At 40.8% G+C, this 132,434-nt stretch overlaps 2 protein-coding genes across 7 annotated transcripts; one reads left to right on the top strand and one right to left on the bottom strand.

The window, feature by feature from the left end:
* Window positions 1-27,037: 27,037 nt before the first annotated feature.
* Window positions 27,038-49,625, bottom strand: LOC116325307. 5 transcript variants are annotated; one of them, XR_005608298.1, is made up of 12 exons: window positions 49,347-49,483; window positions 45,998-46,702; window positions 41,575-41,725; window positions 41,307-41,413; window positions 40,967-41,103; window positions 33,969-34,305; window positions 32,754-32,820; window positions 31,064-31,325; window positions 30,245-30,549; window positions 28,310-28,647; window positions 27,697-27,773; window positions 27,055-27,157 (listed from the first exon to the last, which is right to left on the bottom strand). XR_005608298.1 is itself a non-coding variant. In XM_039598601.1 (11 exons), exons 2-11 carry the CDS (start codon window positions 46,637-46,639, stop codon window positions 27,050-27,052), a joined length of 2,454 nt encoding a protein of 817 aa, XP_039454535.1. In that variant the 5' UTR covers window positions 46,640-46,702; window positions 49,492-49,625; the 3' UTR covers window positions 27,038-27,049. The 5 variants fall into 5 exon arrangements, 4 of the variants coding, with proteins under 4 accessions (XP_039454535.1, XP_039454534.1, XP_039454536.1 ...); XM_039598601.1 differs by lacking the exons at window positions 27,697-27,773; window positions 49,347-49,483 and adding an exon at window positions 49,492-49,625 and having other exon boundaries at window positions 27,038-27,157; XM_039598600.1 differs by lacking the exon at window positions 27,697-27,773 and having other exon boundaries at window positions 27,038-27,157.
* Window positions 49,626-77,619: 27,994 nt separating this feature from the next.
* On the top strand, window positions 77,620-115,056 carry LOC120433086 (homeobox protein unc-4 homolog). Of its 2 annotated transcripts, none has more exons than XM_039598636.1 (11): window positions 77,620-77,690; window positions 91,474-91,542; window positions 91,653-91,763; window positions 91,893-92,018; window positions 98,174-98,324; window positions 98,442-98,548; window positions 98,752-98,888; window positions 99,956-100,092; window positions 101,222-101,483; window positions 102,011-102,303; window positions 114,068-115,056. In XM_039598636.1, exons 1-11 carry the CDS (start codon window positions 77,658-77,660, stop codon window positions 114,388-114,390), a joined length of 1,749 nt encoding a protein of 582 aa, XP_039454570.1. In that variant the 5' UTR covers window positions 77,620-77,657; the 3' UTR covers window positions 114,391-115,056. The 2 variants fall into 2 exon arrangements, with proteins under 2 accessions (XP_039454570.1, XP_039454569.1); XM_039598635.1 differs by having other exon boundaries at window positions 91,653-91,808.
* Window positions 115,057-132,434: the final 17,378 nt, after the last annotated feature.

Below are 132,434 nucleotides of genomic sequence, written 5' to 3'. Positions count from 1 at the left end.
GCAGCAGGCATGCAGCTGCATCCTCACCACAGCACACAAAGCCAATTGGAGAGCTTTATGTTCCTCAGACCAGCCAGCTGCAACAGCTAACAGCTCAAACTGTGCAATAAACACTTCCCATGGCGTCTTGCCGCCGAACTTAGGCGTTTTTATGTTCGCGGCAGCTTGCTGGGCGCCGCCATGTTTGTTTACATCACGTGACGGCGCGCGCAGCGGTCGACTCCCCCACCGGAATCGCGGCCACGGTGCGAAAAATGTCCCGAGCCTAGTCAAACCTGGAGAAAATCCAGCCTCAGCAGACAGCCGCAGCGCCGTTTCCCTCACTCTATGGGCAGGCGAGCGCGGACGAACCTCCCTCTCCTCTGTCTCCCTCTTAATCTTGTCCGGCAACATCCTCCGGTCTCGTGACGGTCACCGTCGCCAGCAACAGGTTGTCGGGCGTTTCAGGCGGACGTTCTTCACTTCTGACACCAGTGTAACGTTCTCAAGAACCAGACGTTTGGGTCTCAGTTTGTCCGTTTATTCGGTGACAGGCGAACAGGCCGTTAACTCCGGGGAGAGTGCTCTCATACAACCCCTCACTTCAGCCCCGCACAGTCACACACAACCACAACAACACAGGACCGCCCTCCCCTTCCTGCACACATTAACACCCTTTTTCCTGCAGCACAACCAAACATGTATCTTAAAGAAACAACAGCGTGCAGAGATAAACAACCTGACTATAACACAACATTTATCCATCGTTACAATATAGTTTCCATTTATTTAACCCCCAAAAATTATATTTACAAAAGTAATAAATGTTGAGCTCATAAAAGAGGTCAAAGAAACAAAACTGAACTCAGGCAAAGACTGCAAACTTAACAAACCAAATGACTGCCCAAACAAACATAATTGACCTAACATGAAATAACATACAAGGGTATATATAATGGCTGATCAGACCATTGTGACACATGAGGGGTAACAAACAAACACAATCATAAATCACAAAACAATGCAGTACAATCTAGTTTGTTAATAAACTAAACACCAAAGAGGAAAATCAAAAACCCCATTAAACCCTAAACTCAAATATTTAATTAAATACAAATACTTTGTTTTTAAAGTAAAGAAAACACATATTCTCCCCTTTAGCAGGAAGTGGTGGTGTGGTCCAATTAGCCCTCTTTGTATTTAATGGTTTCAAACCCTGGCTACCAGCTTTTCTCCAGCAACTCCCAGGGATGATGGCAGGTAAGAAATAAAAAGACAAAGGTTAGTCAAAAATCAAAGTAATGAAGTGGTATGAATACATAAGTAAACTAAATGTGCGCGCTTACAAATAGAACAAATGTATCCAAACCAATCAATAAAGTTATTGGAAACTAAAGTGTGTTACTATGTTCAAATGAAAAAATGAAGAGTTACTGACTTTAAAGTGTGGCCACGGGTTTGGCCATCACAACTGCCAGACTCTGTAATACTGTAAATGATCAGTGACTCAGGTTAACACTAAACTTTAAACGGTCCCTCTGTGTCTCTGTGTGTGCTGAACATTTAGGATTGAGTCAGCCTGCATTGACTGTGGGACTTTTCTGTGTTAAAAGCAGGTTGAAGACGGCTCAGAAACATTTGAAGATTAAAATTTACATTTATTTATTAATTAATTAATTTATGGCTGCTGGTGGTTTGTAAAGCTTCTACTCAGCTGTATTTTTGTTACTAATTTATGTTTGTTGTTGTTTAACACAGATTTCAGAAGAGCGAAGATGAGCACTGTTGCTTCATCCTTAATAGTTTAACTGGATTGGAAATCAAAAAAATCCTGATTCTTCATCCACAGAAGTTTCATTTGTCAGTGTCGGACTGCTGAGTCACCTGAAGAACTCATTTCATTCTCCACGATGTTGATTTACAGAAATGTTTCACAGGAACTGATTCCTCCCAAAGATTGAACTAGTGTGTTTCCATAGATTATCTCTGTATGAATGTACTTCATAAATGAAGGCAAGTGTTTGTCCTTTTAGTTCCTCAGGTACAGTACGTGATATTCAGGGCAGGCGGTCAACACTGGGGGAAGACAAGAAGCAGACGTACTTCCCAGAGGGAGCTGCAGTGAGGACACAGCCTGTCACTGAGGTCAGAGGTCAGAATCTGAAACAGCTCAGGTTTATATTCTAGGGGTTATAAAAAAAAATCGAAATGTATTTATAAAGAAACCTTTAAATAATAGTCATAATTATGATTATTATTAGAAATATCAAACATTTAAGTGGATTTTCTGTTACACGTATTGTCTTAGCCCTGCGATAACTGGCAGCTTGTCTTTGTCCTGTATCAGCTGGGATAGGCTTCATCCTCCCACAACCCTGAATTGGGTACATGAATTGTATTGAATTGTATCCCAATTATGTAATCTGATCATTTACAAACTCAAGGTATCTAATCAAAATGTAAGTAATAATGATAAAAATGGGAAAGCAGAAATAAGTGTGACATGAATGTAAATGTGTGAGCTGACATAGAGGACAGCCACATGTAGTCTGAAAAACCTTTGTTGTCAAATTTGCAGGTCTATCAGCACGAGACATTCTTACATAGAAGAGTCTGTTAAAGTCTCTAACTCAGTCAAGCATTATTGGTCCCGTCTGTTTGGATAAATATAGTAAACTGATGTATGTCCATTTATTGACACATTTTCTTAAGTGCTTATCCAGGATCACAGTGGAGCTGCAGCTGGATATGTTCAGTAAAGAAACCTTACAAAAGTTAACAATAAACCTGCATCCCTGTATGTTGTTGTCCACAGGATGAGAAAATCAAACTGGAAGACTGTGGAACATGTTAATAAATGTTTGTGTTTATCCCTGTGTCTTTCACAGGAGGCGCTGGAAGGTTTCCCTAATAGTTCCTGGTGAATCAAAGCAGAACCATAAAGGTTGCTGGACTGCATGATGGCCTTACCCCTGAGCAGTCATCCTGTTAAAGGAGGAACCAGTTAGAAGCTGTTTTCAAAGTAGCTGAGCAGATTTCATCTCAAGTGAGCAATTAACTGTTTCTTCATTTGTTCTGCCACTTAAAGAGCTTTTAAGGACGTCTTTTGAGTGTCCAGTTGAATTAATTCTACTGGCTCTCATGGTCATTTGTGATTATGGACATATTTTTCATGTACATCAACCATTTAGTAAATTCTATCTATTTAGTAATATCTGTCAGCTATAAAATATAATATAAATATAAAAATATCTTAATATCTCCTGCCCGTTATATTTTAATGATGTAAGACCAGACGTCTGTTATCGTGTTACATAAGCGTTCCTCACATGTCAATGAGATGCTGTACAGTACAATCTTAGTGACACAGCAGAGGGATAACGACGGCTATTCAACATCATTGCACGACACATTCGAGCTGCATGATGCAGACAAAGTGACTAAATCATCTTTTTGTGGTTTATTGTCTTCAAACCAGCAGACAAAGAAGATGTTTGGAGAAGAACTTCAGGCTGTGGACTGACAAGGTATTTTTTTCTTGTTATCAAAAGACATTTGGAGTGACGGCTTCTACAACTGTGCTGATGTGAAGCTTACTGCCTAAGAAGTCACAGTGTTGATATTCAGCACAAAGAGAAAATCTCACTTGTTTGAATTTATTTACAAACATCATAGTTTTATAAATTCTGACTGTAAACAGCTTTTACAGCTTTGATATTGTTTGACACTCGATATCAGGTATTTTTTATATTGATACACTGACCAGTGTCACTTTAACTGTAACACCTTCATTATTTAGATCCAACATTTCTAAGAGAAATAACTGAATGTAAAAAATGGCAGCCCTCAGGCCAGGTTTAATTGATAGAGATTATGAAATTTATGTATCCCGGATCATTGTTATTCATCTAGTCCTGGCAGACTCACCCCTTCCTCCCAAGATAACTGCAACCCAAAAGAAGTAGTGGGGGTATTTACACACTCACAACCAGTGTGGGGTAGAAAGAGCCACCAAAAACCTGTCAGCCTGCACAGCTACAGATGTGCTAAAAGCTATAAGACTTGGAAGCTCTGCTTATGGAGAAACTTTCTAAGCCTAACAGGGGACAGGTACTCCTGCCCAAATAACATGATATAACCCCACATACAGCCCAGCCATAAAGTGAACCAAGTCATTTAGTTAAAGACAGTATGGGACCAAATGCATCTATCCAGCCTGCGCCAACCTGGCATTTCTTCCTCCTGAATTAAATGAATGAATGGATGAAATTCAAATGACTATAAACCTAAAGCCACTAGTTCCCACACTGGAGTTCCTTGACACTGTGTTAACTGTACTGTAACAGGCTAAGCTACCTGAGAGACTGCACTGAACGATTGTTTCTATCTTAATAGTTTCAGCTCATATGTTCTGCTTTTTCCTTTCAGTAGATCAAAGCAGCTCGTGCTCTGTCTGCTTCCATTTTGATGGCAAGAAGAAGAAGACGACTTCAGCGAAGTGGCGTTCATGGTCTCAGTGGACAGTCATGGTCACACACTGCATGTGGTTTTAAAAGCAACATGTCTGTTCACCACAACAATTGAGATGTGTAATATTAGTGCAGCTACAGTTTGTTCTTGAACATCAGTTCTGTTTTCTACTTTGACCACTTAGACCAAAAAAAGTGTTGTTTTCAGATTCTTTCTTATAAATCTGTAAAGCACCTGCTCATTTTTTATTACAATTAGTTTCACATAAATGTTAGTGTTTCCTTTATGGTCTTTTAATGCTTACACTACACTGTACACGTCTACATTAGAGACATTTCTGTTACCTATTTATGAGACTGGGCTGCTTGACTACAATTTGGAAATGGATGCAAAATCACACGGATCGTTCTATTGTTTGTTTTTTAATATGATTCAATTCAATTCAATGAAACTTTATTTATCCTGAAGGTTGACCCCAAGGAAAATTCGGGCTAAGGCCAACACAGGACGTGTCTGACTAAGCAAAGATGAATCTGATCCCATTTCTACCTGTCTCTACTGTTTCAACTGTAACTGTCAGGATATATATTTATTCCAGCTCTCATAGGGCAAAGGAATGACTCAGACTTGTCAAATGTTCTTTGACTTGATACACAATTTGAAGTTCACAGTTTTCTTACAAATAAAACTATAATGACAAACATGAACAGCTGTGCTTATTTCTGAGACATGATTTTTTTTTTAATGTGTTCATATTTAGACAGTGTGCATCTGTATGCTGAAACTGTAATGGTGAACCTGAGGTGATGGTCAACAGAAGGCAAATATATATAAATATAAAACAATATTGAAGTAATGTCTTTACCCTGTGCAGCGTGTGGACGCTGTAGTAAACGTGCACCGCTAGCTCACGTGACTGACTGTCTCCATGGTTACATCGTATAGTATTAGCTATGCAAACAGCTTCCAAAGATACCGCCATAGCTCTCTGTAGCTGTAACACTTTAACACTTTACAAATCATTTCACGTTTTTGAAAGTTATGAAGAAAGAATATGTTTTTAAAGTCATGCTAGGCTGTTGCTATGGTGGTTGCTGTGGACTAGGGTGGACCGCGCGTCCGATTCCTGTTGTTAGCTGTCCGCCGTAGGAAGGCTGCGTTCCATTTAGAAGTAGTGACAGTCTGCCGTAACTCGAGGAACAAATAGGAAAGGAAATTGGGGGCCCACCATTGTGGGAAAGAACAGGTACAACCTTCCATAATGTTCACCTGGAATATTTCCTTTCAGAGGCCATATGGGGTCCAAAACCATGGTGGCTCAATTCAGTGTTCTGCACAGATCATCTAGTGTTATTCGTAGTCAAACTTCATAGTTCATACTTCATTCCCAATACTTGTCCACCTAACCCAACAGGATAAGAAAGATGTAATCTTCAACCCCAATAATAAAGAGGCTGTATAGGACCAACTTCTCATTGTATAAAGAATCAACACCCAATATCTACCATCTAGCTCTATAACCCGTTTTCAAAATATTTTTTAAATATGAATGCTTCCTCTAAATACCTCTTTAGTTTGGAGGGAAAAAACTGAGAAAATCGATCTTTTCACTGAATTTGATGTGAGGATGCAAAAGAGTTGACCCCACTGAATTACAAAAAAAGAGCTGCAGATTATTTTTCATATGTCAGTGAGTTTAGAAAAGATTTGTTGATGAGTGAAGAGTTTCCTAATAACTTGCCCAAGGTTTCACAGCAAGAGAACATTGACTTGGCAGCATAGTTATTGTCTTGGAGGCATTGTTGAGTATGGAAAAAGATACAACTCCAGGAATAGATGGCTTGCCTGTGGAATTTGATAAATCACATTGGTCTGTGTTGGCTGAAGCTCTGTTGGACGTTCTCAATGACAGTGTGGCTTGGGGGAAAGTTCCCCCTAAGCTGTTGCAGAGCTGTACTCACGCTTCTTCCCAAGAATGAAGATCTTTATGAAATAAAGAATTGGAGACAAGTCAGTCTCTTATGTGCTGACTATAAGATCTTCTCAAAGTATGGGCATGCAAGTTGAGAAAAGTGATTGACCATGTTATGTTTTGAAGGTCATTGGCAGTTTAAGTGCTCCTTTTAACATAAAGAGAGGCATTCAACAAAGTTTTGCAATGTCAGGTAGGTTGCACACTTTACTAATTTAACATTTGTTATGTCAAGTTAGGAGAAGGTTACATGGAATAAAATTTCTGTCATGGCCTAGGCCGGGCTGACGGGAGGACTCAACTGCAGAATTCATACAAAACATCACATGAATGTGAAAACATGAATAAGTCTTTATTTCCCAAAAAGGAAAAATGTTAAGATAAATAACAAGGTACCATAAACTAAGGTTTTCCTCTATGCCTGTAAACAAAACTTAAAACAAGGGCTTGACCTGAGTTATCAACTAGCAAAACCTAAATCTTCATGAAAAACTCTTTTCTCATGAGCATAGAGGGGAGACGCAGACTGCGGGAAATGCACTGGGAGTCTCAGTGTGCTGCAAAGAGAGGAGAGTGGATTTAATAATTAAGGCTGGGAAATAGTGTACGGGAAAATTTGGAAACATCACAGTAATTTGCCTTACTGTTTGAAGATGGAGGGTGGACACAGAGGGAGTACTAGGTCCGGGTGAGGTGGCAGGTTCTCGGGGCAGCCCCCTGACGAGGCTGTGTTGTGATTTACCATCCCCCGAAATATAATAAGGTTTCATTAACAACTTTGGTGACTTTTTAGCATCTCTTTACCTAAATTATGATTGTGTTCTGTTGTGGAAATTTTAACAATAACCTGCAACACACCCAGTGAGCTTGATTTGAAGTGGGTTTAATGAACACATTGCAATGTGGAGAGAGCATCCCAGTGAAACACCAGGATCATCTCTGAATTGTGGCCACCGCCCTTACATCTTATATACAGAGACACAGACAAAGAACATTCCACAAACTCTCACATGTCCTCCCCCCCTCTCACGGGGGGCTATACCTTCTCCCTCACAGAGAGAATTATGACCTTGTTTTCTGCTTAGCCTTCACCTAAGGATTTACATCCCTGATAAGCAAAGGGAGTCTCACTATCTGTGTAATGTCTCCCATTACAATGGCCTCACTGTGTTAACATTACACATGCATGTAAACTAGTAACAGGAGTGCTCTTACTATAGTAATGTGAGAAAGTGATACAACTATAACTAATGTGATATGATTAAATATGTGATTAATACATGAGAAAAGAAATCTGCCACCACATTCCACCCTTTGTGATACCACAATTAAGAATTAAAAATAATTAATTAAGAATCACATAAAAACACATGGAGATTTCTTTTCTAACTACTGAACATCAGCACCATTGTGTACTCAAAGAATTCACAATGTGCATCTTCCCTATGGTCAGAAGGAAACAACAAATTTACATTTTATGGCCATCTTCTCTCCATCTGAGTCTCCACCCTTTGTTCGAAGGATGGCAGTTATATCATAAAATAAAACACAATATGAGATCATGTATAGAAATGAAACAGTGTTTGTTTTTCATCTGCAAAGAAAACTTCAACCATAGTTACATCAAGCTGCTCTCTCATAAGAACCCGTTGTTAAGATAAGGAAGTTTTTCAGTGTGTGATATATTTTCCCACTTTATCATTAAGTCTCCCAATTTATTAACTGTTTCTATAAAAGACCCTCTTCCCCAGTGTTATTAGGGATCGAGGCACACATGCCTCACCAAACATCACACCCTACTTTGTGCCATTTGCTTTGCCCTGTCCAGATGTTTGCCATCAAGGACAGTGAATATGTCTGAACCTGTAAATTAATACCACAAACATATACTAACACTGATGTTAGTACTTCTTTTAGAGTAAAACCCAAAAGTAGCCATGAATTTCCACATAGCCATCATGTATCAAACACTTCTGAGCTACATTTTGCAACAGAATTATAGATCTTTCCACTCCATCTATGCAGTGTACTGTACTCTTTACTATTGTGGGGCCATCGGCCTGTTTAAAAGGTGTAAACCCTCTCAAGGGCATTTACAATCATCTTTACTGTCCCCACATCAGTGATTGGGGAAACCAAAACAACCACATTTAACTCTAGACCTCCTGCTTTAGGTGCTTCCAGCATGTTTGAGGTTGATTTCATTGAGATCAAAATCCCTCAATGAAATGTGATGAACCCCAAATCCTACCTTTACGGTGTCAAATGTGTCAAAATTGAGTACACATGTCAAAAGAACTCACAACTGTTGTTATTATGTTTACTCAGACAATGAGGGCCTAATGCACTTACGCATCAGGAACTGACAGCTAGATAATCAGTCTAGCTTCCCTACAAAATGCGCACAAGTTGCTGTAAAACTTGCATGCTATAATTACTCCAATCACTTCTACTCAGGCTCAGGACCCTAACAGAGTTTGTGATGTTCGGAGAGTCATGTAAATGCATATCATTTATAAAATGATTATTAACATCACACCAACGACCTCCTAAACTTAAAAACATACTAAGCTTTCCAGGGAAACTGATTGGCTGTTTAAGCAGGTGTGATCTGCATTCATTCGCTGATCCCTCTTGGGTGGCTCAGAGTCTGCTCTGCAGTCGTTGAGTTGGAGCTTAGCACGCCCTTGTTGGAGGAGGGCGCTCTTTTCACCCTCACCCTCTCATTCCAACGCAGCTTTATGGTCATTGCTGTGGTTCTGGAATCTTCTCATGATTTTTAGTAGGGCGCCAAACCGCACGACCTTTGACCTCAACCACTGCCTGGGCTGTCAGCTTTGCTATGAATGGTCCCTGTTTCTCGCTGGGTCTCTGAAGACTTCTGATCAGCACCCAGTCTCAGTCAGGAGATTCCACCCTTGGGATGATTTTTTCCAGCAATACTCTGACCACTGCACCTGTATCCCTTTATAGGAGGACAAACTTCTAACCGTTTGGAAAACATGTCAACCATCATCAAACCACATTTCCCTTCCAGTTCAGTGAAGTTTACTTATAGATCATCAAAAGCTTATCTGAACATGGAATTACGCCCTGTAGAGGTTTAATACCTGAAATGAACTGTTATCCCACTAATCACAGTAAAAAGCCATGGACAAAATCATCATGGAAAACATAGAAAGCATTGTTTCATGTTAAACCTGAATCCCTCCTTTTGACACATGGTCTCTCCCATGAGTCAACTCATCAGAACTAGGAGAACAACAAAAGAAAATGGTTAATTAAATCATTTCTCAGACAACATCAGGGCTTCTCCTCCAGAGTAATTTCGCACCAGCCCTGTAAACCCCATTGTTAAAGAATAAAATTAGTATTAAATGTTAAGTTGGTCTAACTCTTGGCTCTGCCTGGAGCTCGAATCCACACCACAATTACATAGAAAGCAAAATCGGTGAGTAAATACAAACTTCACACTTGCAAACAACTGTAGGGTCATAGGAGCAATAAGGCATCCCACACCACAGACACAAGTGTGCCATGTGCAGTTTATTTCCCCAGATAATTAAAAACACTACTGTTGCCATAATTTACCCAAATGATGAATCACCCCATGTGTTTAATCAAAACTACAGTAACCAGTGACTTTTCTTAAGTATTGTCACTCACTTGTTTTCACACTATGAGCTCAACAGTGATATGATAAGGAGCCCAACAGTAAGATGTTCTGTAATCACTGCACAACCTGTTTCGTTTCACTTATGTCTGTCTGTGTCTGTGCCGAATCCTCCACCAGCACTCTTAGAAAGAAGCAAACATCAGCAAAACATATGAAGCATCCTGGAGGTTTTTCCTGGATCAACAGGTTCCAGAGGTGCTGCAAAAAGATCATAAAGTTAAAAGAAAGAAGTAATACTGGTTTCAAGCACAGTATGTTTGACACTGTATTCACATTTTCTCCAACATTTTCTCAACAACATAGTGTAATTGCATAACTAACATATAACCTGTAATCACAGTTGCCTTCACACATAAACCCAGTAATCCTGTGAGAAAAAAAAAAATTAACCAGTTGTGTGTCCTACCATAAATCACAGAATCAGATCACATGATGAAAGAAAAGAGAATGTAAATGTTAGCCTGCGCAGGTGTTGTTACGGGTTCGAAATTGAGGATGAGAGTAAAACAATGATAGTCCAGAAAAGGTCGTTCAAACAATTGATTTTAATGCACGCAGCGTGGAGAGGTGCAAACTGCAAAACAGTTGTACATCTCTACCCAAAATACACTCTAGATTGCTTTTATAACATCAGGGTATTGTAACGCCCCTTCTTGCGTTTACAAGCACATAATTTGCATGTACAGAACATTCATGTATTTTAAGAATTAAATGCAAACACAGAAGTTCCTCCTTGTGGCATACTCTTCCGAATATGGTGATGATCTAAGGCCTTTGAGGTCACCCTGGACTGGACATCCTTCCGTCACCTGTAACTAGGCAAACTCAAATACCACAAGAAGCTGAATACATTCAGGCCTTTGCTCAGCTACTATTTTACTGTAACCATGTACTCAGCCTATGAGTTATGATACATATATTTAACTCAATCATTTTAAAGTAGTTATAACTGCACCTGTAACAAACATGTTAATATTTAATTATGATAACCCCTATAATATAAATTATAACATAATGCCAGCAGCTTCAATAAACACTTTGATGAAATGATAATTACTGCAATGATAAGATGATGGTTATGTAAAATAATCCCTGTAATTCCACAATTCCCTCTTTTGACATTCCAATCAGGAATGTCACCACACTTCGTGTTGCATCACTCCCTGCTCGGCTCTATGGGTTCTAAGTTCATCCTATAGATGCCCTCAACCCAGCCAGGGTTCACAACCCATTACCTTTACCAACAGTCCTCTTACACAAGGAATGATACAACAACCAGCGATGACCAACATTCCCAAAAATACAGCCAATGAACATATCACTGACATAGCCACACCTTTCCATTGTCCAAACACAGATGTCATCCAGGACGCCAGCGGATTTTCGATACCTGAGTGCTCATGCATTGTTTTAGACAAATTCTTCAGACCCACCAGAGCTCAGGTTACTGAGCCATCTGGGGCAGTATTAATAGGGATAAAAGTGCAGCACATGTCTCCGAACATGGCGCATACGCCTCCCCTCTCACGTGAAGGGTCATTTGATTTTACACTCCCATCAGCAAACTCGGACCCAATTGTTCTTCCAACCCCATCATGGCGTCCCTGGTGAGGTTAGAGAGTCTCAGCAGGTTTTAGTGAACCTAATGCGGTCAAAATTTTGATTAGGCGTTACCCAAAGAAATATACTCTCAAATCCTGCAGCTATCAGATTTACCAGCTTGTACTCGTCTGGAACTCCCCTAGGCACTCCTATGGAGTCTACCCAGGTCGGTGAGTTTAGGCGAGGATCATAAACATGTGTACCCTAGGTCCCTCTTTTGGCCAAAATCTGTCTCTTATGTCTGGCAGCTAAAGTTCATGAGTTGTGTTATGGAATAGTCTTTACCTGGTTTCTAATCAGCATGAGTGGAGCTCCCAGTCGCTCTGTAGACAAACGTGGCCTGGCTGAAGCACAGGCAACATTGTCAGATACATGTTGTTCTCTAGCATTTTGAGCCACCCAATCAAGCCAGAGGTTACTGTCCTTGAAACCAGTGACACGCTCGATTAAATCCTTAAGCTCCAGTCTAGAGTAATCTGTGGTCAGAAGTACTCTCCTTTTGGTTCCTGTTGCTTTTGAGCTACTGCTCTCAAAGTTAGCATCTGATCAGTCAGAATGGTGATAGAACTTTCATGCAGCGGCTTAGACTTTGGATCAACTAAATTTACCTAAGCATATCATGGGGTGATTGCAGACCTGTACATCATACGCTCTCCAACTACTATTAGCTCCTGTACACTTAATGACGTTACACAAATCAAACGTGAATGAGCTGGTAGACCCTTTAACATAATTCAACTCTATGCCATTATTGCTGCTGAGACACTCATCACCTTTACCTGACACCTCGCGCTTTTGTCTTTTTACCGATCCCGTTTTAGCAACTACAGTCTCAGGAAGTGCTGGACTGGACTGGCCTCCGTGTTCAGACAAGGGGTCTGGAGTACCCTGCAAAATATAAACAGTGAACAACACAGCCATGGTTAATATCATTGCATACAATAAACATGTAGTAGTAAGGAACATTTTAATAAGTTTCTTCTCATTACGTGTCTCTGATTCACGTGTTTGCATCATGTTATATAAACTTTGTATCCTGGAAAAAAAACTCCCCTGCTTTTGTGGAGTCCTCAATTTGTCACCGCTCCTTTCTGTTGGCGACCTTCTCAACTGCTGCTCTTCTCTCTTCGGCCCCCTGACTCGGCAAATCAGACAATAACCTCCTGTCCTCTAGGTGGTCTAGTAATAAACACCAGCCCCCACTTGAAAACACTTCATGCTTAAATGATCTCCGCTCCTCTTCTGGGTCCCTCTCTAGTGGAAATCTTCTCCTGTAAGGGATAAAAACAAACAGCCTCTCTCTGCTACACCTTACTAACCTACTGTGTTCATCTAAGGTTCCTGTCATTATTCAAAGTTGGTTCACAATATCATATCAGGCAAAATCACAAACCCTACTGCCACGTCTACTTTGTTAAGCTCTTCAGCTAGACTCTGTACCGATTTGCCAATCTGTGTGTACATGTCTCTACACTTTTAATGTCTAAATGCACATCTGGATGTATGTGCACTTGTATGTCTATCTGCATCTATGAGTCAATGATTTGTCAGATATAAGGCGTTAATGTGAGAAATGTTTCCTGACTATTAACTCCTGATACTCGAGGAACTTTCCTGTTTGCCGAACTTCCTAGGTTTGGCCTTTTACACTTTTACTAAAGAAATTTTAACAGAGCCCAAAGAGATTTTTATTTTGCTCCTGTGCTTGACAGGTTAAGCGAAGTTGTTTTTGTTTTGTTTTGAAATTTTCCTTCTGTGTGTGTGTGTGTGTGTACATAAGTAAGAATATAATAATCAACATAAGATCCCTGGTTTGCAAATGATTTTCTGCCCCCGCTGCAGGGCAACATCCTACATCATTTTGTGGTGAGTCTATGTTGGCTAGTTTAATGCAAATATGTAACAGTTGCTTCATTACATTGCCCACTCAGAGTTGCGCAGTTTCAAAGTATGTGGAGAGTGTTTTCACAGTTTAAACATAGGTTACTCACATTTCTAGCCTGATTATTTCCCAATAAAAGTAAAATCAAACATTGCATTTGATTTCACTTATGTATTATCATGTTCTGGGCTCTATCCATTATATTAACTTTATTCAATCTCAATACTCTTTATGTGTGTGAGCAACGCTTTTAGTTTTATTAAACACAACCCCAGTAAAATACACACCATCCCCATGTCAGCCTGACTCTCCGCTAAAAAGCACACTTCAAAGTTTTCTATCTGGATTTACGCCTCTTTTGGCCTCAAGCATATACATAACATGCAAAAGTTACTGTTAATGCCCGTTAGACAAGTTTCCATTATCTACAACATTTTGTTTCACCCGGCTCACCCTCACACATTTCCTGTTTACTTATTGCATATTTATCTTTAACACCTTCTACCTCAGTAGTTGCTAAGCAGAAACAAAGCAACCTGTGGTCCACCTTTACCCTGTAAAATAAACCCCTGTCATGTTTGTGTCTGTAAGCATGTTTTGCATTCATTCATTACACTCCCCGCCATTCCTGCAAGTTAGGAGCTGTAAAGTTGAAAGCTGCATCAAGTCCAGGCCTTTGGCCTGGCCTATATTTAAATCATGTGTGTTTGTAAGCGTGCATGCAATTCACCTGCTATGTTCTCATCTTCCCTCAACATGTATCACCTGGACACTCTCACCAGTGAAGCTTAAAACCCTTTTGGACGGAACATCAACTCTAAACAAGCACAGTTATGCATTGTGTATAAAATTAACTCAACCTGTAAATAGAGACATCACTGTTATGACCAACATCGACCTCTGCACAGCTCAGACGCCAGTTGCAAGAGCTCTCTAACATTAGAATCATCAACTGTGACTTATATAGTGTTATTTCGGTACTTTACACTTCACACATTTTTGAACGTTGTTTATATGGGGAGTTCCTCTTTTTGTGTCTATATTTATTAATATGCCTTGTGCACTAAAGCTTCCTGTTTTTCAGTCTGGCTGAGCACTTGTTTGTGAGTATAAACTGGCCTCTATAAGCCTTCATTAGCAGATACACATTACAAATGCTTCATATATACAGAGAAAAACCCAATAATCCACATTTCACTATTTTGTTCTTTGGTTCAAATTTGGATTCTGTATTGTTCTTTATTTGTTATTATTTTGTCATAAAATAAATCAACCAAATAACTTAAGCTGTGTGACAGCACCTTGCGCGCTTCGCCAGGCTGTGAACTGCCCTGAAGCTACACCCCTTTTACCCCATTTACTTTCTCAATCTTAGTTTAAACTATTCCTGACCTTCTCCTTCTCTCGTCTGATCATCTCAAGTACGTCCTGTACCAAATTTGCTTCCTCTTTTCAAGCCCCACATTTAATTACAAGCTCAAACATATTTGCCCTATATTGCTGTCTCGACGTGTTTCCTGTCAACTTAACAGAGTTATTCTCAGAACTCAGAGCTGAGGTTCCCCTTTTCTAAGTCTGTATGTTCTACAAGAGAGCAAGTCGGTAAACAAGTTTCTCATCACAAAGGTTGTTAGGTAAAGGTCACGTAGACATTTGCTTAGTAACCCTAAAAGAGCACATTTCATGTAGCTAATCGCATATATTAACACCCCCCTTTTTGTGACACATCTCATGTGTTACAAACTCAAAATCCTTCACTCAGGTTAGGGAATTAAAAGAAAAGTTTAGTCCTATCATATTAGGTACATGCTCCGGACCTTCAAACCTGTGTTTAAGGAATGAAATCAAATTAATCATCATGTCAAATCTTTTCTTGGCTCCATCCACATTCTGCATCCTTGAAACGTCCTAGAAACAAAAACCTGTGTGTTAACCAGAACTTCACATTTCATACTCAATTTCCCCACTTATGATCCAACCTGTGTTATAACACAAAATAAACTTAAACAGAATCCAACCCCAGTAAATAATTTTCTCAAAACAAACATCAACATCCCCAGAATTAAGTCTTCCACTCCTCCTGTTTGTCAACCTTTTATTTATTTCCCCTCTTGGTCCGATCACTCGCATTCACTCACATGCATTCACACATGATATTTTTGCTGATACTGCAGCCTTCTGCGCACATCATCATATGCTCCACATCAGCAAAATGAGCTCAATCATTTGTTTTATCTCGTTTTCCTTTTTAGGAAAATAGTTCTCTATACTTTTGACTGGATTGACTCGATCAATCCATTTTTAGACAGAGACTTGCCGCCAATCAGTCTCTGATTGTAATCAATTATAATTCTGTAATGCCCACCTGATTTTCAGATTTTGGTAATTTTGTCAACGCCGTCCGCTCGCTCTCTTCCAGGCCTGCTTAGAACAAAATGAAAAAGAGAGCTGATTATTAGCTCATCAAAGTACAAAACAAAATCACCTGACAGGTTTTTCCTGAGTGCACTTACTACTACAAAAAAATTTTGGGGCCCCTCTCAGACATATCCATGTCTTAATCAAACACCCTCTCTGGAAATAAAACAACAGCCTCAAAAATCTGAAACAATCTTAAATTTCACCCGTTCAACACACCGAAAACCTCGCCAAAAAGCTACACCATTTCACACACAACAATAACCCCGGTTAAGCACTTTACCATACTCAGATTCAGCCTAACACCTTACAACAATGTGTCAACACTAATTTATAAACCTCCTAATCAAATTTGCACCTCTGAACAATCTACCCTCCTTTAAGGCCTCAATCACACACACACAGCAAGCTCCTCTGTCCACATTCACACAAGCTCTCAAACTTTTTCCATACTCAGCCATATCTCAACAATTTAACTTGGCAAGAGAAATACTTTTTTAAACCTCATGCCACTATTCAATTATTTTCATTTTCTTTCTATACTAATCACTTGTTTTGATCACTCAGTGCAAAAGCACTGCTAAGTCACCCTTTAAACTAGTTTAATCAGTTTATTCAACATTCACACCATTCTATCACTCATACAAGTAGCAAGTCGATCTTCATTGCGTATGTTTGTGTGTGCTATTTTGCATATATGGCTTCACAGTCTCACAGACACTTTCCCATTCTCCAGTTAAAGAGTCAGTTTTCTCCGTCCCCAATCACTAACCCAAATTTTACTTCCCCACCTTAAATCACAGCCCTCCTGATCTTCCCCCACCAGTTAGGGCTTGCTGTCAGGTTCCTGGACACTGTAAACAATTCAACCAGAAACTTGCCTTAACATATCCATTCATGTTAACCTGTAATTTCGTCCGACTCCTGCATCTGGAGAATTGGTCCAGGTCTGCTTGCCCCTAAAAATAACAAACTAAAACATTTTCATTATTATCACGGACGCCTAAACGACCCATTTCTCTTTTTCTAGTCAAAAATACCAATTATGCCATGTATGTAAGCGTGTTCTTCCTTGCGTTATGTGGTCATGTAAATGCAGTGTAAGCTGTTTTCTTCATTACATCCTTATGTATTCATTGCATTTTCATATATTCATATTTAATTTATGCATCTTTTCACTGAGCTCTAGATTCAAACTATCTCACTTCTGATTCGTTTCAAAAATAGTCTCACATGTAACAATTGGTATTTGTGTGTTTTCTATTCATTAATATAATTGTCAGTTATTTTGATTATCTTTACCTTTTGTATTGTTTACCTCTTTGTTGTGATATGGTGGACATCCCTAAACTATCCCGAGTTCAGGGTTCAATTTCAATCCAATCATCTCCTATCTTCTCGCAGTCAAACTCGTCCAGCTTCATCTCTCACTGGTACTTTTCCATTCACAGTGTCCTGTTCGGGCTTCAGAGCCCCAGCAAACACAGTGTGTTTCTTCTCTGTTTTGATCTTTCAGTATTTCCTCTTCCTTCAGTCTTATTTTCATTTGCTCTGTTTTCTTCTCCATTCATCTTTTCAGTCTTTTCTTCCAAGATTGCTCCAAGCTTGGCAAATATGACAGTCAGTGCCTTCAAGCAGACATATCACGCTGTTCTTCACCAGCATGCATGTTGCATCACGTGCTTTCTTCCATGCTGCTGGACTCATCAGTCGTTGTCAGTGTTACTGCTTTCGCCTGCACTGTCTTTTAGCTTCCGTTACTTCTTCACGTCCACGATGTTCTATCGGTCTTCATCAGGAAATTGACTGTCCTTTGCGTTTCTTCTCGGGTCAAGCACAAAGTGAGAGCTCAAGCTGCACAATTTCGAGCCAAAGACTGGCTTATTTTCTCCCAATTCTTTTAATCTACTTTTCTGCTGCTGAACTCAAGGTTGCAAAGTTGAGAGAGTCCACCTGTATTGGCACACTAAAGCATATAATTAGTATCATATTCATTGTTTATCTTAAAACCTCCCTTTTGCTTCATCTGCCCAGAGTTAAATCTCTTCTCTCTACTCTGGGTGCACACTTGTCACCGTGAGCTTCCCTTTTATGGGCATGCATTTCCTGTCCTAGACACACACACACGGTTTCCTGTTTCTACAGCTTCTGCAGAGACTTCCTTTTAATTTCACAGTCTACAAATAATCAGTAATTCTACTAAATCTTTATCTAAAAACAATATGCCTTCATTTCACTCACACACATTTTAATAGCGCTCTTTCACACATCAGGACAACTAACACTTCTCCACACACATCACCATTCATGTATATTCAACTACACAATACCCTGAATCCAACATGTGTATTTACACAAACTGTTATAAAATGTTAGTCAAAAAACACGGTGTCAGTACAAAGAGTCAATAAAACACAAGTCCTATTACTTTCAACAAGTATTACGTCGTTCAAGGACGTGTAAAGCAAAACCCATACTCCAATTCTACATGTATCATAAAGTAGTCATCGTAATTAACAACCGTAATGCCAACAAAGTAGAAATAAAAGCAATTCTTCCCTTAAAACACCAATGTAAGTCGTCCTTAACCCAGGCTCTGCAGTCAGTCGTTAGCCACTCATTAGTAAACAGGAAATGTCACTCTAAATAAGTCACAGGCATCTCATTTACATAGACACAGACACACTCTCAAAATAACCAGCCTGCTGCAGTGCCCGTGGCAGACAGAGCCTATATACAAACATAAAAATTATAACACAGAGACGTCTGATAAATTAAATAATATTTACAAGGCCTTAAATTGCACAACCTACATAATTTAGACAAAATTTGAATTAACCCTCCAAGGGACAAACTCCAAGTTTTTGATAATCAATGACCCAGTATCAGGTCCAACCTGTGTCTGGTCTAATTGCTAAAGTTCCTAAGTCAATTTAAAAGCGTCCAACGCCCAAGGTCCAACCTTTACTACCCAAAAAAGTGCATAAACCGTTCCAAACGGCAAAGTGGTCCAACCACTAGTTATTCTGGAGTGCCCCAAGCTCCACAGTGACCAACTGACTATCCCTCATAGAGGACGGAGTCTAAGCGTCCCCGACTCCGGCAAGCGTTACCTCTGAGCGATGCACTTCCTAGAACTTCCCACAGTTCCGTCCTACAGAAATTTAATTGTGTTTTTTTTAAAGACATCCTATAAAACCACACAACCTACTTTATTGATGTCCAAGCCCAGCTTTATATTCAATTATAACTGCATGACCATATACAGATTTCAAATGACCTATAATCCTAAATTCAGTAGTCCAACTACTTTAAATTCTCTTTCCTTAGCAGTCCAACTGCATTTAAATCCTCGTAGCAGTCCAACTGCTTTTCCTTTAATCAGTACTGTCACTTAACCTTACATTATCATTACTTCAACTTCAATTCTCATGAGATTTTCACCAAAATCAAAACAGACCTTTACCAGTAATTTTCAGTGAGTAGACTTTCAATTTTGTCAGAACCAATTCAGCACTGTTTGGAAATAATTCAACAGGTAGTGCCTTACCTTTCAATAAGCCGGCTTATGTCCACTCACTTCGACCACTGACTCGTGTCTGCCTGTTTGAGCACCTTGGACCCTCTCGGTCTCAACCTCCAACTCTCTCTACTCAACCTCGGCCAATGCACCAAATGTTACGGGTTCGAAATTGAGGATGAGAGTAAAACAATGATAGTCCAGAAAAGGTCGTTCAAACAATTGATTTTAATGCACGCAGCGTGGAGAGGTGCAAACTGCAAAACAGTTGTACATCTCTACCCAAAATACACTCTAGATTGCTTTTATAACATCAGGGTATTGTAACGCCCCTTCTTGCGTTTACAAGCACATAATTTGCATGTACAGAACATTCATGTATTTTAAGAATTAAATGCAAACACAGAAGTTCCTCCTTGTGGCATACTCTTCCGAATATGGTGATGATCTAAGGCCTTTGAGGTCACCCTGGACTGGACATCCTTCCGTCACCTGTAACTAGGCAAACTCAAATACCACAAGAAGCTGAATACATTCAGGCCTTTGCTCAGCTACTATTTTACTGTAACCATGTACTCAGCCTATGAGTTATGATACATATATTTAACTCAATCATTTTAAAGTAGTTATAACTGCACCTGTAATAAACATGTTAATATTTAATTATGATAACCCCTATAATATAAATTATAACATAATGCCAGCAGCTTCAATAAACACTTTGATGAAATGATAATTACTGCAATGATAAGATGATGGTTATGTAAAATAATCCCTGTAATTCCACAGTGTATAAACACTTTCTCACAGTGACCTCTGCATTTGCATTTATACCAGTCACATGCATTCATAACGATCATTGCTGACAGTGGAAAACCACGCACAAATATAAATATCCACTGACAGCAATATTTCGTCATTCCAAAAACAAAAATAATTCTTATTGCTTTTGAAGTGGATTGAATCGCTACAATCCTTTTAAACACAGGACTTACCATCTGATATGGTCAGCATCCTATGTAGGTGAATTTTCTCAGAATCCAATTGTAATCTAGAGAAGCTCACCTTATATTTGCTCTCAATTAAAGTATTTTATAGCGCTTTTCCCCATCTTGCAGGCCTGCTTTTAAATCATCAACACACAAAATATCACGCCCAGGGGGCGATACCTGGCAGGTTTTTTCCTAAGTGCACTGTTACAAAAAAGAAACAACAACCCCAAAATTAGGCCCGGTTCTGGGCATGTCTAAGTGTAAAAAAGCAAACAAACAAACAAAACAAAAAAACAGTCTTTCTCTTAGAAAAAGAAAAACAACCCAAACCTAACTGGCAAAATCAGCTTGGTACTAAAACAAAAAACCCCAAATTTACCGTAAAAATCACAGGAAAAGTTTTGCCTTCAGGTGAAATAACAGGCTGTATGCATTAGAACCTGCCATGCAGTGCTGCAGTCACTGCTTCTGGCTTTAATTAACAATTGATGCTTACATGGTCTGAAATCAGACTTAAGAGTTACTACCTTTGCTCATTTTCCCCACATCATATTTACTGGTTGCCCACAAGTGCTCCAGAATATTACACAATTCTGGAAAGTCTGGGGCCAACCAACAAAGTTCCACCTGCTAAATACACAGACAACTGTCCATCCTTTTTTTTATTAGCAGCTGCACAGTTCACACAACACTAATGTTCACCATTAAAAGCTTCCTAAATACTTCATATCAATGTTTTATCACTGGAATGTGAATTTCTTCCCCCTTTTCTTTCTTCCCCAAACATAAAATGTAACATGCTGTCGTGTATTTCACAAAACAAGTTTGTTCTCATGTAATCAGAGTTTATATCTGGGTGTAAGCTTCACCCATACATCAGAAACAGGAAACTCATTTCAACCCTCTGCTACATCTTATTCACTTGTTTTATAATCCAGTCACCCTTCCCTGATCTAGTAACAATCAACTAATTTGCATATCAGCTATTAACCCACCAAGTTGACAGGACAACAGAAATGCATGTTCAAAATATTATCACAAAAGAGAATTTCCTTCATACAGTAAATTACTTGTGCTGCACCAATCAAGCAGAAAGTATTTGACAATTTACTATATTAACAACTAAATTTATTGTCTGATCACTGGTTGGTCAAACCAGAATCTTTTTTCCCACAAAAGTTAAACTGTAGTCCTGCAACCTGGAGAGTTAATTGTCAGCAGTGGATACACTCAGCGTTTAATAACAAGTGTCTGTGAAATTTGTACAATTTTAACACTGATGACAGATAACAAGTCGATCTCCTTTGCATGTGTGTGTGTTAGTAGGCAGGTTTAATGGATGTGTGTGCAGTGGAGCTGCAGATTCAGCAGGGCATGTCCTTAGAGCTGCCTTTCCTTCACATTTATCTCTGTGTTTGTGTGTGTTTTAGTTTTACCTTTGTTGCGATCCTACGGACTTTTCTCAACCTCCACAAGACAGCCGGGCACAGTTTTCCAACCCAATTTTCATGTGTTCTCACATTAACAACAACAGACTTCATTTTTCCTCCGTGCTCTCTTCTCACAGCTTCTGTCTCCCACATCTGCAGCAGTTCACAGTTATGGCGTGTCAGCGGCCCAGTGGGCCGTTCTTCTTCAGCTTTGCCTTTTGTCTTTCACTCTTTTCAGTCTCTTCCTTTGCCATTTCAGCTCCCAGTATGGCAATGTGAAACTCAAACAGTCTTCTCAAGTCCATTCACACACAGTGATGTCACTGGGAGCGCATACTTCCATCCATCCATGGTATTTGTACATGCTGCTGAACCCTTTAAGGTTTAGGGCAGTGTTGCTGTGCGTTCACATTGTTGAGTCTTGAAGTCGACGCCGTTGCTCTCGAACTGCATTTTGTCTTTGGGGAGAGATCGATTGCCCTCGAAGCTTGTTCTTCATCGGAAGATGTACATGGAGTGAAGCTGTGTAATTTTCAGCCAAAACACGGCTGGATGTGGTTCCAATTATATTAATCTATCATTTTGCTCCGGCCGCTGTGCTTGTGGAGGACGTTGATCCTGTTCCGTAGCCACCTGTACAAAAACACTAAGACATTTATTTGATATCATTTTCATCACTGCTCATTAACACTTTCCCTCTCTTATTCTTCTGTACACATTTTAACACATCTCTTTCCATCACTCTCGGTTGTACACACACCCACAGCACGTCTTCTTTCCCATATTTCTGAAAGAGGAAAAAAAAATCACGCAATCAAAACCTGGATTTGCCCAGACCACCCGGAGGTGGCCATACTGCTGACCTCAGCTTTGTGGACAAGCACGTTCGCCGTCCAGCCTTTTCCTTGTGGTGCAAAAGTGTTAAACACCACAAACTAAGGACAGAGTCCTTCCCACAACAGTCCTGAAATTAGGTGTCGTATTCCTGAGGTTTCCCTCCCAGTGGTCCATCCAAAACAAAAGGACAACAACAAAAGCAACAACAACTTAAGAATAAACTACAAACAAAAAAAAAAAAAAACCCTCTTATTCCTGTCAACATCTTTCTCTTACACAAAACATACTTCACCCATTTGGAGTTTTCACCCAGACCACCTCTAGGGACACAACCTCCCCACGGCTCCTGTAGCCGCTTTGCTGAGCTCAGCACCCATTACAGCCGGGCGTCCCCTCTGCAGCCTTTGCTTCGGTACAAAGTGCTAAAAACCATAAACCCAAGGACAGAAGAGTCCTTCCCAAGGACAGAAAAGTCCTTCCCACGACAATCCATAATTTAGGCGTCGTTTTTTTTTTTAGATTTTCCCTTTTTGTGGTCCACTTGAAAACTCCCCACAAATCAAAACAGCTCACTGTTGCAGATTCTTTTCCCATTTCTTTACCTCATAGTTCGTTAAATTCCTGCATGTGTCAGTCGCTGAAGGCCTCTAGCGGTTCCCCCTTTTTTTGAAAAGAACGGTGGGACTGGGGCAATTTTCCCCCAGGATGGCCAGTCACCGCGTACCTGCGATTCAGCGAAACTCACGTGAGGAATCCTGTTCGACAACGCCAAATTGTTGTGGAAATTTTAACAATAACCTGCAACACACCCAGTGAGCTTGATTTGAAGTGGGTTTAATGAACACATTGCAATGTGGAGAGAGCATCCCAGTGAAACACCAGGATCATCTCTGAATTGTGGCCACCGCCCTTACATCTTATATACAGAGACACAGACAAAGAACATTCCACAAACTCTCACATGTCCTCCCCCCCTCTCACGGGGGGCTATACCTTCTCCCTCACAGAGAGAATTATGACCTTGTTTTCTGCTTAGCCTTCACCTAAGGATTTACATCCCTGATAAGCAAAGGGAGTCTCACTATCTGTGTAATGTCTCCCATTACAATGGCCTCACTGTGTTAACATTACACATGCATGTAAACTAGTAACAGGAGTGCTCTTACTATAGTAATGTGAGAAAGTGATACAACTATAACTAATGTGATATGATTAAATATGTGATTAATACATGAGAAAAGAAATCTGCCACCACAGTTCTTATCACTGGCGATTTTAAGATTTACATTTGTTGTAAAGATGATGTGTTTGCCAAGGATTTTCTAGCCTTAGTTGACTCTTTTAATCTTATCTAGTGGGTTAATGCACCTACCCACCTTAAAGGACATACCCTTGATTTGATTTTTCTTACGGACTGGACATTTGTATCAGGGACATCATCAACATTGGAATCTCCGATCATTTCCCAGCCATCTTTGATGCTGAGTTATGCAAATTGGACCAGAACTTTGAGGGTCCTCGACGTCTTGTGCGCATAATCAATCCTGGGACTGTGGCTGAATTTTCAGCTGCTTTCTCTGAATCTGTTCTCCCTGACTTTGATCATTCTACACCCTCTTCAGTTGATGATTTTGCTAACTCCTTTCTCTCTACCTGCTCCTCTTTACTGGACGTTGTGGCCCCTATGAAAGTAAAACAGCCTAGAAGCTGCTCTCAGCCATGGCTAAATGACTATTTACGTGCTTTACAATGTGTTTGCCGCCATGCTGAAAGACGGTGGAAAAAAGATAGGCTCCAGGTGTCTTTTGATATCCTTCGCAGGACCCGCCTGGAATTTCAGAAATCTGCTAAGTTGGCTAAAGCGGCTTTTCTGTCGGGTGTCATTGCAGATAATAGTCACAACCCACGTATTTTATTTAAGACTTTTAACTCATTGATCAATCTTTGTCCTGAAACGCCTAGATTGGCTTCCTTAGCCCTTTGTGAAAATTTTTTAACTCATTTTACAGGCAGAATCTTATCTCTAAGAGCCTCACTCCCCCCTGTGATGAGTCAGGCCCCAGCATTACGATACTCTACTAACCTCAGTCAGTTTGATCCAGTTTTGCTCCCTACTCTTAAGATTATAATTGATCACCTAAAAAACTCAAATGCTGCTCATGACATCCCTCCATCTCGCATTATTAAAGATGGGTTTAACATTATCGGGCCCTGTATTTTATCATTAATTAACCTGTCACTGTTATCGGGTTGTGTTCCGGCTGCTTTTAAACATGCTGTAGTGCAACCTATACTCAAAAAGAGCTCCCTTGATCAGAATGACCTCGCTAACTTTAGACCCGTTTCCAAACTCCCGTTTCTGTCTAAAATCCTAGAGAAGATTGTTCATTCCCAACTTCAAACTTATTTGGATGTAAATAATATCGGGGGAAAATTTCAGTCGGGGTTCAAGCCACGCCATAGCACGGTAACTGCATTACTGAGAGTCTTTAATGATCTTCTCTCAATTGCTGACTCAGGGCGCCCTGTGGTGTTAATTTTGCTTGATTTGTCCTCTGCTTTTGATTTAGTGGACCATAATGTCCTTTTAATGAGGCTTGAGCATCTGGTGGGCATCACAGCCAGTGCCCTTAGCTGGTTTAAATCCTATCTCTCAGAAAGGTCCTTTTCTGTCACCATGGGTACCTACGCCTCCTCCATTGCCCCTGTTACCTCTGGTGTCCCCCAGGGGTCTGTGCTGGGTCCCATGCTGTTCTCTTTATACTTGTTACCCTTGGGCCAAATCTTTGATAAAGACAATATTTCTTTTCACTTTTATGCAGATGACATTCGAATCTATTTTGAACTAGCTGAGGATGTCAGGTCGTCGTTGCAACACTTCTCCAATTGTATGAATGAAGTTAAAATCTGGCTACTGAGCAATTCCCTCATTCTAAATGATAAGTAGACTGAAATTGTAATCTTTGATACTCCCTTCTCTTGGGCTAACCTAATTGGTATTTTTGGGCCCTTTGCTGACTCCCTTTCTGACACTGTGAGGAACCTGGGTGTTGTCTTGGACAGTTCCTTCAAGTTGGACAAACATGTGTCCTCTGTAGTTAAATCGAGTTTCAATCAATTACGTCTAATCTCTAAGGCCAAGCCCTACATACCATGTAAAGACCTGGAGAAACTTATCCATGCCTTTGTTACATCAAGATTAGATTACTGTAATTTCCTTTACACTGGTTTCCATTCTACCCTTGTTCACAAACTGCAGCTCGCTCAAAATGCGGCTGTGCATCTCTTAACGGGAACTGGAAGTTTTAGTCTATTACTCCAGTTCTTTCCGACCTGCACTGGCTCCCTATTAAATTTCGTATTGATTTTAAAATCTTATTGCTCACTTTTAAAATCATAAATAACACCGCACCCACCTATCTTACGGATCTCCTCAGCTCTTATACCCCTGGGAGAGTGCTTAGATCAGGAGGCCAAATGCTCCTGGTGCGACCTAGATCTTGGCTCAAGACCAGAGGTGACTGCGCATTCGCAGCTGTTGCACCCTACCTCAGGAATAACCTCCCTCTAGCTATTCGGGCTTCTGATTCAATTCAATCTTTTAATCTCGATTAAAAACTTATTTGTTTAGCCTTGCTTTCCCCGCCTCTTAGAGCCCACATTTTAAGTGTACTGTAACTTATCTTTTTCGCTTTATTAATGTTTAGAATGTTTTAACCTTCAGCCCTTCGGGTTGTGCCTACTATATTATTGGTTAGTTATGTCACCCGCCTGTTAGCATATTTTATTTGTATTTTGTATTTTGTGTTTTGTATTCATATTTATTATTCCTCTTAACTCGTTCTGTGAAGCACTTTGGCATACCTGTGGTTTTTTTAAATGTGCTATATAAATAAAATTGTATTGTATTATATCTTAATACTGAAGATTTATTTTTGACCCAATGCTTGCACAGAAGGCCATATTTCTTAAAGTACTAGTTACCTGCTCCAGATACCAAAATTATGAATAAAAGACTAAAATTAAAAAAAAATAAAATCCGTTTTTTTTAATGCATTGCTATTTAATCTTCAGAAACACAAGTCCACAGATCTGAAATACCTTTTTATTTGACATTTAGAACACAGACATTAACAAATGCTTTAATTTTCTTAAAAGCAAAGCCTTATTTAGCTAAAAGATAAAGAACTTTGTTTTACTTCAAGGGTGTCTTGAACATTTTTGTGACTCAGCCTTTAAGCTTTTTTTTTTCTTTTTCTTTTTTTATTGTTCTAAGCCAAAATTGAAATGATAAAAGCAGAAACACTTTTACTTCTGTCCAGATGAGGGAGTTGGATGTCCTGGTCATCTGTAGGAACTGTGACATCCATTTCTTCTGTCTGTAACACAAAAAGGGAAACAGTAAAGACATATTTAGGGCATGTGACCATTCCATATACCAAAGATGCTCACAATCGGTGTCTTCTCAATATAAAGCAAGGGGATCTTTGTATGGTTATTCAGTTAAATCTACCAAAAGACATGTATGTTCCTCAAGATTTTAACTTTTGTGTTTTAATTAGGTGTGAATTAAGCCACATGCACACCAACAACACTTAAGAGTCTCCACTTCATAATAATCTGACAATTAATTACTTGCATCAGATTCCTTTACCTTGTTAATTGATTATATCAACTTTCTTTCATTAGTCAACACTAAGCCTAGAAGTTCTGAGTACTAAGTAATTATACAGAGAAAATGAGTTGTTTTCTTTATGATTTTACCTTACATGGTGTAATTGTATGTGAGTTGATATATAACTAATTCATCTGTATGTGGCAGGCTGAATATTATGTCTTGGTTCAACCTACTTTCAGTCTGGCACATTAGGGGGCGCTAGTATAAATAGTGGCGTCTGAGCATCCCCAAATCGCGTACCTGTGATCTCCTTTCGGTCACCTGACTTCCCCTGGAACATGTGACTAAAGCCCAGACTTGAATGTCCCTGATTAATTCTTTAGCCAATTTAAAAAAAAAAAAAAAAAAATACAGAGTCAGTGATGTTATTTTTCAGTGTAGTGTTTCTTCACATCTCGTTCTGATTTCTAAACTGGTACCAAGATATCTTTTCTGAGGTACCTGAAATAAGCTACAATTTGAGCAAAAACAAACTGTCTTTAAAAGGGACATCAAAAGACAAAACTAAAATATTCTTCAATTGTTGTTTTATATTATAAAAGCAAGTTAAATGCAGAAATAAATGATTAACCGCGCAATGAGCATTTATTGTAGCCAGCAAACTCCAGCCTGGTGGCTTTCACATTTCGGCTGAGAACATCCTAATAGTAATAAAAACAGGAAATTTAGAAATTCACACACATTATATTTACATAGACAGTTGAAACACATGCACACATGCTCACACACACTTAAATTCAAAAATGTATGGGAGAAAAGTCGCAGTGGAAGTGGCTGTGGATCTCTCTAGGACTGTCATAATCAATTTTGACACAAGAGGGCACTGCAGGGCTTTATGGAGAGGCTGCGTTACCTGTGAGGGCATTAGCAATGACTCCCTGGCTGGAGTATCCTCCACCCTGAGGCAAGAGGGCAGGAGCGTTGACACAGGTGGCAGGACGGTGGCAGTGCTGGTGGTGCTGCTTGTGAAAGTCTGGTTGAGTGAAGGATCCTGGGAATTTGCATGCAACGACTCCTGGTCCTCCCCAGGGAAGAACGAAGGAAGAGGGAAGATGGTGGAAGAGGTAGGCTGGTGCTCTCGACCAGGTCCCAAGCTGCCAGGGTAAGCAGGAGGGCACTGAGTACGCTGGTGCATGGCTGGCTGACTGCACATGTTGCCCCATGGGTAAGACTGGTACGCTGTAATCCCAGCTGGATGGAAAACACATGCAGATCCAAACAGACTGAAAATTCAGCTTCAGTGGCAGTAATTGAAACCTCAAACACTTCACCTTCACCTCAAATATGCCAAGAGCATCTGCATACCATTTAATTCTAATGTTTTTCCTGTGCCCTCAACATGACTCCCTTTTGTCTTATTAATCAATGCTGACCTATACATTTCCTTATTAAATCACCATGTAATTTATACATCCAACTACAAAGCTTCTGATCTTTCTAATTTGCACCACTGAATGGTGACTAAAGCTGATGATATGACAGTGATGAGAGCAATGTATAATACAAGATTAAAAATAATTATTGAACAACTGAATCCTTGTTCAATGATGGTTAGGGATGGGTATTGATAAGATTTTCACGATTCCGATTCCATTTTTGATTCTGTTTAACGATTCGATTCTTTATCGATTCTCTTATCGATTCTTATTTTTTTAAAAAGAGAACACTAAGGTCGATTAGCTTAGAAATTTGTTTTATATCTTCTCTTTGAACAAGATAGAAATTTAGGAGTAACATGGCCTTACAAACCCAACCGTGAGACCTTAAGAGATCCACAGCCTACGCCTATTCAATGGGGTGTCACAGGGTCCCCAGGAAAAAAAATTGTAAAGGTAAAATAAATATTCTTCTGTAGCATTAACAAAGTATAACATAAATTATTCTGTAGCAATTACACAAGAATATCCAGTAATGTCCCTGCCTACAATTAAAGACATTCACTTACCGAAAATCGGGGGCATCTGCTGTGGCAAATGGGTGCAAGCCTTTGACCACAAACTTAGTCACTGCTCGGTGACTTTCGTCTATCCTGGCCTGAAAGGAGACGCTACCGGTAGACTGCAGCGAGAACTGCCAGCATCTGAGCCAGCCAGACTCTGTCTGTGTCTCTTATCATGGTCACCTAAATGCAACGCACAGTAATGATTTATTATAGAGTAATTATATTTATTATTATTTATCTGCCGCATTAACGGGAGAGGACGTGCAAACGTTACCGCTGCTGCTGGGTTGAGATTCACGAGTCCGGAGCGGAATTAAAAACACGACATTCATTTAAGGTTATGGCGTGTTTTGTGAGCAAATGCTTTTGCATATTCGTAGTGTTTCCTCCCTTAAATGAAATATCTACTTTGCAAGTATTGCAAGTTGCCCTGTTGTCATCCGTTCTCGTAAAGTATAACCAAACTTTTGAGCGTTTGAGCCGCTTAGGCGCCCTGCCAGGTAAATGACGCTCCGCAACGTGGTGACGTCTTTTGGGGCGACTGGAATCGATAAGGGAATCGTTTATGGCAAAAAATGGCAAACAATTCCAAGGAATTGAAACAGTGGGAACCGGTTCTCAACAAGAACCGGGTTTCGATACCCATCCATAATGATGGTGCAAACATCTGTTTACATAGAAAGCACCAAGTAAAACTTTCTTTTGACTTCTCGGTTAGTTTACACTGATGTAGGGTGTATAGATTTTACTTTCCATTTGTAAAATTTTAAAATTTAAAAAAAGTAAAATTTCATATTTTTTCCAATACATAAATTAATGCAATCTCATTTTACCCCAGTGACTCACCGTGGTGACCAGACGACTGCAGTAGGATTTGACTTGCACTCTGGGACTGAAAGTAGGCATGACCCGTGGTGGAATCGGTCACCACTCCTGTCGAGTTTCCTCCAGGGCCAAAAGTCAGGTAGGAGGTAGGATTAGACTCTGGAGGGTTAAGGGTGAGGTAGGGAGGTGGTGTGAGGTAGGTCATGTGGGGCAGAGATGCTTGAGGTTGGAGCTGAGGCTGGCTGGTGTGGTAGGAGGTTTGGAGCTGGTAAGACAAAGTGTTGCTCTGCTGGCTAGACGTCAGGTAGTCCAAGTCAAAGAGCAAACTGAGGACAACGCAAACAAGAATTTAGTCACAAAAACAAACATCTTTGATTATTGCTCCATCTGTAGGTTTTTGTTGTTCTTATGATTACTTCTAGTGATATCGAGCCAGACAGACACAATCAGAGTTTTATTCTCAGGTCTCACATTATTTATGTGAGGTTTGTGCCACTATCTCTATGCAGTGCATCTGCGTGGCTGAACATGGATAGATACTGCCAACCGTATTAAAAAATAAACATATTTTTGCACAAAGTAGAAGTTTTAGTGCTGTTACACATCTATAGTCATACAACCATAATTGTATAAGAACAAAGTGACTAAGTGCAATCTCTCACAGCATATTTTAGCTAAAACTGACTCCCTGCTACTACAGACGATGTGTGAGCCATGACTACATCAGTATTTCACAGATTCCCTCTCTGCCTACTCTGTCCTGCTGTCAGCTCTTCTACTCATCCATATTTGAAGCATCCTCTAGTATTCATGTCACAGTTTGCTGCGAGTAGAGCTGACCTGGTGTCAGTCGGCAGAGACTGGGTCTCATGGTGGGCCAAGGTAGAGCCACCCTCCAGAGCATCCAGGAAGAGGGGTGGGGTGTGGGCTGGTGTGTTGAGGAGAGGGGGAGTGGGGTTTGCAGAGTTAAAGGTTGTGGTGAAAAGAGGAAGGCTGGCTAGCTGCAGAGGGGGAGGGCTCTGCATGGGACGGGGGGGATACTCCACCAAACCCTCCTGAGATGAAAGCTGGTGCTGGCCTGTATCCATCACTCTGCTTTCACCTAACAGATAAAAACCAAGCAATTAGAAAGCAAGATTAGACAGGGATACTGTAGTTTGGTTTCTATGTAATTTTACTTTCTCAACCTGCAGTGTGAAGGTTCGCTGAGCTGAACAAAGATTTCATTCTTCTGTAAACACTTCCTCATATGTAGGAAAATCCGTTAAAAACCAATGTTTGTAATGCCATGAAAGCCACAAATTTTATTGAGGTCAAATTTGCAGCTACTTTACATAACCGACCCAACAACTGAAGGAGTTTTGGTGGACAAGCTTTGTCCTCCTCTCTTCCAGTGGCTTAGTTATTTTTACTTTTAAAAATAACTAATGTTAACAGAGGGTTCTAAGCAAATGTAACGAAACTTTTCAGCCATGATGGAGGTGGGGAGACTGCATCGCGGCTTGATCATCCAGATATCAAAGAATTTAAGCTGGTCCGGTTTGAGATCATTTCCTTTGGGATTAATAAAGTATTCTGATTGTAATCATTCATCAGGGCCTCACAAAGGAATGATAATTCAGGTTGAAGGGAAACTTAATCCCAAATCCAAGTTTACATATTTTCCTCTGACCTTTAGGCCAGATCAGGAGGCCAAATGCTCCTGGTGCGACCTAGATCTTGGCTCAAGACCAGAGGTGACTGCGCATTCGCAGCTGTTGCACCCTACCTCAGGAATAACCTCCCTCTAGCTATTCGGGCTTCTGATTCAATTCAATCTTTTAAATCTCGATTAAAAACTTATTTGTTTAGCCTTGCTTTCCCCGCCTCTTAGAGCCCACATTTTTAGTGTACTGTAACTTATCTTTTTCGCTTTATTAATGTTTAGAATGTTTGAACCTTCAGCCTTTCGGGTTGTGCCTACTATATTATTGGTTAGTTATGTCACCCGCCTGTTAGCATATTTTATTTGTATTTTGTATTTTGTGTTTTGTATTCGTATTTATTATTCCTCTTAACTCGTTCTGTGAAGCACTTTGGCATACCTGTGGTTTTTTAAATGTGCTATATAAATAAAATTGTATTGTATTATATCTTAATACGAAGATTTATTTTTGACCCAATGCTTGCACAGAAGGCCATATTTCTTAAAGTACTAGTTACCTGCTCCAGATACCAAAAATTATGAATAGAAAGACTAAAATTAAAAAAATAAAATCCGTTTTTTTTAATGCATTGCTATTTAATCTTCAGAAACACAAGTCCACAGATCTGAAATACCTTTTTTATTTGACATTTAGAACACAGACATTAACAAATGCTTTAATTTTCTTAAAAGCAAAGCCTTATTTAGCTAAAAGATAAAGAACTTTGTTTTTACTTCAAGGGTGTCTTGAACATTTTTTGTGACTCAGCCTTTAAGCTTTTTTTTTTTTTTCTTTTTTATTGTTCTAAGCCAAAATTGAAATGATAAAAGCAGAAACACTTTTACTTCTGTCCAGATGAGGGAGTTGGATGTCCTGGTCATCTGTAGGAACTGTGACATCCATTTCTTCTGTCTGTAACACAAAAGGGAAACAGTAAAGACATATTTAGGGCATGTGACCATTCCATATACCAAAGATGCTCACAATCGGTGTCTTCTCAATATAAAGCAAGGGGGATCTTTGTATGGTTATTCAGTTAAATCTACCAAAAGACATGTATGTTCCTCAAGATTTTAACTTTTGTGTTTTAATTAGGTGTGAATTAAGCCACATGCACACCAACAACACTTAAGAGTCTCCACTTCATAATAATCTGACAATTAATTACTTGCATCAGATTCCTTTACCTTGTTAATTGATTATATCAACTTTCTTTCATTAGTCAACACTAAGCCTAGAAGTTCTGAGTACTAAGTAATTATACAGAGAAAATGAGTTGTTTTCTTTATGATTTTACCTTACATGGTGTAATTGTATGTGAGTTGATATATAACTAATTCATCTGTATGTGGCAGGCTGAATATTATGTCTTGGTTCAACCTACTTTCAGTCTGGCACATTAGGGGCGCTAGTATAAATAGTGGCGTCTGAGCATCCCCAAATCGCGTACCTGTGATCTCCTTTCGGTCACCTGACTTCCCCTGGAACATGTGACTAAAGCCCAGACTTGAATGTCCCTGATTAATTCTTTAGCCAATTTAAAAAAAAAAAAAAAAAATACAGAGTCAGTGATGTTATTTTTCAGTGTAGTGTTTCTTCACATCTCGTTCTGATTTCTAAACTGGTACCAAGATATCTTTTCTGAGGTACCTGAAATAAGCTACAATTTGAGCAAAAACAAACTGTCTTTAAAAGGGACATCAAAAGACAAAAACTAAAATATTCTTCAATTGTTGTTTTATATTATAAAAGCAAGTTAAATGCAGAAATAAATGATTAACCGCGCAATGAGCATTTATTGTAGCCAGCAAACTCCAGCCTGGTGGCTTTCACATTTCGGCTGAGAACATCCTAATAGTAATAAAAACAGGAAATTTAGAAATTCACACACATTATATTTACATAGACAGTTGAAACACATGCACACATGCTCACACACACTTAAATTCAAAATGTATGGGAGAAAAGTCGCAGTGGAAGTGGCTGTGGATCTCTAGGACTGTCATAATCAATTTTGACACAAGAGGGCACTGCAGGGCTTTATGGAGAGGCTGCGTTACCTGCGAGGGCATTAGCAATGACTCCTGGCTGGAGTATCCTCCACCCTGAGGCAAGAGGGCAGGAGCGTTGACACAGGTGGCAGGACGGTGGCAGTGCTGGTGGTGCTGCTTGTGAAAGTCTGGTTGAGTGAAGGATCCTGGGAATTTGCATGCAACGACTCCTGGTCCTCCCCAGGGAAGAACGAAGGAAGAGGGAAGATGGTGGAAGAGGTAGGCTGGTGCTCTCGACCAGGTCCCAAGCTGCCAGGGTAAGCAGGAGGGCACTGAGTACGCTGGTGCATGGCTGGCTGACTGCACATGTTGCCCCATGGGTAAGACTGGTACGCTGTAATCCCAGCTGGATGGAAAACACATGCAGATCCAAACAGACTGAAAATTCAGCTTCAGTGGCAGTAATTGAAACCTCAAACACTTCACCTTCACCTCAAATATGCCAAGAGCATCTGCATACCATTTAATTCTAATGTTTTTCCCGTGCCCTCAACATGACTCCCTTTTGTCTTATTAATTAATGCTGACCAGTGTTGGGTAAGTTACTTTAAATTAGTAACTTAGTTACATTACTAGTTACTTCTCTAAAAAGTAACTCAGTTACTTCAAGTTACTCGTTACTTTCAAAGTAACTAGTTACTAGGAAAGTAACTTTGGTTTTACTCAGAATTCTCTTGTTAATGTGTTGCTTCCGTAACTGGATACCCAGCAAGATTGTCAGTCTTCTATCTTGCTTACATGCCACAAGTGCACTGTGCCACCTACCAACAGAAAGGAAAAAATAATGTGCACATTTCCACGAGAGAAATCCCACGCCTGGACCGTCGTTGACCGCCGCCATGATTCTAGCCTGCTTTTACATCCAACACAAAACTGCAGTCGTGGTGCTTTTGATTGTACTCAGAACTTGGAAATTCTGCCTTCTGAATAGGAAGATGTAGGTAACACCAGACTGCAGATGAGCTGCATACAGAGCTGGACTGGGACAAAACAATCGTCCCGGGCATTTTGACTAGAGACCGGCCCGCCATTATAGGAAAAATCATAAAGCCTTTGAATGAAAATAAACGCTGTTGTGACAGTGATGTACACTGTTCTGATGGTATATATGTATCAATCTATCAATTGTTTGTTGTAAGACTCAGATAATTATTATTTTTTTAAAGCGAGACATTTTAAATGAGAATAATAAAGAAAAGTATTTCCTTTCCCTGTTAATGCCCTACCTGGCCCCCTGGCAACACTTTGCTAGATCCACCCCTGCACAGTTACCAGCTGTCAGCTACTTAGAAAAGGATCCTGGTGTTATTTGTCTCTCAGAAACAGTTCATAACTTCCCTTCAACTCATCCATGTCACCTAAAAGGTAAACCTGTTTCTCCATCACCTGTTCAGCTCTGATGATTCAGTAAGGACATCTCCTGGTTTCATCTGCATGTTTCCCTCTCACCAGATAACCAAACTGATATCATGACCAGCAGTTTTACAGCTGTGGCTCCAGCAAACATCAGCTGATACTAGAAATTAATATTAAATAAATTCTAACAACAGCTGATCAAGCTTAAACGTGCTGCTGTTGTTTAACGCGACCTCCGCTGGTTTCCTCTTTCTGGCGCAAAGTGGGCGATAAATAAACAAGAGAGAAAAGCCGATCAGCTGATCATTGATCAGTTTCGTGATTGAAGTAGAAACGGAGAGAGAGAGAATGAGAGAAGAAGAGGCAGCTGTGCAGCTTCAGCTTTGTGTCTTTTTCATTGTAGCTGAAGTCCGGGACAAACTGTGTTCCTTTTCACCTCAGTACGAAACGCGTTTTTACGGGACGGTTGGCAACTCTAATAATTAACCGTATGAACAAAATAAAGTTCAACATTAGTAACATAGCACCCACCCAGCTGTATAGAAACTCCGTCATGCTAGCTAGCACGCAGTACGAAAATGTCAGCATACCGAAAATAAACTCCACCTAAACTTGGTTTATATCTGACCCAGATAGACTGCAGGTCATAACTTCTTACCTGAAGTTCAGTTCACCTGACACTCGGACCGGCGGCCGCTTCGGGTCTCTCCTCTTGCCTCCCTTTTCCTTCATCCACCTGCTGGCTTCCACCACTTGCTAATGTTATTGAATCTGTGGAAGCTCCGCGATATCCACCACACGAAGTAACGAGTAACGAGCCTATCTAAATCCCAGTAACGAGTAACGCGTTCCTGGTTTTGGCATAATAACTAGTTACCGTGCTCGTTACCACAATAATAACGTAGTTACTGTAACGCGTTACTTAATAACGCGTTAGTCCCAACACTGATGCTGACCTATACATTTCCTTATTAAATCACCATGTAATTTATACATCCAACTACAAAGCTTCTGATCTTTCTAATTTGCACCACTGAATGGTGACTAAAGCTGATGATATGACAGTGATGAGAGCAATGTATAATACAAGATTAAAAATAATTATTGAACAACTGAATCCTTGTTCAATGATGGTTAGGGATGGGTATTGATAAGATTTTCACGATTCCGATTCCATTTTTGATTCTGTTTAACGATTCGATTCTTTATCGATTCTCTTATCGATTCTTATTTTTTTAAAAAGAGAACACTAAGGTCGATTAGCTTAGAAATTTGTTTTATATCTTCTCTTTGAACAAGATAGAAATTTAGGAGTAACATGGCCTTACAAACCCAACCGTGAGACCTTAAGAGATCCACAGCCTACGCCTATTCAATGGGGTGTCACAGGGTCCCCAGGAAAAAAAATTGTAAAGGTAAAATAAATGTTCTTCTGTAGCATTAACAAAGTATAACATAAATTATTCTGTAGCAATTACACAAGAATATCCAGTAATGTCCCTGCCTACAATTAAAGACATTCACCGAAAATCGGGGGCATCTGCTGTGGCAAATGGGTGCAAGCCTTTGACCACAAACTTAGTCACTGCTCGGTGACTTTCGCTCTATCCTGGCCTGAAAGGAGACGCTACCGGTGAGACTGCAGCGAGAACTGCCAGCATCTGAGCCAGCCAGACTCTGTCTGTGTCTCTTATCATGGTCACCTAAATGCAACGCACAGTAATGATTTATTATAGAGTAATTATATTTATTATTATTTATCTGCCGCGTTAACGGGAGGACGTGCAAACGTTACCGCTGCTGCTGGGTTGAGATTCACGAGTCCGAGCAGAATTAAAAACACGACATTCATTTAAGGTTATGGCGTGTTTTTGTGAGCAAATGCTTTTGCATATTCGTAGTGTTTCCTCCCTTAAATGAAATATCTACTTTGCAAGTATTGCAAGTTGCCCTGTTGTCATCCGTTCTCGTAAAGTATAACCAAACTTTTGAGCGTTTGAGCCGCTTAGGCGCCCTGCCAGGTAAATGACGCTCCGCAACGTGGTGACGTCTTTTGGGGCGACTGGAATCGATAAGGGAATCGTTTATGGCAAAAAATGGCAAACAATTCCAAGGAATGATGGAGGTGGGGAGACTGCATCGCGGCTTGATCATCCAGATATCAAAGAATTTAAGCTGGTCCGGTTTGAGATCATTTCCTTTGGGATTAATAAAGTATTCTGATTGTAATCATTCATCAGGGCCTCACAAAGGAATGATAATTCAGGTTGAAGGGAAACTTGATCCCAAATCCAAGTTTACATATTTTCCTCTGACCTTTAGACTTATTTAACCATCTAGATTGTTTTGTTGTGAGGTTTCCGTTTTCATCAATGGAACGAGATGGCCTTCACATTGCAGGGCTCTAAGAAGACAAAAAAACTTAACAGCTTTAGTTTTGTTTGATTAAACAGACAAAGCAAAAATTCAAAAACCTCGTTATGAGCAGTTTTATGTAGGACCTATTTTCTTTCCAATGCTACTTTCAGCTGTTCACGTATACACAAGGGCTCGCCACAGTGGGAAAGCGTGCATGTTTGATTTGGCAGATTCTTTTTAATAATTATTTATATTTATTTTTGCACTGGATGTCTTTTCCCGCTTATTAGGCAAATGTGTAATAATGTGCAAAACAACAGGGCACAGAGCTTACTAACATCATAGCTCAGCTGAAGGGTGATGCGATCTTTAACACCTTTGTATGCCATTTTGAACTTGGGTTGAGTCGTTTATTTTAATAAGATAAACCGAATTCCTCACAGACAGACTGAATGCTCATCAAGCTAATGCATTAAAAGCAGGGTGTCGTAAAATGCAGTGATGGGAATAACGGCGTTACTAGTAACGGCGTTACTAACGGCGTTACTTTTTTCAGTAACTAATTACTATTCCTATCGTTACAACGCCGTTACAGTTACTAACAAGGAAACGCGGTCCGTTACTATTTTTCAACAAACAGACGGTTGAAGCTGTGTTCAGCTTACCGCATCTTATATCAGCTGCACGGAAGTAGCTGTAAGTAATCTGGACGCTACAGTTTTAAGCAGCTGCGCGCTCCCGCGGACGGCAATCATGATCGCTGTCTAGCACAACACCTGGAGCTCAGGGGGCAAAACAATCGAGTGCTGCTGTTTGACTGAGGAAGAATAAAGTAGTCGTGGTAAGTCAATCACGTGACCACTTAAAGACAAAGCAACAAGGTGATATATACCAGTTTTTAAATTGTGTTGATAGGCCACGTAAAACCAGAGTCGTGATAAACAAGATATACGCGGCGTTTTTTCCTCAATAGTTTCGCCACATTAGCGCTAGCAAGCACTCTCTGCTTATGAGCAAAAAAACAAAACAAAACAGGGGAAGTTTTAGGAGAGAGAGAGAGAGAGAGAGAGAGAGAGAGAGCAGAAAAAGAGAGAGAGTGAGTTTTGAGATGTGAGATTTGTGACGTTTAGCGTGTTTGGAGTGTGTAGTTAGTGTGTAGTGTTGTGGATAGTTTTGTGTTGTGTGTTAGAACAATGAGGCGACTGCTGTCTCCAGGTAGAAACAGCAGTGATACACCTGCTGCTGTCAGACCTGCAGGTATCAGGCTGTGATGTTCTCCTTTGTAGTGGACACAAAATATTTTTTTGGAGTGGCACAAATAATTTGTGTGGCATCTTATTGAAGAACAGCTGATTGTTCTGTAAATAGTTTGAAATGGTTATTTAAAAAAATCAAGGTAAATGGATGCAAATAAATTTGTTGTTTGCAAAACTTGTGCATAGGATTTTAAAATTTACAATTAATATTTGCATTTGAAGTTATGAAATATGATTCATTAAAGATGTTTGTGGTTGTTACAGTAAAAATATAACTTTTTCTACTCTGATTTTATGGTTTTTGTCTGATTTTAGATCAATTCTGGTTATACAGTATGACAAAATGAGAACATAACTGTAAATTCAGGCATGCGAGGTTGTGCTAAAAAGAATGACACCAAACAAGGCAAAGCAAATAGTTTTTAAAGGTAAAATGTGGAGGGAAAATCAAGAGTAGTAAAAAAATGGCCAATTATACCCTGGACCCCAGGGGGTTAAACGTTCTTTTTCGTTTTTTTTTCTTTTTTTTTAAGTAACGCAATAGTTACTTTTCCAAGTAATTAATTACTTTTAGAATATTGTAACTCTTGGCCCTGCGACAGACTGGCGACCTGTCCAGGGTGTACCCCGCCTCTCGCCCTATGACAGCTGGGATAGGCTCCAGCGCCCCCCGCGACCCTGGAAAGGATAAGCGGAAGCGAATGGATGGATGGATGGATATTGTAACTCAGTTACTAACTCAGTTACTTTTTTGAAGTAGTAACTAGTAACTATAATTGAATTACTTTTTCAAAGTAACTTGCCCAACACTGGTAAAATGTGCATGTGTGGATTTTCACACCTGGGGTGCTGAGGCTGGCCAACAGGCTGCTGTGGGAGGGTGGGCTCTGAGTGGTTATGGTGGGGAATGAAGGTGGCACAGGGGCAAGCTGGGGTAGCTTGAGAGCATAATAACGAGACAAAGAAGCGGCTCCCTTACTAAAACAAAGACAAAGAACAAAAATGCACTTAAGCATGAATCAAATCAAAGTACAGAGATAAAAATCTAGAGAGGTGGGGGGGATTCTGTTCATTTGTGAAGATAATTCACCTCTCATCCAAGAGGCTTCATCAGTTCTAAAAAACAAAAGATGGAGTCCCAGGTATTTAACGTCTAGTGGGGGGCTGTCCCCTTTGGAAGTGGCCCTGAGGGTCACTGACCCACTATTAACCCAGAGCTTCTTCACATGAGCCAAGATGTGAGAAAAAAAAGAAAAAAAAAAGACCGTGGGTTATTACCATCACCAGGGGTTAAGGGTAAAGTCACTGTGAGGGCTTGCCCAACCTCATCATGTGACCTTAATAGCTCAGTTGAGGCAGGGTTTGAATCAGCACTAAAGTACCTGACTACACTGAGTAAAGACACTGCAATAACACTTTCAGTACCTACTCGGCTCCGGTTCGAAGTGATCTGAGCCTATCCAAAAATGTGATTTCAACAGACGTAACTCAGTCATGAGAGCGACTTAATCACAAGAATCAAAACTACCATTTCTGAAAGCCAAGAACGAGGGAAATCCCCGCCACACACACACACACACGCAAAAAAGCCACACACAGAGCAGCAGGTACACCATTGTCTCGACATCCATTGTCACAGTGGATGTGGATTTAATTCTGGATTATTTATATAGTGCCAAATCACAGCAGTTGCCTCGAGGCACTTTGCATTGTAAGGTAAAGGCCCTACAATAATGCAGAGAAAGCAATCAAACAACACCCTAGGAGCAAGAAACAGCAAGAAGGAAAAAACTCCCTTTTAACCAAAGAACCCTTTGCAAGATCAAATGACCTCCTTTACATCTCTCTCAAACCATCTTGTCTTCTTAGTCCAAAATGTGAGCACTGGCATCCTCAAAAGAGTGACCTTTATTCTTTAAGTGTACAGCCTTCAAACCTAAATATGTCCATCTACCTTATTTTTTTTAGTCTCTCTAGACTACCATGACCTGGATGACTGCAAACCTACACAGACACACAGGAAAGAAACAGAAATACCTGTTGTGAGCCAGTGTGGGCAAAGTGGGATTGATTTGGTGATGTGGACTGTATTCAGCTCTACTCTGTCCGTGTTCCACCTTTGCTGTAACACCACGTACTTTCCTCCACTTCGCCCTTCGGTTCTGAAACCAGACCTGGGACCCAGAAACATTCAGGGGGAAACAAATAAAAGACTGAGGAGGCCAACAAAAAAGGTAGAAACTGCTTTACAGAGGATGAGATGGGATTTTCAGGAACACAAAGAAAAAAATGCCAGTAGTAGATCTTCATAAGGAAAACATCACAAAATAAGCCTTCAGTAAAATTTCACAGAAGATGAACAGAGTAAGAGTCTAACCATAATTCTCTGAGGTGTGACGCCGACTGAAGCAGCAATCACTTTTCTTTTTTTCACGTCCGGATAGTGATCCTCTTGGAACAGGGCCTCTAAATGCTCTAACTGATCTGTACGCAAGAGCACGTTAGTGTACACACACACACACACACACACACACACACACACACACACACACACACACACACACACACACACACACACACACATTACAGGGCAATAATTTGCATAGCAGTCAAATGTGAGCACACACAGAGACGTTTCCCCTCACCTGTGCTGTAGTCAATCCGTGTTCTCTTCTTCGGTGCAGGTGGCAGCAGGCAGCTGTCCACAGACTCTATCCCTGGCAGCAGTGGGAAGCTGAGGGCTCGACCTCGGCCCCTGGTGCTATGTTGGGTGGGGTATACCTGCGTTATCTCCATCTGCCATGAAGACACAGTACCTCAGCACAAATGTTCTCAGTCAAATTCAGTAAAATGTCCCAATGTTTTTTTCCTCTTTCAAAAAGGATTTTAAATAATCAGGTATCAATTATCACATTTTTAAAAGCTGAATATAATTTTGGAGAGTCGTCTGGGGGGGGGGAAAGAAAAAACCTTTGAGTGCAGTGCAGAGTTGAATGTTTCAGCCCACACAATGCAATGCAGCAATCATTTCCAAAAAATAAAAGTTCATTTAGGACTTCCAGGAAGTAATTAATTTCCATTGTTCTATCCCATATGTGATATTAACACGTCTGTTCCAGGTCTGCAGCCAGCAGGTAATGATTTTTCTAATTTTCTGTTAATTGCTTGGTTCATTAAATCTAGTGAATATAAAAATGCCCACCGCAGTTATCCAGGACCTGATGTAATGTCTTCAAACTGTTTACTTTTTCTGATGACAGACAATACTCAAACATATTGTTACGAAATCAGTTTCACCCTGGTTCTTTTTTATTCCTTGAGCATCCAGAGATGGCACCGGACTCAGTAGTTATTTCACAAAACCTTTATTCATCTTTTTTCATCTTCATTTAAGCATGCATCTTCTAGAATGGAAGACGTGCAAGGCCGGTGTCCCTCTGCAAAATCTTCACTCCTTTGTCTGTGAACCACAGTTTTGTAGAAGGGACCCTATCATAAAATCCCCATGGTGTGCTGTAAACTCTGTGTCGGTGTGTGTATGCACGAGCACGTGAGTGCCTGTGTGTGCGCGTACCCGTATGTCTATTTGAGTGCATAAGTGTAAAGTGTGTTGTGTTAGTCCCCGAAGGGAAATTACTCCTCTGCATTTAACCCATTCACCCAGTGAAGCAGTGGGCAGCCACCAGTGCAGCGCCCGGGGAGCAGTGTGTAGGGACGGTACCTTGCTCAGGGGTACCTCAGGGTAGCCGTTCAGTGGGGTCGAACCCCCGACCTTCCGATCATGGGGCAGACACTCTACCTACTGAGCTATCCCTGCCTGTGAGTGACTGTGTGCGCGTACCTGTGCGTATGTCTGTGCACGTGAGTGAGTGTGCATGTAGGTGTGTCGTAACAGTCAAAGCACTGTTTGTGTGTGTCTCTGCATACGTGACTTCCTTCGGGTCATAAAAGTAATCTCCTCACCCAAGCTTAACCAAATTCCTCTACACAACATAGAAAACAGAGTTAACATATTACAAACACTGAGACCCCCACTCTGCATCCACTGGGCCATTGGCCTCTTGTTGTCTTGCATTTACAGATAAGGTGGAGAGTCTCCTGCAAACCTACTTCTAAGTTAGAACAATTAAGAGTTTTTATTAAAGGTACAAGCATCAGCATCAGCAACCCCCGACTGTAGCTTCCCGTCTCCTTTTATGACAGCAGACCCCCAGTGTCCATAAATTCCTTTCCCTCTAAACAAGTACACACACTCAAGCCTACAGCTAAGCCAAACTGAAACACACAGACAAATCCTTTCCTATTCATCTGATCTACTGCTGGACCCTCTCATCTAAGCAAATTTAACACATTACATTCTAATAATTACTTTCTTGTACTCACAATATCAAAACACCCCAGAGACAAGAAAAACTAACAAATAAATCACAACTGGGAAAGCTGCAACCGCTAACTTTGGATTTTTTGGGGGGGAGGAAAAAAAGGGTTTTAAAGATTGATCAGTTATGAAAATAAACAGTTCTTCTCCTGCCAAACTGGTAACTGTCTGACTGTCCCAGCTCTACCGAACTCACATTTCAGTTGTCAGTCTCTGTACAAATTTGTCTTCAGGCCAGCGTAGTTCAAAAACAAACAATCATTTCTGATTTGATCTGGTCTGAAGTACAGCGCTCGCCAAATTGAAACGTCTTGCTGTCGTAGAACCCGTAACATTATCTAGTAAACATTAAAAGTACCGATTACTAGCACAGCGCATGCTGTGGGTCCAAGAGTGTCATCCTGGCAAATAACAGTAAAGAACAATTTATTTACCGTTATCACCTTACATAGCTTTTCAGTGAGATGAGATCATTCTCCACACGCTCAATGTGCTTGTTAATGGCTTCAAAGAATCTGTCACCTACGGATATCACACGACATTACACACTGAGACAAACATTCAAATCCAGGATGCCATTTTCACAGCTGCATCATTAATAATTCAGAGGACTCTAGGTGTGCATATTTCATACACACTAGACTGTAATTACACACTGAATGAGCCATTATTAGAAACCTGTTGAGATTTACTAGAAAATGCAAAACTGTTGGGTTAAAGGTTAAACTTCATGATCAGCAGCCAAGTATAATGTGTTTATTTTTGTCTTTTCACACACTGTAACCCTGAAATTCTCTCGACACAAATGTCCAAATCATTCAGATAAACTGTCTTTGCGCTGCTTAATACAGAATCATTTCCACCTGAACCCATATGAGGATGCTACAGGTAATTATCCAGAGTATTCACAACAAGCGAGTGGGCGTCATGTATCCTGCATCCTCCATGCTTTACTCAGACAGCATCTGGCAGGTTTGTTGGAGAAATTTCTCCAAGCACAACATCCCAGTGCACTTCAGACACAGCAACACCCTCACAAAAAACTACCTAATCAAAATACTCCGACACATGCTAAAGAACGCATTGTTCACCCTGCAATGCAGTGAGGAGTGCTCGGACCTTTACATAGGAGAGCAGAGATCTTCGATCAAGAATACAGACAGAGGCACTGTGAACAACCACCACTGAGTGGAGGTAGTGACGCTAACTATCAGCCACCTATAATGCAGTCCTGAAATCCTCTTCCCAACCCCCACAGCTTGACTCATGTGACCTTAATAGCTCACAACAATATGGCAGGGCAATGTCTCACAGAGGAGTCACATCTTGACTCATATGACCCTTAAAGACTGACTGGAGATTTATGCTTCAGCAAGAAATCTATGCAGTAGCTATTAGTGTGTACCTGAATAAATAGAATAAGTGTTTTTAATCTGTACTGCCACTGTTGTGTATTTTTGACTAGCTAAATAAGCTATACACAGAGCACTGGTCAGGTTCAATCCATGAATGTGTTTTTATCACTAATAACCAAAACAAATCCAGTTTTTCCTCACTGTTTCTGGAACGCACCAACTTCCAATGTGTCTGCAAATGTTTATATAAATATAAACATATAGGTCTTAACCTCAAACCCCCGTGAAAACCTATGGCGTAACCTCTTGTGCATCACCCTAGCAATGTGACTACATGTTAGCTCAACGTAGCCCGCGATTATTGTGATTGGCCATTTCAGCACCATCGATTGCCGCTTTGCTCTTCTTCTTTTTCACCTTTTTCACTGCAGTTTTAAAATTTATCAGTGAAAGTAACGATCATCTCCTCAATATAAGGAACATTAATAATAATAGTATTAATATAAGTACTCACAAATGTCAGCAAATTTCTGGAGGGAGACTGTGGAAACTATTGGAATGAATGTAAGGGAATGTATAAAGAAGTGAAAAATCTTGAGGAACAGATATCAATCCCTACTCCCAGGGTTTTATTTTTTTCCTATTGGCTGGCACTACATATAAAAGACCAGGACATTAGCACATTGTAATTAACACAATGCACAATAAATGCCAGCAATGACGTTGGCCATTTACGTAGGTTACATTGCAGGCACTACAAAGATTCCCAGCAGAAGTCTAAATCGGACATAACAGGCTTGTCCACATCTATTAGGACCACATTTAAAGTGACAACCCCATCAGGGATTAAATACCTGGGCCTTCAGACATTTAAGAAGTAAAGAAGCATCTTATGTGAGTGGAGACACACCTTTATAAACCCCCAAAAATGCAAGTCCAGTTAGCTTCAGTTCAAGTAATTAGGGCTATTTTGACGTGGGTCGGCAAGAACCTTACAAGGACACTCAGAGAGCATCCTTGACAAAACCCAGCAGAATATTAGTAGTGAGAATGCATCCAAAGCTCTTACATGTGAAAAAGAACCACTTCAGGGAATGTACTGACATGATTTCCTAACATTCTTGGGGTTCATGTTTGAAACTGGCTTAAGTTTGAGAAAGATCTTAAATCTGCATGTCTGAAATAGAGCAGCATACAAACAGAGTTTGGTGTGAATGTGTCACTCAGGTTCAGCGTGCAATGAATCTTGAGCACTAAAGAAGAAATGAAAGGGAAAATACATTTCAAGTGGTTCACAGATCATCAGGTATGAGCACATGAATGGTTTCCTCTCACCTCAAGTGGTTGTGGGCCCTGCTGCGGGACACTGTGAGGCAGAAGGGGGCTATGAGGTCTTTTGTTACTCTGTGGCTGAGGACATGTGGGCTGGATGGAGACAGGAGGCTGTGAGGAGTACAGCAGGGGGATGGGAACTGGGGGACAACACAGCCCTGTCCCCACAAACCCCAAGTAGAGTGGGTCAGAGAGGTCACAGCTGTTTGTCAGAGCCGAGGTCTCCTCTGAGCTCATCGCTGGCACCTCCTGTGTCTCACTTGTCTTCTCCTCCTCAGACCTCTCACCAACATCCTTTACTCCTCCCTTACTTCTCACCTGCTCACTTTGCTTCCTACCTCGCTTGTTCTTACTCTTCTTCTGCTCATCTTTTTGTGCTAAGCGCTTTGTCACTTTACTCTCTTGTTCATCAGCAATTGTTTCCTTGGCCTTCTCAATCTTGTCGTCTTCCATCTGCACCTCCTGTACCACTTTCAGCCTACTCTCAGGCTTCACCTGCTCCTCCTCTTCTCCCTCTGTCACAACTTTCTCTTCTTTCCCCCCCTCCCCGTCCTTCTCTTCTCGCCATGTCTCCTCTGCTGCCTCTTCATCCTCCCACTGACTAAACACTTCCTCCTCCGTTTCCCTCCTCCTCCTCCTGCTCATGTTCCCTCGGTTGCTGTTTTTTTGACAAATCCTCCAGTTCCTCACACAGAAGGCTTGGACAGTCTGCAACAGAGTAAAGCAAGAATTTGCTTTTTAACTTAAAAATTTGGACTAAAAATCACTCATCTGGTTTTACTTCAGCATCCTACCTTCTATTAATATAGTTCTCTGGACATTAATCAGTTCATAATTATCATCAACATCTATCATCTTGACTTCTACAAGAATACAAATAATAACAGAAATAAATTTTTGGATCAGGCCAGTCTGAAAAATGAATACAGGCTCAAGAACTTCAAAGTCAGAATTCATTTTGTGGCAGTTAGGAGAAGGCTTTGATCTTTAAGTTCCAGCCTACTGCACTATGTTTTCATTAAGGATCATTTTACCCAGTTTATTTGGTCAGATATTGCAAAAATATGCCCAGTTAATGATTCTGACCTGCGTGTTTTTCCTAACAAGCTCCTGAAAACTGAATGTTTCTCACCTCAAGTCATCATAAGCTGGAGCCAAGTACTATGAATCGAGTTCAACATACTCAGGTTGTCTTTGTGTTATCTGGATTCCCTTATCCTTACATATTTAGTCAGGAACACATGAAGCTTTTATCAACTCACCAAGTTAACCTAGGTTTTAACCTGCACACTCACATTAAACTGGGTGGCATCTGTGGCATTATCAACAGAAAACAGATGTTAGTAACAGAGCAGCTGATTGTTCAAAAGATGAGTCTATAATATTAGAAAACCATGAACTGGTTGAACACATAATACAGACTGAGATAAACACAGCTGCTCCAGACAAAGCAGCGGTGGTGAAGGAAAAGCACTGCACAGTAGATAAATACTGAAAGCGCTGAATGAATGCATGGACACTCAGTGCTTTGTAAGACAGGAAAAAAGAGAGTAATAAAGTTTAGCCTATTTAAAGCCAGGAGAGAAAGACAGCAAAAATGCCCACTGTTTATCAGAATCTCATGGATTATAATGAGTAAATGACTAAATTAATGTTTAGAAGACAATGTTAGTTCTCATTCTTTCAGCTGCAGCTTTGATGTTGGTTGATGATCTGAGAGCAAGTGAAGAGTAAATGCAACAAACAGAATTCAAAGGCTCATAGTCTATGTGCAAATTAAATACAAACCAGCCAACAGTGGAAGGGGAAAAAAATAAGGAAAAAAGAGGTGTATCTAAAAATATATATCTCTTATTAATCATCGGGGAAGTGTGAAGACACTAGACCCACCTACTATCCACACAGGAAGTCAGAGGAATCTTCCAGGAATGGTATCATTTCCCAGAGAACTGACAGGTCAGTAGACGCTGATTTCAGACCTAATGATCTCTAATCTAGGGAACAAGTTATCATGGTGAAGCACTCTGGTAAGAAGTGAACCATCTTAATAGCACAGAAAAACCAGGGTTAACCCTGATAACCAGACAGGATGAAATCCCACTCTATCATAAGGCCTCTGCAGTGTTGGGAAAAGTGAACTAACACCTTTTTTTCCTGTGTTAACTACTAAAACTACAAATGCTTCCTTCACCCAAAAAAAGTTGTTGTTCAATGTCATTCTTTTCATTTTCCCCTTTTTAAAAAAACAAAAAACAAAAACCTAATTCTGCTGTAACTGAACCACCTCTAAACACCCATCCTCTATTGTTTCCATCGTAATGAACAGTGTTAAGGCCTGACTGTTTAAGACGGTCAGTGCTCAAACGGTTCCCAGTTTGAGCACTCTGTAGACAAAGTTAGAACAGGAAGGCCGAGACGGTTTGAACACGTGTAGGGGGAGTAGTGGATATACTGGACAAAGGATGTTAAAGATATGAGGGAAAAATCACAGACTTGGATGCAAAAATATCTGATTGGCTGTTCTGGTCTCCAATAAGCTCGAAGTGACGAAATGCAATATCCCAGAATCCATTTCGTCCAAAACTCAAACGAGGCAGTGGCAGAGGAACACAGAGTGGCGGAGTTTGAAATATTACTCTTTCTGGGTCACAAAATAAACTTTTAAGATATTTTCATGCGAGAATGGTGCTGTGTAAACTTCAAATATCTGCTTGTTTCATCAAGACATCACATATTTCCATAAATGCTCTAATTGCGAGCGAGCGCAAATGCAAAAACTGAGCGAGAGGGGCTGCTATTGTGTGTGTATGGATAATAGCAAACACTGAAATACATTTCTTGCACGCAATGAATTTTGTTCACTCAAATTCAGCTTTTCTTCGCTCAAAATAAATTTCTCCTCAAAATGCAACACTTGCACCTGCAAACTTTTTTTTAGGTTCGCTCAAATTTTTTTTATGTGCGCTCAGAATAGTGGCACAAAAATAACGCCATAGGTGACCCGCAGGTCAAATAAAACGCGCGTCGGTCTCGCGGGGAGCAGCAGCCTGCGGTGGCTTAATTAGTGTCCCAGCCGTGCGCCGCCTCGTGCCACCACCTCACCTGACCGTTAATTAACTCTGAGGGGCTGTCCCCATCTCCAAACACCGGGTCGTAATAACCGTGTTTTAAGTCGTCCCCGCGGAGCAGAGCTGCACTGGGAGCTTCACTCACAGGGGGAAAAAAATAAAAGCTTTAAATAAGACGTCATTCAAAAGTTTGTTAAAAATGGCGTTAAAAGTTTGTCCGCGTGCATCAATTGAAAAGGCTTAAACAAGCCAATATAACAATTAAAGGGCAGCAGTATCCTTACCCAAGTCTTCACCTGCGTCACCGTCTTCGTCCATGAACGCCACCATCAAAACCAATAAACTTGTGCCAATAATCAATTAAGTCGAGCAGACAACGAAGTGAATGTCTTCATGACCGCAGGTTAATGGGCTTGATTGATTGATTACCTCTCTCTGCTGTGTGACGGAGAATTATCACGTGAAGGGTGAAACAGAAGCAGCCAATCACAGAACAGAACAGATGCACCATAACTCTACTTTTACAAGGAAAAAAAGTGTCTCAAAACCAGGTAATGACTTCCTGTTCAAGCAATCCGATCTAGCTCGTGGCAAACAGCTAAAAAAAAGTGCTTAAATAAAAATGGCTTCTGGGGGCTGGGTCTGAGAAGGTTAAGATATTGCCATCCAGTGGCGGTCCTAGCCTGTTTGGCGCCCTGGGCGAACACTCCCTCCCTACGACCTGGTGTGTTTCCTGGAACATCCGGGCCGCTTGTGATGGGTTGGTCGCCCACCGACACCCAGCTGATGACAGTGACGGGGGAGAGAACTGACATGCGGGGGAAGAAACCGTTGCGGATCCGAGTGAAGGATCTGGAGCTGGTGCACGACTTCTGGCTTGCTGACATCCAAGACCAGTGCATCATCGGCCTTGATCTGCTGACCCGCTGGGGGGCCTGCGTTGACACCGCGAAGCTGGCTATCACTCTTGGTACAGAGACTCTGGCCCTCCAGTGCGGTCAAAAGCAGGGAACCGGAGACCACAGGCAGACACGGCTGGTTCAGCACGCCATCGACACCGGCTCTGCTCAACCCACCTGTCTGCGCCCACGCCAGCTGGATCATAATGTCAAGTGTTTTCGTGTTGTTGGTTTGTTTTTATTTTGTTTTATTTTGCGAGTTGGTTATTAGACGCTGTTCCAGCCAGCCAGAGAATCCCCCGCCGCCCCGCCCTCTCCTCCCTCCTCAGCGTATACTTAAAGAAATTTAAGGAAACTGGAAAAGTGGAGGACAAAAGAAGAAGTGACATACCTAAAGCACCTATACAAAAAATGAACAGTATCTGAAAGTCAAGTTCTCAAGAAATCAGAAATAATCCAGCAAACAGCTGAAACAGGACCCGAGGGATACATCTGGGCTTTCAGTTGATCCATCTACTGTTTATTGAAGTTTCATCAAAAATGGTCTCAGTGAAAGGGAAGGCCACTTATGGTAAATGGACTGATTCTTATTTAGCGCTTTTCTACTCTCCCGGAGTACTCAAAGCGCTCTATACAACATGCCTCATTCACCCCCACTTCTAAACTCAAGTGCAACCTAAACTACATTCATACTCCGATGAATGCATCGGAGGGCAACTCGGGGTTAGTATCTTGCCCAAGGATATTTGACATGCAGACTGGGGAAGCCAAGGATCGAACCACCAACCTTCCGATCAGTAGCTGAGCTGCTCTACCACCTGAGCTACAGTCACCCTCACTTATCCAATTCAGGTTCACAGGGGGCCTGGAGCATATCACGGGTGCCACAGAGTAATAGGCAGACTACTACACATTAGCAGAAAACCATTCACATTCACACTTAATGCTAATTTAGAATTACCAGTTACCCTAACACCACTAACTGCATGTCTTTGGACTGTGGGATGAAGTCAGAATACCTGTAGAGAACATGCAAGCTCCACATAGAAATGCGCCGGCGAGGTTCGATTTGGATTTGAACCCAGGACCTTCTTGCTGGGGCAACAGCACTAACCAGCCCCATTGTGCTACTCTAACGATGAACGATGAATCAGGCGAGTGGTGTTGGAGCTCTTTTCAAAATTAATGTAATTATGAACACAGAAAAGTGCTGTCAGAATTTGATCCACCATGCAATACCATCTGGAAAGCATCTGAATGGCAGCAGCTTCATTTTTCAGCGTGACAGTGATGCCAAACACACTGTCAATGGTGTAAAACCAAACCTGGATAGAAAAACACACAATGCAACGCTATCGGGAGTTCAGGTTGTGTTGAAGAATGATAGCGGTCTGAACAAATACCGACTTTCAAGCTCATTAGTATTGTACAAACTCTGTTTTTCCCTTATATACTGTATTGCATCTATATAAATCACTGCACCTTAAGCAGCTTGAGGTTACTGCACAGCTAACAGCTGTATAATGTTTTTCCCATTTTCTTTTTTATGAACCTAATTCCTCAGATCACAAACTATGCCTTTATTATTGGTTTCTAACTTGCTCCTATGTGTTTAAATGATTTTTTTTAATATTTAATGTTTTAATGTTTTTTTAATATTTAATGTTTTAATATAATCACCAAGGCGCTGTAGTTTAGATGCAGATTTGTTACACCTCTTAACATACTAAACTCTAAATGCAGGAAAACTAAAGCCGTGGCTTTGCGGGGGAACTATATGTAGTTTTTAGTTTGAGATCCCGTGAAATAAAGACACGTGTCACTGCTACACATTGTCAGCATTTGCAAATGTATCTGAAAGATGTTTTATTTTCTTTCAGCTTAAATTAATAATCATGTAATCTACGCTGGGACTCCTCATGGTTAACCCAACCCTACAGACTGTTAGTTGAGGATAAACAGCGCTGATCCCTTGAGCTTCTTATTCCACAAAGGTCTAAAAAAATAAGCCATTGTAAAATCAGACACAAACGCACCACAGCCTGCTATCTGTATTTTTGTAGTATGTAAAATTACAGCTGAAAATAACCAGGTTAAAACTGGGTAGTAAATCAGGTTGTCTCTGCCATGGTTGTTCCTCTGTTACCCAGCAGATGGGGTACTGGTTGGACCCCAGGCACATCAGCCTGCTTCATTCAACCTCAACTGTATTGTGCAGCTTTGGCTCGGCTGTTCCACCCCTCCCACAGGAGGCTCACACAAGGAGCACTCAGCCTCTGTGCAGAGGCATATTTCCTCATCAGCAGCCCGCTCTCCAAGGCCAGAACAGTTTGTGAGCTTTGCTGGATGATGGCCAGCTGCAAACCCACTACTCCTTCACATCGGGTGACCTTGGTCTCATCTGGTCTCATGCTTGAAGAGCAGGAATAATCTCCTTTCCTGTGTGTTAGTTTGTACTCACAAATCCCCACAGACAGTTTAACTTTCAGTGAAGAGGGAAGGGGGAAAAAAGGATATTTTTATGTGTTGACTTAAGAAAAATAACATCTCTGTCTGTTTCTCCGTTGTGGGCCCACAGAGTTAAACAAGTGTAAATGAGGTGCTAAGAAGCTGTGATCATGCAAATACAAATACAGCAGATTAAGCACAGAAGAGAGGAGAGCTGCCTCTAGTGTCAGCGGGTCGAAAAGAATGGCACACAGGCCGAGCTAATGCTGGCTGGTGTGTGATAACATGGAGGCAGACTTTGTGTCTGCATGCAAGCGCCTTTAAATGCATGTTACTGAAATATATTCATCTCCTGTTTCAAGTGTTTCGCTGCTGAGTCATGAGTGGACTCAAGAATAAAGCCTGGACCTCAAGTTTGAACAATCTTCTGCCGCCAAGGGAGCTGAGTCACATTTAAGACCAAGATATTAAAGGAAAAGTTCACCCACATTACAACACTACATGTGATCACAATAAATTCATTTAAGCTTCCTGGTTTGAGGGGATTATTTGGGATTTTTATGCATCTCCTGCAGCAAAACGGATACAAATGGAACTTCATGTGCCCGGCCCACAATGTAGAAAAGAATTACATCTAAATAATTCAACGGTAGCCTGTCTTTCGAGCAACATTGTCTTGGTGGGTAATCCACAGACTACAGTGACAGTGTTCACTGTAACCAGAAGAAAGAGCAGTTTGTAACCGCTGTGAGCACTACAAGCTGCAGACCGCATTGAGATGGAAGTGAAGGGTTGGGAAATCTATAAACCTGGATCAGAGGAGGAGAGGGCACTAATAATGAGGTCAAAACACTTAAACATTACTCTGGTAGAATCAAAATTAGCTGCGCCGAACAGTTAAAAGTTTATAATTACATCTTCTGAAAGACTTTTCCAAGTAGCAGGTACATTTGATGGCAGCCTGTCCTAGCCTACAATGAGCGAGAGGCGGGCACGCCCATCAACAAATCTGCGGCCCAATTTATAGGTGGTGAAAGAAACCTGGACGAACGGAGGGAAGCCATACAGTCACAAACCGCCCCAAAGTGTCACAAACGCCTCACTGGAAGAGCCGATTCAACCCTAAACCTTTTTGCTGTGATGTGCATTTAAAATACTTCATTAACTGAAAGCAGACTTGCTGATTGTGGAATGTGCAGAGTGTTTGCTTATGAGGGAAGATGCATTATTACATGGGGCGATCGTGGCTCAAGAGTTGGGAGTTTGCCTTGTAATCGGAAGGTTACCGGTTCGAGCCCCGGCTCGGACAGTCTCGGTCGTTGTGTCCTTGGGCAAGACACTTCACCCGTTGCCTACTGGTGGTGGTCAGAGGGCCTGGTGGTGCCAGTGTCCGGCAGCCTCGCCACTGTCAGTGCACCCCAGGGTGGCTGTGGCTACAATGTAGCTTGCCATCACCAGTGTGTGAATGGGTGAATGACTGGGTATGTAAAGCGCTTTGGGGTCCTTAGGGACCAAAAAGGCGCTATATAAATACAGGCCATTTACCATTTACATATAAAACCAAGGCTGGATTACCTCAACCCCGAGGGACTGGGAAATTCCCTGGTTCATTAAATGTTAATTAGTTTTGGTGATTTGATTAATGGTGTGTTTGTTAGCAAATTAGCACAGCTAAAGTACAATATCTAAGAAAGTGGGGCAGGGCTCTAGACTAACTTTTTGACATGGCGCACCTAACTTTAAAAATTTAGGCGTACCGGCACAAAAGTTAGGCGCACTCAAATTTTTCAACCGCATCGCTTAACACCGCAGTTTTACATGTGCACTTTCTTTGGGGGGAAGTCCATACAGACAATATTCATTTCTAAATTATTAACTAACAAACTTTTGCTTAAATTGCTTTGTCAATATTGTAGAAAATGTTAAACTTAATCATCATCTTGGCTCCTCTGACGACCTGTTTGCTGCTGCCTGCTGCTGAAAGGCAGTGGGGAGAGGGGACACTTGGGCAGTGCATTTATTGCAGCATATAATGTGTTTTCTGGATACACTGCTGTTTTTTCAGCATTCAAAGATTGATAGCACCGTGTCAGAGCTGGCTATGAATTTCAGACGGATCATGCCTTAACATAACAAAAAAGTTATCAATAGTTCTTTTCATCTTTTCTTATTACCCACAGCTACATCCACTTCTGTCAGGCCTAGGCTGCTCACTAGGGCTGGGTATCATCACTGATTTCTATAATCCATTCGATTCCGGTTCTCAAAGTCCTGATTCGATTCAATTTAGCCTCAGACAGTCAGAAATATTATAATTCTGATCATTTATCAGTATTGATACACATGAGACTTCATCAGAATTGTGAACATCACAGCAGATGCCTTTGTGTCAAAGTAACTGAGAATAAAACACAGAAAAACATGAAGGAGATTTTCCTGGTCTGGCGTTTTATAGCAGATAACCTTAAAAATATTCTGCAATATTCTGCAATTTTGCATAATTTTAAGAAGTTTAAATTTCTTCAGTATTGAACAGCAGAAATTAGGCTTTCCTGTCCGAGGTCATTTAAGTGAAAAAAGAAAAGAAAAGAAAAAGACAGCGGCCGACAGCGCTGTAAACAACGGTAGACTGGTGGGTAATAAGCGAATGAATAATGCAGAAAACAGAGATTTGAGACGGGAAACTGTTCTTGAAGTACAGAGAGAGAGGGAGAGAGGGAGCTGTGCATGAAGTGCGATTTTTATCATGGTGGAAGCAAAACAGCAAAAGTCAGACGGAATTCATGACGACACTGATCAAATGTGAAGCGCAGTTTGCTGCTTCTTTTGCTGCTGGCTCGGTGAATTTTGGTTGGAGAGACAAAACCTGCAGCTCAGAATCAGCGCAAAAAAGAGGAAACACAGCGCGGACCCGACGCATCAGAATCGCTGAGCTCTGACAGCGTGTCCATGTTCGGGCCGTGGGGTGAGAAAGCCGAGAAAGACAAAGCTGATTCTGATGCGTCGGGTCCGCTCTGTGTTTACGTCTTTGTGTGGAATCCGTTAATGAATTGATATCGCTTTATTCAAGCTACTCACCTCTCTCTTCCACCTGCACTTTCAACTGGACCACGGCCAATCAGAGAGGTCCCACCCCTGACTATCTCTGATTGGTTTAGTCCATGATAGGGGCATAATGTGTGTCTGTTGTTGACCACACGGAGAGTTGCAGAGATGTTTTTTTTTTTGTTACCCGAAAATATTTGGTCACACCGGTGCGACCAAATATTTTTTTTTAGTCGCACCACTGAAAAATTTGGTCGCATTTGCAACCAAATTGGTCGCACTCTAGAGCCCTGTGGGGGGGTGGTATTGTTTTGTGAGTGTTTTGGGCCTTTTAAGCAGGAAAGTATGCATCAAACTAATATCTAGGGGATAGGTAATAATTTTGCAGAATATACAACGATGATGGTGTCTGGTGAAATAATGAGACAGTGCTGTGTGCTTTGGTATGTATGTATGTATTAAAGAAATATTGGTTTCTTGCAATACAGTCAAGAAGTTTGGTCTAAAGATAAGAAAATTCACCTGTATGCACCTTTAAAACTAACGAACCTGACCAAGAAGAGTACCCCTGAAACTACTACTGGTTGTTTTTACACTCTGTAACTTGTATTTTTAATACATATACACAATGTAATAGTTTGTGAACTTTACAGGTGCTGGTGTGCAAACATTAAGGCTAGCTGTTTCACCATTTCCAGTCACAACTATAAGCCCAGTGGCCTATAGTTTCCTATTTACTGTATGAGAGCGTTCTCAATCTTCTCCACTAACTGAAGTGGTTTCTTCCTAATCTTAAATTGACCCTCTTGCATATTTTACTAAGATCTGAAGGCAGGGGGTCAAGGACGTAAACAACATGAAAGCACAAATCCATCCTGCCTTGTATTAGTGGTTCAGGTTGTTGGTGGTGTAATGGGGTGGGGGATATTTTCTTGGAACACTTTGGACCTCTTCAGTACTAAATGAGCATTGGATAACCTATAACCTACATTTATCTACAATAAAGAGCAACAATACAGCAACACCATGTTCATCCCTTTATAACCATGGTGTACCATCTGCTTTCAGCAGGATAACACACCATGTCACAAATCTTAGATTATCTCAAACTGGTTTCTTGAACACGACTGTAATAAACGACCTTCATAGTCACCAAAATCTCAATGCAGAGAGCACCTTTGGGTAATGGTCGAACAGGACGCATCATGGATGTGCTGTGTGATGCTATTTTGTCAGTATGAGCTGATGACTTTGCAGAATCTATGTCACAAAGACTTCAAGCATCTCTGAAGGCAGAAGGAGGTCTGGTACTAGCAAGATGTACCTCATGAATCAGTTAGTGAGTGTATCCATGTGTTGTTGCCATAGTTTTGTCCCATCTGCATTTTTATTATTACAGCATAGATTTATCCATTTACAGCAGGTTATTTTTGTGTCTCTTGACTATGGGTCATTGACCTTTAATGAACCTCAGGTTGAGAACCACTGCTGTTGTGAGATTCTAGATCATTACCCATCAAAAAGACAGCAAAGGAATGAATTGCACAATTTTAATGTCACACAGTTATGTAGTTCCTTGGTTGTTTGTGTCATTAGTCACAAATTCTTGAGAGGAAAAGAGACAGGTTTTTTTTTAATCTATTTCAGTTTAAAAGAAGACAGGAGAGGACACATTTACCCAATCAGGTTTTTTATTTGGAACAGAGTGGCAGATTAGTGATAGGGCAGTGGCATGGAGGATCCGCCTCCTTTCGCTCACTCAGCCAATGACAGAAACTCAGCCTTAAAAAATGCAAATGTATAAAAACAGGAATGGGAACAGCAAACAGAGTAGTGTAGCCTCCACTGGGCTTCACACACACAAACACACACACGCACACTCTTAAACATGCACACGCATGCACACACACACACACACACACACACACACACACACACACACACACACACACACACACACACACACACACACACACACACACACACACACACACACACACACACAAATTTACTTTTATTTGGCTACGCAGGCTTAAATGGCTACAAACGCACATGTTTACACTTTGACAGTCACTTTTAGAAAAGACAGTACGTGTTTATATCATTCCTTCCTGTGAGAAAGTGGCGTGTTGTCTGTCCATCTGTCTTGTGGCAGACAGACAGGTAGACAAGTCAGACAGACAGTGAAAAGACACGGTCAGTGTGTGTGATAGCCACTGTGAAATGTTATACAAACCTCTTTACAATGTAATCAGTCTCTGTAATTGACAACTTTTCTTCTAAACCCATTAGGAACATAAAGGTTCACATTCTTGTTTCTATTAAGATTTCTGCAAACATCTGAAATACTTTAATATAGAACATGCTTAATCAGTTGGAATATGGTATTTGTAATGGTGTTGTACTTATGTTTGTATATACAGTAGACAGCACTCAGCAATCTTCCAGTTTGTAGAACTGTTACTGTGTGCTATATTTGAAATATTTGTTACTCTTCCTGTACTAAAAAAGTATTAGAATGTTAAAATTAGTCATTTATTTTGGCACTAACCAGAAACACAGTAACTGTCACGGTCCTGTCGGTGACCCAGCGCTTTAAGTTTATTATTATCATTCTTCTAGTTCATTCTGATTTTGTATCTGTTCTTAGGGTTTGAGTTGTGTGTTTCTTTCATTCCTACCTGTGTCTCTCCTTTGTGTTCTGTTCGTGTCCCCAGTTGGTTGTGTAAAACAGTCTGTGAGTTTCCTGTTTTACTTTGTAGGTTTGTGTCTCGTTAGGTCCATCAGTTCCAGCTGTGTCCCCTCCTGTCTGCCATTTCCTAATTACCTGGTGTGTGTATTTATACTGCGTGTCTGCCTGTGCTCCTCGTCGCGTTGTCTGTGTTCATTCCCTATGTTTCTCTACGTCTCCCTGTTCTGCTGTCCTCATCTGCCATCTCTGAGTTTCTCCCGCTGACCTTATGTTCCAGGTTTGTTTGTTAGTGTCACCCAGTTTAGGTTTATGTTCAGTCCTGCCCTCACTTCTGTTATCTTCACTGTAAATAAACCTCCACTCACATCTCCATCACCGTCTGCATCTTGGGTCCTCATTTATTCATCACACGACTGCTGCCCCAGTCGTGACAGTAACAATGTGTGCAGCAGGAACAGATGCACTTCTATGTTTAGTGTACGGATTCCTACCAGGTGAAGCACTGAAAATATTATTTAAATATGTATATGTATTTTCAACTGGTGTTGTTTTGTGGTCTCATTCCCCAAGCAATTTGTTGCCTTATTTTGTCCCCAACACTCACTGCTGCTTCTGCAAAGTCAGAGTGCTAAGTGCTGTCTACTACAGGTAACTCCACTTCAAAAAACCTGAACATTCCCTTTAGCTTACTATTTTAATTGGGGGGGGGACTAAGAAAGCACTTACTGACCAGATGAAAAAAAAGGCTGCACATGAAAAAGGCACAACGGGCTACACTGTTAAGAGAACTTAACCACCCAGTCTATTGAACATTCACATTCATTCCTTCATGTTACTGTTAACTACACCCGTGTTTCTATGAACTGTTAGGGTGGAAAACCTAAAACGTGTAGGGCAGAGTGCCTTGAGTACCAAGGTTGGAAAACACTGACCTACACCACATCCATCACCCACATAGAGCTTGCGAGAATGCTGTTAAATTCACTGCGAAAGTCCGGATAGCTGTGATAACCAAGGGGCAGCTTTAGTACACATCCACATGTGTGGGATTGTGGTCTGTGGAGGAAATCTGTAGTTTCTATGAACTCAATTAGTATGGCTTTATCCAACAGATTGGATCCTGTACAGAACCGCAGGAAAAGCTGAAGATAATTGAAATCAATTTCTCCAATGTACCTTTTCAGGTAATGAGAAACTGTTGACTGGGCAGCTGTCATCTCCTCTGGAAAGATTAGAAGCTCCTTCACTGAGGGGGTGACGTGGGAGCAGCGACATGTAAAGACGCGTGGCTGAGTTGCTCTGTGGGGATACGCTATTTTTTCAAATAAATACTGTGACATTGGGCACTAACGTGTTATCTGTCGTCAGCTGAGTTATCACTGCAAACGTGCGCATCACCTAAGGGAACTTTGCAACAATGTCAGGGTCCAAAAACACCAGAAAGACTGATGGAAGGCAATTGATAGCAATGCTACATCCCTGGACACGGCGCGCTAATGGCTGCCATAGCTAACTCGGAGAAGAACGTAGTCGCCAAATTTTCTACGCTGGAAGCAAAAGTCGAGACCAAGTGCCAAGCTCTTAATGAGCTGATCGATTCGCTTCGGAGCAATGTTTCTGACCAAATAGATGAAGTGCGGACTGAACTTTGTGCTAAGATTGATGCTCTAGCTACTACCTGCACTGACCACCATAGCCGGCTAACTAGCCTGGAAGAAGATGCAAACACGTATTCGGACCGGGTTGTGGAATTGGAGAAGCAAGTTCATGATCTGAAAGAAGTTGTGTCAGCTCTTTCGGACAAGACCGAAGACCTTGAGGGGAGACAGCGCAGATGCATCATTCGAATACTTGGCGTGAGGGACCACTTTGAGACTGGGACGCGCCCTGTCACCTCTGTGGCCCAGCTAGTAAAGGAGGTTTTGGCCCTGGATACTGTTTTTACTTTTGTTCTTTTTATTTTTTATTTCTTTTTTCTCTTGTTGGCTGCAGTTCTGTGCGTATACTTACCCCAAATTATTGTTCGGCTTGCCTGTCATGATTGTCTTGAAAGTGTGAATATGGCTTACAATGTAACCAACAGTGCTGCAACTACACCTGATTCTACTAAATTTATTACATGGAATGTGAAAGGCCTAAATAATTTTAAAAAAACGTAAAAGGATATTTACTCATCTGTCAACTTTCAAACCGGACATTGTCTTTCTACAGGAGACACATCTGTGTTCCACGCAAAGCAATAGGCTGACACAAAGTTGGGTTTCCCAGGTCTACCATTCTGGATTTAACTCTAAATCGTGGGGGGTTGCCATTCTTGTTAGGAAAAATTTTCCCTTCATCACCTCAAATGTAAAATGTGATGTGAATGGTCGCTTTCTGATAGTTACTGGTAAGCTCCACAACACTCCAGTTGTCTTGGTGAATACTTATGCACCAACTTCGGACAATCCACAATTCTTTATAAAACTAATTGGCCTTCTGCCAGATTTAAATACGCATCACTTGATTATGGGTGGGGATCTGAATCTGGTATTCGATCCCATCCTTGACAGGTCCAAGCCACGTCAGTCTACTGGGACCTCCAGATCAGTGTCCGTTCTGAATACATTTCTTCAAAACTATGGCATTTCAGATCCACTGCGTATCACTGAGCCCTTAGCAAAATATTATTCCTTCTTCTCCCCTGTGCATCATTCGTATTCCAGGATTGATTATTTTCTTCTGGATAATTTCCTTATCCCAAGGGTCACCATGTGTAAACACCATGCAATTGTAATTTTTGATCATGCACCAGTACAGGTTGATATCGCATTTCCAAATGCATGCGCAAGGCAGCGGTTCTGGAAATTTGACTCAGCATTGATGTCAGATGAGGAGTTTTGCAAGTTCATTGAACACCACATCGAGCTTTTTCTAGAAACAAATAACACTCCAGATGTTTCAAAATCTATAATTTGGGAGTCGCTAAAAGCATATCTGCAGGGCTAAATTATTTCTTTTTCGTCTTATAAGAATAAAAAAGTGAAACGAACGGCTTCGAGAGCTGACAGAGCTCATAGCTAACATTGACACACAATATGCTACCTGTCCAACCGCTGATTTATATTAGCAGAAGGTACTGCTGCAGTCTGAATTTGACACTCTCTCAATTAAAGAAACCGAGAAGCTCCTACTTAGATCAAGACATCATATATATGAGCATGGTGAAAAAGCAAGTAGATATCTTTCGCATCAGCTTCGTCAATCCGCCACAGCTCAGTCTATACCCGACATACAGTTAGACTCCGGTCAGGTGGTAACACATCCTGACGGAATTAATGCTGCTTTCAAACTATTTTATCAGGATCTCTATACTTCCCGCACTGATTATTCAGAGGCTGACTTGGATTCCTTCTTGAGGAACATAGATACTCCCACCATTAACCCAGACCAACGTGAGCTACTAGAAAGACCTATTACCTCTGCAGAAATATTGCAGGCAGTTAATTCTTTGCGAAACGGCCAGGCACCAGGTCCGGATGGCTTCTCGTGTGATTTCTATTAACACTTTGCCAGCAAGTTAGTTTCTCTAATGTCTGAGGTTTTTTCTGAAATTTCAGGCAACAAGCACGTTGCCACAAACTCTGTCCCAAGCCACAATCTCTGTAATACTAAAAAAAAGACAAGGATCCTCAAAAATGTGGATCCTATCGCCCCATTAGTCTACTGAATGTGGATTATAAGATCCTCACAAAAGCTCTTGCACTTCGTATTGAGAAGGTAGTACCTTCTATTATACATGAGGACCAAACAGGCTTTATAGTGAACCGCCAGTCATATTTCAATATCAGACGGCTGTTAAATATCCTATATTCTGACCATTCTGTTGATCACCCCGAGATAATAGTCTCACTAGATGCCGAGAAGGCGTTTGACTATGTGGATTGGCAATATTTGTTCTCCGTTTTGAAAAAATTTGGCTTCGGCTCTAATTTTATCTCATGGATCAGGACTCTGTACTCAGCGCCCCTGTCTTCAGTCCGCACCAATAACACCATTTCAGAATACTTTTCCTTACATAGAGGCACCCGCCAGGGATGCCCCTTAAGCCCCCTGCTATTCAATCTGTCAATAGAGGCACTGGCGGCAGCATTGAGAACGGACCCCAGAATAAGGGGGGTCACTAGGGGAAACACTATTCATAAGTGCTCCTTGTATGCAGATGATGTCCTTCTGTGTATTACAGATCCGGAGGCATCAATTCCTTTAGCTCTGGACCTCAATGGATTCTTTGGCCGCCTGTCTGGTTACAGATTGAACCTGGCTAAAAGCACACTGTTCCCTATTAACACTCTGGCAAAGGAGGCTGACTACTCAGCCTTTCAGTTTAGACTGGAACACTCCTCATTCACCTATTTGGGTATTCAAATCACAAACACTTATCAGGATCTTTTTAAACAAAATTTTACCCCTTTATTAGAGAAAACAAAATCGGATTTGGCATGCTGGTCAGCATTACCCATCTCTCTTGCTGGGCGGGTCAACAGGATTAAAATGGTAGTCTTGCCTCGATTCATGTACCTCTTCCAGATGATACCCCTTTTTCAATTCAATTCAATTCAATTCAATTCAATTTTATTTATATAGCGCCAAATCACAACAAAAGTCGCCTCAAGGCGCTTTATATTGTACAGTAGATAGCACAATAATAAATACAGAGAAAACCCAACAATCATATGACCCCCTATGAGCAAGCACTTTGGCGACAGTGGGAAGGAAAAACTCCCTTTAACAGGAAGAAACCTCCGGCAGAACCAGGCTCAGGGAGGCGGCCATCTGCTGCGACCGGTTGGGGTGAAAGAAGGAAAACAGGATGAAAGACATGCTGTGGAAGAGAGACAGAGATTAATAACAGATATGATTCGATGCAGAGAGGTCTATTAGCACATAGTGAGTGAGAAAGGTGACTGGAAGGAAGAACTCAATGCATCATGGGAATCCCCGGCAGCCTCGTCTATTGCAGCATAACTAAGGGAGGATTCAGGGTCACCTGGTCCAGCCCTAACTATATGCTTTAGCAAAAGGAAAGTTTTAAGCCTAATCTTGAAAGTAGAGATAGTGTCTGTCTCCCGAATCCAAACTGGAAGTTGGTTCCACAGAAGAGGGCCTGAAAACTGAAGGCTCTGCCTCCCATTCTACTTTTAAATACTCTAGGAACAACAAGTAGGCCTGCAGTGCAAGAGCGAAGTGCTCTAATAGGGTGATATGGTACTACAAGGTCATTAAGATAAGATGGGGCCTGATTATTTAAGACCTTGTATGTGAGGAGCAGGATTTTGAAATCAATTCTGGATTTAACAGGAAGCCAATGAAGGGAAGCCAAAACAGGAGAAATATGCTCTCTCTTTCTAGTCCCTGTCAGTACTCTTGCTGCAGCATTTTGGATTAGCTGAAGGCTTCTCAGCGAGTTTTTAGGACTTCCTGATAATAGTGAATTACAGTAGTCCAGCCTGGAAGTAATAAATGCATGAACTAGTTTTTCAGCATCACTCTGAGACAGGATATTTCTAATTTTAGAGATGTTATGCAAATGGAAGAAAGCAGTCTTACATATTTGTTTAATATGTGCATTGAAGGACATGTCCTGGTCAAAAATGACTCAAGGTTTCTCACAGTGTTACTGGAGGCCAAGGTAATGCCATCCAGAGTAAGAATCTGCTTAGATACCATATTTCTAAGATTTTCAGGGCCAAGTACAAGAACCTCAGTTTTATCTGAATTAAGAAGCAGAAAGTTAGCGGCCATCCAGGTCTTTATGTCTTTAAGACATTCCTGCAGTTTAACTAATTGGTGTGTGTTACCTGGCTTCATGGATAGATAGAGCTGCGTGTCATCTGCATAGCAGTGAAAATTTATGCTATGTCTTCTAATGATGTTGCCTAGGGAAGCATGTATAATGTAAATAGAATTGGTCCTAGCACTGAACCCTGTGGAACACCATAATTGACCTTAGTGTCTGAAGAGGACTCTCCATTTACATGTACAAACTGGAGTCTATTAGATAGATATGATACAAACCACTGCAGTGCAGTACCTGTAATACCTACAGCATGTTCTAATCGCTCCAATAGGATATTATGGTCAACAGTATCGAACGCAGCACTGAGGTCTAGCAGGACAAGCACAGAGATGAGTCCACTGTCAGAGGCCATAAGAAGATCATTTGTAACCTTCACTAAAGCTGTTTCTGTGCTGTGATGAGCTCTGAAACCTGACTGAAACTCTTCAAATAAGCCATTCCTCTGCAGATGATCTGTTAGCTGTTTGACAACTACTCTTTCAAGGATTTTTGATATGAAAGGAAGGTTGGAGATTGGCCTATAATTAGCTAAGACAGCTGGGTCTAGAGATGGCTTTTTAAGTAAAGGTTTAACTACAGCCAGCTTGAAGGCCTGTGGTACATAGCCGATTATTAGAGATAGGTTGATCATATTTAAGATCGAAGAATTAATTAATGGCAGGACTTCTTTGAGCAGTTTTGTAGGAATGGGGTCTAAAAGACACGTTGATGGTTTGGAGGAATTAATTATTGAAGTTAACTCAGAAAGATCAATTGGAGAAAAAGAGTCTAACTTAACATCGATGGTACTAAGAGTAGCTGTAGATAATATTACATCTGTGGGATGATTATTGGTAATTTTTTCTCTAATGATAAAAATTTTATTTGTGAAGAAGTTCATGAAGTCATTACTAGTTAACGTTAAAGGGATGGTTGGCTCAGTAGAGCTCTGACTTTTTGTCAGCTTGGCTACAGTGCTGAAGAGAAACCTGGGGTTGTTCTTATTTTCTTCAATCAGTGACGAATAGTAAGATGTTCTGGCTTTGCGGAGGGCTTTCTTATAAAGCAGCAAACTATTTCTCCAGGCTAAATGATGATCCTCTAAATTTGTGACACGCCATTTCCTCTCAGCTTACGAGTTATCTGCTTTAGGCTACGTGTTTGAGAATTATACCACGGAGTCAGGGACTTTGGATTTGAGGCCTTAGTTTTCACAGGAGCTACAGTATCCAGAGTCGTGCGTAGTGAGGAGGTAAAATTATTAACAAGATAATCGACCTCTGTTGGAGTAGCGTTCAGATAGCTGCTCTGCTCTATGTTGGTACAGGGCATTGAAGATGATAACAGTGGGTGGATTATATTCTTAAACTTAGTTACAGCACTTTCAGAAAGACATCTACTTTGATAAAGTCTACTCTCCACTGCTGTGTAATCAATTATTGTAAATGTAAATGTTATCAGGAAATGATCAGACAGCAGAGGGTTTTCAGGAAACACTGTTAAATATTCAGTTTCTATGCCATACGTTAAAACAAGATCTAGAGTGTGATTAAAGTGGTGGGTGGGTTCTTTTACATTTTGAGAGAAGCCAATTGAGTCTAGTAACAGATTAAATGCGATGTTGAGGCTGTCATTTTAGCATCTACATGGATGTTAAAATCACCCACAATAATTATTTTATCTGAGCTGAGCACTAAATCAGATAAAAGTCTGAGAAATCAGAGAGAAACTCTGTGTAAGGCCCAGGTGGACGATAGATGATAACAAGTAAGACTGGTTTCTGAGTTTTACAGCTGGGGTGGACGAGGCTAAGCATCAGGCTTTCAAATGAATTAAAAGTCTGTCTTGGTCTTTCGTTAATTAATAGGCTGGTGTGAAAAATTGCTGCCACACCGCCCCCTCGGCCTGTGCTTCGGGATTTCTGGTAGTTAGAATGACTCGGGGGTGTTGATTCATTTAAACTAACATACTCATCCTGCTGCAACCAGGTTTCTGTAAGGCAGAGTAAATCGATTTGTTGATCAATTATTAAGTCATGTACTAACAGAGACTTGGAGGAGAGAGACCTAATATTTAATAATCCACATTTCACTGTTTTACTCTTTGGTTCAGATGTGGATACTGTATTGTTCTTTCTTTGTGATTTTTTATGTTTAAGTTGTTTATTGCTGGTTTTTAGTTTGTTTTTTGTCTTTTTGGGAGCTGACACAGTCTCAATGGAGATGGGTTTTTTCTTCCTAAAACCTTTTTTACCCAGTTAGACGGACTCATATCATCTTTTATTTGGGACAAAAAAGTTCCAAGAATCCGTAAATCCCTGTTACAGTGTTCTAAGTTGGAAGGCGGCCTGGCCCTACCAAACTTTATGTATTATTATTGGGCTGCCAATATTGTGAAACTATCCACCTGGATGCGGGCTTTTAGGGAGGGCAGAGGGCCGCCTTGGTCCACTATGGAGCTAGACGGTAATCTCACCATATCCCCTGTTGCAATAATGTGTTCAGGTCTACCAGTCAGTCACAATGTTAATTTTGAAAATCCTGTGGTTAAGAACTCTCTCAAGGTCTGGTTTCAGTGTCGACGACATTTCGGGCTGAGGCAGTCACTTGTCTGCTCCCCTATTGCGTCAAATCATCTTTTTTTACCAGCTCGGAGCGATGCAGCGTTCAAGGTTTGGTACAGCAGAGGAATTATCTGATTCTCTGATCTGTTTGTTAAAGGGTCATTTTTATCCTTTGAAACATTATCTAAAGATTTTAGAATCCCGAAGAACCACTTCTTTAGATACTTACAAGCGCGTAGTTTTGCAGTTAAACACTTCACTTCATATCCAAGTCTACCTAATGACTGTTCACTTGAGGATTGTCTGCAATTTCGATCTATTACTAGAGGCCACATCTCTCAAATATATAGCACATTGCAGCATATAAAGGCAGACTCTGTGTCCAAAGCCAGAAATGCCTGGGAGCTGGACTTAAACCTCCAGATCCCAGACGACCTATGGGATCTTAGTGTTAGCAAGATCCATGAATCCTCAATCTGTATGCGGCATTGCATAATACAGTTTAAAATTCTTCACCGGGCGTACCTAACCAAAGCTAAACTAGCCAAAATATACAATACCTCTGATGATAGATGTCCGAGGTGCAAGCAATCACCAGCCACTATGAGCCATATGTTCTGGACCTGCTCTGATTTGAACCGGTTCTGGAAATTAGTTTTTAAAGCTCTTTCATATGTGTGTGGGAAAACAATTGATCCTAATCCGATGACAGCAGTCTTTGGTGTACTCCCAAACCAACACGGTATAACTTCTTATCAAATGAATGCAGTGGCTTTCTCATCTCTCCTGGCACACTAATTCTTCTTAAATGGAAGGCTTCAGGTCTGCCAGTGTTTGTTCAGTAGGTGAGAGAGGTGATGAGGTGCTTGCAGATAGAGCACTTGAGATACAGTTTGAGAGGGTCCCAAAGTAAATACTACAAAACCTGGTCATCCTTTGTTGAATATGTGGAGAAGCTGTCATTTACTGAAGTATGATGTAATACTGCTTTTATCTGTGTTTGGGTTTATTTCTCCTTCTTTCTTTAAAGCCACCTACTATCTGTAGCAAGCCAAAAAGAACTGCGCACAATGCAGCCTCCCCCTTTTATTTCTGTATTTATTTTATTCTATTTTTGTTTGTTTGGGGTTTTTTTTGGGGTGTTTGGTTTTGGTTTTTTTGCCTTGTTCACATGGTAGTACTTTTTTTTTCTTTTTTGTGCCCATAGATTACACATTCTCCTGCGTCCAACTGGTTTGCCAGTGCGTGGTGCAACCAGTTTTACAAGGGCAGTATTTGTAATCGCAATTTGAGTTATATTTTTCTGCACTTTTGTCATATTGGAAAATCATAAATAAAGTTGTCAACAAAAAAAAAGAGAGGACCTAACTTCTGCTGTGAGTGATGTGAAAATACTGACTTAAAGCTTGGATGTTTGTCAGGGTTTTGTTAACTTATAGCAATGTTAATAATAATAATAATTTTGGAACTTCTCCAGTACCCGGAGCATATAGGCCCACTTGACCTGGTCAAACACCTTTTCAGCATCTAAACTCAGTACTGCGATCTTGGAAACTCCCCAGTGCCTATGATACATAATATTCATCAATCTTCGAACATTAAAGAAGGAAAACCTCTGGGGAATAAACCCAGTTTGATCCGGATGGATAATTGATCCAACATGTCCATTTAATCTGTTTGCCAAAATTTTAGTGAAAATTTTCATATCCAAATTCAACAAAGCAATAGGTCGACAAGAGGAACATTCTGTTTCATCCTTTCCTTCTTTCAATAACAAAGAAATATTAGCTTCATATAGCGTACGGGGAAATGCTTGAGTATGGAAAGAATGCTTAAACATTCTCAATAAAAGCAGGGCCACCTTTTCAGAATATTTTTTATACAATTCAATGCCAAACCCATCTGGGCCTGGGGACTTTCCATTGGGGAATGACTTAATAGCTTTCGAAACTTCTTCAATAGTAATATCTGAGTTTAAAGCCTCTCGTGCAGAGTCATTCATTTTCGGGAGATCCAACTTCCCTAACCAATCAGAAATATTGCCCCAAGCTTTTGACATATAGAGCTCTTCATAATATTCTCTAAATCGCTCATTAATAGCTTTAGGGCTAATAAAAATTTCACCCTATCTTGATTTAATTTTATGTATAGCCCTACTGGCTTGTAGGCCTCTCAGCTGCCGAGAAAGAAGTTTATGGGGCTTATCTCCAAACTCAAAATGCTTCTGTCTGATCCTAAATAGCTGATCTGTTACTTGACTAGATAAAATTGTGTTATACTCAAACTTCCTTTTAATGATATCTTGAAACAAAGAGGGACAAGAAGAAACCTTATGGTCCTGTTCTAACTGTGTTAATTCAGTTTCTATTTTGAACAGGCGTTTCCGTCGTTCTTTTTTTTTTTTTTTTTTTTTTAGAAAAATTAGTATTTTTACACTCAGTTATAAATGTTATGTAGCAGATTTTTACATGATAGCCTACCTATAAAATCACTTTATCTATGGCAAATCAGAATTTGATAATGATTTTTTTATTACTTAGATATTATCTATGGTAATCAGGAATGGAGCAATTGTCTACTTGGAGTTTAAGTAGATCAGTATGAGAAATGACAACCTGCATCAATACAAAATCATTCCAATCACTGTATGCTTTATTAGTTCCCTTGGCAACGTGATACCCGCAGTGAGCTACTGTAACTGCAAGGCTTCATCCGGTGATGCATTGAAAGCTACGGCTCATTTAGCATGTATTACCTTAACAAGTGTGACTCACATGATGCTACTTTCAAAGGAGATGTTCAGTGAAAAAAAGAGGCAATTCTAAGATGCTTTCCATCTAAAACTGTTACTATTCTCCAGACCAGATTAGTTGCACCAGCTAGCATGGTGATGTGGCCAGGGTAAAAGAGAGACACCTTCGTGACACAGAGAACTCAGGTTTTATGTTGAACATACCTCGTTTATTAGTAGCCTTCAGCCTTCAGCTCTACTTTGAAAGTGTGCTGCGGGGCTGCCGCACGTCCTACAAAAATTTTTTTTTTTAAAAAAGGCCCTGACTCTCTGAACACAATATTCTCTTCATAACTCAGCAGTATGAAATGTCATGAAACAGTGTAACTCACTCACAGTAAATCAGCAGTATAGGATAAAACAAACCTATCTAATAAATCTAATGATTTTCACATTCTTTTAACTCAGAAGTATGATGCAAAATAAAACTACATACTGATTGATCTGGTGAGACAGGCCCAGAGGCCCTGCATGCAAGCGTACTAACACACATACATGCAATGAAGAACAGCTTACACTATAACACACACTATACATGTGCCTATATCTCTCATTGGTGTTAAAGCAGGGAAAACTTAACAGAGTTTTGTTATCAAATACTGAATTTATCCACTGCTGACATTTAACTCTCCAGCTTGCAGAACGATAGGTGAAACATTTGTGAAAATAGAGAAGAAAAGAAAAAAATAAAGACAGAGAGAGTCTGGTATGACCAAGCAGTAATCAGACAATAAATTTAGTTGGTAATACAATAAATTGTGAGATGCTTTCTGTTTGATTGATGCAACACAAGTAATTTACTGTATGAAGGAAATTCTCTTTTGTGATAATATTTTGAACGTACATTTCTGTTGACCTATCAACTTAACGCATTATGAGCTGATATGCAAATTAGTTGACTGATACTAGATTAGAAAAAATGACTTGATTATAAAATAAGTGAATAAGATGTAACAGAGGGTTGAAATTAGTTTCTTATTTCTAGTGTGTGGAGGAAGGTTCTATCATGGCACACATATGTTTACATGGGAGGAAACTCCTCATGTGATACGACATTTAGCAATTTGCAAATGTGCAGCTCTGAAATTACAAAGGGAAACTGTTGTGGCCGCAGGAAAAGCTTTGTAAAGGAAATTGGATCAAGGTGTTTTGATCTTCTTGGTTCAAAACCTCAACCAGCTTAGAGAAGTGTTCGTGATGTAAATGTAGACAAAAGCTTCTCTGTTTACATCCTTCTTGCAGAGGACACAAAGAATAGGTGATCTTGCACAAATTCCATGGTAAATCTCCAACTTGGACTAATCCATTGCCCTTCATACACATAGGCAACTGGCCTGTTTCCAGTTTGTTTAGCTGTTCAATGTCCTGCAGCAAGTCAGATTCTTGGAGTCAGACTAGCAGGTCTGTCTTACCAGAGCAGTTCACCTTCCCAGCTACTGGTGAATCAACCTTCCATTCAGGTTCAGAGGAGTTGAAAAGTTGGCAGTGTTCCAAGTACTTTAACTCCTGGATGTGTTGCTAAGGCAACCAAACAACTCGCTCTCAGTGATGCTATATGGCCACAGTCCAGAAGAATGTGTAGCCAGTGGCATCACTAGCATAACAATTGGTCTCGTTCTTTATGTGAGCGGTTTTGTTCTTAAACTGCCACCAGTAGTTAGTTGAAAACCCATGCGGGTACTGGGTGTGGTTTGCTCCGTCCCAGTGCGCTCCCTGTCATCCCACTCGGGGTCCACAGGGTCAAGAAGGCGAACAGCACATTCCCAGCCATTCTAAGTTGGGTTCTGGATCCGCTGGTTTCTTCACCAGGATTGAGACGAGAGGTCCTAGAGATATACTCCCCCCTTTTGTACCGCTGGCCTTTTCACCATCACCCAGAGTCGGCCAGGAAGTGTGTTACCTTCTTGCAGTGCGCTTGATGTATCCAAGTGTTTCTTCCAGCAATCTTCACTGCTGTGAGCGTCGTCAGCAGCACCTGATAGGGACCTTCCCACCGTGGACTGGACCAGCACTTCCTCTCCATGGCCTTATCAACATCCAATCTCCAGACTCTGCTCCTGCGGAGAAACAGAATCATCTGGCAGATCATTTGTTCTCAAGACTTCTTTATTTTTAAACATTTTAAGCATCTAATCTGCTAATATGCTCTCTCTTCTGCTCTTCTATCATCACTACAGAAGACTAGAACTCTAAATGCTCTAACATATATAATCTCAAAGAGTCAGACCGTTCTCTGTTAGAGTAATCCTCATGTACATCTTAACTAATTCTACACAGTCTAACCATGTCCTGCCTGTCTCTTCCATTGACTTCCTGAGTCTTAGCATTACTGTTCCATTAGTTCTCTCTCCCTGCAAAATTTTTTTTTTAAAAGGTATTTAATCCTAGAGTATAAACTACTGCTGCCATCATCTTCTCCCCCCTGTGGAGACATGGCATAGCCCATGGCTCAAAATAGCAGCAGTCTTATACAAATTCTAAGACAGTATTGGTTTATCACACAGATAATAAACACCATCCTGCAAGCTCGCTCCTTCTGTAAGTTACAACTGTTTTCCTGCAGTAGGTAGGTGAGTGGGCCTGCATGTCTGCCAGTGCATCTCGCATAACAGGCAACGTCTACTGGTGTTGCAGTGCTAAAATGTTAACACCATGTTTTCCTAAAGTTGCCTCTCTTGCGATCCTATGTGCAAAAGCATTCCTTAATGCAACTGGATCTTTCCCTCACATGTGTGCTACACATTTACAAATGGCAATTCTACAGGGCAATAACACTGCCTCCAGCAGATTTTGCAAGAGTTTGGCGTGTTCTACAGGCTTCCCTATAGAGGTTGTCACACCTCGTCTCACCCACTGCACTATAAAGAAGTGTAATGTAGCAAATGCATATTGGCTATCAGTGTATTTTGTCTCTCTTCAGCATTACACGCTTCCGTTAAAGCTACTATCTCTGCTGCCCAAGCAAATATGAAACATGCTAGTTGTCCTGCACAGATAACTTTCTCACCATCTACTACAGTAAAACCTGTTTTAGTCTGTCCCTCTGCTGTTGTAAAACTCAACCCATCAACAAACCAAACCTTTCCCTCAACAAGTGGCACATCTGTTAAGTCATCCCTGGCTCACACTGCTTCTCCACGTGCTCTCTACACTCGTGAGAAGTGCCCTCTTCTTTCATTGGCAAAACGAAAGAAGCACATACTGATCTCACGCATGGAGGTAAAGCACAAGCAACTAGAGCTAATCTGTTAGGATAGTAAGTTACTGGCTTCACCTGTGGAAAAAGTGCTGTTAGGTTTTTCACAGTCACCTGGTATTTGTGCTGTTTACAGAACCACAAGTCCATCGCTGGACCTCCTCTGCGCTGTCACTTTTTGGAGCTTGGCACGCTCCCTCAGGTTCTCACGTTCCAACGGTGCTGAAGATTTTTAAGACAGAGCACGTCGTACAGCTTAGTTGTCTTCCTCAACGTCAACGTCGAAACTCTTATCTTATTTAAGATTTTGCTGTGCAGAGTCTCCACATGACAATCTCCTGGAAGCCCAGTAGCACAGCTCTCTGTGCTGAAGGTGATCTCTGATCCTCCTGAAGACTTTCTCTAGGCCTCAGCTCCCATCTTGTGGATGATCCTCTCAGTCACTCCTTCTTGTCATGGCACCTCACGACATCTACACATTAGAAAAATGACACTCCTCTCGCCACATGGCTTCTGCCATGTGTCAACTCCCCAATGAGACATGTACAAGAATGTTGCACAGTCTCCCTAAAACAATCTCCAGGGTTTGTCCTTGGAGCAGCTTCACTTCAACCTGTAATCCTGTGTAAAAACACATTAGTCAGCAATTAAATGTTTAGCTTGTTTAACTCCCAGCTCCAGCCTGTATCCTAGAAGACGAAGTCTTAAAGTTAAAACAACTTCACATTTGCAACCAACTGCAGCTCATAAGTGTAATAAAGTATTCAGCATCACAGAGACAAGTATCATTGCAGGTTTATTCTAAACTCATTAAGCTCCTGCTTTTTTCCATAATTTGTTCCAAATCATTTAACATCTCAACGTCATTCCACATTGTAATCAGTGACTTTCCTTAAGTTTGTCACTCACAGAGATACATCCATAAAACAACAACACTTCAAAAAGTAAAGAAGAATTTTAGACTGGATTTCCTCATTGAATCCTTTTGGACAGGAACTTGTTTCCTAATTGTCCCAAATAAGTGACTTTCTCCTGAGCCCATTTTAATTTTGGAGAAGCTCACTTTACAGCCACATGTTGTGTAGTTCTTCCTATTCAATGTTCAGACCTGCTTAGATGACAGAAAAATTATCAAACAAAACCTTCAGTGCACCATGAAAGTAACAAAATAAAAAGAAAAGAAAGAAAATAAAGGAAAGCAAAGGAAAGAAAGGCCTTGTTTAAGGCATGACACGTGTTTTTCATGCCAGGGGGATAAATCGTACCAACCCAATTGGCAGGCTCAACTTAGTAACAAAAGACAAATCAACAGCCAGTTTAATCTGAAACATTCATCCAATCAGCCACACACAACATACAGCATAACCCTGTTGTCTCATCACATAATATGTTTCTTCTCATGTAACCAAATGTGTGCCATGTTAAAACTTCTTCACACACCAGAAACTCACAATCAGCTCACTCATTTAAGACCCCTCATCAGCATTCTGTTTTCCTCTATGATGCAGTCATCTGTCCTACTAATAATATTCAGTCCACTAGTCTATGTATCAATTTCATCTTACTAGTGACTTGGACAAGATGACAAACAGAATCTCATGCTTAAGATGCTGTCTGGTCTTCATCAGTATCATTTATTGTGTATGCATGTAGGGTTAGTATAGTTAATGCATTTTCTGTATGTTTTTGTGTTCCTCTCTCATCACATTTTCATTATTGTCATCACTGCTTAAAACAACACACATCTCTCTCTCTCTTTTTTTTTTTTTTTAAACTGTCCTTTTCTCCAAAAAAAAAAGAAAGTAGCATTACAGCTGTTTCAGGCTGAGAAACACCAAACACTCTTCGTGCTATCATTCACCAACACAACTGTTTTATTTCTTTTTCTCCACTGGGCAGGTGACCTGCAGAATCACGTCTGCCCCAGCTGGATACCTTCACACACACACCGTGACGTCAAACACACTCACACTCGCTTCTGCTTAAAGCACAATTTCACTTCATTTGTCAACGATCCACACACCACGTGCTGCCCAATAAAAACTTTGCAGTGTATTTCATCCTCTTTCAAGGCAGACTTACACAGTTTATTCTCCATTACAAGACAACAATCAGCCACACTCACGCAGACCACGTCTGGCCCGCACACACACACACACACAATAGGCATATCGCTTGCGTCTACACGCACAGCTAGCGCTCTCTGTTGAAAGCTCTCAAACGCCCCATATGGCGGAGAATTCAACCATCGGACACTCTCCTAACGCCCCAAATGGTGGAGATTCCGAACTCTCCTCACGGCGGAGTCACCGAACCTAGGTTGTCTCTCGCCCACACGGCGGAGAAGCCTGCGTCTCCCGTGCCTCACGTTCAACGCAGGGTCACGTAGCCGCTCTCTAAGGCCTTCTGTACTCACTGTTCGTGTTGTTTCCGTTCATGGGAAGAGTCTCTATAGCCCGTCAATCGCCATCCATCCCGAGGGGAGTTCAGACGCGAACTTTCCGGCCTGGTGACAAAGCAAAACACTGGGGCTTTCCGTCAATCATCCCAGACATTGCGGTGGCGTCCTCTCCCTCTCCTCGCGGTGGATGCGATGTGTTAGGCTTCCGGCTCAAAGGACCAAGTAAATGTTGGGTCTGTGTTTCCACAAGCCCCGCTGGTTTTAGAGACTTATTCCCGTGAAAGAAAACAAGGCTGCGATCGATCATTTTTACTTGCAAGGGAGGTATCGTCTGTGTCTAACACGAAAATGACCCCAACAATGGCCTCCTCTCGCTGCCTTTTATTGAGAAACAGTTCACACAGCAAAGCAACGCCCACATGGTTCTAAGACAAGGCATTGTATGTATATGTGTGAACTTCTATATGTAAGTAGGAATGTGTGTGTGTGTGTGTGTGTGTGTGTGTGTGTGTGTGTGGCCTCCTGTTGGGCAGGAAGCTTACATCAAAAAGACCTTCACAAGGATGTGTCTGTAATAAAAGACTACAGCCCCTCACCCAGAACCTCGAGAATCTAGGGAGGGGACTGTGGAATTCCTTTCATCCCACAGTTAAACAATGTAGAGATGGATGGTAAGCATAAAAATGACAAACATTTAACAATTTACTCTAACAGAAACAATTTTGCTGACAAAGCTGCAAAAGCAGCAGCCATAGCAACCACAGTCTTATTAACAACTCATGAAAATCACACCATTCCACTATCTGTACTGCAGGACAAACAGAAGCAATGGCTGAAACACGGAGCAGTACTAGACACTGATGACAAAATGAAAATAGCAGGAAAACCCCAGAGAGAAACTATCTGTATTTCTTAATTGTAAACGGCACCAAATTGTATTAAAAATGAGCCACACTTATGGAGCTCCACAATTCTTTTCCTGGTGTTTTGGTTGACATCTCTTGATTTTCCCATGTCACAGAAACAGGCTCTGTGTTTTGCCTTATATGCATCCACAGGTGTGCCACCAATTTACTCACATGGACTCTACTAACCTATCAGAAGCTTCTTAAGCTCAGAATGGAATCGTCTGGAGTGTTCTTATTAATTAACAATACACTTGTATATGTACTCCTAAATTTGATGAAAGTGATAAAAAAATAGACAGCTCTCTCTCTCTTTATTCTGACATTTAACTAATTCAAAAGATATTTCAGTATTTATTTATCCAAAACAAAACAAGTTTACTCTAAATTGATGTTGTACAGTAAAAAAAAATGTTCTTGTGTTTTCCATAAAGTGTATGTAAACATCTGGTTTAAACTGTGAATATACTGCTGTGTATTGAAATTCCTCTTGTTTTGCATAGGAATATACTGATCAACATACAAAGCATAATATATAAAATAACATCTACCAGAGTTTTTTCTTTGAAAGAAGCCCCTTATGTCCATTCCTGTATATCAGTACATTACTGAAACCGATTTATTTAGCCGTGGAGGGTAACAACTGAAAATATGAAATAAACACACATGTAAGTTAAGACTCTCTAAGAATATTGTGTGTAGTTTTTGTTTTATACAGTTGTCAGCCAGGCATAACTATGAAAAAAATACACTTCAAAAGACCCCGGGCTTCTGAAAAAACAACCCGGGCTTAAGCCCAGTAAGCCACCCCCCCGCTCCGCCACTGGGCTAGATCCCTTCGTTTGGTAACATCTGATACACAAGCTGCCTCATGTTGCTTCCAGGTTGGGAAAGAATGAAAAGATAAACCACTTTCAAGCTTATTCTCTTGCCGGTTGTGCGATCGAACATTGCAGCCGACCACACAGCAAATAGGAACCATGGCTGTTGTGTGTACTGTTAAAATCTCCCAATTCTTTTAATCTTTGGGCTGAAGGAAGGACAATACTCGGTGTATAAATGCTCAATCAACAATTATTTATTCCATACAATTCAACACTTTATGAGCATGAACCATCCGGATGGGGAGACATGCATGCAGAGGGTCACAGCAAATCTCAAAATGGTGGAGGGTTTCACAAGCTCTTATAACCTCCGTTGGTCCCCACCTAGTCATAAAATCTAAACCTTCACATGTTTTCTAACTCCTAGCGAGCCTGACTTATGGCCTTGGCTCCCTGTCTTTCGGTTCTCTGTAAAGGTGGGGGTATTGAATGTGGTGTGTCTCTTCTATTATCAGCATGACAAGGCCTTCTGCACACAATATTCTCTTCTTAGCTCAGCACCATGAAATACCAAACAACAGTGTCACCCATTCAACAGTATCGAGTACTACAGGTCAATCCAATAGATCTAATGATTTTCACACTCTTTTAAGTCAGAAGTATAATGCAAACTAAAACTACATACTAATCACACACTCTATACTAAGGGGTATAATATGAACTACAGCAGTATATTAATTCAACAGATATACGGTAACATATGATAGCATAATAATCTCACAGTACCTTCGCTCCTTTTTCGCTTGCGCTTTATTTTGACCACGAAAATGGTGCATCAGGCCAAAATCCTTTCCATCCCCACCCCCGTGACATCACGCTCCAAAGCCCTATGGTAACTAATGTTATAGAAATGCTCCGCCCCTAATGAGCATTTGAGCAGCCAATCATAATCATCTATGTCATGTGATCATGAGTCAGGAAGCGGATTGTTGTAGTGAGAGTTTAGAAGCACGATGGATGACGAATTTGAAGGTACCAGCTCTCAGGTAGGAAGATAACTTTCAAAAGTTACATGAATGCAAACAGGTACCTTGTCCGGTTTTTTTTTTGTTTGTTTTTGTGTTTTTGTTTGTGGTTTTTTTTGCTTTTTTCTTATTCTTTTTTTAACCCTGTCCTGTGTGGCAGGTATTGCAATCAGACTTGTGATCTGAATGTATAGTCATTGTGTTCTTAGTGAATTTGAATTAACACAATAACCTCTGCGGTTGACAGACGTGCCGGCGCCAAAATCACATGACCAATTTAAGGCGTCACAGCAAAAAGATGGAGCGACCCAGGCTTATGGCGTTATTTTTGTGCCACTATTCTGAGCGCACTTAAAAAAAAAAATTGAGCGCACGTAAAAAAGGTTTGCAGGTGCAAGTGTTGCATTTTGAGGAGAAATTTATTTTGAGCGAAGAAAAGCTGAATTTGAGTGAACAAAATTCATTGCTGCGTGCAAAAAATGTATTTCAGTGTTTGCTATTATCCATACACACACACACACACACACACACAATTGCAGCCCCTCTCCCTCAGTTTTTGCATTTGCGCTTGCTCGCAATGTGTTGCTCGCGCTCTCAACATTTCTGCCCGTGCGCGCTCAACTGACAGACTTGGATGCAAAAAAATCTGATTGGCTGTTCTGGTCTCCAATCAGCTCGAAGTGACGAAATGCAATTATGGAACGCCAGGACTGCCATAATGAATTACTTAAATACACCATTAAATAATTAATTAAATGTGGCAATAATTAATTAAAATGGGAATTAATTAATTAAATAAATAGTTATGACACATGTAATTAATTAATTATTGACACATTTAATTAATTATTTATGTATTTCATATTTTAATTAATTATTGACACATTTAATTAATTAATTATTGACACATTTAATTAATTATTTATGTATTTCACATTTTAATTAATTATTGACACATTTAATTAATTATTTAATGATATATTTATTTATTTCATTTTGGCAGTCCTGGCGCCTGGCTCTCATCATGAATTAATTTTATCTGTCAGCCTCACCCATCAAACTCACGGGCGGGGTTAACGCTGCCCATGCAGCTTCTCTAACATTTGATTGGTTGCCGTGCAATGTAAGTCAAAACAGGTCGATCCTAGATAATCGATTGCTTCTGTAGACTTGAGGCAGCCAGGTATCCCAGAATGCGTTTCAAATCACAGGCAGCAATGGTGGTGGTGTAGTTTTAAAATACCCGTTTTTCTGTCACCAGCTACACTTTTAACAGTGTTTTAGCCGCGAATGTCGCGCGTAATCTTCACATGTCTGGTCAGGTTGTCAACATAGAACATGTTTGCAAAAGTGCTCAGATGTTTTCAGAGATTTCAGTAGCTCTGCTAACAGTCAGCATGCAGAGTGCACCGAGGGGTTACGTCATCCGGTTTGTTTACATATTCCACTCTCCGTGTTCCACATGTTGCATTCGCAGATTCGCATTTTCACCGAGCGATCGTCTCTTTCCGCCTGGTCTTGTGTCTCTGTGCTTCTGTAACATAAAGAACGAGCTGACATGTTTCTCAGGACACCAGCGATCAGCTCAGCAGGCCCTCAGTTTACCTGCATGCGTCCTCCTCACCTGTCAGCTGTTTAACACCTGCTGCTAATTCAAGAAACACGCCCACGTTACCTGGTGATAGTCACAGTTTAACTGGGCAGCCGGTGCTTGATATAACGCAATGTCAGCGCATTTTCTGCACAACATAAGTAAATATAGTATTTTTCCCGAGCGCAGAGCTGCTGGAGCTTGTTTCCTTACAGAGGACTTTATAGGCGAACCCACTTTATCGGCAGCTGATGTCCAATCACCTGCACACAGCTTTGAAACCTCACCTGAGTTTTAGCTCTCAGTGGTTAAACGCTGGACTTAATTCACTCAGGTTTTGTCTGTCGGGTCACGTTTACTTCGCTGTTTTATTTACAACTGAGCAAATCGGTTTGGCTCAAATTAAAGTTATAACTGCAGAGTTTTACAGACGTTTAATGATTCACTGGCACATGTGTTAGACTGAACTATTCGCTTTTCTTTATCTGGTGTGTTTCGGATTTAACAGTGAATTTTGAGATTAAACTGACTTTTAAAATGTTTTTATACAAAGAGGAAAGAGAAGGCGCATTTCCACCGAGAGGAGCAGAGTTTGCAACAGCATGTTCATAATGCAGACTGCAACCTGGACAGAAATATTATATCATCTGTTTTAATAGTTATTCAACTGTATTCTAAGCACCAGCTATGTTAGAATTTTTAGAGTTTACTTAACTAAAAATAAATGAGCTTAACATATAATTTGTGTGATTTCTCTCTCTCTCTCTCTCTTTTTTTTTTTTTTTTTTTTTTTTTGCTTTTTCGGTCATGTTATGTTTAACTGTAAAAGGTTTGTTACAAACTATGAAACACATCGTGCAGACTTCTGGATGTTAGAAGAAAACTAATACTGCTCATGAATGAGACTAAAGGCAGGAAGGTGTCCTTTAAAACTAAACATGTTAATAGGACCTCCCTATTTATATCGTAGTTTATGATATAGCACGTGTATTTCAGTAATAGCCTACTGATTTCAGCAGCTCACATGGGCGTTATCTGTGATACTCCTTAACTATAATTTATCCAAGTTAACGTCAGTTAACCATTCAGACAGTTCTTTTGCAATGAAAAACATAAACACCCATGCTGCGTAATGTTTACATTATAGCTGCTTATGCAGTAACCATGGTAACCACGGACTCTGAGCGGCTGGATCGACGGAGGTCAGACAACAATTTTACATGTATGATCTTAAAACAGGACACAGCCAATATCCGTGCTGGCCTCATATCAAATGTGACCGCAGACTGAGTCTATGTTTGATGTTTGCTTTATATCTAATCTTCCTCTCAAACATTTAAACAGCAGCGAGTCTGCAGCTGAGGGAATACAAACTCAAATTGTCGGAACAGGTTCGATCGTGGATTCATTTGGTAATTTATTAAATGTATAACTGTTAGTCTAATCTGCTGCTGAGTCTCTTACACTGATGAAAATGCAGATAACACAGATCACGAACATCTGTTCAACCAATCACTTTCATTCCACTTTGATCTGCGACAAACTGACGGTTCATCTCTGTTACAGTGTTGCGTTAGACTGCTATATTTTTTGTGTTCTTTATGCTGTAGATTTTCACGTCTCTGGAATAGTTGGCAGTATTAAGGATGCTTTTCTGTAAAATCATACTGATATGACCCGTGACATATTCGTAGATGACAGTTAGATAGTCAGCTGGGAAACTCTGTGTTAACTCAGAGATCTGAAGATATCGTGGAAAGATGCTGATCTTGCTCCGTGGTGTACAGGTCACCCTCATGATTAATATTCACAATAAAAATATTAGCCGAACATCATGAAGTCTGTATGTGTTTCATAGTGTCGAACAACCTTTGTACAGTTAAAGCCAGCAGTTACTACATGACGGAAACACCAACGTTTTCTCTTTTATACGTTTATACACAGGTCACGCTGATTACTGAACAGAAACCCAAAGATCAGCTGTTAATCGAATTTATTTGCTCTCTCTCTCCTTAAACATGTTTTTTTAATGTTAGTTATAATTCAGAATTGGCGACTGAAACACGTGGGACACATAAGAACATCAGGAAATAAAACCCCGATAAATATAACCTCAGTAAAAGAAGTCAGTGTCAGCGGGGTTATTACAGCTGTGTGCCGGGGCCTGCGCTTTGTCGGCGGTAATAACAGCTCGATTGCTTGCGGGCGAGCGGGTCTATCCCACGCTTTGCCGTGAGACTGGGCAGACATCTCCGAAATCATCAAGCACTTTTGCAAAGAGGCTGTATCTTGACAAACCGATCAGACATGTGAAGATTAAACCACTACATTCTCGGCTAAAAACATATTAAAACAGTATTTGGTGACACACAAACAGGGTTTTTCAAAGTTCAGTTCTGCCGGTTGTTGTGGGCTAAAAACAATGGCCACCAGGCCAAAGCAATGGTTTTGAGTCGATCAGCGTTAACCCGCCTCCTGAGTTTGATGGGTGAGGCTGACAGATAAAATTAATTCATGATGAGAGCCAGGTGCCAGGACTGCCAAAATGAAATAAATAAATATATCATGAAATAATTAATTAAATGTGTCAATAATTAATTAAAATATGAAATACATAAATAATTAATTAAATGTGTCAATAATTAATTAATTAAATGTGTCAATAATTAATTAAAATATGAAATACATAAATAATTAATTAAATGTGTCAATAATTAATTAATTACATGTGTCATAACTATTTATTTAATTAATTAATTCCCATTTAATTAATTATTGCCACATTTAATTAATTATTTAATGGTGTATTTAAGTAATTCATTATGGCAGTCCTGGCGTTCCATATGCAATATCCCAGAATCCATTTCATCCAAAACTCAAACGAGGCAGTGGCGGAGGACCACAGAGTGGCGGAGTTTGAAATATTACTCTTTCTGGGTCACAAAATAAACTTTTAAGATATTTTCATGTGAGAATGGTGCTGTGTAAACTTCAAATATCTGCTTGATTCATCAAGACATCACATATTTCCATAAGTGCTCTAAAGTTTTAAGGAGATAGAGAAAGAGTTGAGCCAAGCGGGCAGAAATGTTGAGAGCGCCAGCAACACATTGCGACGAATGCAAATGCAAATTCAGCTTTTCTTCGCTCAAAATAAATTTCTCCTCAAAATGCAACATTTGTACCTGCAAACTTTTTCATGTGCTCTCAAAGTTTTTTTTTTTTTTTTTACGGCGCTCAGAATAGTGTCACAAAAATAATGCCATACAGGCTGTGTCCCAATTCAGGGTCTGCACGCTTGAAGTGCGCGCAGTACTACTACGTGCGGTGCGTACTATAAAGTACGAAAGTGCGGAAGTGAGAGGCTTGTGAAATGGGACGGTCTAGCCTTCGTCGTGCTGTTCAGGTTGCCTAGCAACCATGATACTAACCGCGAGAAAGGTTTCATACAGCTTTGTTTGACAGAAATGAAGGAGAAAAATGTTTTGTTGGTCATTCATTTTTGTCATGACATCACTGATTAGTTGAGTATCTGAGGCTGAGACCACGGGACTGTAAAACATGATTGTTGGGCTTCATTTCTGTACTGAACAGTCATTTTAAGATTAGTTAGTAAATAACAATTAGCTAATGTTGTTCATGAGACTAAAATCATCTCACTGTGGTAATGTAAATATAATATGGCCAATAATATATGTATTGTCAGATTATTATGATATATATATATGTATATATATATATATATATATATAGAAATAGAATAGAATAGAATAGCTTTTTATTGTCACTGTTACAAGAACAGTGAAAGGCAGTTTGGCATCTCTCCATATGTGTGGAGTACACAATAGCGAATGTATTTACACAATAACAGACAAATTTACATTTACACAAGAAAAGATATGTACAAGTTATACATACACCTGCAAACATACACGCACATACATACATATATGTATATATACATATTTGCATCCGTATATGCGTACACACATATTTCCACATACACACTTACATCTATATACATACACATACATGCCATCTAACTAGCAGGTGCATTGAGAGGTGCAGTGTGATCAGTGATATTGCACATTGAGTGTGTGTGTGTGTGGGAGGGGATGATATTGCACATTGAGTAGGGGGGGGTGCTGTTGGAACTATACTGAATAATGTTATAATAAATACAGTTTAAAGAGGTAAGGGTGTTGGTTGGGGCAGCACGGTGGCACGGTGGTTAGCACTGTTGCCGCACAGCAAGAAGGTCCTGAGTTCAGTTTCACCATCAGGCCGGGGTCTTTCTGTGTGGAGTTTGCATGTTCTCCCCGTGTTTGCGTGGGTTCCCTCCGGGTACTCCGGCTTCCTCCCACCGTCCAAAGACATGCAGCTTGTGGGAATAGGTTAATTGGATAATCGAAATTGTCACTAGGTGTGAATGTGTGAGTGAATGTGAGTGTGAATGGTTGTCTGTCCCTGTGTGTTGGCCCTACGACAGACTGGCGACCTGTCCAGGGTGTACCCCGCCTCTCGCCCTATGACAGCTGGGATAGGCTCCAGCGCCCCCCGCGACCCTGAAAAGGATAAGCAGATGCGAATGGATGGATGGATGGATGGGTGTTGGTTGCATTGAAGTATGAACAGAAATACGATTTATAAATAAGGTATAATGTCCATGAGTGTTGGCAGTGCAGTTATCCTCCAATTAGGGTGGAGGTAGGGCATGTTTGACAGCCTGTGGGTAAAAACTTCTGTTGAGTCTGTTTGTCTTTGACCTGATGGACCTGTAGCGTTTACCAGAGGAAGGGGGAAAAAGTGAGTGTCCAGGGTGTGAGGGTCTTTGATGATGATGCTGGCTTTCTGCTGAAGTCTGCCAGTATAGATGTCTCTGAGGGGGTTAGTGAAGTGCCGATTGCCCGCTCTGCTGCCCTCACCACCCGCTGCAGTTTCCTCTTGTCCCCCGCGGTGCAGCGGTTGAACCAGAGTGTGCAGCAGTAAGTCAGAAGGCTCTCAATGGTGGAGCGGTAGAAGTTTACTAGCAGTCCTTGGGGTAATTGGGCCTGACGTAGTTTCCTGAGGAAGTACAGCCTTTGTTGTGCTTTCGCTACCTGGTGGGAGATGTTTGTGGACCAGGTAAGGTCGGCCGAGATGTGGACTCCGAGGAACTTAAAGCTTTCTACCCTTTCTACCTCCTCCCCATCAATGTAGAGGGTAGAGTGCTCAGATCGCTTTGTTCTTCTGAAGTCGATTACCATCTCCTTGGTCTTGGCTGTGTTCAGATGCAGGTTGTTGTCGTCACACCATCGCTTCAGATGCTGAACCTCCTCTCTGTAGGCTGAATCATCGTTGTTGTCCATCAGTCCTATGACAGTGGTGTCATCAGCAAATTTTATAATGGTGTTACTGGTGTGGATTGATGAACAGTCATGGGTGAAAAGTGAGTATAAGAGGGACTGAGGACACACCCTGTGGGACACCCACATTCAGAATGAGGGTGGAGGAGGTGTGCTCTCCCATTCTTACGTTCTGGGGTCTGTTTCTCAGGAAGTCCAGTATCCAGCTGCACAGTGAGCTGCTGAGTCCTAAGTTGCTTAGTTTATTAACCAGTTTGTGGGGTTGAACTGTATTGAAGGCAGAGCTGAAGTTCACAAACAGCATTCTCACATAGGTGTTACTAGAGTCCAGGTGTGTGAGGGCTGTGTGAAGAGCTGTTATTATGGCATCCTCTGTCGACCTGTTTGCCCTGTATGCAAACTGGTATGGATCGAGGTTTGCAGGGATGGCAGCTTTAATGTGTGGCATGATGAGCTGTTCGAAACATTTGGCAATTATGGGTGTTAAAGCAACTGGACGATAGTCATTCAAGCAGCTCACTGTGTTCTTCTTGGGCACTGGAACGATGGTGGCTGACTTAAGGCAGGATGGTACTAATACTGTAGCAGTGAGAGGTTGAAGATGGTGGTGAAAACCTCTGCTAGTTGGTCTGCACATGCTTTAAGCACTCTACCGGCTACACCGTCAGGACCAGCTGCTTTCCTCGTGTTGACTCTGCGCAGTGTGGCTCTGACCTGGTGCTGCTCCAGCTGGATGGGAGCGTCATCCCTCTCTGTAATGGCAGGATGGGTGATGGTGTCTCTGTTTTCTTGGTCAAAGCGGGCGAAGAAATGGTTTAGGGTGTCAGGTAAGGTGATGTCTGGGGAGTTGGTTTGTGTGCAACTGTCTTTGTAGCCAGTGAGTGTCTTGATCCCCTGCCACATGTTTCTGGAGTTCTTTGTGTTAAAGTGTTCCTCGATGCGCTGTTTGTATTTGCGCTTGGCTTCTTTTATGCCTTTAACCAGAGATTGGCGTGCCTCTTTGTAGACTTGTTGGTCTCCTGATTTGAAGGTGCTGTCACGTGCTCTTAGTAGGGCTCTCACCTCACTGTTGAGCCATGGCTTCTGGTTTGGGAACACTTTAACGGTCTTTGTTGTTGTTACGCTCTCAGTACAGAAGCTGATGTATGAGAGTACAGCAGATGTGTGGCCCTCCAAGTCTGATCCTTCTGCAAATACACTCCAATTCGTGTTATCAAAACAGTCTTGTAGGGCCGTGGTGGCTTCATGGTCCACACTCTTACTGATTTTTCAGGTGGTTTTTGTCTTTGAATTAGAGGTTTATAAGCAGGGGTCAGGGACAGAGAGAGATGATCAGAGAGTCCGAGATGAGGCAGAGGGGTGGCCTTGTAAGCATCTGGGATGTTGGTGTAGACCTGGTCTAGTGTGTTGTTTTCCCTCGTCGGAAAGCTCACGTTTTTAAAGAATCCAGGCAGGACAGATTTCAGGTTTGCGTGGTTTGCGTCGTGTACCTGGAGTCGAGTGTTTTAACTGATGCATGAAACGATACATTTTTAGACATAAGTTGTAATGGCCGCCATTTTCTTTGTGAGTATTTATTACACAGCGTGCTGCGGGAAAAAAAGCCTGTTCTAACGTTTGAATCTAAGGTTTATATTTTAGCACCTGACAGCTCTTTTTTTTCTCATCCGTAAATACTCTGCATCTTTCATGTGATTCAGTTTATTTTGAAAAGTCTCAACAGGATCTTGAGCTTTATTGTGAAAGGTTTATGTGAAATTAATATAGCCGCTACAGTGACCATCAAAATAATGAAAAAATATTGCCGTAAACAGTTTATTTTGCGACACCACGAAACAAACAATAGCGTAAAATGAAATGATAGACATTTTTATATCGTCATCCAATATATATCGTTATATCGAACAGCCCTATATATACATATTACAGGATATATTACAGCAGTGAGCTTGAACTCTGGGTCAAAGATTCAAGTTGCAGTTATTTATATTTCCCATCACCTTAAAGCTTCACTCAAAGACAAGTATCTTTGACAGTGTAAATACAGATGTATTAGTGGTGCAACGGATCAAAAGTCTCACGGTTCGGATCGGATCACGGTTTTAAGTCACGGATCGGATCAATTTTCAGATCTAAGTATTTTTTGCCTATTAAAATCATTCAACTGAAGAATCATTCCACGCACTTATCTAAAAACTAATTAAGGTGCAATATGGACATAATGGACCATGCTGGGCATCCTCTGCATCCTCTGCACACGGCCATGACATCACAGGAGTCTGTTCAGTGACAGGTTGCTTCTCCCAAAGTCAAGGACCAGCAGACTTAAAAAGTCCTTTGTCCCACACGCCATCAAACTGTTTAACTCCTCGCTGGAGGAGAGGGAGGAAACAGGGGACAAAGGAGGGGGGGGACAAGTAAGCTGTAGTGCCATTTCACTGTGCAATAGTTTTTGTTAATATCCAACGGTGTATTAGACTCACAATACTTGAAATGTGCCGTTCCCTTGTATTCTTATTCCTATTTATTCTATTTATCCCTTTTGTATTCTCTGTATTTATATATGTGTATATATGGTATATTTCTGCTCACATTCTGCAACTTCTGTCGGTGCTGTGCTCCTGGAAACTGAATTTCCCGGAGGAACCCATCCGAGGGATAAATAAAGTTTCATCTAATCTAATGTAATATATAGGGCAGTGCAGGGCTTTGTATCTACCACTCTGCTGTGATATAACGAGTGGTCACGGTCACGTGGCGTTCTGTTGCCCTGGAGGTCCACCCATTTGTAGTTAGAGCAACAGAAGATGCCTGGGACAGTTCAGCCATAACTCATACATGCTTGGAACGATCTTGTCACTGAAGTGGATGCGCAACGAGATATCATAGCATGGCTCAAGCACGTTCATCACAGTTTAAACCCCTTGTTTTGCACAACTGAATACGGCCTCCCGTCTGCAGCTAAACACCCCAGTAGCTTTTGTAATGGCTTTAGCCCGGTCGGACTGGGCAGCAAAAGGCTGCTTAAATGCCACAAACTCCTCTGCTCTGCTACTTGGACCGCTAGCGCTGACCATAACTACAGCTTGACAGACTGACCACGCGCACCATACACATACTTTTTTTTTCTTTTTAGAATCTTTGGATCACGTGTGTACCGAACCGTGGAGTGGGATCGGTTCGGATTTCGGATCAACCGTGATCCGTTGCACCACTAAGATGTATTATACATAAGAGACAAATATTGTTCGTTTAATATGTTGGCATTATTACATTTGGCTCAATGCTTACTTTTATGTGTAAAAAGAAAATGTACGAGCTGTGATAACTGTTTCTGATAGAATGAAGAGTAGACTGATATATGAAATATTCCTTTATTGGGTGAGAAACTCAGACCATGTCATAACTGCTTTAAGTCATACAGAACAGATATCAGAGCCTTAAACAGGCTGACTTCTGCTAAATGCGTCAAACTGGGCAGAAAAGTATACAAACACAGAACATCCTTATAGAATATGATGTAACACTATAGATAAGACCTACCCAAAGTGTGGGCAGGGCCATTGCAGGGGGGGCGCGGTATGAAAAGAGGGTTTGGGGGCGTTAACAAAATGCTTGGACATTGCTAGCTATGCGGGCGCCCACAGAAACGCAAAGCAGGAGATGATGCATCGCTGAATGTTTCCAAACCAACTTCATTCTAAGCCAAAGACTAGAAAATATGGTGAAGCATATCTGCCCCTTGGTTTCACCTGCACAAGTGCTGAGGTAGGTCTCCCCTGCAGAATTGGTTTTCCCTGCATCGGGAGCAGCGCTGGGCTGTTCAAATCACGACTAACAGGATCCCACAGTTGTTTATGTTTTTAAAACCCATTTTGCACAGAGAGGCATTTTTTGAAAAATGCATTGATAGCAATGTTGAATATTATTACACAGGGAAAAAAAACGACTACAGTAAAATAATCACACCGTGATGCCTGTGCCTTTGTAAATTAAGGGACAGTAACTGCGTGTGTGTAAAACCTGAAGAGACAAAATACTGTTAATCTTGCTATCTCCCATTCTGCAATTCATCTCATGTAAACAATAACGTGTGCACAGCGTGACGTGAAAAAAGGCACATACCTTTGACATTGCGTGACGAACTCTGTATTCCTCGTCCACACGTAAACGGAAAAAAGGAGTTTTAAAAAATCTCAGTTTTCGGTGATTCCAAACGCCGTTTACGTGCGGACGAAACAGCTGCGTTTTCAAAAATACCCGTGTAGGTGTGGATGTAGCGTAACAGAGTTAGTAGTTTATTTTATTACTACCTGTAATTTATTGCAGATTACTTGTATTTGTTTAATTGTTTACTAAATGTTTGAGGTGTGAAAGAAACCGCAATGGAGCAAAATATGGGTGCGTGTGGCTGGAGGATGTGTTTGTGCAGGGTGAAAAAAAATGCACAGAAATAAATTATTTTTCAAGAATAATTAAATAGATTCAACATCTTTCTTCAACAGAATTGCAGAATTCACAGATGGTACCTTCCCAGAGGAAAAAGTACTATAGCTTACTAGGGTATATTAGACTTAACAGTTACTATATACAGTAATGGACTAATATACATTTTACATCAGATTAAAACTTTGGGTGTAAGATTCAGATAATTATTTATTAAAAGCTAGACATTTTAAATGAGAATAAGAAAGAAAAGTATGTCTTTTCCCTGTTAATGCCCTATCGGCCCCCCTGGCTAAACTTTGCTAGATCTGCCCCTGCACAGTTACCAGCCGTCAGCTACGTAGAAAAAGATCCTGGTCTAGAAAGTAATATTAAATAAATTCGAACAACAGCGTATCAAGTTTAAACGTGCTGCTGTTGTTCAGCTGCTGGTTTCCTCTTTCTGGTGCAAAGTGGGCCAAATACAAAGAAGAGAGACGGACTCGCAACAAAAAAGCCGATCAGCTGATCATTAAGCTGAAGTAGCAGCAAGAAGGGGAGGGAGGGAGAAGAGGCAGTCGCTCCATATATCGGTTGTTAAGCTTAACATGGGAACGCTTTACAAACATTCAGAGATGAACTTACATGCTTGCTTTACTTCTCTCTGGGATAACTTTCTCGGAGATGAAATGCTGGTTTGGTAGCGAGGCTCCAAATACACACAGCCGCTCTATCACATGACGCATACTGCTCCGACGTGCTACGGTTATGAGCCGAGTTACGCCATGTCGCAAGTTTTCTGAGGTTTTTTTTGATATTTAATGGATCGGATTACATTTTTTATTTCCCTCCGATATACGATCCAGTAATTTAGGTCAGTATCGGACCAATACAGATACGTAATATCGGATCGGGAACAGTCTGTCTATTCTCTCCATCTGTCAGCTGCTGCTGGCTCTTCCTCCTCCTCTTCCTCACACACTGCTGAGTTTGTCCTGGTGGATCATCAGGGGTGCAAAGCCTCACAGATGATGTGCAGCAGTGGGTCCCTCAGTCTGTCCTCACTCTGGACACTTGCAGTTGCCACACATGGAAATCAAATGTGTGATAAGCTGCAGGATTCAAACACAAGTGTAACTTATAAATACATGTTCATACTTTTATTCCACAATCAGAGAGAAAGAAAAAGAGAGAGAGTGCAGGACAGACAGACAGGTGACAGTCTCAGGTGTACACACTGCTACAAAACAGCACAAGAGAAGGAGGATTTAGTGTTTGTGTTATTACGAGTGCTAAACAAGAAGAGTTCCCAGATGGTCCAGTGGACACATGTGTGACTCCTGCGATTAAAGCATCTTTCTTTCAGCTTAACGAGTGAACCGTCAGCTCGTTCAAACACACGTTAAAGTACGTTTGGCTCGACACCACCGAACAGAGGCAGCAATATAACATAGCTAACATTAACAGTGCAGTGAATCCTGCTTGTGCCGTGATATTCAGGACTGCAAACCGAGCAGCATCACTGACTTTCAGCTTGTTGTGTTTGTTGATATATGACTGACTTTAATTATCCATAAAATCATCACATTCTCTGTAAGATTAAGGTCGACTATGTAAATATATTGAAGTAGAGGCTTTAAAACCAAGTTAACGCTGAAAGTACAAACATCACTAATGTCACACAACTTTACCGACATGTGACCAACAGTAATGTTTTAATGTTCTTTATTATTAAACATTCCCACATAAATAAGTGAGATAATATTCAGTACTTACTTTTGACAGTTTACTCTTCGGCCGCTCCCTTCTGCCTTCTGCCGTATTTTGCGGCAAAATTATCCACACCCACCGCCGCGCTATGAATTGTGGGATATATGGGACCACAAAGCGTGCACCGGACCACGCTTGATATTTGGGGAAATCGACGGCGCATTTGGAGTACGCAATTGAAGTACACTTCGAGTTGTCACGTGGCGGTGACGTAATCGCACTCAAAATGCGTACTTCAAGCGTGCGGTCTCTGAATTGGGACACAGCCCCAGTCTCCATTTCAACTTGTGTTGAAAGTGCGGACTTCAAATGATATTTTCTTAATTGTGTTAATAGGCCACGTAAAACCAGAGTTATGATTCAAAACAAAAGAAACAGTACAAACGGTGTTTTCTGAGGACAGCGCTACCAAACACTCTCCGTTGGTGACCAAAATTTAAAAAAACAAAAACGATGCATGTCTGCCATTACCTGCCAAAACCGGAAGTAACATAATATTTCGTGGGAAACGTAGTTTTCCCCCTCAGGGCCTTTATATACCTATGCTGGTGGTTTTAAGTTATGTCTGACATATGTCTGTGCAGTTCCTGGGATGCTTAGACCTGAAAATGCACTGTTGGAAATTATTTTATTTTTTATGTTTTGTTTTGTTTTTTTACTTTTCTAAAAACAGATGGTGATCTTTTCTAAAAACGATAGGACAGGTGTGGAGGAGAAAGAAGCAAGAGAATGGGTTCCTAAGGTGGGCAAGAAATATCCAGCTTCTTCTCCTGTAGTTAACGATGTAAATATGTTGTTTTCACACATCCATGGAAGGTGAGCAAAATATATATTTTTCTGCTCTAATAACAGTCTGTGAGCTCATCTGAAGATGATGGGACAGATGACTGGAAACCCACACAGGATGAATCTGAAGGCTATTCAGAAGAGGAGGAAGAACAAGAACGTAAAAGGATTCCTAAGGTAGCCATGAAAAACAAAACTGGGTGTCCTGTGCCACAAAGAGAGGTGAAATTCATCCTCAGTTTCAGTGGTTCCACAATCTATCTATCAAAAATGAGCCAAACATATTGTTGTCTTCTCTTAAAACAGATGGCGGCAGCATCTGAAGAGGATGGGACACATGATAGCAGACCCACACAGGATGAATCTAAAGATGATTCAAAAGATGAAGCAGAACATTTGGGACAAATGATTCACAAAGTGGCCATGGAAAAGGTAAATATTGTCCTCTGTTTCAATGCATTCAACAAAATATGTCTTTGTATTCTTTTACGTCAGATGGTCAGCTCATATGAAATATGCAAGGAGTAAAGGTATTGAAGGTACATGAGTTTAAATACCTGGAGTCAAGCATCCAAAGCAACAAGCAGTGCAAAAGGACAGGCAGGGGATGGCAGAGCTCAAGATACTAAGATTTTGTTTGGGAGTGACCAGGATGGAGAAGATTAGAAATGAGTGCATCAGAGAGACAGCTCATGTTGAGCCGTTTGGAGACAAAGTTAGAGAGGCAAAGCTGACATGGTTTGGACATATGTAGAAGAGGCATAGTGAATATATTGTTCCATATGGAGCTGGCAGGCAGGAGGAAAAGAAGAAGCCATAGAAGAAGTTCGTGGATGTAGTGATGGAGGATATTCACACGCAAACCCCAAGAATGTTAGGAAATCATGTCAGTACATTCCTTGAAGTGGTTCTTTTTCACATGTAAGAGCTTTGGATGCATTCTCACCACTAATATTCTGCTGGGTTTTGTCAAGGATGCTCTCTGAGTGTCTTTGTAAGGTTCTTGCCGACCCACGTCAAAATAGCCCTAATTACTTGAACTGAAGCTAACTGGACTTACATTTTTTGGGGTTTGTAAAGGTGTGTCTCCACTCACATAAGATGCTTCTTTACTTCTTAAATGTCTGAAGGCCCAGGTATTTAACCCCTGATGGGGTTGTCACTTTAAATGTGGTCCTAAAAGATGTGGACAAGCCTGTTATGTCCGATTTAGACTTCTGCTGGGAATCTTTGTAGTGCCTGCAATGTAACCTACGTAAATGGCCAACGTCATTGCTGGCATTTATTGTGCATTGTGTTAATTACAATGTGCTAATGTCCTGGTCTTTTATATGTAGTGCCAGCCAATAGGAAAAAAATAAAACCCTGGGAGTAGGGATTGATATCTGTTCCTCAAGATTTTTCACTTCTTTATACATTCCCTTACATTCATTCCAATAGTTTCCACAGTCTCCCTCCAGAAATTTGCTGACATTTGTGAGTACTTATATTGATACTATTATTATTAATGTTCCTTATATTGAGGAGATGATCATTACTTTCACTGATAAATTTTAAAACTGCAGTGAAAAGGGGGGCGGGGGGGTAGAAGAAGAAGAGCAAAGCGGCAATCGATGGTGCTGAAATGGCCAATCACAATAATCGTGGGCTACATTGAGCTATAAGACCTATATGTGTATATTTATATAAACATTTGCAGACACGTTGGAAGTTGGTGCGTTCCAGACACAGTGAGGAAAAACTGGATTTGTTTTGGTTATGTGAGGAAATGAGGTGTTATTTTTCTGCCATTTTTATTATTTCCTTTTACTATTTGTAGTTTCATTATTTTGTTATTGCTATTGCATCATAATCATATAACAAGCATTTGCATTGACGCATTTATTAATAGTGATATTGCATTTAGATGTTTAAACATATTGGCACCCAATTAAGCTTTATTACAGGTGCAGTTATAACCACTTTAAACTGTTGAGTTGAATTTATAATCTTAAATGTTTATATGCAGACTGCATTGTGAAAGAGTAACTCTGTGCCAAAATAAGACAGGAAGTTACATGCTTTGCAGGAAGTGAAACCGAAACCAGAGTCTGAGTGCGAGTTATTCTGAGGAGCTAGTCGGCGAGGTGAAATAGGGTGTGATTGTGGTTAGCACATAGACACACACGTAACCACACACATACATACACATAGTAGTAGGCTCATTTTGTGGTAAAGAGTAGAGATGGACCGATCCGATATTAGGTATCGGTATCGGTCCGATACTGACGTAAATTACTGGATCGGATATTGGAGAGAAATTAAAAATGTAATCCGATCCATTAAATATCAAAAAAGCACCTCACAAAACTTGCGACACGGCGTAACTCGGCTCATAACCGTAGCACATCGGAGCAGTGTGCTCACGTGATTGAGCGGCTGTGTGTATTTGGAGCCTCGCTACCAAACGAGCATTTCATCTCCGAGGAAGTTATCCCAGAGAGAAGTAAAGCAAGTGTGTAAGTTCATCTCTGAATGTTTGTAAAGCATTCCCACATTAAGCTTAACAACCGATATATGGAGCGACTGCCTCTCTGTCCCTCTCCTGCTGCTACTTCAGTCGTGAAACTTATTAATGATCAGCTGATCGGCTTTTCTATTGCGAGTCCGTCTCTCTTCTTTGTTTTTGGCCCACTTTTCACCAGAAAGAGGAAACCAGCGGCTGAACAACAGCAGCACGTTTAACCTTGATAAGCTGTCATTAGAATTTATTTAATATTACTTTCTACACCAGGATCCTTTTCTACGTAGCTGACGGCTGGTAACTGTGCAGGAGCGGATCTAGCAAAGTTTAGCCAGGGGGGCCGATAGGGCATTAACAGGGAAAAGGGGGGTACAAAGACATACTTTTCTTTCTTATTCTCATTTAAAATGTCTAGCTTTTAATAAATAATTATCTGAATCTTACACCCAAAGTTTTATTGCTGGGAGTTTGCAACCCTATTAGTTAGGTTGCTTAATATTTCTGCTAAGTAGTCTTTAAAATACCAGAATAGGAAGGATGGAGTAGGTTTAAATTCATTAGATTGATCAGTATTGCTGAACTATGAAATATTTTGGGCGCAGTGTATTTTTTACATACAGGTATAACAGAATAGGTTTAGTGTTGTTGTTTATTTAAACTTGAGTATGAACTTATACAAAATGCAGCAAGATATTAAAAAAACAGTTTTATTGATTAAAAAACACACTATATCGGATTCATATCGGTATCGGCAGATATCCAAATTTATGATATCGGTATCGGTATCGGACATAAAAAAGTGGTATCGTGCCATCTCTAGTAAAGAGTTCAGATTTAATTCTGCTACAACTGCAAGAGTGCCTGCGTACGTGACAGTTTGTTCCAGACGATAAGCGAGCGTCCGGCAGTGACAGGAAGCACCTGGCTTCGAGGAGAAGAGAATGATCTTTTTAAACTGTGTTAAAAGTCGTTGTGGTTTTGAGTTGACGTATCCATGTAATTTATGCAAGAGGGGGCGTTCTAATACCCCGATGTATAAAACTGTGTTCTGAAGTTTTGGAGATAGAGATCAATGCTGTCTGCGTACAGGATTTATCTCTCCACATGTGTCATTAAATCATTCGTTGACTCCACCTGACAGGGTCAGTGTGTCATTCCGATCTCCACCATCTCTCTGTCCTCAAAATGAACCTTAACAGTTATTAGTGATAAAAACACATTCATGGATTGAACCTGACCAGTGCTCTGTGTATAGCTTATTTAGCTAGTCAAAAATACACAACAGTGGCAGTACAGATTAAAAACACTTATTCTATTTATTCAGGTACACACTAATAGCTACTGCATAGATTTCTTGCTGAAGCATAAATCTCCAGTCAGTCTTTAAGGGTCATATGAGTCAAGATGTGACTCCTCTGTGAGACATTGCCCTGCCATATTGTTGTGAGCTATTAAGGTCACATGAGTCAAGCTGTGGGGGTTGGGAAGAGGATTTCAGGACTGCATTATAGGTGGCTGATAGTTAGCGTCACTACCTCCACTCAGTGGTGGTTGTTCACAGTGCCTCTGTCTGTATTCTTGATCGAAGATCTCTGCTCTCCTATGTAAAGGTCCGAGCACTCCTCACTGCATTGCAGGGTGAACAATGCGTTCTTTAGCATGTGTCGGAGTATTTTGATTAGGTAGTTTTTGTGAGGGTGTTGCTGTGTCTGAAGTGCACTGGGATGTTGTGCTTGGAGAAATTTCTCCAACAAACCTGCCAGATGCTGTCTGAGTAAAGCATGGAGGATGCAGGATACATGACGCCCACTCGCTTGTTGTGAATACTCTGGATAATTACCTGTAGCATCCTCATATGGGTTCAGGTGGAAATGATTCTGTATTAAGCAGCGCAAAGACAGTTTATCTGAATGATTTGGACATTTGTGTCGAGAGAAATTTCAGGGTTACAGTGTGTGAAAAGACAAAATAAACACATTATACTTGGCTGCTGATCATGAAGTTTAACCTTTAACCCAACAGTTTTGCATTTTCTAGTAAATCTCAACAGGTTTCTAATAATGGCTCATTCAGTGTGTAATTACAGTCTAGTGTGTATGAAATATGCACACCTAGAGTCCTCTGAATTATTAATGATGCAGCTGTGAAAATGGCATCCTGGTTTGAATGTTTGTCTCAGTGTGTAATGTCGTGTGATATCCGTAGGGTGACAGATTCTTTGAAGCCATTAACAAGCACATTGAGCGTGTGGAGAATGATCTCATCTCACTGAAAAGCTATGTAAGGTGATAACGGTAAATAAATTGTTCTTTACTGTTATTTGCCAGGATGACACTCTTGGACCCACAGCATGCGCTGTGCTAGTGTCGGTACTTTTAATGTTTACTAGATAATGTTACGGGTTCTACGACAGCAAAGACGTTTCAATTTGGCGGCGCTGTACTTCAGACCAGATCAAATCAGAAATGATTGTTTGTTTTTGAACTACGCTGGCCTGAAGACAAATTTGTACAGAGACTGACAACTGAAATGTGAGTTCGGTAGAGCTGGGACAGTCAGACAGTTACCAGTTTGGCAGGAGAAGAACTGTTTATTTTCATAACTGATCAATCTTTAAAACCCTTTTTTTCTCCCCCAAAAAATCCAAAGTTAGCGGTTGCAGCTTTCCCAGTTGTGATTTATTTGTTAGTTTTTCTTGTCTCTGGGGTGTTTTTGATATTGTGAGTACAAGAAAGTAATTATTAGAATGTAATGTGTTAAATTTGCTTAGATGAGAGGGTCCAGCAGTAGATCAGATGAATAGGAAAGGATTTGTCTGTGTGTTTCAGTTTGGCTTAGCTGTAGGCTTGAGTGTGTGTACTTGTTTAGAGGAAAGGAATTTATGGACACTGGGGTCTGCTGTCATAAAAGGAGACGGGAAGCTACAGTCGGGGTTGCTGATGCTGATGCTTGTACCTTTAATAAAAACTCTTAATTGTTCTAACTTAGAAGTAGGTTTGCAGGAGACTCTCCACCTTATCTGTAAATGCAAGACAACAAGAGGCCAATGGCCCAGTGGATGCAGAGTGGGGGTCTCAGTGTTTGTAATATGTTAACTCTGTTTTCTATGTTGTGTAGAGGAATTTGGTTAAGCTTGGGTGAGGAGATTACTTTTATGACCCGAAGGAAGTCACGTATGCAGAGACACACACAAACAGTGCTTTGACTGTTACGACACACCTACATGCACACTCACTCACGTGCACAGACATACGCACAGGTACGCGCACACAGTCACTCACATGCACTCAAATAGACATACGGGTACGCGCACACACAGGCACTCACGTGCTCGTGCATACACACACCGACACAGAGTTTGCAGCACACCATGGGGATTTTATGATAGGGTCCCTTCTACAAAACTGTGGTTCACAGACAAAGGAGTGAAGATTTTGCAGAGGGACACCGGCCTTGCACGTCTTCCATTCTAGAAGATGCATGCTTAAATGAAGATGAAAAAAGATGAATAAAGGTTTTGTGAAATAACTACTGAGTCCAGTGCCATCTCTGGATGCTCAAGGAATAAAAAAGAACCAGGGTGAAACTGATTTCGTAACAATATGTTTGAGTATTGTCTGTCATCAGAAAAAGTAAACAGTTTGAAGACATTACATCAGGTCCTGGATAACTGCGGTGGGCATTTTTATATTCACTAGATTTAATGAACCAAGCAATTAACAGAAAATTAGAAAAATCATTACCTGCTGGCTGCAGACCTGGAACAGACGTGTTAATATCACATATGGGATAGAACAATGGAAATTAATTACTTGGTCCTGGAAGTCCTAAATGAACTTTTATTTTTTGGAAATGATTGCTGCATTGCATTGTGTGGGCTGAAACATTCAACTCTGCACTGCACTCAAAGGTTTTTTCTTTCCCCCCCCCCAGACGACTCTCCAAAATTATATTCAGCTTTTAAAAATGTGATAATTGATACCTGATTATTTAAAATCCTTTTTGAAAGAGGAAAAAAACATTGGGACATTTTACTGAATTTGACTGAGAACATCTGTGCTGAGGTACTGTGTCTTCATGGCAGATGGAGATAACACAGGTATACCCCACCCAACATAGCACCAGGGGCCGAGGTCGAGCCCTCAGCTTCCCACTGCTGCCAGGGATAGAGTCTGTGGACAGCTGCCTGCTGCCACCTGCACCGAAGAAGAGAACACGGATTGACTACAGCACAGGTGAGGGGAAACGTCTCTGTGTGTGCTCACATTTGACTGCTATGCAAATTATTGCCCTGTAATATGTGTGTGTGTGTGTGTGTGTGTGTGTGTACACTAACGTACTCTTGCGTACAGATCAGTTAGAGCATTTAGAGGCCCTGTTCCAAGAGGATCACTATCCGGACGTGAAAAAAAGAAAAGTGATTGCTGCTTCAGTCGGCGTCACACCTCAGAGAATCATGGTTAGACTCTTACTCTGTTCATCTTCTGTGAAATTTTACTGAAGGCTTATTTTGTGATGTTTTCCTTATCAAGATCTACTACTGGCATTTTTTTCTTTGTGTTCCTGAAAATCCCATCTCATCCTCTGTAAAGCAGTTTCTACCTTTTTTGTTGGCTTCCTCAGTCTTTTATTTGTTTCCCCCTGAATGTTTCTGGGTCCCAGGTCTGGTTTCAGAACCGAAGGGCGAAGTGGAGGAAAGTACGTGGTGTTACAGCAAAGGTGGAACACGGACAGAGTAGAGCTGAATACAGTCCACATCACCAAATCAATCCCACTTTGCCCACACTGGCTCACAACAGGTATTTCTGTTTCTTTCCTGTGTGTCTGTGTAGGTTTGCAGTCATCCAGGTCATGGTAGTCTAGAGAGACTAAAAAAAATAAGGTAGATGGACTTCTTTAGGTTTGAAGGCTGTACACTTAAAGAATAAAGGTCACTCTTTTGAGGATGCCAGTGCTCACATTTTGGACTAAGAAGACAAGATGGTTTGAGAGAGATGTAAAGGAGGTCATTTGATCTTGCAAAGGGTTCTTTGGTTAAAAGGGAGTTTTTTCCTTCTTGCTGTTTCTTGCTCCTAGGGTGTTGTTTGATTGCTTTCTCTGCATTATTGTAGGGCCTTTACCTTACAATGCAAAGTGCCTCGAGGCAACTGCTGTGATTTGGCACTATATAAATAATCCAGAATTAAATCCACATCCACTGTGACAATGGATGTCGAGACAATGGTGTACCTGCTGCTCTGTGTGTGGCTTTTTGCGTGTGTGTGTGTGTGTGGGGGATTTCCTCGTTCTTGGCTTTCAGAAATGGTAGTTTTGATTCTTGTGATTAAGTCGCTCTCATGACTGAGTTACGTCTGTTGAAATCACATTTTTGGATAGGCTCAGATCACTTCGAACCGGAGCCGAGTAGGTACTGAAAGTGTTATTGCAGTGTCTTTACTCAGTGTAGTCAGGTACCTTAGTGCTGATTCAAACCCTGCCTCAACTGAGCTATTAAGGTCACATGATGAGGTTGGGCAAGCCCTCACAGTGACTTTACCCATAACCCCTGGTGATGGTAATAACCCACGGTCTTTTTTTTTTCTTTTTTTTTCTCACACCTTGGCTCATGTGAAGAAGCTCTGGGTTAATAGTGGGTCAATGACCCTCAGGACCACTTCCAAAGGGGACAGCCCCCCCACTAGGCGTTAAATACCTGGGACTCTTTTGTTTTTAGAACTGATGAAGCCTCTTGGATGAGAGGTGAATTATCTTCACAAAACGCTACGTCCAGATGAACAGAATCCCCCCCCACCTCTCTCGATTTTTATCTCTGTACTTTGATTTGATTCATGCTTAAGTGCATTTTTGTTCTTTGTCTTTGTTTTAGTAAGGGAGCCGCTTCTTTGTCTCGTTATGATGCTCTCAAGCTACCCCAGCTTGCCCCTGTGCCACCTTCATTCCCCACCATAACCACTCAGAGCCCACCCTCCCACAGCAGCCTGTTGTCCAGCCTCAGCAGCCCAGGTGTGAAAATCCACACATGCACATTTTACGACACCCTGCTTTTAATGCATTAGCTTGATGAGCATTCAGTCTGTCTGTGAGGAATTCTGTTTATCTTATTAAAATAAACGACTCAACCCAAGTTCAAAATGGCATACAAAGGTGTTAAAGATCGCATCACCCTTCAGCTGAGCTATGATGTTAGCAAGCTCTGTGCCTTTTTGTTTTGCACATTATTACACATTTGCCTAATAAGCGAGAAAAGACATCCAGTGCTAAAATAAATATAAATAATTATTAAAAAGAATCTGCCAAATCAAACATGTACGCTTTCCCACTGTGGCGAGCCCTTGTGTGTAAGTGAACAGCTGAAAGTAGCATTGGAAAGAAAATAGGTCCTACATAAAACTGCTCATAACGAGGTTTTTGAATTTTTGCTTTGTCTGTTTAATCAAACAAAACTAAAGCTGTTAAGTTTTTTTGTCTTCTTAGAGCCCTGCAATGTGAAGGCCATCTCGTTCCATTGATGAAAACGGAAACCTCACAACAAAACAATCTAGATGGTTAAATAAGTCTAAAGGTCAGAGGAAAATATGTAAACTTGGATTTGGGATCAAGTTTCCCTTCAACCTGAATTATCATTCCTTTGTGAGGCCCTGATGAATGATTACAATCAGAATACTTTATTAATCCCAAAGGAAATGATCTCAAACCGGACCAGCTTAAATTCTTTGATATCTGGATGATCAAGCCGCGATGCAGTCTCCCCACCTCCATCATGGCTGAAAAGTTTCGTTACATTTGCTTAGGACCCTCTGTTAACATTAGTTATTTTTAAAAGTAAAAATAACTAAGCCACTGGAAGAGAGGAGGACAAAGCTTGTCCACCAAAACTCCTTCAGTTGTAGGGTCGGTTATGTAAAGTAGCTGCAAATTTGACCTCAATAAAATTTGTGGCTTTCATGGCATTACAAACATTGATTTTTAACGGATTTTCCTACATATGAGGAAGTGTTTACAGAAGAATGAAATCTTTGTTCAGCTCAGCGAACCTTCACACTGCAGGTAGAGAAAGTAAAATTACATAGAAACCAAACTACAGTATCTCTGTCTAATCTTGCTTTCTAATTGCTTGGTTTTTATCTGTTAGGTGAAAGCAGAGTGATGGATACAGGCCAGCACCAGCTTTCATCTCAGGAGGGTTTGGTGGAGTATCCCCCCCGTCCCATGCAGAGCCCTCCCCCTCTGCAGCTAGCCAGCCTTCCTCTTTTCACCATGACCTTTAACTTTGCAAACCCCACTCCCCCTCTCCTCAACACACCAGCCCACACCCCACCCCTCTTCCTGGATGCTCTGGAGGGTGGCTCTACCTTGGCCCACCATGAGACCCAGTCTCTGCCGACTGACACCAGGTCAGCTCCACTCGCAGCAAACTGTGACATGAATACTAGAGGATACTTCAAATATGGATGAGTAGAAGAGCTGACAGCAGGACAGAGTAGGCAGAGAGGGAATCTGTGAAAAACTGATGTAGTCATGGCTCACACATTGTCTGTAGTAGCAGGGAGTCAGTTTTAGCTAAAATATGCTGTGAGAGATTGCACTTAGTCACTTTGTTCTTATACAATTATGGTTGTATGACTATAGATGCTAGATGTTGTATGACTATAGCACTAAAACTTCTACTTTGTACAAAAATATGTTTATTTTTTAATACGGTTGGCAGTATCTATCCATGTTCAGCCACGCAGATGCACTGCATAGAGATAGTGGCACAAACCTCACATAAATAATCTGAGACCTGAGAATGAAATTCTGATTGTGTCTGTCTGGCTCGATATCACTAGAAGTAATCATAAGAACAACAAAAACCTACAGATGGAGCAATAATCAAAGATGTTTGTTTTTGTGACTAAATTCTTGTTTGCGTTGTCCTCAGTTTGCTCTTTGACTTGGACTACCCGACGTCTAGCCAGCAGAGCAACACTTTGTCTTACCAGCTCCAAACCTCCTACCCCACCAGCCAGCCTCAGCTCCAACCTCAAGCATCTCTGCCCCACATGACCTACCTCACACCACCTCCCTACCTCACCCTTAACCCTCCAGAGTCTAATCCTACCTCCTACCTGACTTTTGGCCCTGGAGGAAACTCGACAGGAGTGGTGACCGATTCCACCACGGGTCATGCCTGCTTTCAGTCCCAGAGTGCAATTCAAATCCTACTGCACCACGGTGAGTCACTGGGGTAAAATGAGATTGCATTAATTTAAGTATTGGAAAAAATATGAAAATTTTACTCTGACAAAAGAATCCTATAGGAGCAAATGGAAAGTAAAACTATACACCCTACATCAGTGTAAACTAACCCAGAAGTCAAAAGAAAGTTTTACTTGGTGCTTTCTATGTAAACAGATGTTTGCACCATCATTAGGGATGGGTATCGAAACCCGGTTCTTGTTGAGAACCGGTTCCCACTGTTTCAATTTCTTGGAATTGTTTGCCATTTTTGCAAACGATTCCCTTATCGATTCCAGTTGCCCCGAAAGACGTCACCACGTTGCGGAGCGTCATTTACCTGGCAGGGCGCCTAAGTGGCTCAAATGCTCAAAAGTTTGGTTATACTTTACGAGAACGGATGACAGCGGGGCAACTTGCAATACTTGCAAAGTAGATATTTAATTTAAAGGAGGAAACACTACGAATATGCAAAAGCATTTGCTCACAAAACACGCGATAACCTTAAATGAATGTCATGTTTTTAATTCCGCTCCGGACTCGTGAATCTCAACCCAGCAGCAGCGGTAACGTTTGCACGTCCTCTAATGGGCTAATGTTGGCATTTTACCACAACTTCACCAGATTTAGCTAATAAAAACTAAACCTATGTCCAGTCCAAGGGCTTAGATTTGGCATGGATGGAAGGGACATGTCCCCACCAATAATTTGATCTCTTCGAGTAAAGAAAAACAAACCCGATAGAAAGAAAAAAACGATCTGTCAACGTCTCATTCACCTAGTGGTGCAGAAAGAGTTAAATTACGTTCTCTACTGGAGTCCTACCTCATGTGACAAATATGGCCAATGTGATTGGCTGTGCCTTTCAGGGAGCTCTGTTTAGTTTTAGCAGCGGCAAGCCTGCGCTGCGAGGACCTGTAAGGAGGAGAGGATGATGGCAGCAAAAAGGAAGAACGTGGATAAAAGAAAGTATTTTTCAAAGAAACCTGTAAGTCACTTAAAGTTAAGTTCACTCATAAAATGTGTCAGTCATAATAACGTTACAGGCTATGCTACGCCATACATGCCAACCCTTCCGATTTTTCTGTGAGAATCCCGAATTTCAGTGCCCCTCCCGAAAATCTCCCGTCCAATTTCACAGTTGCTCATTTCCGGTTTACCCGGCTGTCGGAGGACCCGGCCCACTTAGATCGCGAAGGCAAGGTCCTCAGGTGGACACAGCCTCTGAATTTGGACACCCCCAGCCTGTTTCCGGCTGGACAATAATAACGGTGACATTTAACTTATTTTAAGGTGAGTCAAGATGGCGCCAGTATGTTCGGCTCGCCGTCACTCTACCTGTTTTTTGGTTTTCTCTTTGCTGTTCATTGCCTTAACTGTGGAAATTAATTCGCTCCGGATCTATGACCGAAAAACTCTTCTTACTATCCGAGACTCAGCAGTGACAGCACCTTTGTTCCTTGTTTTTGATGGGCAAACAAGCAGTGCCCCTCCACCGCTTGATGGCATTCCGCCTTATCTACGTCGCACCTGGTTCCTCCTTCCCAAGCTATACCGGAGAAAACGCTGGAGAAGACGAGGGAAGCGAAGTGGTCTCTTGGTTCGTACAAAGGCATTCCTGTCACTTTCTTGCCTGGCTGATCCTCTCCTTGTACAAATGGGTTTTTGTTACTCTGCTACCGTGAGAGGCTCACTCCAACCCAGAGGACCCTGGGTCCGCACTGTCTCTCCAACTCCGCCTGGTGTTGCTCCTGTTTCACCGGTGGGCCCGCTTTTCGGCCCGCGCTTCCTTCAGTCGTCTGGTTCGCTCCTCGCCATACCGGCGGTGGCGTTCTGCCCAGGTGAGCGACTCTCTTCCACCTCTGGCCCGCGCCTGATGCCTGCTCCTCTCCTGCGTGATTCTCCTAGTACGTCGCTGGTTGCTCCTGCTCCGGGTGTTGGGTCATCGGCTCCTCTTCAGCCACGGATCCGCAGATTTGGTACCGTTATTTCAAACCTCCGCCCACTCAGCCGCACATCAATCCCGATGACAGCTACTGATCTCATTTTATCTATGGCTTTGATCAACACTCGTTCCCTCTCCAATAAGACGTTTCTGCTTAAGGATTTTTTCTCTTCTCATGAACTGGATTTTATGTTCCTGACTGAGACCTGGCTTCATGCTGGTGAGACTGTGGCTTTTTCTGAGCTTCTTCCGCCAGGCTGTTGTTTTTTCAACTCTCCCAGGTCTTCTGGTAAAGGTGGAGGCCTTGCCTGTGTTTTTAAATCAGTTTATGACTGTCATCAGATTTCATCTTTCTCCTTTTCCAGCTTTGAACTACAGCTTTTTAAACTGAACTCATCTATTCCTTTACTGTGTGCAGTAGTGTATCGTCCTCCCAAATTCAATAAGGACTTTATTAGTGAGTTTGGGGAATTCTTATCAGGACTTTCAGTAGATTTTGATCATTTTCTTATTGTTGGCGATCTGAATATCCATGTGTGTTGTCCATCTAAACCTCTGGTCAGAGACTTTGTATCATTGCTGGACTCCTTTAACCTGACTCAGTGTGTGTCTGGCTCCACACATGAGAAAGGTCACACACTGGACCTTGTCATGTCCCATGGCCTGAGTATCCACGTCTCTGAAATCTGTGAGAGTGCGTGTATCTCTGATCACAGTCCTGTTCTGTTTTCTGCCACTGTACATTGTTCTGTTGCTGCAGTTAAAGCTCCTTCACGTCGCCACCGGATCATCAATACTCATGTACCATCCCAGTTTTCTGCTGCTTTTAACAACTCTGAGCTCTCCACGGTGAACTGGATTGACTCCCTGTGTGCAGAAGATTTAACTGTTCTTTTTAATTCAACATGCACTTCTATTCTGGACTCCATCGCTCCCCTAAAATCACTCCGTCCTAAAGCTCACGCTGAACCCTGGATCACAGACTGTTCGTGTGCAGGTGTGCTGAGAGAAAGTGGAAAAAGGACAAGCTGCAAATCTCTTTCAATATTCTGAGAGACTCTCTTTTAACTTATCAGAAAGCTGCTGAAGAGGCTAAGTCCTCCTACATATCTAACCTGGTTAGCAGTAATGTTCATAAACCTCAGACTTTGTTTCGTGTTCTAAATTCCATTGTTGATCCTCATACGTCCACTCGCCTCACACCTTCTGCCACCCTTTGTAATGACTTTTTATGTTTCTTTGTTAATAAGATTTCCTCCCTGCAGTCTGCCATTCCACCTTCTCTTTTCAATCCCTGTGTTTCTCTCCCGTGCCAATCTGCCTTTAATCAGTTTGAGCTAATTTCTCTTTCTCAGCTGCATGAAATAGTCTGCAAGGTCAAGTCTACCAACTGTTCCACTGACGCTATCCCCTCTCGTCTTCTGAAACAGGTCCTGGACTCAGTTGGACCTGTCCTTCTGGTCCTGATCAATGCCTGTCTCAGCTCTGGTTGTTTCCCAACACTTTTTAAGCATGCTGTTGTTCAACCTCTTCTCAAAAAGCCTAACCTGGATCCATCTATACTCTCTAATTATAGGCCCATTTCCAATCTGCCCTTTCTGTCCAAAGTATTGGAACGAGTTGTCTTCAGGCAGCTCCAGTCATTTTTAGACAACAACAGTCTCTATGAGAAGTTTCAGTCCGGTTTTAGACCTCGTCACAGCACTGAAACCGCTTTACTGAGAGTTTTCAATGATTTGCTTTTAACTGTTGACTCTGGTCGTGCTGCTGTCCTAGTAACCTTAGATCTGACAGCAGCTTTCGACACTGTCGATCACAACATACTGTTATCCCGCTTAGAACACTGTGTCGGTTTGAAAGGTACTGTTTTAAAGTTTTTCCAGTCTTACCTGGATAACAGGAGTTTCTCTGTTCACCTCGGTGAACTGTCATCTCCCAGAGCTCCTTTAACTTGTGGTGTACCTCAAGGGTCCATTCTAGGCCCCCTGCTGTTTATTCTGTATTTGCTCCCTCTGGGCGATGTGCTGCGCAAACATAATGTGTCCTTCCACTCTTTTGCTGATGACATTCAGATCTACCTCCCTCTGAGGTTAGACTGTAAGGACTCTCTGCAGCCGTTATTCTCCTGTTTGTCTGACGTTAAGACTTGGATGGCTCTTAACTTTCTACATCTAAATGACAGTAAAACTGAAGTCATTGTGTTTGGGCTTCCTAAAGACTCCAACCCTTCCTTTGATTTTATGGGACCCCTAACTTCTGAATGTACGTCCTCCATTAAGAGCCTCGGTGTTACTTTTGACAGTGCTTTTAAATTTGATAAACAAATCAGCTCCGTAGTCAAGGGATCTTTTTATCACCTACGGATTTTAGCTAAAGTCAAGTCCTACCATGTCCATGCTTTTATTACTTCACGGCTGGACTACTGTAACTCCCTTTATGTTGGTTTAGATCAGGGGTCAGCAACCTTTAACACCCAAAGAGCCATTTGGACCCGGTTTCTATGGAAAAGGAAACACTGGGAGCCGCAAATACTTTTTGACATCTAGAATGAAGATAACACTGTGTATATTGTTTTTTTGTTTTTTTTACCTTTGTGCTTTGTATAAACAACTATGGTGTGTTGCTTATGAAATCCCTGAAGTGCTACGGAGAAAATTAAATTTTATTTATGTAATGAACACATTGTCAACCCTTAAAAAATAATAACTAAAAATAAAGTCAACCAGTTGAAAGTGTCTTTTAAATGAATTAAAAAGCTGAACTTAAATTATCCATGTAGCAAAAGAAAAACAGTCATCCTTATATAGCCTTGACCAGAATTAAAAAAATTATTGGAAAAAAGCACTATAATCCTAAAAAATTAAAAAATAAATATTTTCATCATATCTGCATATTACTTATTTTACCGGGTTAATGTGCTTCGCGGCGCGTGGCCCGCAGTGACGCTGCAGGAGAGGCAGACGTACCTGAGTGGCATCCGCAATCACGCCTCACCGGCTTGCTCTCTCTGCTGTTGTTTGTATGTGTCGGGCTGTGCGCTGGAAAGCTACAGCCGGCTGTGTGTGAAAAGTGGTCAATAAAGAGATGCTGAAGAGCATGTTCATGTAAACATCGTTGGTTCTGCCGTGATGTGTTTACAATCGGACTTCTGCTCCTGAACCTCTGCGCACAGCGCCTGCTGTACTGAAGTCACTTTCATCTTTACGCAGGGACTGTAAGCTGTCGCCTGTGAGGCATGTGCGGTGTTTGTTTTTAACATAGTTCATGGTGGAGAATAGATGCTCACATACATATGTGGATCCGAAGATTGACACTCCACAAATTAGACATACTGGTAGGCCACTCTCGTCAGAAGTAAATACAAATGAATCTACCCAGGCTGTTGTATTTTCTTCAGATATTTTCTTTTCTTACATTTCTCCATACTAGGCCTACCTGGGGCAGAAAGTCTCGTAAACGCATGCGTCGTTTCATGGGTATACCGGCTTCAAAGACTGTGACGCTTATTTTGAACAACGAAAATAATAAAATATAACTTTATTTTTATTATTCAAGATCGCAATAATCTTCCAATTTAGAACTACACGTTTTAAAAAAGAACTAACACAAATAAAAAACACTTCAGTTAAATACTTATAATTTATTTTTCCAAACCATGCAGAGCCGCAATATAAGGACTAAAGAGCCGCATGCGGCTCTGGAGCCGCAGGTTGCCGACCCCTGGTTTAGATCATTCCTGTCTGCATCGCCTCCAACTGGTGCAGAACGCTGCTGCTCGCATGCTGACCGGTTCCAAAAAGAGAGACCACATCACTCCGGTCCTCTGCTCTCTTCACTGGCTCCCAGTTGCTTTTAGGATTGGTTTTAAAATTTTACTGCTGGTTTTTAAGGTTCTTAACGGTACTGCACCTCCTTACTTGGCAGAGCTTCTTAGCATTTACTGCCCCAGGAGATCTTTGAGGTCAGCAGACTTGATGCTTTTAGATGTTCCCAGGTATAGATTAAAGACTAGGGAGAGAGGCTTTTGCTGTGGCTGCACCCAGACTGTGGAACAGTTTACCCCTCATATCAGATTCTCCACAAGCCTAGGAACTTTTAAAACTGCTCTTAAAACTCACCTCTTTTCATTGGCTTTTAGCAAGGTTTAACCTATTGTTTTAGTTTATTGTTTTATCAGTGAGGTATTTTATGTTCCTGTGTTTTATACTATTTTATATTTGTATTTTATTGTACAGCACTTTGGTCAGCCTTGGTTGTTTTTAAATGTGCTTTATAAATAAACTTGACTTGACTTGACTTGACTATTTTATGCGATAAATAAACACTGTAAGATTCAAGTTTTTTGTATATATATGTATATGTATACCACTCCCCTCACCAACAGCCCTTTTGAATGTCTCCCTAATTCTGAGGTCTCAATGTTGGCAAGTATGTGCTAGGCTTTGGCCCACATCAGTCTAAAATCGTATGTTACCATGAATAACGTGTTGCCATGTCCACCAGGAGAGACTGGACTGTATAGATGTAAAACAAATGTGCCAGCAGTTCATCTCAGTTAACGAGAGGAGAAGGCATGTGTTTGGCTCCTTCACATAGTGGACATTGAGTTGTTGTGTGGGACACCAGTAGTCCATGTCTGTTGCTGTAACAGTAGTTCATGTTTAGAATAAAAAATCCCAGCTCACTGATTTGAGAGGGGCAATAGTGTGCCTAAAATGTTGCATAATTTTGCTGAGAGATCTTTTGCTTTGTGGTAATCTTAGATGAGTAGTTTTATGGACAAAAACCACCAGGTCATTCAGTGCAGTGTTGGGTAAGTTACTTTAAAAAAGTAATTAATTACTAATTGACTAATTACTTAGTCAATATTGTATTTAAAATACTTATCTAATTACTGTGTCTGAAAAGTAACTTAATTACTCAATAAGTAATTTAACTAAATACTTCTTAAAATCCCTATAAACCTTGATTGGACAAACAATAGATTACTCATGCTACTACCAGCAGCCGATAGTTTTTACATATTACTGTAATGTTCTTGTCTGCTTGTTTCAGAAAAGTGAAGAGACGGGAATATGTCCATTTCATAAAACAGCCACTCGCTTCAGCCGACTCTGACAGCTTCCGCTTTAGAATACGACTATGCTGCAAACTGGCGCGAAATGACGTGCACCTGCACTACAGCGATGTTAAAGCGGCAGAGTTTACTTCTACGTTTAGGAGATAAATTATTGAAATTAAATAATGATATTCACCGAGTTTAATTATTTTACAATGTAACGCAAGTACATTGTAAGTAACTGTAATTAAAATACCTAAAAATGAACAGTGATCAGTTACTCTACTTTTTCAGTGGAAAAGTAATTTAATTACAGTAACGCGTTACTTAGTAACGCATTACACCCAACACTGGTTGTCATTACATTCACTATTTTATAAGCGATTTAAAAAAGCAATCAAAAAAACCCCCAAACCACACATAGTTAAGCACTCTCTGTGTGTGCTTCTGTGTTGCTGACATTTAAAGGAAAGATGGAGGCGGAGACACTTGTACTCATAAATCCCAGTTTGTTAGTTTGTTTGTTAGCTGGCTGTGAAAAAAAAAAAGCTGAACGATGCTTTCTGTAGTTCTGCAGAAAATCTTTCCTTAGTGTTTAAAAATTACCGAAGGGATTATTGATGAATAAATAATCCCTTCTGGCGAAAACATGGCAGCGGCTGCAAGCATGGAGCTTACACGTGATGAGGAGGAGGAGGTGCTCGTAAAAAAGACCAGTGCGACGTCTGTCATATGGAACTGGTTTGGTTTTAGGCAATCAGATACTGAGCAGAAAAATATAATCTGCAAACTATGCCGAGCGACAGTGATTTCAAAGACAGGAAATACCAGTAATTTGTTTTATCACCTCAAGACTAAGCACATTTTGGTGTACCAGGAAAGCCAAAAACTGCGCACTGCACAAACGCCCAATCAGTCGAGTGGAAATAAAAAAGGTGACCTTACATGCCAGCAGACCAATATTTTCCAAGCCTTTTCCAAAGGCACTCCGTATGCCAAAACGAGTCAGCGGTGGATTGACATCACAAATGCCATAACAGTGTACTTGTGCAAGGACATGGTGCCGTTTCTCACAGTGGAGAAAAGCTGCTTTAAGAACATGGTTAAAACACTTGATCCACGTTACGAGGTACCTGACCGGAAACGTTTTAGCCGAACTGAAATGTCCAAACTGTTTGACCAAGTCCGCGAGCAAGTGAAGAAAGAACTCCGGAGCATAAAACACTATGCAACTACTACGGACTTGTGATCGAGTCGCACAATGGAGCCTTACATTAGCCTCACAGTCCACTTCATCAACGAAGAGTGGAAGTTGTGCAGCAGATGTCTACAGACATCTTATTTCCCCGAGGATCACACGTATATCTCAGGGATTAAAGGAAGCTGGAGTCATGGGGACTGAAAGAAGAATTTCAAGTCTGCATAACAACCGACAATGGCGCAAATATCGTGAAAGCAGTGGAACTGAGCGGCTGGACAAGACTGCAGTGCTTCGGCCACAGGCTCCACCTCGCCATCGGTAAGTTAAACGGTTCTTTTAGTCCTAGTTCAATAATATGCGCATAAGTGGTGTGCAAAAATGCGCACCAATTTTCAGGCTTTACTGTGCAAATGCGTACCTAATTTATGACTGAGACCAGGAGCCCGGTGCGCACTTCCCAACTTGGCCGAAATACATAAAACATTTTTAATTTTGGTATGTACCAATTATGTCGTACCAAGTACCAATGTAGGTACTCATTAGAGTTCTAAAGCAAAAAAAAAAAAAGAGTCAACCCCTGATTATTTATGACCCATCACAGGGTTTCTCAAACATGCGCACACATACAATGCGTGTGTTATTATTACATCATTATACATTATATAAGTACTTCTAACATTCTATATTAGTAATACTACATATTAATGACTAAGTATGGTGTGGTGTTTTTAATCATCAAATAAAATACTTAATTCAGTCTTATCTAGGATTAGATAAATACCAGTGGTATTTGTATATGCTGACAATGTGTTTGTACAGATGTTTTGTTATCTTGTGCATGCGTAATGGGACTAATAATAATATCTTCCAATTTTGTTCTTAGAGAGAAGCATGAAAGACGCCTGTGTTGAACGTGCAATTGGCAAGTGCAAGAAAATAGTGAGTGCCTTTTCTTACACTTGGAAAAGGAAGAGAGAAATGGCTAATGCCCAGGCTGAGCTAAACCTGCCTCCTCACCGCCTCATCACTGAAACGCCAACAAGATGGGGGTCTCGACAACAGATGATTCAGCGGGTACTTGAACAGGAGAAGGCCATATCACAGGTCCTGAAGGCAGACAGAAAAACCAGGCACCTGGTACCAACTTGGCAGGACATTGACGTGTTAGAATCTGTGAACAAGACACTCAATCCACTGATTGAGTTCACAGATGCTCTGTGTGGAGAAGAATATGGCTGCACCAGGCTAATTTTCCCAGGGTGGCAAGCCTAGCTAGGAAATAACTTTGCATTCCTGCCACGAGTGCCCCCTCAGAAAGGGCATTCAGCACCAGTGGCAACATAGTGCAGATCGTTGGCATGTTACTAAAGCCAGAGACGGTTGACAAACTTGTGTTCCTGGCGAACAACCTCTAATGTGCAAGAAAGTTAGTTTATGGTCCTGCATGCAAGAGCCATAAATACTGATGTTGTGTTGTATGTCCAATACATATTGTAAGTTTGAAATTTGCTGTTCTATATTTAACAGAAAAGAAACCTGTTAAACTTGAAGGGTTTTCAGTTCAGATATGTGCATCTTTGTTTTTTGTGCAATATAAATACGTAATCAGGACAGCAGGGAGAAATTTAATGTTTATTTATTAACATTTTGCACAATTTAGAATTTTGTGTTTTACTGATATATTACTTCCATTTATTTATTCACAAATGTTTGCATATTGTTATTTTTATTTGTTATTTAAGAATTTTGTGTTACGTTGTTTGGAAAAAGTTAAAAAGTTTTGTAATTTATACATTTTTTTTCTTTTTATAAAAGTTTAGACAATAAATGTTAAATGGCATTCTGTACTTTTTTGAAGTGTGTTTATTATTCGGGAATGTATCTGGCAGTCAGTTTTAATATATCGCGATATATATCGTTATCGCACGTGCTACAAATTATATCGCGATATAAATTTTAGGCCATATCGCCCAGCCCTAATTACCAGTAACGTGCTGCATTATGGAAAGCCTTTGGTTGAGGAGCTTAGTTCCAGCTTCATGTGGAAGCCTTACAAGTTTAGACACGATGTCACCATGTTGACTTGTTCCTGCAACGTCATAATAAATGTTGCTCTAGGATCATGGTTGCTGTTGACTGTAAGTTATGGGGATGGCTGTAGGTTGATTAGTGTGACCAACACGTTCATCCAGGAGACTGGGGCTCATCTCCCATGTGAGTTACCAGTGCAGAGTTAGCTGGGTTATTCATTTATTTATTTTCAGTTTTTGCTTGCAGTTTGGTTTAATTTAGGCAAAAGAACTCATGTTTAGATTTGGTCAAAATGATAGTTTAGGTTAAAGTAAGCCCTTTTTCCCATGTTCCCCACCTGTTAGGACGCCTTTCAGAAAACTCTGAAGGCAACTTGTGCCATATTCTCTTATTAAAAGCTGTAAAAAATACAAAAATGTGAAAGCTGTCTGTTTTGGTGATGGTCCTCGGTACTGCTGCACATACTGCAAACCTTGGTATCGATCCAATACCAATTAAATACAGGGCCAGTATTGCCGATAGCAATACTTTTATCCTATAAAGGCAGCTCAAGTAGGAGAGAGGAGTATTTAATGATTTGTGAGATGAATTAGCATCAATTTTCAAATTTTGAACAGGCTTTAATGCTGAGTAAACCACTGTGACTTGTGCTTTCCACAATACTTAGCTAACAAAGAAAAAAACACTCTTTCAGCTTGTATTTTGAAACTATTTTAAAACTTTTTTGGACATCAGGAGTGGAATTGTGCCTTCCTCTAAAGCATTTCGGTTTAACTTCCGTTCTCTTCCAAGAAAATAGTTTATTAATCATACAGCTCTTTGAGCTACATACTGAACTTAGACGATAGAAACAAAGTATCAATCCAGTCCAGTACTGATGCATATTTGATATCGGTACTATGGATATTTGGATCGATCCCGACACCTCTTGCCTTTGAGCAGCATTAAACCTGTGCGGCTGCAGCTTCAGATATAACAGATAGTTAAAGACATCATTCTGCTCGGTGCAACTTCTGTGATCATAGTGGATCCTGCAGTGATGAGGCATACAGCATTTAAGCATTGACTTTCAGTGATTTTCAGATGTGATGACATGCTTTGCCATTCTTAGACATGACAGGATTAATGATGCTGCATGAAGAACAGCACAGCTGTATCAGACCTTGTATGCTCCTCTCTTTCTTCCATTACACATCTCTTCTTATTTTCTACTGCAGACCATCAAGTAAGCCATCAGGGGAACTTTAGGTATTAGGGTATACACCGGGGACACCTGTTAGGGACAATGCAATCTGCTGGCTGAGTAAGGCTAATCAGATTAAGTGTCAGAAGTGTCACTAGAGAGTAAACTACTGAGTGTAAAGTGAATGAGCCAGCAATAGGCTCAGTTTCTGATCTACTGTTATCTGCGTGTGTGTGTGGGTGGCCGGGTGGTGGCTTACAAAACTGTGTGATGGAGTGACTGTCAAATTTGACTCTTCTTCTTGTCTTATTTCATTTTTTGTTGTAATTCTCTCCTCTTCAGTTCCTGAGATCGGTATGAGGCCAACATCAGTAGCTGTCACGTTCACCACAGAGGAACCCCTACTTCTCTCCACCACCCAAGCAACCGACCTCGCTCCCTCTGCACCGCCTGCAGCGGAGCCTAGCCCCAACCCAGAGGACCCAACGACCACCCCTCTTCTCACTGAGGCTGAGGGAGAGAGCGGCATGTTCTTGGATAGGGACCTGGAGAGGGAGTCCGGGTGTCCATCACACCAGAGTCAACCCCTGAGCCCACCACAGCTGCAACAACCACTGCTACCACTGTCAAGACCAAGACCCACTTCAGGCCCAGGGTTCCCATGATGACAACGACTCAGGCGGTGCCAACAGAGAGAACGACCTGCCCACAGAAAATGAAAATATTCATTTGTGAACTTTGGGACTCGTGATATTTATTTAAACCTGTATAGAGTTACCCATGCTGGTTCCTGCTGGTTCCACTCTTTATGCAAAGTTAGGCCAATTACTTCTGGGCTCAAGCTGCCAAATCTAACAAACAGTAGTCTTAGTGTCCTCATCTCAGACTCAAAAAACAAGAACGGCATCAACAACATCAGTGAGATGCTTACTTGATCTGTGAGCTCAATAGACACTTTACTGATGAGTTTATCACATCAATTGCTGGTTGAACAGCTTGTTAAATGTTATATGATTCCAATTTTCTAAAATATGGTTCAATTTTAGAGTCAGAAAGGAAGAGGTGTCATCTCCCTCATTCAGACTGTCACATTCAGTTTCCTAAAATCAAGACGGTAAAGACCAAAATGCTCAACTTGAGGCTTCAAAACATTATGTGGCATCATGCTGTTACTGCTCTTCCATCTTTTATATACAGTTTATGGTCTAGTAAACCGTAACTACTTGATCCCCAGCTCTTCTTCTGACTGCTTCTTCATTATTCGAGACCAGAGGCATTTCTCTGACACATGTGCTTTTCGTTAATCAAATAAACTCTGCATTAAACCATGATCCATTTGGATTTTTCTGGTTTTCCACATATAATTTGAGCATGTCTTCCTGGTCCTGTGCGTCTAATCACCCCTTACGGTGTGTTCACACCGAACGCGATAGACATTCGGTGTCTATCGCGAAAACGCCCCAAACGCCCCTAATTTGACGCGTGCACATTCGCACCTCGACGCGTGTCCAAGAATAATCCATCGTGCCTCAAATTTGCATATTTTGACGTGCGTGAACCGGAAATGTGGGAGGAAGTTGTGCCAGACGGTATCTTTGCTAGATGGCAGCTGTCGAGCTAGCGCTTGAAGAGAGAGTCTCCCTTCTCTATTTACTGTGGAGAGCAGAGCAGCCCGTTAAGGATGTCCTCGCCGTACCTGGGTCCGGTTCTCCAGAGGCGTGAGCAGTTTGGTGAGTTTCACCACTTGCTCCAGCAGCTGCGCCTGGATGACGGCCAATTTCACCGATATCACCGTCTTTCACTTGCCCAGTTTGAGGACCTGCTGTCCCGTGTCGGTCCCAGAATTGCCCGCCTAGACACCAACTACAGGCGCTCAATCCCACCTGCAGAGCGCCTGTCCATCTGCCTGAGGTTAGTAAAAGTGTTTAATACGGTAGTCCTTTATTGATACCTGTGCTAATATATGCTAAACCATCCGTTTATACACTGCTAACATGGATGTGGTATGCTAACAGTGAATGCCGTCGGTGTTTACTGATAGCAAACTGTGGTATGGAGACGACTGTTTATAATTGTGTGGATGCTTTAAGGCATCCGCACTATTGAGTTCCTGTTTCTCTTTATTCTTTATTGTTGTGTGGATGCTGGATCCACACTATTGAGTTCCTGTTTCTCTTTATTGTGTGGATGCTGATTAAGCATCCACACTATTGAGTTCCTGTTTCTCTTTATTGTGTGGATGCCCTAAAGGGCTTCCACACTATTGAGATCCTGTTTCTCTTTAAACTTTATTCTTCAAGTTGCTTCCCCGTTTTTTGCCGTGGATCTACTCCCACAGTTTTCAGCCGATTTTCTCCATTCAAACTCTAAACTGTTCTGCTATTTCTGCTAATTCCGGCTATATCTTTTGGTGTTTATTACTATTATACTTTTTAAAATATTACACTTTTTGTGTCCCATTGAAATGAATGGGAAACTTCCAAAATTCTGCTAAAACTTGCTTGTCTTTGAAACTTAACTACTTCCTCATGCTTTCACCTAGAAACTCCATTCAAACTTTAAAATGTTCTCAGATTATTGGGCTATTCCTGTCTGATTCAGCTTTTTCAGATCTTCTACCGTTTTAATCTTATCTCTCTTTAAGTTTTCAGTTGCAAAATTGTGATTTTTCAGAAAATACATGCGTTGCTATGGTTGCTATGCAATTAAGTCAGAGTGAGTGCTGGTCCGTTCTGAATTTTCTCTTCATGTCTAAACAACTTCTTGCTACTCGCTCAATTTCCACTCAACCCCGACAAATTATACATCAAAACGTAGGTATTTTTGCTGGCTTTCAGAAAATGTCACCATCACTGTTGTGGAAGTTACAGATTTTTATCAAATCGCTTCAGACCAACACAAGGTCTTAAAACTCTCCATACAAAGTCAATGGAGAGTCTGTTCAAAATCAGCGCTGGGACTCTCTAATGAGAGGCATTTTCAAATCGTCATATCTCTTAAACAAAGCAAAGTTAGGTTAGGACATGAGGCTTGTGCCAATATATCTTCAGACACTGCTGACACTCACAGTTGAAGCAGTTTTTACAATTATCTTACCGTTGAGCAAAGAATTACGTTTGTTTGAGGGGTGGAAATCTGTCCTCCTCTCAGTTTTCAAACTCCGAAAATGAAGCCGTTTCTTCTCTCGTCATATCTCCGCGACAGAGGTACAAAGAGCAATGAAAATCGCAGTCAAAGTACACCAAAGTCCGCTGATTCGCCCAGTACAAGAATTATGCCGCTAACCCTCCTAGTTTTTGAGTTACACGACGTTTTGTAACACCAAAAAACGGCGTTTTTTGCCTCTCACCGCGATCTAATTCTGACTGCTCATCACCCTATTTTCCAGGCGCTCGTTCCCTTTCCCAGTGGCACAGTTTGTAATGACACAGGTCTGCAACCCAAAGGTCATGGGTTCAATTCCACCTTGGTCAACATGTTTTTTTTACCTACAATTTACTATACTATCACAGACCACTAATTCATATTGATCATTTATTACAATTCTGAAAACTTTTATGATTTTAGCAGCTTTTCCAATTCATGGTTTTTGTGCCAAATCATATTTGTGTTATGTTATAGTATTACTACTAAGTGGAGGAATTTCTGTCATATTATAGTATATGTGCTGATTACAGTATTTCTGTATAATAGAATTTTGGCAAATCTCCTCAGACCAACACAAAGTCTGGAAACTGCATAGAAAGTCAATGGAGAGCTTGTTCAAAATCACCGCTGGATTTCTCTAATGAGAGGCATTTTCAAATCGTCATATCTCCTTAACGCAGCGAAGTTAAGACATGAGGCTTGTGCCAATATATCTTCAGACACTCCTGACGCTCACAATTCAAGAATTTCTTTCTCACCTATTACCATTTGGCCATGAATTGGGTTTGTTTGAGGGTAGGAAATTCGTCCCTCGCTCAGATTTCTTCAGATTTCAAACTCTGGAAATTAGGCACTTTTTTCTCTCGTCATATCTTTTTTTTGGATTTCCACAGAGACCTGAAAATTTCCATGACTGTTCACCAAAGCCTGCTGTCTCTTATGGTGAAAGAATGATATCGATACTCCAAATAGATTTAGAGTTAGAAAGCATTGTTTGAGGGCAAGTCAAGGCAGTTTTCGCTTTGCCTCTACTCAGTTATGGTGCATTAGAAGTCAAATATCTTTAATAATTCATATTTTCAAGATAAATTGTCAACACTTGAAGATTCCCCCATCTCTTCTGAACAAAATGGTGCAAGAATGACTGTTCTAGCCCCTACGGTTAGGAAATTATAGCCATTTGTTTGAGGGGAATCCTCACTATGAAAAATAGACAGCACAAATCCTGTCTCTGTGCTGCATGTGTGTAAAAACAGGTGCACCTGGTTTGGCGGGAAAAAGTACACAGCCTCTCTGATTGGTGGATTCAAATTCAGCAGCTCCGAGGCCGTTTGGCTGCTGCTGCTGCTAGTGTGTGTGTGTGTGTGTGTGTGTGTGTGTGTGTGTGTGTGTGTGTGTGTGTGTGTGTGACAGAGAGAGAGAGAAAGAAAGAGAGGGCGAGAGAGAGTTTTTATGGGAGCATCTTATTGTATGATTTAAATTCAATATATTTAGACTGGTTGACTGAATTTGATCCTGTGTGTGTCTCTCTGTGCATGTGTGTTTCCATATGTGTCCATATTTGTGATTGTGTGACTGTTATACTTTTTTTTGCTGAGTTTTTTTTTCATTTAACAAGTACATTTGAAGGACCCTTAGCATGTTCAGCTTTTCTTCAGCTGTCCATTTTGCTTTTCCAATTTTTCTGTTTAAGTTATTACTATTGTGCTGAATCATACTATTTCTGCTATTTTATAAGATTTGTGCTAAATATAGTATTTCTGCCCAATATAGTATTTCTGATTAATTATAGTTTTTCTACCAAATCATATTACAGTATTTTTGCTTTTTATAGGATTTTTATAGGATATTTATATTGCTTAATATAGTATTTCTGCTTTTTATAGGATTTGTGCTTAATACAGTATTTCTGCTAAATGTAGTATTTATGCTTAATCATACTATTACTATATATTTCTGCCAGGTCCCCAGGCAGCCAATCCTCTGAGGACTGAGACATTCAAATTTACATATCAGGGCCTGCACGGCTTCCCAGCCAGCCAATCATATCTGAGGTCTGCCCTTTCTTCTCTCGTCATATCTCCGTGACGGATGTACAAAGAGCAATGAAAATCGCAGTCAAAGTACACCAAAGTCCGCTGATTCACCCAGTACAAGAATTATGCTTCTAGTCCACCTAGCTTTTGAGTTACACGACGTTTTGTAACTCCAAAAAACGGCATTCTTCGCCTCTCACCGTGATCTAATTCTGACTGCTCATCACCCTGTTTCCCAAGTGCTCACTGTCTTTCCCAGTGGCGCAGCTGGTAATGACACGGGTCTGCAACCTAACGGTCGTGGGTTCAATTCCACCTTGGTCAACATGTTTTTTGCCCTACAAATTAATACACTATCACAGACCACTAATTCATATTCATCATTTATTACAATTCTGAAAACTTTTTAGCAGCTTTTCTAATATGGACCTCAGATTCTTCTTAACACTCCATGGCACAAATACTGTTCCCTTTAGGCTCTGTGAATGTGTGTGTGTATCAATATTTCTCCCATTTTAAAGTATTACTCCTCCATAATTGTATTTCTCTTAAATCAAAGTACTTTTACTACATCTTAGTACTTCTGCTCAATCATAGTATTTCTGCTAAATCATAGTATTATTGCCAAATCATGGTTTTTGTGCCAAATCATAACATTTGTGTTATGTTATAGTATTACTACTAAGTGGAGGAATTTCTGTCATGTTACAGTATATGTGCTGATTACAGTATTTCTGCCAAATATAGTATTTCTGACTAATTATAGTTTTTCTACCAAATCATAGTACAGTATTTCTACTTTTTATAGGATTTTTATAGGATATTTATATTGCTTAATATAGTATTTCTGCTTTTTATAGGATTTGTGCTTAATATAGTATTTTTTGCTTTTTATAGGATTTGTGCTTAATACAGTATTTCTGCTAAATGTAGTATTTATGCTTAATCATACTATTACTATATATTTCTGCCAGGTCCCCAGGCAGCCAATCCTCTGAGGACTGAGACATTCAAATTTACATATCAGGACCTGCACAGCTTCCCAGCCAGCCAATCATATATGAGGGATGAGACATTCAAATTTGCATATTGGGGCTTTTGTGGCTTCTAAGCCAAACAGTCATCCAAGTCATATATCTCTAAAAGATCCATATTTATATTTTAAATAGTCAACACTTGACGATTTCCCCATCTCTTCTTAACAAAACGCTGTAAGAATGACCGTTCTAGCCCCTACGGTTAGGAAATTATGGTCATTTGTTTGAGGGGAATCCTCACTATGAGAAATAGACTACAAAAATCCTGTCTCTGTGCTGCGTGTGTGTAAAAACGGCTGCACCTGTTTTGGCGGGAAAAAGTACACAGCCTCTCTGATTGGTGGATTCAAACTTAGTAGCTCAAGGCTTTTTGACCCACCTAGAAAGTACAGGAATCACTGTATGTACAGCCCCTGTTTGTTCACTTACTGCTGCTGCTGCTGCTGTGTGTGTGTGTGTGTGTGTGTGTGTGTGTTTGTGTGTGACAGAGAGAGACAGGGAGACCTTTTTTTGTAGCATCTCATTGTAGGAATGACATTGAATATATTCAGACTGGTTGACTAGCATCCATCCTGTGTGTGTCTGTCTGTGCATGTGTGTTTACATATTTGTCCATATTTGTAATTGTGTGTATCTGCTTGCTCTTCTTTCTTGCTTTTTTTTCATTTGTGCCAATTTTTCACAGTTGAACAACAAGTAGTTTTGTAACCTAACCATGTTCAGGTTTTTTTCAGCTTTCCATTTTGCTTTTGCAATATTTCTATGTAAGTTATTACTATTCTGCTAAATCATATAGTTTATGTTAAGTTACAATATTTCTGCCACTTTTCAGTGTTTGTGCTAAATATGGTATTTCTGCTATTTTATAGTATTTGTGCTAAAACATAGTATTTCTACTGAATGTAGTATTAATGCTTAATCATACTATTTCTATATATTTCTGCCAGGTCCCTAGGCAGCCAATCCTCTGTGAGGGCTGAGACATTCAAATTTACATATCAGGGCCTGCACGGCTTCCCAGCCAGCCAATCATATCTGAGGTCTGAGACATTCAAATTTGCATATTAGGGCCTTCATGGCTTGTAAACCAACCAGTCATACATGTCATATATCTCTAAAATTCATATTTTTATTTTAAATAGACAACACTTGACGATTCCTCCATCTCTTCTGAACAAAACAGTCTAAGAATGACTGCTCTAGCCCCTACGGTTGGGAAATTATTGTCATTTGTTTGAGGGGAATCCTCAATATGAGAAATAGACAGCAAAAAACGGTCTCTCTCTCTGTTCCTCCATGTGTGTAAGGGTGCACCTGTTTTGGCGGGAAAAAGTACACAGCCTCTCTGATTGGTGGATTCAAATTGTGCAGCTCAGACTTTTTGACCCACCTAGAAACATACAGGAAACACTGTTTGTACAGCCCTGCTGCTGCTGTTGGGGTGTGTGTGTGTGTGTGTGTGTGTGTGTGTGTGTGTGTGTGTGTGTTTAGTGAGAGAGAGAGACCCAACCCTTTTTGGCAGCAACTTATTGTAGGATTTAGCTTGAATATAGTTAGACTGGTTGACTGGATTAGATCCTGTGTGGGTGCCCCTCTGTGCATTTGTGTTTCAATATCGTCCATATTTGTAATTGTGTAAGTTATTACTATTCTGCTAAATTATAGTTCTTCTGCTACTTTTTCGGTATTTGTGCTAAATACAGTATTTGTGCTAAATCATACTATTTCTACTATTTTATAGGATTTGAGGTAAATATAATATTTCTGCGTAATTATAGTATTTCTACCAAATCATAGTATTACTACTAAAACATAGTATTTCTGCCAAATCTTGATAGTTCTGCTATGTTATTGTACTTGTAATTAATTATAGTATTTGTGCCATAGTATTTCTGCCAAATCTTAGTATTATTGCTAAATCATAGTATTTGAGCAAAATCATAGTATTTCAGCAAATTCATTCTTTTTGTGCCATAGCATAGTATATTTGCTGAATCGCAGCATTTCTGCTATGTTGTAGTATTTGTCCTAAATCACAGAATTTCTGCAATGTTTAGGTATTTTTGGTTAAATAAAGTATCTCTGTAATCTTGTACCATGTTTGCTAAATTCCTGTATTTCTGAGAAGTTATCATGTTTCTGCTAAGTTACAATATTTCTGCTAAGTTCTGCTAGGTTATTTTATTTCTGCCAAGTATTATGTTTTCTTTACATTATTGTAGTTCTGCTAAGTATTTACATTTTTGCTAAGTTCTTATGCTTCTGCAAAGTTTTTACAAATTCTGCAACTTTTCAGCTTTTTCTGCTAGTTTCAGCAGACAGCTTCAGCATTACAGCATCCACACTGCATTTTCGCAGGAAATGCAAATTTTTCTAGTTATATAAACTTTTCTCAATCTAAATAGTTTACTTTGGTAGAATTAAAAAATAAGTGTAGTGCAGGTCTATGATGATTTTTAGTGCTACTATCATCTAGTTCTGATTCTGGTTCTGTCTTGGTTAAATCCTAAGTAGTCCTGATTTTGAACTGTTGTAGTCCTGTTTTAATTCTGGATCAGTTCTGTGTCTGGTTGAATTGGGGTTTAGTCCGCGTGTCTTGTTATTACAATCTTTTGCTATTTTTCAGCTTTTTCAGCTAATTTTAGCAGACAGCTTCAGCGTTACAGCATCCACACTGCATTTTCGCAGGAAATGCAAATTTTTCTAGTATTTCTAGTGATACTCGAAAGGTCTCATCAAGTCCCGATTTAATTCGATTTATGCTGTTATCAGTGTTAGCAATGATAGCATGGCTGTGGTGTCTATCAATGTATGCTCTCGGTGTTTGCTGATATCAAACTGTGGTATGAGGACCACTGTTGGTAATTTTTGTAGTGATACTCACTCCTTTTTTTTTTATTTAGACCTGGTTTAATTCTGGTATAGTTGAATATTTGTATATAATCCCTGCAGCTGTCAGACTCTATAACAGGGGTCACCAGCCTTTCTTAAAACTGAGAGCTATATGAAATTGTGAAGTTTGGTTCATCTTTAGTTATATGGTTCTATCTAGCATATTCTATCTTGATAAGCTATGTCTTATCACAGGTTAATTTTTCAAAAATATTAACAATGATTTAAGCAAGGAAAGGGCTACATGTCAACATACAACTCTTTATTTCTATTAATGTCGGAGGCAGACATTTGAAACACCCGGGGCTTAGCCCTAAAGGGTAGTATGCATGTGGGATTTTTTTTTGGGGGGGGGGTTAGAAATGACTGAAAGATTATTAGGCTCTGTTTTGAGTTTTGTTCAAAAAAGAATGACTTCATATAGGGAAAAATATATATCACATCTGCAGGACACCTTAAGCTAGTTTTTTAATTAAGCAGCAAGGCAGAACAAAGTCGGGGCTGTATCAAGACACGCGGACTAAACCCCAATTCAACCAGACACAGAACTGATCCAGAATTAAAACAGGACTACAACAGTTCAAAATCAGGACTACTTAGGATTTAACCAAGACAGAACCAGAATCAGAACTAGATGATAGTAGCACTAAAATCATCATAGACCTGCACTACACTTATTTTTAATTCTACCAAAGTAAACTATTTAGATTGAGAAAAGTTTATATAACTAGAAAAATTTGCATTTCCTGCGAAAATGCAGTGTGAATGCTGTAATGCTGAAGCTGTCTGCTGAAACTAGCAGAAAAAGCTGAAAAGTTGCAGAATTTGTAAAACTTTTGCAGAAACAAAGGAACTTTGCTAAAATGTAGTAACTTAACAGAACTGTAATATCTTAGAGGAAACATAATACTTGGCAGAAATACAATAGCATAGCAGAACTTAGCAGAAATATTGTAACTTCCAGAAACACGATAACTTCTCAAAAATACAATAATTTAGGAGAAATAGTATAAGATAACAGAAAGAATATATTTAGCCAAACATTCTTAAACATTACAGAAATACTATGATTTAGAAAAACAGTACAACATAGCAGAAATGCTGCGATTTACCAGAGACACTGTAATTTACTATTAATATTGAAATTTAAAAAAAGTACTATGTTTTAGCACAAATACTGTAATTTGACAGAAATACTATCATTTGGCAGAAATACTATGTTTCAGCAGAAATACTCTGGTTTAGCACAAATATTATAACATAGCAGTAATACAATTATATAGCAGAAATGCTATATTTAGAAAGAAAAATATAATATAGTAGAAATACTATGATTTAGCAGAAATACTGTAATCAGCACATATACTGTAACATGACAGAAATTCCTCCACTTAGTAGTAATACTATAACATAAAACAAATGTTATGATTTGGCACAAAAACCATAATTTGGCAAAATACTATGATTTAGCAGAAATACTATGATTGAGCAGAAGTACTAAGATGTAGTAAAAGTACTTTGATTTAAGAGAAATACAATTATGGAGGAGTAATACTTTAAAATGGGAGAAATATTGATACACACACACATACACAGAGCCAAAAAGGGAAGAGTATTTGTGCCATGGAGTGTTAACAAGGATCTGAGGTCAATATTAGAAAAGCTGCTAAAATCATAAAAGTTTGCAGAATTGTAATAAATGATCAATATGAATTAGTGGTCAGTGACAGTGTATTAATTTGTAGGGAAAAAAACATGTTGACCAAGGTGGAATTGAACCCACGACCTTTGGGTTGCAGACCTGTGTCATTACAAACTGTGCCACTGGGAAAGAGAACGAGTGCCTGGAAAACAGGGTGATGAGCAGTCAGAATTAGATCGCGGTGAGAGGCAAAGAGCGCCGTTTTTTGGAGTTACAAAACGTCGTGTAACTCAAAAACTAGGTGGACTGTCCCCTCTGAGCTTCCTCCTGGATCTCGGTACCTCCAGGAGCAGCTGGTCAGCTGACCTGAGAGACCGACAGGGTATGTGGGGATGAAGAAGCTCAGAGAGGTAAGGCGGGGCAAGACTGTGAAGGCATTTAAAAACAAACATAAGAATTTTAAAATTAACTCTAAAAGACACAGGCAGCCAGTGCAGAGAGGCTAGCACGGAGGTTATATGCTCTCTTTTTCAAGCTCCTGTTAGGAGTCGTGCAGCCGCATTTTGAACCAGCTGCAGATGTGAGAGCAATGACTGACTGACCCCCACATAAAGTGAGTTACAGTAGTCCAGGCGGGAAGAAATAAAAGCATGGATCACTGTTTCAAGGTGCTGCCTCGAAAGAAAAGATTTTACTCTTGCCAGTCGCCTTAAATGATAAAAACTGGACTTCACCACTGCTCTGATTTGGTTGTCCAATTTAAAATCACTGTCCAACTTAAAACCAAGGTCAGTAACAACAGGTTTGAAATAGACTTCCAGGGATCCTAAATCAACAGAGGAGGACTCACAGGGACCGCTGAGTCCAAACACCAACACTTCTGTTTTCTTTTCATTAAAATTTAAAAAGTTTAGAGCCAACCAAGCTTTAATGTCATCTAGACAGAGAGGTTTTATGGAGATGCCATCCTTGTGCTTTAGTGGCAAATAAATTTGGCAGTCATCGGCATAACAATGAAATGAGATCCCATGCCTTCTAAGGATAGAACCCAGAGGCAATAGATACAGTAAAAAGAGCAGTGGCCCTAAAATTGAGCCCTGTGGGACGCCGCATGACAGAGGAGCAGAAGACGATTCGTAACCGAGAAGGCTGACAGAGAAAGTTCTATTTGACAAATAAGACCTAAACCAATTAAGTGCAGTGCCACCAATACCCACTACATCATGTAATCAAGAAATTAGAATATTGTGGTCTACGGTGTCAAAGGCATCAGTTAGGTCAAGCAAGACAAGAACAACATGGTTACCAGAATCGCATGCCAGAAGGATGTCATTAAAAACCCTTAATAATGCAGATTCTGTGCTGTGAAGGGTTTTAAAACCTGATTGAAAAACCTCAAAAGATGCCATTTTCATCTAGAAAATCTTTCAGTTGACTAAAAACAATTTTCTCTAAAACCTTGGAGACTAAAGGCAGCTTGGAAATAGGCCTATAGTTCGCTAAAACTGTGTGATCAAGGCCAGGTTTCTTAAGCAGTGGCTGCACTACTGCATGTTTGAAAGATTTTAGACTATTAAAGACTATTTTATTTACTGAAAACACCTGTCTGTTCTCCTTTCATTCTGTTCTGGACTCATTTGTTACTGGTCCCCTCACTCGCATGCCTAGACCCCTTCGGGTGGGACGTAACAGTTGACATCTCTTGATTTTCCCATTTCAAAGAAACAGGCTCTGTGTTTTGCCTTATATGCATCCACAGGTGTGCCACCAATTTACTCACATGGACTCTACTAACCTATCAGAAGCTTCTTCAGCTCAGAAAGGAATCGTCTGGAGTTTTCTTATTAATTAAAGACGCAATAAACTTAGTGTATCTGTACTCCTAAATTTGATGAAAGTGATAAAAAAAATAGACAGCTCTCTCTTCATTGTGACATTTAACAAATTCAAAAGATATTTCAATATTTATTTATCCAAAACAAAACAAGTTTACTCTAAATTGATGTTGTACAGTAAAAAAAGTGTATGTAAATATCTGGTTTCAACTGTGAATATACTGCCGTGTATTGAAATCCCTCTTGTTTTGCATAGAAATATACTGAACAACATACAAAGCATAATATATAAAATGACATCTACCAGAGTTTTTTCTTTGAAAGGAGTCCCTTATGTCCATTCTTGTATATCAGTACATTACTGAAACCGATTTATTTAGCCGTGGAGGGTAACAACTGAAAATATGAAATAAACATACATGTAAGCTAAGACTCTCTAAAGAAACAGCATTGTTGTTGTTCGGCTTTTCATTTGGCCATTTGTTGATTCACTTGAAGAGCAAGTAACGTAACATGGGTCAAGTGATCAGTTTGATATCAATCTTTTGTGAAACACCGTCATATTTACATTATTTGTACAGTACGAATGATTTGCTTTGGTACCTGGTCAAACTTCAGTTCTCCTCTGTCTGCCTGGCTGCGTTTCTCCAACAGCGCACTTGCAGGCAGCAGCTGCCCCCGCCCCCTCGCTCAGTCGCTTAGTGTTTGAGCTCGGATCATACCAATATTAGGGGGGATTTACGCACAGTCGTAAATTCCCACAGTGTGCACTATGTGCTTCGAATATTGTGTGTAGTTTTTTGTTTTATACAGTTGTTAGCCAGGCATCTAACTATGAAAAAAATTACACTCCAAAAGACCCCGGGCTTCTGATAAAACAACCCGGGCTTCAGCCCAGTAAGCCCCCCCCCGCTCCGCCACTGCATTCTGTCCAATTTAATTCTGGATAAAAGCAGTGGACAGATGGGCTGAATGAGAATGCCATCCATGGCCCAGCCCCACCAGCATGACTAAAATCCTTGATTTAGTCATTCGTCTTAATGATTACTTGATATTAGGAATTCACGGACAAGTGGTTCATTATGTGCTATCTTGACAGCAACTTGAAATGGTACAGTGAACATTCCTTAAGTCTGAGTATAAATAAAATCAGAGACGGTGAGATAAAGAGACACGGTGAAACGCACAGACTGTAGTTACGCACTGGATGATTGGGCAAAAGAAGATAAAACCGACTGAAATCTTATAGAAGATTTAATTACGTAAAACGGTGCGACGAGGCAGACGAGGGGAATACGTTTTGCGGTGAAAGTGCGCGGTGGAAAAACTGTATTAATTAAATCCCTTCAGCAGAAACGGAGATAAACAAAGTAAATTCTCCCGACGCAAAGAATGGAAACAAAGCACTTGTTTCCCGCTTTTGGCGTGGATGCCAGTCACTGTAATGAGGGCGTTTTTAACCATTTCGACAAGATAAGCAGAGGAAGCAAAGGACGGTGGGGAAAAAAGCAGCTGCTGTTGATTGGCCCCGGCAGCCCCCACAGGGTTAAACTGCTATGTGGCAGTGCAGGGCTGCAGTTTTAACACAAAGCAGTTGGCAGCACAGAATGTATTTTGGCACATTCGGGCTCATCCGTCTTCACTTAGCAGGAAGGTGGTAGTAATGCTGTGGTAGATTTGCTAGAAGTTATTCTAAAGCAGCTCCGTGTTGTGTCATAGTCGGCCGTAGACGTGCCAGCGGCTCTAATGGCATTTTAGTGTTTGTCTCTGCGTGTGTTTGAGTGTTTGTAGCATCTAATCTGCTGCAAATTTGACACAACTAACACTCTTGTTTCCATCTCGCTCCAACGGTGATAGTGGGAGGCGTGGTGGGCGCCCTGTTCGCTGCCTCCTGGTGATGCTGCTGGTGTACAGGATGAAGAAGAAGGACAAGGGCAGCTACACGCTGGAGGAACCAAAACAGGCCACCGTCACCTACCAGAAACCGGACAAGCAGGAGGAGTTTTATGCTTTATATGTAAATATCAGCGTATCCTTTCTGGCGTCACTAACCATCTACATGACCATGAAGAGTTTTTATCCATCACATCACGTCATCCCTTTAGATGAGCTGTGCTCTTGTCACACACACACACGTACGCACGCACGCACACACACACCAAACACACAACAGCTGAAATAAAACTCGCAGCGCACTGAAACACACCGCGCCGACATTAAGTAGACTGTAAATCATATCACACGAGCGCATATCGAATCCCTCGTCGTCGTTGTCACCATCATCATCGCCATCATCATCGTCGTCATAGTGATAGTCATCATTTGTGATTTCCAGCAAGATCAGGTGGTTTCAATGTTATTGATTAGTTATTGATCAGTTGCCGGTTGGTTTAAAGTTTGGTCTGTTTGTGTAAAAGCACAACTCCACGTCCCACCATCATCCAATAAACCCCCTCCACCCCACCCCACCCCTCTCACACACACACATAAATGCACACACCCTTTTGTATGCCTCACCTTATGATTTTTTTTTCTCTTCCACTCTGTTCCAAATAAAAAACCTGATTGGGTAAATGTGTCCTCTCCTGTCTTCTTTTAAACTGAAATAGATTAAAAAAAAACTGTCTCTTTTCCTCTCAAGAATTTGTGACTAATGACACAAACAACCAAGGAACTACATAACTGTGTGACATTAAAATTGTGCAATTCATTCCTTTGCTGTCTTTTTGATGGGTAATGATCTAGAATCTCACAACAGCAGTGGTTCTCAACCTGAGGTTTATTAAAGGTCAATGACCCATAGTCAAGAGACACAAAAATAACCTGCTATAAATGGATAAATCTATGCTGTAATAATAAAAAATGCAGATGGGACAAAACTATGGCAACAACACATGAATACACTCACTAACTGATTCATGAGGTACATCTTGCTAGTACCAGACCTCCTTCTGCCTTCAGAGATGCTTAAGTCTTTGTGACATAGATTCTGCAAAGTCATCAGCTCATACTGACAAAATAGCATCACACAGCACATCCATGATGTCTCCTGTTCGACCATTACCCAAAGGTGCTCTCTGCATTGAGAGGTGACTATGGCGGTCGTTTGATTACAGTCGTGTTCAAGAAACCAGTTTGAGATAATCTAAGATTTGTGACATGGTGTGTTATCCTGTTGAAAGCAGATGGTACACCATGGTTATAATGGGATGAACATGGTGTTGCTGTATTGTTGCTCTTTATTGTAGATAAATGTAGGTTATAGGTTATCCAATGCTCATTTAGTACTGAAGAGGTCCAAAGTGTTCCAAGAAAATATCCCCCACCCCATTACACCACCAACAACCTGAACCACTAATACAAGGCAGGATGGATTTGTGCTTTCATGTTGTTTACGTCCTTGACCCCCTGCCTTCAGATCTTAGTAAAATATGCATGAGGGTCAATTTAAGATTAGGAAGAAACCACTTCAGTTAGTGGAGAAGATTGAGAACGCTCTCTTACAGTAAATAAGAAACTATAGGCCACTGGGCTTATAGTTGTGACTGGAAATGGTGACACAGCTAGCCTTAATGTTTGCACACCAGCACCTGTAAAGTTCACAAACTATTACGTTGTGTATATGTATTAAAAATACAAGTTACAGAGTGTAAAAACAACCAGTAGTAGTTTCAGGGGTACTCTTCTTGGTCAGGTTCGTTAGTTTTAAAGGTGCATACAGGTGAACTTTCTTACCACCCCCCACTTTCTTAGATATTGTACTTTAGCTGTGCTAATTTGCTAACAAACGCACCATTAATCAAATCACCAAAACTAATTAACATTCAATGAACCAGGGAATTTCCCAGTCCCTCGGGGTCGAGGTAATCCAGCCTTGGTTTTATATGTAATAATGCATCTTCCCTCATAAGCAAACACTCTGCACATTCCACAATCAGCAAGTCTGCTTTCAGTTAATGAAGTATTTTAAATGCACATCACATCAAAAAGGTTTAGGGTTGAATCGGCTCTTCCGGTGAGGCGTTTGTGACACTTTGGGGCGGTTTGTGACTGTATGGCTTCCCTCCTTTCGTCCAGTTTTCTTTCACCACCTATAAATTGGGCCGCAGATTTGTGCCCGCCTCTCGCTCATTGTAGGCTAGGACAGGCTGCCATCAAATGTACCTGCTACTTGGAAAAGTCTTTCAGAAGATGTAATTATAAACTTTTAACTGTTCGGCGCAGCTAATTCTGATTCTACCAGAGTAATGTTTAAGTGTTTTGACCTCATTATTAGTGCCCTCTCCTCCTCTGATCCAGGTTTATAGATTTCCCAACCCTTCACTTCCATCTCAATGCGGTCTGCAGCTTGTAGTGCTCACAGCGGTTACAAACTGCTCTTTCTTCTGGTTACAGTGAACACTGTCACTGTAGTCTGTGGATTACCCACCAAGACAATGTTGCTCGAAAGACGGGCTACCGTTGAATTATTTAGATGTAATTCTTTTCTACATTGTGGGCCGGGCACATGAAGTTCCATTTGTATCCATTTTGCTGCAGGAGATGCATAAAAATCCCAAATAATCCCCTCAAACCAGGAAGCTTAAATGAGTTTATTGTGATCACATGTAGTGTTGTAATGTGGGTGAACTTTTCCTTTAATATCTTGGTCTTAAATGTGACTCAGCTCCCTTGGCGGCAGAAGATTGTTCAAACTTGAGGTCCAGGCTTTATTCTTGAGTCCACTCATGACTCAGCAGCGAAACACTTGAAACAGGAGATGAATATATTTCAGTAACATGCATTTAAAGGCGCTTGCATGCAGACACAAAGTCTGCCTCCATGTTATCACACACCAGCCAGCATTAGCTCGGCCTGTGTGCCATTCTTTTCGACCCGCTGACACTAGAGGCAGCTCTCCTCTCTTCTGTGCTTAATCTAAGAGAGATGCTGTATTTGTATTTGCATGATCACAGCTTCTTAGCACCTCATTTACACTTGTTTAACTCTGTGGGCCCACAACGGAGAAACAGACAGAGATGTTATTTTTCTTAAGTCAACACATAAAAATATCCTTTTTTCCCCCTTCCCTCTTCACTGAAAGTTAAACTGTCTGTGGGGATTTGTGAGTACAAACTAACACACAGGAAAGGAGATTATTCCTGCTCTTCAAGCATGAGACCAGATGAGACCAAGGTCACCCGATGTGAAGGAGTAGTGGGTTTGCAGCTGGCCATCATCCAGCAAAGCTCACAAACTGTTCTGGCCTTGGAGAGCGGGCTGCTGATGAGGAAATATGCCTCTGCACAGAGGCTGAGTGCTCCTTGTGTGAGCCTCCTGTGGGAGGGGTGGAACAGCCGAGCCAAAGCTGCACAATACAGTTGGGGTTGAATGAAGCAGGCTGATGTGCCTGGGGTCCAACCAGTACCCCATCTGCTGGGTAACAGAGGAACAACCATGGCAGAGACAACCTGATTTACTACCCAGTTTTAACCTGGTTATTTTCAGCTGTAATTTTACATACTACAAAAATACAGATAGCAGGCTGTGGTGCGTTTGTGTCTGATTTTACAATGGCTTATTTTTTTTAGACCTTTGTGGAATAAGAAGCTCAAGGGATCAGGGCTGTTTATCCTCAACTAACAGTCTGTAGGGTTGGGTTAACCATGAGGAGTCCCAGCGTAGATTACATGATTATTAATTTAAGCTGAAAAAAAATAAAACATCTTTCAGATACATTTGCAAATGCTGACAATGTGTAGCAGCGACACGTGTCTTTATTGCACGGGATCTCAAACTAAAAACTACATATGGTTCCCCCGCAAAGCCACGGCTTTAGTTTTCCTGCATTTAGAGTTTAGTATGTTAAGAGGTGTAACAAATCTGCATCTAAACTACAGCGCCTTGGTGATTATATTAAAACATTCATTTTGTCTTTATGATCTAGTTTAAATAAGCTACATGATACACAGAATGATTTTGTTTTAGACGTCCCATCTAACCTACTACAGCAAAAATATTTCAAGTAATCCCAGAAATCACTTTTATCAACATACTATACATATAATAATAATTACCTATTTCATATTGAGGAAAGGCATAGTTTGTGATCTGAGGAATTACGTTCATAAAAAAGAAAAT

Source organism: Oreochromis aureus, linkage group 15 (genome assembly GCF_013358895.1).
Source record: "Oreochromis aureus strain Israel breed Guangdong linkage group 15, ZZ_aureus, whole genome shotgun sequence".
In the NCBI taxonomy this organism is placed as follows: Eukaryota; Metazoa; Chordata; class Actinopteri; order Cichliformes; family Cichlidae; genus Oreochromis; species Oreochromis aureus.
Note: the sequence above shows the minus strand (reverse complement) of the source record. Positions and strands in the feature narration are given on the sequence as shown.

Coding starts and splice junctions, on each gene's coding strand:
- LOC120433086 (XM_039598635.1), top strand. CDS start 77,658: ATGGATGACGAATTTGAAGGTACCAGCTCTCAG. Junction 98,325..98,441: donor ACGGATTGACTACAGCACAG/GTGAGGGGAAAC, acceptor TCTTGCGTACAG/ATCAGTTAGAGCATTTAGAG. Junction 100,093..101,221: donor GTCCAGCCTCAGCAGCCCAG/GTGTGAAAATCC, acceptor TTTATCTGTTAG/GTGAAAGCAGAGTGATGGAT.
- LOC116325307 (XM_039598601.1), bottom strand. CDS start 46,639: ATGAGCAGGAGGAGGAGGAGGGAAACGGAGGAGGAAGTGTTTAGTCAG. Junction 41,726..45,997: donor AGGGCCCACAACCACTTGAG/GTGAGAGGAAAC, acceptor TCTTCATGGCAG/ATGGAGATAACGCAGGTATA. Junction 31,326..32,753: donor ACTCCCTCATCTGGACAGAA/GTAAAAGTGTTT, acceptor TTTATCTGTTAG/GTGAAAGCAGAGTGATGGAT.